This window comes from Lagopus leucura, unplaced genomic scaffold, assembly GCF_019238085.1.
Source record: "Lagopus leucura isolate 7727_CA_CO unplaced genomic scaffold, USGS_WTPT01 Super-Scaffold_100001, whole genome shotgun sequence".
In the NCBI taxonomy this organism is placed as follows: domain Eukaryota; kingdom Metazoa; phylum Chordata; class Aves; order Galliformes; family Phasianidae; genus Lagopus; species Lagopus leucura.
Window position 1 is genome coordinate 86,971,055 of NW_024962262.1, and position 141,237 is coordinate 87,112,291.

The following is a 141,237-nucleotide window of genomic DNA, read 5'->3' on the forward strand; positions in this document are numbered from 1 at the left end:
ACCCCTTCACCAATATATAAGTTCTTGGTGAAACCAAAGAGCTACTATGACCTCTTTCAGCTTTTATCCCTTAAACACCTTCACACCAGATTGTGAAGGGATTTTTCAAGAAACTTCGAGAACCCAGCTCCCCCTCAGGTGCCAGCCCAGTGACAGATAGCAGCCTGGCATTGTGGCCATGTTGTTTCACACCTCTCTCTGTGATGGAGCCGTAGATGTCCCAGTGCTGCCAGCGGCCTCTTTCCCTCACGGCAGCCTCTCCAGTGCTGATGTCAGGGTGTCAGGTGCCGCACGCTCCGATCCCTTCCTGCTGAGACGCGGGCATAGCAGCACGGCAGCAGTGATGCACAGGCAGAAAGACAGAGAAAGGCATTTGGAGAGCTGGAGCGGCACCAAGGGAGTAAGGAATAGCGAGCGAGGAGAGTTCTTCAAAGAGGAACATCAAAGCGTCAGAGACGGGGAGAGAGCTGGGAATGACAGATCTGGTTTAAAAAGCTATCTGTCTCCCAGCTCCTCCTATGTAAATTACTACTGCTCGCTGGCTGCTGCTGCCGCGAAGCTAATTGCTGATATTTTTTGGAAGCCTCTCCTCCAGGCCAAGGTGCCAGGCCCTTCTGCCCACCTCCCTCAGTGGCAGAGATGTCCCAAGGTGTGAGAGCTGTGCTGGGCAGTGTGCTCCTCCTTAGGATGGGGCAGCCACACTGGTAAGAGTGCAGGAGGAGACCTGCTCTGGCATAACTCAGCCTCTTGGGTTGTCCCTACTCCATCTGTCCTCCCCAGCCTCTCCACAGGCTCCTCGCCATGCAGTTATCCTCAGTCCTCCCATCCCATCTGCCCATCTTATTTCGTACTCTCCTTCCCAGTCTCTGCTGTGCCACTCCTTCCCTTTTCCTCTCTTCATCCTCTTCTTCTCTGGGCTCTCTTTTCCACCTGCTGGCCAGGGCTGAAATAATAGAATCACAGAACAGTTTGCATTGGAAGGGACCTTAAAGCCCAACTAGTTCCATCTGCTGCTGCCAAGGGCCCCATCCAGCCTGGCCTTGAATGCCTCCAAGGATGGGGAATGCCTCCAAGGACAAGGGAAAACAGTTAAAGAACACAGCACCCAGCCCAGGAGGAGGACCAAGGAGGTGGTCTTGTCCTCCAGAACCAGAACTGCTTTCTTTCAGAAGAGAACTGGGCATTTTGCTAATGTCACTGCTCTTCCTGAGCCAAATCAGCATTATTCATCACAGATCTCCCCTTTTCCTCTCAAAAAGGCTCAATTCAATGAGTCCCTCCTTTCACTCCATCCACCCTCCTCTTAGCTCCGTTTCCTTTACAAAAAATTGAATACCTTCTTCTGTCCTCATAATGTGACACATTCCTATGGTCTGTTACCCCCTTCCACATCTCAAGTGCCCCCAAGCTCATTATGAGCCCTCCTGATCCTTCATTTTCCTTCACTGTTCCCATGCAGGGGAGAGATAAGCAAATATGAGTTAGAGGAATAAAGCACATGTATTTCTCGGGAAGGCTGGAGGAGGTGGGGAACACGAGGTTGCTTGTCTATGGGAGCCTTCACCCAGAGATATGGCTCACCTCAGTCCCCATGGAAAGCAAGAGTGCCTGTGCACCTCATCCTCCAAGGGTTAAGAAACAACACATTTTCTTTCCTAGCCTCATCTGACTTGGTGGAGAAAACGAGGTCCTGAAATTCACCTTATGGGCTGGAAATGAGCATGAGAAATCACAGCCCAAAGGGTCAATTTTCCAGAAATATCTAAGTACCCAGGAATGGGGGCTCAAAATGAAAGTGTCTCTCAAGCCATCTCTTTCCTTCACTGCTCTGGTGCGATAATAAGGTGCTTTTTATGTAAGTGACCTATTTTCCAGGGAAGCCAGTTTTCTGAGCGGGGAATTGGAAAATGACTGGTGCAGCGGTTTCTGACTTTAATATGTTTTCATTCTCTGTGAGCAACAAGCAGCCACTATACCCAGAGGACTGAGGAACTGTCTGCTCTCATCAGGGATGCTCCCTGGTGCCCAGCCCCACCAGGACATAGAAGGAAAGCCTACACTCTGTGCTGCGCACCCGTGGCTGGGAAGACAGCACCTACTGGTTCATGCGTTAGTGTGCTTCAGATGTAGTGTTGCCCCAGAGCATGGCTTTAAGGGGTTGAATTCTCAGCACCATTCAGCCCCAGGGTCCAGCAAGCTAGTGGAAAAGCAACACGATCCCAAGTCTTCATTCCATCCAGCAGTGGAATGGTCACACGACAGCACTGCATGGCAGAGTTTCCCCCAGATGGGGGAGAAGTGGGTGTCTGTCCCAGAGGAGCTCCCTCAGCTTTCAGCACACAGTGGCACAGTGCTTACCCCCTACTCGCGTGCAAAGGAATCTCCCTGCACTAAAAACTCACATTTTTAAAAATTAAAAGCCCTGATTGTGGCAAGAGAGATGCATTCACCGGGGACCAGTTTCAGCTCACCAAGCTGCTGTGAATCAGTAGACCCCTTTGCCCCAAGGCATCAAGAGAGATTAAAAACCATTAGTACACTAGAAAGACAACAGCAGTTTAATCAAAACATCTTGGGAGCAGCTTATGAATACTGTTAGCAGGCAATATTTTCTAGTGTACTTGTCTCTCATTAAGAAGAGCCTCTCTTAAGCAGCTTCCTCTCGAGTTTTTGCCTTCTCAGCCCTGCATCTGGACTGGCTTACCCCTCCACTCCTCCTGACCCAGCTCAGCTCTGCATTCCTGACTGCTAGCCAGGAGCTGATTGCAGCCCCTTTGGTTTACTGCTCTCCCTTCCCTGGTATTTGCAGTTTAAACAAGCTGAATATTTATTACCCACTCCTCATTTTACATCCTTCTCCCTTTTGCTGGGGTTCTAGAGACAGCCCTGCTCCCCTTCCTCTCCTCACCCTCCAGAGCAAATGAAACAGCGCTTAGGGTGAAGCTGCTGAAAATGGAGCAGCACGCTTCCTTTGTCATCATTTTTCTGACAAAATTGCCACTATTTTCACACCACTAGGCTAATATACACCATCTAACATTCGTCAAATCTTTTTTTTTTTAAATAACCCAATCGCGGAGAAGCTTCCATCCGTTCCCCAAGATGCTGTTTTACAGCCTAGATCTCACCGTGAGGAAATTCTCCTGTTCTTCAGCCTACTTTTTATTGCACTTTATTTCATTGCTCTGTTAGCCCATTCGACCTGCCGCACGCTGTCCAAGGGCTGCACGCTTACAGTGCCTTGACATGCCACCATCTGACTCTGGTGAAATATAGGGCTGAAATTTAATCTGCACACCTATAGCCTACAGCTATTAAGCCAGGGCTGTCGATTAATAACAACACACTTCTTCTCCTTGTTTCTGGCCCAAGGACTCGTGGCTGCAGCGCTGTGCTGTGACCTGCTCTGCCTGCCGCCAGTGGTGACAGTGATGGGACAGCCTCGAGTCCTTCCTTTGGTGGACACCAGGCACAGAGGAATTTTCGGTGAGGCTGCCCCAGATGAGGACAGTGCAGTGGTCAATGGCTGCATGTCCATGTGGAGGCTGGTGACAAGTGGTGTCCCTCTTAGGACAGATGCTCTTCAGCTTCTTTATCAGTGACATAGACAGTGGGATCAAGTGCACTCTCAACAAGTTTGCTGACAACATCAAGCTGAGTTGTGCAGTTGACACCATAGAAGGAAGGGATGTCAACCAGAGAGACCTTGACAGGCTTGAAAATTGGGCCCATATGAACACAATGATGTTCAACAAGGCCAAGAGGAAGGTGTTACAACTGGGCTAGGGTAATCTCAGATAACGTACAGACTGGAAGAAGAACTCATTGAGAGCAGCCCTGATGAGAAGGACTGGAGGGTCCTGATAGCCAAAAAAATTGACATCAGCCAGCTGTGTGTGCTTGCAGCCCAGAGGGCCAACTGTACCCTGGGCTGCACCAAAAGAGGGGTTGCCAGCAGAGAGAGGGAGGAGAATGTCCTCCCCTGCTCTGCCCTTGTGAGGCCCCATCTGGAGTACTGTGTCCAGGTCTGGGGTCCCCAGCATAAGAAAGAGATAGAGCTATTGGAGTGAGTTGAGAGGAGGGCAACAAAGATGATCAGAGGGTAGGAGTACCTCTCCTATGACAAGTTGAGGAAAGCTCTTTACCAGGACCTTCCAGCCTGGAATGCCATGAAATGAGAGATATCAATCATCACATAGAAAACCTGAGTTATACTCTTGGTGAAGTTTACAACACACATTCTGACTCCTTCCTTAGTTCCCATTCCAACAGCAGATGGGACAAACTCTTCTCTCAAGGTACGAAGGAACCCTTTGCACCAGGTTGTGTGCTGCTCTATCCCAAGGACCCATGAAACAGGCAGGCATTCAGGCATCACAAATTCCAGTATCCTGCAACTGGAGCACCCTGTAGATTTTAAGCCCATTGTGCAGGATAGTGCTGGCTTTGCTGAGGAGCTCCAGCTCCTTGCAAACCACCAGTGCCTTCGGAAGCCTGGGTACAAAGCATCCTGCCTATGAGACATTCAAGGTCAAGCTGAACATCAAGCTGAGCGATCGAGCTGTAGGCATCCTTGTTCATTGCAAGGGAATTGGACTGGCTGGCCATTAAGGGTCTCTTTCAATTCAATGATTCTATGATTCTGTGATGATGAGTACTATGAACAGGGTGGGGAATTTCCACCCATGGGCAGAAGCCCAGCTCCTTGGAGGCACCGCTTGGTGCCAGTGGGGCTGGCACCACCCTGTATCCCTCTTCCTCTAATGAGCAAAGCCCTCTGCTCATTTAATGGTTTCACCACATGTAAACAAGTAGGTCATTCCAGTAATCTCTTCTGGAGGGTATTAAAAAGCTTGTCCAAATTTAAGCTAGGGGTGTGTCAGCCTTATTGCTCTCAATGCCTTCTGCTGCACTTCGCAGAACCCAACACTGGGACTGTGGGAGAAGAGCATTTACATAGCTGCATGCTTTCCATGGCTCCTTGGAACGTGCATGCAAGAGTCCAGTGGTCCCAGTTGCAAACCAGGGAGCAGGGAGCAGCTCCCTCTCTTAGCATCCTTTTCCCCGAGCCTGGAGTATCCCAGTTCCACAGTGGGAACTGCCAGGCTGCTAACAGACAGAATTTTCCTGACATTTAGCAGCAAAGATTTTTGGGGGGAATACAGATGTGTGTGAGCATGCAGTGAGCAATGGCGTGCAAGAACACAGCAGTTAGCAGCCATCTGCAGGAGAGCACCGCCGGGAGGGAGCTGGCTGCAGGCTCAGCAGTGCACAGCAAATGCAGGGTGCTTGTTGCACACAGCGCAATAATTGTATCTTGCTCTAAATGAACTCCAAGATTACTCCGGGATATAGTTGTTATTACGGCTAACAGGAAGCGAACACAAGCTGCTGCTCTGAAATGTGCTCTTCCCTTGTTTGCTGATTGGAAGCCATAACTCTCTTGCTCCTAACAGTGATTGCTTCCCACAGTCTCCATCCATTTTCCCTGCAAGAAATACAGCTGCCTTGGTGTTTGACTCCTTCCTCACGGTGCTGCTCTCGGTCACATTTCCCTCCTTCAATCCCGTAGGCAACTTGAACCTCCTAAGCGCAAAACCTAGGCCGGAAACAGGAGCAGTGAGTTTTCAGCAGGGAAACACGCATCTAGGTGCTTCCCCTCAAAGAGAGGGGCTGTCACATCACCATGGACATGTCCCCATTGACATGGGTCAAAATGCATCTACAAACTAAAAGAGGGGAGGTTTAGGTTAGATATTACAGGGAAATACTTCACTTGGATGCACTGGTGCAGGCTGCCCAGAGAAGCTGTGGTGCCCTATCCTTGGAGGCACCCAAGGCTGGGTTGGATGGGCCCTGGGCAGCCTGAGGTGGTGGGGAGCAGCCCTGCCCATGGCAGGGGGTTGGGGATGGGTAGGCTTTAAGGTTCCCTCCAAAGCAAGACATTCTGTGATTCTATGGTTCTGTGGACAACTTTAGTGCAATTTTTCCACCATGATGTCCTTTCCCTGGCACTTACAACAGCACTGCTGTAAGTCTGCCTGCTTCACCCTTTGTTTCCAGCACCCAGCGCTGTGGTGGAATCACGATCACCTCTTACAGGGAGAGTACAGCCTGGGAAACACGGCAGTTCCCTGGAGGACACAGGACAAAGCAGTGCTGCAACCCCGGCCATTATCTTCCCCAGATGCAAAGCCTCACACCCTGTTTTTGCATGCTCACTTTAAAACCCAACCTCTCTCTTGGAGAAAAGACAAAGATTCCATAAATCAACACGAAGTGCATTTCATGCTTCGGCTGAAATTCTCCTCCAAGACACGTACTGACCCCAGCTTCACCTTCAATAGTATATACATCTCTACAAACGCTGCCATCCATCCCAGGGGGTGGAGAGCCGCACGGGGCCGCACTGGGGAGCGCACTGACCGAGCCCGGGGGGCTGATGGGCGCCCGGCCCGGCGGGAGGCAGCGGGGCAGCCCGGCGGGATCCCAAGCGGCCGGCCGGGATCCGAGAGCCCGGCCACCCGGTGCCTCACCGCCCTCTCCCGGTGGCCGCGCTCGGCGCAGCGGTTCCGGGCCCGGGGAGCGGCAGCGGGCGGGAAACGAACCCCGAGAGCAGCAGCTTTACGATTTGCTCACCGCTTTTTTCTAAATCTGATTTCAAAACGAAAGAAGGAAAGGTTTTGTTTAGAAACTAGAGGGAATAAAACATGTAAACCGGAGGAAAAGTAATAATAATAATAAAAAAAAAACTAACAAAGAAACAAAAAAGCCACCCTCCGTTATTTGTGCTAAAGCCATTTGTCAAACCTGACGTGCATTCGCAAGCGAGTGCAGTTGCCCTGAAAAATCAAGGTGTGATTGGTTTGTTTTTTTCCCCCCTGGGTGATCAGGAGGTATCCACCTCTCCACATCCAATGTTTCTGCTGTTTATCCTACTTTTGCTCTTCCAATTAAGCTCCTTATTAAAGCAATTAATTCTCCAAACTCAAAGCTGAGGCGAGTGAAAACGATCAGCAACCAAAGGCTGTTTGATGGGGTGTGGTAATAGGTCCCAAAGCACCGCGTCTCAATCCCGGTCCCCATGGGCAAGCATCACTGCAGGACACCCTGGCAGGGCTCAGCACAGTACAGGGGTTGTCACAGCTCCCTGGGGGCACAGTGCAGAGGTAGCCTGGTTGGATATGGCAATGCTGGGGCTAAGGGAGGGAGATGGTGCACCCCAGGTAGCACCTCACCCCAGGAGAGAGGTGGGGGCTGGTAGGAGCCCTTCACGCAGCTCCTGAGCAATGCCTGGCTGTGACATAGAAATGAGGGAATCGCTGCCTCAGGGGGAAAGGCAACAGCAAGGCACTCATCTTTCATCAGCCTCTGCGCTCCTACAGCTGTAATTGACCTCAGCAGACAACACAGACGTGTGGCACCTCCAGGAAAAAAGAAAAACCGTGCCTCGATGTTAGCTTGGGTACTCCCAAGACAGTTAATAGCCAGAGAAATGGGGTTGCTCGCATCCATCCACAGAAGATTGGTGTCTGCAAAGATGTATCTATTGGATTGCTGGCTGATAGCAAACACTCTTTCTTTCATCTGTATTTTTGGGTCAATGCACACCAAGGTGCTCCAGGTCCCCTTTTATCCTGTAATGAGCCCAAGAACCATTGTTGATAGAAGAACTCATTGAAGAGACTCCAGAGAGCAGATCTCCTTCCTCAGCCCTATCCCAGGCAAATAGGCCCAGACACCCCAGGAGGTTTCCTGCTGCTCCATGAGCAGGGGGCCAGGAGCTGAGAATGCTCACGCCCTGCACTTTGGGGCTGCGTGGGCTGCTTGCAGATCCACTTGTGAAGACGCTGCAGCACTGCCTCTTGGCTCTTATTCCGCTCCCACTATCTCTTCCCCTTGCCCACAGTTCTTCTTCCCTATTATGGAGGGAGGTTTGTGAACCTTCCAGCTCTGAGCAATGCTAGCTGCACACTGAAGCTGGTTGTCTTTATATAGAGGCTGTTTTTCTCTCTCAATTAGCAGTCTCTGGAAGCACTCAGGCTAGTTGTGCAAGAATGTATTTCATAGCTGTGTGTGACGGCATACAGAGGAAACACTTGAATACTCTCCCAGCACAGAAAGAGAAGTACCATATGCCCTAAAGCAGTAGCCCAGCAGAGAGCAGCTGCTCACATGCAAGGAAAGCAAGCCATAAGCCATGGTATGCCAGGCTGCAAAGGGGCAGGCATGCAAAACGTGTCCAGAAGAACATAGCATAGATTGAAAAAAAACCTCTAAGATCACCCAGCTTATCCCCACTATACCCATTAACCATGTCCCTCAGTGCCACATCCGCATAGTTCTTGAACGCTTCCAGGAACGGTGACTCCACCACACCCCTGGGCAGCCTGTGTCACTGCCTCACCACTCTCCTGAGAAATGTTCCCTAATATACAGCCTGAACCTCCTCGACACAATTTGAGGCCATTCTCTCTCATTCTATTGTTAGTTTCACAGCTGAAGAGGCTGACTGACCCCCCACCTCACCACAAACTCCTTTCAGACAGTTGTAGAGAGCAATAAGGTCTCCCGCGAGCTTCTCCTTCTCCAGATCATACAACCTCAAATCCCTCAGCCATTCCTCATAAGACTTGCGTTCCAGACTCCTAACAACCTCACTGCCCTTCTCTGAACATATTCCAGGGCCTTGATGGGTCACTGCATCCAAAGGACAAGGGAAAAGCCAGCTATCTAGACTTCAGTAAGGCCTTTGACATGGTACCCCCCAACATTCTTCTCTCCAATTTGGAAAGATATGAATTTGATGGCTGGACTATTTGATAGACAAAGAACTGGCTGCAGTATTGAGTCCAGAGAGTGGTGGTCAATGGCTCAATATCTGGATGGAGATCGGTGATGAGTGATGTCCCCCAGGGGTTGGTGCTAGGGCTGATACTCTTTAATACCTTAATCAGTGACATCAACAGTGGGGTTGAGTGCACCCTTAGCAAGTTCAGTGATGACACCAAGCTGTGAGGTGCGGTTGACACACCAGAGGGATGGGATGGCATCCAGCGGGACCTAGACAGGCTTGAGCAGTTGACTCAGGTGAACCTCACGAGCTTTAACAAATTCAAGTGCAAGGGTTGAGACATTACCAATGCCTCCCATTACCAATTACCAATACAACCTGGGGGATGAAAGGATTGTGTACAGCCCTGCCAAAAAAGACCTGGGAATAATGGTAGATGTGAAGCTGGACATTAGCCAGGAATGTGCCCCTACAGCCCACAGAGCCAACAGTATACTAGGCTACAACAAAAGATGCGTGACCAGCAGATTAAGGGAGCTGATTTTTTCAAGGTGAGACTGGATAAGGCCCTGGGCAACCTGATCTAGCTGTGATTTCCCTGTTCATTGCAGGGATTTGGACTAGATGGCCTTCAGAGGTCCCTTCCAGCTCTAAGGATTCTGATTCTATGACATCTTTCTTGTAGTGAGGGACCCAAAACTGAACACACTACTTGAGGTGTGGCCTCTTCAGAGCTGGGAACAGGGAGACAATCACCTCCCTGCTCTTGCTGGCTACACAATTTCTGATATAACCCAGGATGCTATTGGCCTTCTTGGCCATCTGGGCACACTGCTGGCTCATGTTCAGCTGAGAATTAGCCAACAACCTCAGATCCTTTTCCTCCACACAGCTTTCCAGCCACTCTGCCCCAAGCCCATAGTCTTGCATGGAGTTGTTGTGACCAAAGCACAGGACCCTGCATTGCTTTTGTTAAAGCTCATACAGTTAGCCTCAGCTCATCAACCCGGTCTGTCAGACCCTCTGCAAGGTCTTTGATCAACACAACTTGGTGTCATTTGCAGACTTACTGAACATACACTCAATCCCCTCATCCAGATCATCATCCTGGCTAGGCTGGATTCCCTCTTTGTCCAATGTGTGCTGTGTGATTACACTCAAGACAAACTGCTCCATGACCTTTCCTGATGGAGAAGCAAGGCTTTCCCACAGAGGAAGGGTAGGTTTGTTGTGGAATGGGGCAGCAAAGGAACACCAGAGAAACACAGACCTTCTGGGAGAGCCTGAGTGGGCTCCATCCCTCACCCCACGGGTGGGCACCTCTAAGGCGTGGGCAGAGGTGAAATCAGCGGCACGTGTGCTTTTCCAGACAGTTATCCATAGGCTACATCCTTTGTTCCCAGGAACTGAAAGGGTGAAATCAGTTCTGTGTGTCTGGAGCACTGAGAGAAACACACTATATTCCAGTCACCGCTTACGTCTTGTTTACAGTCCCAGCCTTGAGAAGCAAGCGGCCTCCTCCTTGAGAAGCTCTCTTTCCTCACATCCCCACTCATTAAGCAAGCTGTCGACAGAAGCCTGTAACGCAGAGCCCAAACACAGCAGTGGGCTTGGGAGACTGCTTTATTTTTAGCAAGAAAAACCTCAAAACTGCCCTATATTTCTCCAGAGAATGAACTCCAGAACAGTTACTAGCAAAAGCTGCCTTGAAATAAAATTCTTTTTAATGATGGCGTTTAGTGGCACTTTCAAGAGCCCACTGCTGTGGCAGTTTCAGCAGAGGAGGGGAGTGCTGTTGGAGGCAGGAGCCCATGGCCCACAAAGGACTGAAGGGTGAACAGCACAGCAGGGCTGAGCACAGCTGGAGCACGACACAGATGCCTCCACTAGTGGGACACAGCATTTCCCCTCCGGCTTTGCGTCATGCACCGAGCTCTCAGATTCCTAAGTGGGTTGCAGTGTGCAGTCCTTTTTGCTCAGTAACTCGCTCATTATAGGCCAATTTCCACTTATAAATTCATTTATAAGCCAGTCCATTTGTGCAGATTGCCTTGCTGGAGGCAGATCTCTGCCGTTCTCCATCTCTCTCTCTCCCTTCTCTATGGAGCCCCGAGCAAGGCCAGGATGCTCTCTATTGCCAGCTGAAAGGCTTCGGGCAGGAGTGACCACGACCCCCGAGGAAGGGAATATTGGAGGAAGCAGGGCTGCTCCCCTCAGCTGTATCCCCACAGCCCCAGCAGATGGTGCCAGAAGGCTGGAAACCCTCCGGGAGCCGCAGCCAGCACAGCCAACCTTTTTGTAGTCATAGGATCATTTAAGGAAAAGACCCCTAAGATCACCCAGTCTGACCACGGACCCATCTCTACCATGCCCACTAACCATGAACCTCAGTGCCACATCCACACAGTTCTTGAACACCTCCAGGGACAGTGACTGCACCACCTCCTTGGGCAGCCTGTGCCAATGCCTCATCACTCTTCTGGGAAGGCATTTGTTCCTGATATTCAACCTGAACCTCCCCTTAGTGTAACATAGGCCATTCTCTCTCTCATCCTATCCCATCCAGCAGCACATCACTCCCAGCACCAATCTTTCCAGCGTGATGTCTGTTTCCACAGTGAGAGGAGCAATGGAGGTCCCCCTCTTCTTTCTCTCCTGACTGACTGTTCTGGGTGATTTATTTCACTCCTCACTCTGAAATTTTCCTTTGCACCATTTCATCCTATTATTCCAGAATAAATCAGGATCATTTCCATGTCGAATTTCAGCAGAGGAGCACCACAGGAGGGAAAGTTTCAAAGCTGATGGCAGCTCAGCTAGCAAGAAGACCTCCTCTGCACAAACTGGCAGGGTCAGTGATCCCTTTGCACTACCAGCTATAGGGCACCAGCCTCTCTCACCCCTGGGACAGGGAGGGCAGGATGCTGAGGACAAGCAGCATGAAGATGTGCTTCCTCTGACAGCTTTTCTCGAGCACACGTAGGAGTTGCGGTGAGCATTGCACAGCTGCTGCACTGCAGGGCTGGGCAAACAACTCCACGTTTGAGCAAACCTTGTTTGTATTCTGTGTCAGCCTCCTCCTCTCCAAGAGCTGAAGACTTCTCACATCCCTCAGACATCAAAGGACACCATTTGGGCTGTGGGAGCATAGCCCATATCCCTCAAAGAGCAAGTATAATCACATCTAACTGCACACTGCCTTGACATTCAGGTTGTTGTCCCAGGCAGAAGCCAAGGGCATATACGAGGAGAGTAGTGAGACACGTTTTGGAACCAAACCCAAAGGCCAGCATATAAAGTGGTGTTGAGCTGGGATACACCCATCAGCTTTAACATGGGGACATAAGCCATAGGTTGTCCCATGAGAAGTGCATGACTGTAGGAAGATGGAAAGATGAACAAGGATCTAAAAGAAAGCAAGCCATTCTGAAAGAGGCTGTAAGGACGGAAGCATCACATGAACAGCCTGTGTTGGTATAGTGTGGTTTCTGTTGCTTGCAGCTTGCGTAGATATCAGATCACAGAACTGCCACTGTGTGTATCCTGACATTTCTAGAGCAAGTGAAGGCAGTGCTGAGCACCAGTGCATATATAACAAGTGCTGGAGATACTAACTGGATCTTTGGATGAGTTGCAGTTTCAGTTAGGAATCTCAAAGGTGGTTAGACTTCTACAATGGTGGCAAGCAAGAAAAAAAATTCAGTAGCTCATTGGCTTTTATACATACCTCAGGCTTTTGAAAGAACAAAGGTTGCTTCAAGTTGGCCCTTTCCTGTACACTCTTCAAAAGCCTCTGGGTTGAGACACAAGCATGCAGCATGACTGTGTCATCCTCCTGCCCAGGTGCAATGGTCTTCCCACCCCACAGACTTCTAGGACAAAATGTCAGTCAGACAGGGGTAACCTCAGTGAGAGCTGATGAGAGTCATAAGACATTTCTCTCACTCTGGCTGGCCTTATCTGTGAAAAAATGCAGTGGAAGATGCTATCCCCACCCAAACAATGCCAACAAACCTTCCAGTGGATTTGCTAGGGAGGCCTGCAAAAGGATCTATGATAAATCCAAGAGTTTTGACTGGGACTCCCTTGTCCCAGTCCTGTCCACCTGTTTTTTCTCTCCCCAGCCAGAGAGATGCAGAGTAGGCTCCAGGAGGTTGCAGATAACATCACTATATCTGCTTAGGCTCAGTGCATACTTGGAGTGCTGGTAAAAGATTTGAGATGGGAAGCAAGCTGAGGAAGCCTCGGACAGCAAAAATACCCTCTGAAGTGTCTTTATAAACCCATCGTAGACGTGCTTGCTCCCAGCATCGAAAAGCATCACCTTCTACAGGGACGACAGACAGCCATAGGTCAGGCAGGCAGAGAAAGGAAAGGAGTCTTCTCTGGGTGTTCAAAGTGCTCACGATGGTGTCCAGTCATGCCCTGCATAACATGGGCTGCTTCAACAAAAAGCCCACAGTCAGCCAGAATTGGGGAACCTGAAGCAACAGGAACTTGAGAAACTCAGGGCCAGCAGAAAGTCTGGGGCCAGAACAGAGATTAAATATAGATCACCCTGCCCACGTACAGAACAAGCCGTAAGTCAAGCATCCCTACTGAAGCCTGGGAGTCCTGACGAACACCTCAAGGGAGGGAGGACTGCACGTTTATGTGAAGATGCAGTGCCAAAAGAGACAATGATGTTGCAGAGGAGGTGGCGTGAATCAGGTGGAAAAAGCATTTTTCAGGGCCTTGATGATGACAGAAAGCACTCCCACCGCAAGAGGAATTTCTTTGAAAAGCACTCTCGCTGGGGATTTATGGGAGAACACGACTGTATATTTTACAGTACCTTCTTATGGCCTCATCGGTCAATAATCTGCATTTAACTCAGTCCTTTCAGAGTGTGATGGACCATAACGCTTGTGAAGCAGCTGCTACATACTGAAATAATAATCAAGGAAGCAGAGAGCAGAGCTGATAATTGACTCTGCTAATGTGCAAGTTGGGACACTGAGTTATTGATCAGATGTGCTTTGGTGGCTCAGCAAGAGCTCAGTCCTGCTGGAAGTTATTGGCTGAACAGCTGTGACCAAGGGGTACTCTCTCCTCTGTCCTTTCCCATGAGGACTCCTCATGGGCGCTCATCCCCCATGCCACCACCACCCACCACCTCACCCAACCTCCCAGCAGGCACAAGGCAGAGCAATAAGCTGCTTCCTGCACTGCCAGCTGCAGAAACAATCCTCTCCTGAACATGCCCTTGCAAAAAGCCTTCCAAAAGCTAAATAAATGGTGTCAGGCAGGTCTTCTCCTTCAGCTAATTCTCTGGTTTGTTCAAACACTTGCAAGAGTTCAGCAAGCATGATTTCCTTTTGCAGAATCTCTGCAGGTTGCACCTCGGAGCAGCCTTAGCAGCATTAAGTGTCATGGCTGATTCTCCTAATTTGCTAGATATGGCATTCATTTACACATGTAAACAGGCCTGTAATTCTCCAGATCATCCCAAGAGCCTTCAAAGATACGAGCACAACACACACCATCTTTAACAAATACTACTTTTTTTTTCCTTTCTCTTCTTGTTTTTTTCTTTCTCCTTTTCTCCTTTTTTTTTTTTTCCTTTTCTCCTTTTTTCCTTTCCTTTCCTTTTTTGAAGGAGAGGACTATTACTTTTGGAGAGGCAGCACTTCCACCCCTGTGACTCCCTTGGCTGAGTGCCATGTAGACCTGGCACCTTACCGACACTTACATGATTTGCTTCTTCCAGCCCCTCAATCTCTGACGCCATCTTGTCTTTGTCAAGACAGGAGGAGGATCTGAACAGGCACCTCCAGAGCCACTTTGTAGTGAAAATGAATGTGAAGGAAATATTCAAAAACATCTTTAGTTTCCTTAATCACTCCTTGTTATGTACAGGTGATTCAAACCATTCTCAAATATTTAAGCAGACCTCTCAGCATGGGTTACTTGAGAAATTAATGTTTTTATACCTCTAGACTTTTGCCCGTTTAAGCCAATTTTGATCTTCCAGGATTGTAAAAAACGATGTTCAGAGAAGGGCATGGAGAACTGAGCCTATATTGCCCCAACAAACCTCACTGAATATCTCAAGCTGGAAGAGACTCACTGGGATCATCAATTCCAACTCCTGGCTCCTCAAGGGACAACTCAAAAAACAGACCCAGTGCCTGAGAGCATTGTGCAGACATTTCTTAAAGAGACTGCCAGAGATGCTTCAAGCAAATACCTCTGGAATACTCTTCAACATATCAGTGGACAAAGGTAAAAGAAGAGTCAGTGGCTGAAAACTGGAGCCAGATGAGGTCTGCTGGGAAATAAGTTGTGCTGATAGCTGCAGAGGGTTGGCTGCTGTAGTGCATGCCAAGTGAAGGGCTGGAGGCCCTCCTTCTTGGTGTCCTCTTCATGGCACCATTACTCAGACCCAACACAAGATAATGGGGTGAAAATCCCTGGCCTGACTGAGGTAAGCCAAGGTCTGCTGGGAAACAAGACATGCTCTGGCAGCCTTTTAGGTCCCAAGTCCCACTCCCAGTGCAAGGAGTCCTCAAGGTCCTTCATGATAGTGGTGCGTATGACACAGCAAACCGCAGGCCGCCAGCACCCCAAAATGCTTCCAAAACATGACTAAGAGTGCAGTGATGTGTTGCTGCAGCACCTGGCAACAGGCTGGGGGAAACAACAACAGCACTGAGCAGCATCAGGAAGTCACATCACCAGCAAGAGCAGCCGGGTGGCTGCGGCTGCCCCACATGGAAGTGGTTAGCTGTGCCGCGCTTCGCTTTGCAGCGTATGCGGCTGCCAATGCTCAGCCCTGGAAGCAGCAGCTCCCAGCAGCACATGTCTATGGGTGACAGGTTGGAGGTTATATGGGAAAGCATAGGAGCCAGCAGCTCCACAAGTGCCCTTGCTGCCTTGGGTGGCTCCTTACTGCTAAGCGGGCCAAAAGCAGTGCTGGGGCCATGGGGGCTCAAAGCTTTTGCCAAGAGGAGCAAAGCGAAATGCTTGCAGCTTTGCTGTGGCCGAAGAAGTGCTGAGCTGCAGCAAGAAAGGGAAAGCTCTTGTTCGACTCCCTGCTGTGATGCATGGGGAGCTAAGAAATAGGCAGGCAGGGGAGCAATGGCTTCATATGAAGACTCAGGATGCTGAGGTTCAGTTCTGCAACTCAAACAGGTAGAGGATGGGGATTTTGAAAAGTGGCGTTCTACAGAAATAGGTGTAATCAGTATCCACATGAGCATCAGGAGAACTCTCCAAACCCTCAGCTGACAGAGCCTCATGTGGAGAATGCATACGTGCAGTTTTCGCAGCTGGCAAAACACTTACAGGGCAGGAGAATCAGTTCACAAGGTCTCCCCTAGCCACAGCACTTCCCATGAGAAAGGAGAAGCTGGTGCATGAAAGGGGAAAGAGGGAAGTTGTGTATCTCAAGGTTCCTCCTGCATGAAACACTTTCTGACCAGTGTCACAATGGCTTTGTCCACCCTCAGCATACAAATAGTTCCTGAATTCCAAGGGTGGATGGCTCTGAACCCTTTGACTATACACCAGTCCTGCAGACACACTATCCTTTCACCCTGGGGCTCACCTGGCTTTGGCTGCACAGGGATACTCAAGGAGACGTGACCCAATTCCAGACTCCAGCCTTTCTCCAGGTCTTTGCAGTTCGTGCTTGGTCTTTGCTGCATTTCCCTGCAGTAGTAGGAGACACAGCAGATATCCCTCCTAGGGTCCCTTCTGGGACAGTCCCTATGTCACCCAGGTGCGCTGGCTCCAGCTGTTCCTCTTAGAGTCCCCTTCCTCTTACTGAGAGAATCATGACAGCGCCATCCCATGCTGGGTCTAGCTAGTCATGTTGGACTAGATGATCTTAGTGGTCTTTTCCAACCTTGGTGAGTCTCTGATGCCCAAGCAGCCCTTGACCTTTGTGGCAGAAGTGCTGCCTCTGCTGGCCAGTTCCTTAGTGCTTCCTTTCTTCTGCAAGAGGATTGATTCCTTTGTCTGTCCCCCCCAACTCCTCCTGAAATAAAAATAAAAACAGAATAAAAATAGAGACTTGTCTGCCACAGCGCTGCCCTTAATCATGAGGGTGCAGGTAGAGGCTATGTTTAAAAATGCAGATCATCCCACCTGCATCCCTCATTCACCAGCCTGCAGCCCGCTGGTGGACCCAGACTCCTCTGTGTCATTTATCCTAATCTGTCCCCTCGTGCTGCACAGCAACCAGCTTTCATCATAAGATCACACAGCCCCTACGCCCACAATAGCACACAAATCACCAGCCGCAGTCCTGTCTCAAATAAATCGTGGCTAATCTAGTTATTGTAGAGCAACAGGCAAAAAGAAAACACAAAACCAAACCCACAGAAAAACACCTGCTGGCCAAACAGAGCCCAGGAAATGTTTTAGGAACAGTGCTGCAGAACAGTCCCAATAGGGGAAAATAGATTGAAGCTTTGAGAGCTAGCGGTAGTTAGCCAAACCGTTAGGTGCATATGCATTTCTGCTGCCCTGTATGCATTAAGGAAATCTCTGCCCTCCTGCTCAGCAAAGAGCATGTCTGCTCTAACCTCCATCACAGCGACAGGGATCAGATCCAGGATGCTGTTCTAGATCTCTCTTCCTTCATCCTGCTCCATGTCTGTCAATGGGATGGAGGTCAAAACACCCAACTTAAATCAGAACTGACTGCCTGGAAGGGCTAGAATCATCATCTTTTGGTCTTCACCTATTACTAAATGCTGGTACATTCAGAGCAGCCTGTGAGCCTGCTCACAGAGCAAATGCAGTTTGGAGAGAGATGAGCCCCCACTGGGCAACTAACGTGAATTTGATTTCTTAGAGAAACAACACATTTGGCACCGTGCACCTTGTGATCACTTGGTTCCAGTGTGCTGTTCTCCTTCCCTAATAGGATTTTCCCAGCACTACTTACCTCATCACCATTTCATTGCTGCTAAGCCAGGCAATCTGTCCCACTGCCTCAAAACAACTTTGTCACTAGCAGGTCTGCATTACCCATATGTCCTGCAGCCTCCACTGCTAACAACAGCCTTAATCTCCTTCTCTAATACCAGCTATCAAAGTAACACTCTCAGGCAGGAATAGATGCTAAATTCCAAATTGTTAGTAAAAGCAGAATCAATTATGAGGGGAAAAATGAAAAAGAGGAAAGAAAAAAAAAAAAAAAAAAAAAAAAAAAAAAAGCTAAGAATGAGAGATCTCACACTGGGTTAAAAATAAATTTCTATTTATTTCCATGGCACACCAACAGCAGGCTTTGCAGGCTCAGAAGGGAAACGTGCCCAACTGAGGAGCGGTGGACCATGTGCGTGGCCCAATAGAGCCGTATGTGGGGATGAGGACATGCCTGGATTCATGGACACAAGGCACCTCTGGGGGGACCTAGGCAAGCCCAACAGAAGCCAAGTACTGCACTGGTTAGCCATCACCATTGGCACGTGGAAGCACAAATCTCCTCTCTGCTTCAACCTCCAGAGAGTCAGCCTGACCCCCGTAGGGCCTGGGGAAGAAGGACCTGCCCTCATAGGCTCTAACCAGATAGGACTAGGCCCTCATTGAACACCCTGTATTCAGGCAGCTTTGATCATTTATCAGTGCAGTGTGGAAACGGAGATCCTTGGGATCTGAGGAGGCAGCAAAAGGGCAACAACCATTGCTCTTTTTGTGCAAATCTATCCATCACTTTGTACTCTGCACAGGTCACAGGCCTCCTCATGATCTGGAAGCATCTGAGAGGAAAGAATGTGCATGAGGCACCTGCATTTCCCCTGGCTGGGCTCATGGAGGGACACAACTTCCTTTGACAGCATCTTTTTCACAGCCCCTGAAAGGCTTGGAGTTGTGAACCACTGCAAAATGAGCTACAACTGCTGCCATCTCTGGCGTGCAGTTCAGATGATGACAGAATAGCAGGCACAGACAAATAAAAAATATCTGTCCCACAGCATGGAGGAGGGGAGGAAGACTGCAAAACGAGAGTGGATTTCAGGAAGTACCAAGAAACAGCTGAACCTCTGAGAGAAAGCTCAAGTCCAACAGGGCCAAGGGACAGTTTCAGCTGGAGATGATGCCCCTGCTGAAGACTTGGGCTCCAAAAGGAGCCTCGATATAGTGACCACCTCCAGCTTGGTGCATGTAAAGCTCAATGCAGGGACAGATTCGAAGGTCACATAGGAGGGAGACCATTCATGTTGGCTCAACAGTAGGTCAACAGTTTCTGTGCTGAATGTTATGTTAAGATGGATTGTTGAAATGTCTTGAGAGCTTGTTTTGGCTGGGACTGGCAGAGAGGAAGGGACACAATCTTTCCATGAAGATTACTTGGTCTTCCGAAGACAGTCCCATAGCCCCATCATTGATGACCTTAAATTCATTACGCAGGGCTCTATAGCGACACTGGGAAATGCCTAGATGGTGAATCTATAAATGGATACCTCTGCACTTAAATAAGTCAGAAGTCAGTGAGAAATAAAAAGCAGTAAGAAGTTTCTGTGAAGAAGAGCACCCACAGCTTAGCTATGCAAAATCTTCACCTATACCAAGTACGGTAAACGGGAATAAAGCTTTGAGTCAGACCTCATTTGTCCTATTAATTTGGCTGAACATAAAGTCACAACAGAAGGAAAAAAAAGATGCAGTCTCAAATAGCTTAAACTAAAAACAATTGTTTGCTAGCACACTTTCACAATAAAAGTAAATTAGCATGCAAGATATTAAGAACCTATCCCATCTTAAAAATGTCCTTAGACCATAAATAGAGGTGCACAAAAGATAGATTAGGAATAAATCTCAACCTCTCATGCCATTGACTCTCAAGTTAATTATACGATAATCACCATGTTGTTAATTTACAGAATAAATATCCCATATAAATTTAAATCTGCATGCAAATGCAACAAGAGTTAATTAACAGAACAGTAAAGTACCCAGCAATGTAAACACTCTGTTGACTCCACTCCCCGTTAATGAGAAGAATCTACTGGAACCTTGTGCTGAACTCCAAAAATGAGGTACTGTGTTCTATGTGCTGCTGTCTGTAATTTTAGCAGCCAAGCAATTTGTGTTTGCATTAAAAAATAAGTTGTAAGTTGGTCAGTCACGAGGAAGCACAAGAAAGTCCAGATCTCCATTCAACAGTGCTTGTTCGTATTCCTACCTCAATCAAATAAAGCACATAAGCACCCATGGAAATCACATGCTTGCATCCTGAGCTGAATAGGGATAAGCAAAGAACATGCTTAAATATTTTGCAGAACTAGATTCACAATCTTCATTTCATACTGCAGTAATTCATTTTCAGAAAAAGCTGTTTCTATGGAGACTTATTTTGGGTCCAGCAGAGATTTTTCCCTTTAATTCTCAGTATTGGAGTCAGCTTTTCTTCCTGTCTCCTTCTCTAGAGGAGATTTCTGATTTATTTTTTCTCTCCTCACTGTTTCATAGCAAACTGCTGCATCAAAGCTCCCTCATTTGTCAGGCAGAGAAAATTCTTAACTATGCATTGTGATGGTGTGATGTCCGTAAACGAAAAATGCCATAGGAAAATAAAGCATAATCTAAAAACTTCATCTTGCCTTGCATTCTTCAGATTAAAGTGATTTACTCTACCAACAGGGAAGTCATCTGAAAGCATTTTCAGAAACAAAAGCCTTGTGGGGTAGTAGGAGAGGAAGAGAGGGTGTGAGGAGGTGCATGCTTCTTTTTGCTCTCTTCTGCAGTAGAGAATATAAAAATGCCTGGGTGACGAGACTATTTACTTTCAGTTAGCTTTTTATGTATCCCATTGCTCCTGTGCAGGGAGGTACTTCAGGTACACAACAAACTCTGGCTTGACAGTAGGACCCAAGTGCGTTGCCTTAATGAAGAGTGTAATAAGTATCTAACCAGCGACAGGATGAGAGGGAACATCCTCATGTTACACCAGGGGAGATTCAGGTTGGATATCAGGAAACATTTCTTCTCAGAAAGAGTGGCAGTGCACTGGCACAGGCTGCCCAGGGAGGTGGTGCAGTCACCGTCCCTGGAGGTGTTCAAGAACCACGTGGATGTGGCACTGAGAGCGAGCATGGTGGGGTGGGTTGGTGGTTGGACTGGGTGATCCAAGCAGTCTTTTTAAGAATTTTGTGATTCTATCCCTTTCAACATTAATTCTTCAAAACAGGTAGATCTTCGCATGAGACTCAAGACGGGGTTGTCCAGTGTGAGCTACCATGCTCCCAGATCACTGCTGGCATGGTGAACTTGTTCCCCAGGGCCTCTGGGCAGACCCAGAGCAGCCTTATCAACAGAGTCTCAACATTGTCTTTCTAAAGTCCGATTAAATGCCCAAACGATAGCACAAAATGAGCTGGTTTCTCTTTCATAAGTTTGGTGCTTATCTAGTGAGCATTAAATTGATGCCCATTCTGAGACCAAAGAGCACCATAGCCTTGGTGACCTGTTCAAAATGCCTTGAAACATAGGACACATAACAGCAGGGCAACACACTCATATCTTTTCTGTTAGCATAGAGGATGATGGACTCAGCCAGTTTGCCAAGAACACCAAGCAGGAGGCTTTGTGCCCCTGGTGGTGATTTCCCCCATGACATCCCCAGCCCTCCTCCCATTTCCTCAGACCCTCAGTAATTCCTCTCTGAGATGCCTGCCTCTCCGAGCATTATCAGGCCAAGGCGTACGTCCCACTTCATTAAGCCTGTAAGCCAGTGGCTGGATGATATCTGACTTGCATCCGTTTGCAATTTAAAACGGGCATTTGCTTCAGATCAAAGCGGCAGCGGCAGCAGGAGCAGAAATTAGCATCTCACGGCCTCTCTCTCTCTCTGGTTCCATTGCCACAGTGTGTCTCCCTCATTACCAGGGAAATGAAACATCTTTACAGTTCAGACTGTCCCTGCCTTTTATCCCACGGCCACTGCGCAAGCCATTATTGCCACATTTCACAGCGATTGGTCATGGCCCTATTCTCTTTCAAATCGGGCAGCGATCCTCTCCTCAGCATCACTGCCCCATGAAGGGGCTGCAAGGAGGCACTGCCTCTCTTGCTTTTCCATATTGCTCCCAGCACTCACCAATTCATTCCCTAGCGCTTAAAATAACACTAATAGCAGCCTTTTTTCCACCCCCTGACCTATGAATTTTCACACTTGGTTGGAAGTCCAAGCAATGAATGCTCTCCCAGCCCTACAATGAGGAGAGACAGCAGGCATGAGGCTGAACACCAGCTCACCTCTTGCTTCACAGCCACCCCACAGTGCTTCATCATCAGTGTTCTCCAAGGAAGAGTCTGGGGCAGCCACGTGAGGACTGGCTCCAGGGATGGTGAGGAGCAGCTCCTCCTCTCTCTCCCTTTACCAAATATCCAGGCTCAGCATCATTTATAAGCACATAGCTACATTTAGAAACCTACAGGAAAAGACATAATGAATGAAAAGCAAGATACCTCCAAAGAACATGCTCAAAATTGCTGTTTGCAGTATTCTGTTTCTTGTCTGGGTTGCAGAAGTAACCTGGACTCTGCTTCCATTTGCATTTCTCAATACAACCTGCTGGGGAAATAGGCTTGCATTTGTTCTAAACTATGTACATATTCTTAAAAAACAGGTGGATGACATCAATATTGCTTACCCCACAGCACTACAAGCAGCCCCTTTTTGCCTGAAGAGACACGGGGCCAGTTCCTCCTGCCTGCTTGCATTGCCTCTCCCACATCCTCCTTGAGCCCCACTCTTTGCACTGCTTCTGCCTTAGAAAGCACTGCTGGAGAGCAATTATTGCCTTTTCCTGCCCTGTGCAACAGGACTGTCATCCACTATCTGCTGGAAGAAGAGAAGGGGGAGGCAGGGAAGCAGAGGCAAAGGGCTGAATGCTGGCAGCAGGCAGATGCGGCACAGTGATTTCTCAGCAGTTTAGGAAGGGTTAGAGCCCCAGGAGTGATTCTGCTCTGCGTTAGATGCCAAAGGCCAGGGCTGAAGGACATGTGAAACAGGCAGGGGCTGCAAGGACCCAGTTTGAATGCAGAATGGCATAAAGTGAGACTAAAGCATCTTTTATTTCCAGTTCTAAAATACTTTATCACAGGAAGAAAACAATGTCAAATTTCTAAAGCAACTCAGAGTTAACAGGAAGGAATGAAGGCACACTGCTTCAGAGCGGGCATCCCAAAAGAAGTGGAAGTTGTTTGCCTGGAAGCACTTCTGGAAAGTTGGGAAAACTTCCTCAACAGCCTTGCCCTGGAAGCACCAGGGCAGCACATTGCTCCATTGTTCTCTTCTAACAGAGAGCGGAGCACTATAGGAAATTCTGAGCCATCATCTGCAAGAGGATGCAAAGCATCTCCTTGCCTGCAAGCCATTTGCTACCTGCACAGCACCCACCTCACCACCCAGCCTCCCTCCTCACAGTCTTGCAGCAAAAGGCCCTCAGGAGACCAATCTTCAAGAGAGTCAGTCGGGCAACCCTTTGTGCCACCGCATACTGCACAAACTCCCTGTGTGGTCATCAAGCATTGGCCTCGCTCCTTCCCAAAGGCAGAGCCAGAAAAGCATTCCAGGAAGGCAACGCAGCGCACGTGTTCCCACCTGACCCCTCACACCATCCATCTTCTGCAGAGGAAGGTCTGCCAAGCAGCAGAGCTGCACGAGACCTTCCTTACCCTGTTGGAGAACAGCATAGAAGCAGCCTGGGATTGATTTCTGATGGCACAGGGAGAGCAACTTCAGACCCCTCAAAGCTTCCAGCACAGTGCAGCTCTGTGTTTCTGTAACCCCTCACAAGTTTTTCACAGCTAATTCATTCCTCTTGGGCCCAACTCTTTGTTGCCTTGTCGCCCTGTCAAGATACATACAAGACCTGAAGGACCACAGACTTTTCTACCACCCACTACCATACTCCTGACCCACCCCATGCTCCTTTCTCTCCCTCTCCTCCGCTTGCCTCAGCCAAACGAAAAGTCCTCTCTGAAAACAGGATCGTTCTGCAGTTTTAACTGGGATAAGTTACAACTCTAAGGCCACTTGTGGAAAAAAATACGTCTTAAAAAACATAGCCAAAAGGTTTGGCAGCAACCCAGCAAAACCAGAAGGAAAAAAAAAAAAAAAAAAAAAAGAAAAACCCCCCACCGCAAACACACACATGCATTCTTCTTACAGACCCTTTCATCAGGGCTCCGGGCACATTTCTCAAAACTACGTTAAAACCTCTCAACCTGCGTGAATGGAAAACTGCTACTTTGGCCTCTGGCTGAGAAAAAAAAAAGGGGGCAGAAAAAGAAAGGAGTGTCCTATGGCTGGAGAAATCTCCCCCTCCCTGCCCACCTTCTTCCCTCACTCCACCAGATGTACAATCTCACGTTACAGCTGAGTCTGCAGCTCCTTACACAGCAGTTAGATGCCAGCAGTCACTTCCATAGAACAATGTGGCGGCCAAGCCAGGGGCAGCACGGACTCCGCAAGTCCAGCACAGCCACCCCAAGGACTCACACAGCCTACATAGACCAACCCACACTCAGCCACAGCAGCAACATGGGGGTTCCTCTATGACACCACTCGAGCGATAACGATCCCAACAAGGTAGATTTTTCAGCAGAAGGCTCATCTTGATCAGGCTCACACTAAGACATGTGAAGAACAGGCTGTGAAGCCACACGGTTGTGGTGTGAGACACTGAGCAACAAGAAAATACAAAGCAGAAAATGAAACCCACATCTTCCTAACTACAGTCCTCAGAGGCATGCAAAGGCAAAAAAAAAAAAAAAAAAAAAGCACTCAGGGCACTTAGAAGAATTCAAAAAACAGAAATGTTTTTGTTGTTGTTTAAACAAGGACGGATCATTTGTTTGGTTCTGGGCCCCTCACTACAAGAAAGACATGGAGGCCCTGGAGCATGTCCAGAGAAAGGCAACGGAGTTGCGAGCACCTGGAGCACAAGTCTTATGAGGAGTGGCTGAGGGAACTTGATTGCTCAGTACGAAGGAGGAGACTCAGGGGAGACCTTCTTGCTCTCTATAGGGGTAAGCAGCAGGCAGCACACGTTCCTGACTTTAGCAAGGCCTCTGAAATACATTCCCAAGATACTCTTATGAGCAAGCTATGGAAACCATCTGAAGGAAAATACTGAGAGAGAGCATGATACTGGTGAAACATTATCGAGATATGACTCAGACAAACAGCAGAGAAGTTGTAAGAGGTGGAGAAAAAAATACCACTTGCAGGAAAAGGTTGAAGTGGCTGAACAGAGAAGCAAGAGCTTCCCAAGTAGTCTATGGCCTTCCTTCAGGGCTCACCCCTCAGCCCTAGATGGAGCTGTGAGCAACGTGATCTAGCTATAGGTGTCCCTGATAATTGAGAGCTGGACTAGATTGCCTGTAAGGGTCCCTTCCAGCTCAAATGGTTCTGTGATTCTATGGCCAGCCTTGCTCAGTTCTCAACCTCCTGCAGTGGGTTTTGTGACGAAGACCCATTTCCTTTTGGAGATGATCTCTGGGCACAGGGTCTCCCAGAACCAGATGGCAACAGTGTCCGAATTCTCCTCCAGCAAGGGATGGGAAAGGCAAGTGCAGTGCCTTAAACGATATGCCAGCGCTCCATTTGCAGTGCTGCCAAGGATTTTTAGCTGGGCACTGCACAGATTTTGTCAAATTGACTTAAAATGAGCAGCAGTTTAATACTTTTGTATTCCAGGGCAAAACCAGTTTTCCCCTTTACACCTGAAAAGAATACCACTTCCACACAGCAGCAGTGGACATTCATACCACAAGCACCTCAAACACCACAAGCAGCCACAACAGTGAACATGTGAGTGGGTTCCAAATCTAAGAGAGAGGAACATCCATTTTGAAAACCTTATCTGCTCAGTAACTCAGAGCTGTTTTGTTTCACTGAAAGTAAACAAACATTTTCAAGTATTCATTGCAAAAGCTACAGCAAAACAACAAGCCACCCCTCTTCAAGTACTTGGTCCTCTCAAAAGTCCAGTTCCTTTTCTTCAAGTTACACCTCCCATTACAGGCCAGCTAAGTTTGCTTGATCTCCTCAGCCCCTTGCAGTTCCATCAGCTGGTTTCCTCTTATGGTGCCCTTTTTTCTTTTCCTGGAGATGAAGCACCAGCAGAAGCCAGCAAGGGCCAGAAGAAGGACCAGAACCAGAGGTAAGCATAGGATAAAGTTCAGCAACGATGGAGATGAACAGATCCTAGACGCAACTGTTACCTCTGGAGGGAGAAAACAGAGAAGGAAAAACAAATGAGATCCCAAGCTACTTTGAGTTGCCCTTTTTTACTGTTTCTATAGGTTATCTTCTTTGCTCTTCCTTCAAATCTACCAGTTTTTGAGAATTCATACCACATTTTCTTGGTTATTTGAGAAAAAGGGGAAGAGAAACAAGGTAATATGCCTGAATTTCTTGTCTTGGGAGGTCAGATAGGGACCTATCTCACTCTCACAGCTGAAGCATCCCACCAGAAACAGTACAGCTGTTCAAGCCACGTAGTCATCACCCCCTGCTCCCCGCCTGACACCACTGACAGCTAAAGATCTGTCACAGGCTGTTCCAGAGCAAGGAAGTATGAGAGGAAAGCAAAGGAAACAAGAGGTCTCAAGGAGTTTGCAGGTGAATGCACATACTCTGGTAGACCCTCCATCTCCTCCAAAAGGCTGGGGTAGATCAGTCCCATGCTAGCCTGTTCCTTCTGTTCTAAGCTCCTTGTGTTCACCCAGTAGTCATGACCATTATGATCTCCTTTCTTTGTGCTGAGGGATGAGGTTTAGTGGACGTGGTAGTGATGGGCTTATAGTTGGACTTGGATGATCTTGGAGGTCTTTTCCAATCTTTATGATTCTATGACACACAGCTTTAACTTCACAAACTGATCTCAGATGGATGTGGCTTACCATGAAGGGCCACAACAACTTGCTTGGGTCTGTTCTGTCCATCTTAGTTCTCTCTTTGACCAATACCCATGCTGTGCTGTGATGCTTCATGCTTGCTCTGCAGAACCGTGATGGTGTGCTAGCTCTTTCGATCCCAGGCTGTCTCTGGGAGACCCACAAAGCCTGGTGGGCTCAGTTGTGAACCTAGGGATGAAGCAACTTGGCAGCTGCTCCCAGCCATAAAACTGGCTTTTATCTCTCTCCCTCTCAACTTCTACATCTTACCCACACAGGGTGAAGCAGCACTGACTCTCCCACAGGAAAAACAGGAGAAGCTCCCACGGTGCTAGAGAGGTATCCTAAAAGGGCATCAGGGCTCAGAGCTGAAGTGACCCCTGGTTGCAGGCACATTGTGCACGACTGTGGAATTATGCTCATACAACTTTTCAAGATACCTGCATCACCCAGATAAACAAAATAAAATGAAAAAGAGAGGAAAAATAGCCAGCTAATATCTCAGATTTTGTGAAAGCCATGAAAACCACGTAGCAACCATGTAGATCAAACCACGTGGATCAGATTGGAGGAGAATTTTCTAGCAATTCCAGCAATGGCTATTCACCGGTAACAGTTAACAGGAGATGGAGGGGGGTGAGGAAGGAGAAGCCTGAGTGCCAGAGGGAGCTGCAATGGACAACAGCAAGAAGAGATCTGCAGAGGGTTTGGCGTGCTGTCGGTCCCTTGCAGAGCAGTTAAACTCAGATTAGCTCTGCCAGAGGTGCAGTTTTGTGCATGTGCCAGAAGCAGGCACAGGGGGGACCCATGAGTCCCTCTGTGCCCTTCTATCTCAATTGGTGCTGGTAAAAGCAGGAATAATGACCGCTACAGACACCAGATTTGGTTGGAGTGGGGCAGCTCCAAAGCTGCATGCACCTCAGTCCAGTTGCATACAACATGGCTGATTTCACAGGTCATATTTCTTCCTCTGTGTGGGTCATCCGTGCCTCCTTTTTCCCCAACAAGGTGTCAAGAGAGTACTTTTTTCCTATCAGTTACCTCCCTAAAAACATTTTGTATGCCTGACAGAAACCTTTCCTTTTATTTATTTAAGCTCCTAGATGTTGAATCCAGTCTATTTCACACACCCTAAGAGGACAGTGGTTGTTTTTTAAGGCCTCAACCAAAGACTGAGATGCCAAAAAAAAATTGCAACAAGATTTTTTTCTCTGAAAAACAGTTAGCATTCTAGCCCAAATGGTTGGTCTGAGAGCAGGGCTGGTGATATGTGGTCCTGCAGAGAGCCTGCAATCCATCAGTGACAGTCAGCAGTACCCTGCTCAGGACTACATCTTACTCATGGCTGGAACTCTTGGCATCCTACCAGACCTCCACCTCCAGCACTTACAGAACAAGAACTGGCAGACGGATAGGGCTGGGATGTTACTCCCAGCATGTGCCATTTTGCATTGCTCTTCTCCTCCATACCCTACTTCTCAATCCAGGTCAGTCTTCCCAGGACGACCTCACTGAGGTCCCTTAGCAAGTCCTCCCATCACTGCTATCATCCCTAGTTGCACTGCAGCAAAATAAGGAGGATGGATGATGCACCCCAGCAAGCTAAGGGTGGTGGTGGGGGGCAGGGGGGAGGAGTGCAAGGCAAGTGGCTGTGTGCCATTACCTGGTGGGGTGGTGGTGAGCTGGGTGTACCCTGAGAGCGCCCAGGTCTGCAGCTCCCACTTATCCTTGTTGCCTCTCTGCTGCCATTCCTCCACCCGGCAGTGATACGTCCCGGCATCGTCCTCTTGCACGCTGCCCAGTGTCAGGCTCAGATCACCAGCAGTGGGCCGCCGCAGCTGCAGCCTCCCCACCTGCCCCTCCTGCAGGAACTCAATGGCACCATCGTGGTTCAGGGTGAGCAGGGGCCTCTCGTGGCCATCTTCCTTCCCATGAAACCAGGTGGCCGAGAGGCGGGCGGCAGGCAGGAGCGTGCTTTTCAGCAGGCAGCCCAGTGTCACCTCCTGGCCGTGCCTGGCCAAGATGCTGCTGTTGGCCTTCTCCAGATGCAGCTCACTCTCTGGGGGGAAAGGGAAGCAGAAAGAGCTGTCACAGCATTGTGCACTGCTATGGAGGCACTCCTGCTTGTTCCTGATGGAAGTCTGGGAACTTGGATAGTCTTATGCATGTGCCTCTGAAGGACACCATGGATTCCCTTGTCTCTGTGACTCATTCTGTCTGCGGTGTTTTTTCCCCCCCACCATCTCTGTACCCCACCCCCTGTCCTCTTCCCAATAAACATCCTTTGCACCAAAGAATATTTAGTAAGCCAGAGTCTAGATCATCTGAGGCTGAAAATGAGACATTGAATGGGGGAAGAACCCCCCACCCTGCACATCCCAAAGGTGCAGCACCCAAGGAGGAAGCCCAGCTGAGCCCTCAGCCTTGCTCTCTCTGGCTGCATGCCCCAGCATAGGAGAAGCTTTATATCTGGACACCCAGAAGCACTGGGAAAAGGCTGCTGCTCTGTATCCAGCACTGCACCGCTGCCCAAGGACACCGTGTCACATAGGAAAGCAAGGGCTGTGGTTCTCTTTGTTGTGAGGTATTAGACATCTGCTGCTGGAGGCACAAATACCAGCTCGATTGGTTTGGGAGGATGTGGCAAATCCTCCTAATTCCCCATTTCCCTTTGAAAGGCACACTCCAGGCAAAGAATCCCAATATCTCCACTCTGTGCGGGAACCTTTGTTTCTCCCATACCCTGCTAGAGGCCCCTTCAGACAGAACTTCCCCTCCCTTCCCCCAGCAGCTCACCTGGCAGCTGGAGCAGCAGCCTGGTTCTCCCCGACCACCGCTCTCCAAGGCCGTACCAGCCACCCTCCAGCCAGCGCCATTCCTCCACCGCACAGCAGTACTGGCCCTGGTCCCCAGGGCTGGCCGAGAGAATCCGCAGCTGGAACACATGGCTGGACACTCTTTGGCTTAGGAACCGGGACTTCTGCGTTGGGGAGCTGAACCCAGCCCCATACTCTAGCAGGCCAGTGTGGCTGGCCCGTACGATCTGCATGGGGGTGGCATCTGCTGGAGGAGGAGGTATGTAGTACCAGCTGATAGCCAGCTGAGAGTTGTTCAGGGGGAACTCCATTCTGCACTCGATGCTTGCATCAGCACCGCCAGCCACCTCCACGGAGGTCTCCCTTGTAGCCACCTGCAGCAGGCTTTCTGAAATGAAAGAACAAAAAAACCCTGGTGGTTTTGCCAACAGGCACCATCTTGAATGCTCGCAGCGGTTATTAACCTGAAGCCACACACTGCACAGCATGTCCATAAGTTCCAACATCTGCTTACCGCCCAACGCTTCAGCAGTGCAGATTTTGCAGTAATGATCACTGGGAGGTCTGGGAAGTGACCATCCCAGGGGACTGGCAAGTGCTGCCATGCATCTCACAGCACACTGCACTGCCCTGGAGGAACAGGGGAGGGCAAGAAGTAAAGGAGGGGGAAGATCTATCTATCCTCCTTTCCCCCTCCCACTGTGACCTTCTGCACATGTTCTTCCTGCCCGGAGTCATAAGGCCAGGCCCACAGCACCATTTAAACCTCTGAAGTACACAGCAACACAGAATGGTAGATAAAACACTGAAACACAGATCGTGAACTTGAGTATCTCAGAGAGCTCCATTCAGGAGATTTCACATGCAGAGGAACAGGTTGGTAAGTTTTGTGATTAGGAGGACTACATTCTGCAGTACAGTCTCAACCTGTTGCTGCTAGAGCAGGTCCCTCTTCAGCTTTATTCTGAACCTTCTAAACATACTGCATGGCTTATGTTACCACCTTTCATAGAGAAGCAGCACTAGTCAGCAGCCATCTGGTCACCCACGTGGATCACGCATTCCCAGAACAGAATCATTAGAGTTGGAAAAGACCACTAAGATAACCCAGTCTGACCATTGACCCATCCTCCCCACCATGCCCACTAACTACGTCCCTCAGTGCCACATCCACACGGTTCTTGAACACCTCCAAGGTCGGTGATTGCAACACCTCCCTGGGCAGCCTGTGCCACTGCCTCACCACTCTTCTGGGAAGAAATATTTCCTGATATCCAACTAAAACCTCCCCTGGCACAACTTGAGGGTGAAAGGGAATGGCCTTTCTCATAACATCTGCACAATGTCCAGCAATGGCTGCAGTAAGTCTGAAGCCAAATGTCATCATGTCTTGCTGTCTGCTCTGTAGAGACTATGATCACACTTGCTTATCTTAATAACATTTACATCACTGCTGCATGCTCACAACCACATTTTTCAGTCCCTTCAGCTGCATCACTGTCCTCTGACCTCCTCAGAATGTAAAACAGCACCCAGCATCCAACTCCACAGAGAGCGCCAAGGGTGTAGGGGGAAGAGTACTGTGAAACTGAGAAGGGAAGGAAATGCGTTAGCATAGGCTATAGCAAACACATCAGTGAAGAAAGCATGGAAAAGCATGATCTCAATTCACTGGGTTGCGACCCCTAAAATCCAAAGGAAGAAGCAGGATGAGCAGCACCTTATGCAGTCCCAGAGACAACCCTACTGTGACACCCAGCCATCAGCTGTTTTAGTTGTGACCAAGAGGTTTGAAGGAACTGCATAAGAAGCACCGGCAGCACCACTCACCTGGTGGGACGACCTTTATCCCCACAGGGTTGGAGATGAAGGAGACAGCACGCTGCCCCTGAAGCGTCCTCCAGACTCCCACTTCACACTGGTACGTTCCTGCATGGCCAGCCATCGCACTGTGGATGTGCAGCCGGGAGAAGGCACCTGCCTTCATCAGCTGAGCTCTGCCCTGGAAGCGGGGCTGTGCTGGTCCCCAGGACACGGTGCCATCAGGAAGGACACGCACTAGCTCTTGGTAGCCATCTGTGGGTGGTTTGGGCTGGAAGAGCCACCCCACGGACAGCAGCAACTCCTCAACTGGGCAGCTGGCGCTCACATGGCAGATAAGCTCAAAGCTCTGTGCGTAACTAACGGTGGCTGTTCGGCTTCTCAGTGTGGCACGTAGTCCAAGACCTGCTTGAGAGGGAAAAAGCCCATGGTGATGGGACAGAAGTCCTGCCCTCTGCCACCCTGCACCACCCCCACATCTTCACCATCATCCAGGGCATCTCACGACACACCTCACACCAGTTCTCAAACTCATTTTGCACTCTGTGAACCTCGTCAGCATGACAAAACCTCCATCACACTCCTCCTCTCCTGAGCTTTATTCTGCTCTTACAGCCCTAGCCACAGTTCCTGTCCTGCCCTGTCTCCTGGTCTACCACCAGGGTCCCCAAGCACCCAGCCTCCCACAGTTCTAACTTCTTGTCCTAAACTGATTGCAAAGAACCGGGCTAAAGTTGTATGCTTCATTTTGGCTGCTGCCGCCCCCATCATGCTGATATTTGTCAGAGCAAATACTTTTCCCATTATCATCTGAAAAACGTGGCACACTGGTGCTCTTGCAGCAACAGAAGCTGAGCTGCGCCTGCCAAGGCAAGGCCAGACTCAGTGCATTCCTCAGCCAGTCATCTCTGTAGGTTTCACCCAGAAGAACCATTAGGATTTACTCACCAATAGGCTTCACACTGATTCTGAGAACTGATGACAGGTTGGTTTGGATGCTCTGGAGACTCCCAGGAGCCTTCACCTCCAAAACAGAGCAGTGGTAGGCCCCGCTGTCCTCCAGCCCCACCTCACGGATAGTGAGAATGTAAATTGCATTGCTTTGTTTGAATGCATGGAGCTGCCCCAAGCTGGCTCTTTCCTCATATTCCTTTTTCCAAATCAGCAACCCATGGGGGTCAATCCTGGCCACTTCTGTGCTGTTGAGAACCCAAGCCACCTCTAAGTGTCTGCTGTCACTCCTCTGGGCTTCCAGCGTGCAACTGAGCCACAGGGTGTCCCCTTCAGAAAGGTTGTTCTTGGTGGCAGCGATATTCACATAGAGATCTTGGTCTGTGGGCAAACAAAAGCCAAGAGGGGGCAATGGTAGCTGTGCAGTGAGAAATGAAAGGGGCTCACTACTGAAATGTTTTCTTTTATAGAAAAGCACTGAGAATGGAAAATGTTCATCATGGAGAAGTGGACTCCAGCCCCCGTAAGCCAGAAAGAGGACAAAGGAGCTCTGTAGCTTTGTGGTTCCCCCATCCCATCAGAAGCTATAGATTGGAAGTTAAGCAAACTAACTCCATGACTGCCACTGGAGAGGCCAGAATAATTTACAGACAGCACATTACCCTTTGAATTTAAACACTAGCTCATAAACAGTGTATGAACAGGAATCCCAGCCGCTGCAGATATGTTCAGCATTCCCAAATATTTGCTGGAGAGTTTATAGAAACCGTTGGCGTGCTCGGGCTGCAGCAGGGCCGGCAGTCCCACAGAGGGGATGAAGGAGCTCGTGCACCGCTCACCACTGCCCCAGCTGCTCTGGGGTGACCATCACAGTGCTTTTTTAGCACTGCCGCCTTTTTTCCACCCTAAGCAGCCACCACAGAGCAAATCATAGAACCACAGACAGGCTTGGGTTGGAAGAGACCTTAAAGCCCACCCAGTCCCAACCCCCTGACATGGGCAGAGCTGCCCCAGGCCCATGCAACTCAGCCTTGAGCACCTCCAGGAATGGGGCATCCAAGCTTCTGCGGGCAGCTTGTTCCTTACCACCCTCTGCGTAAAGAATACTGCCTTCCATAGGGTTTCCTTATTTGTAAATGGCAGTGTGGAACCAGTACCCGCAGCTATACACAGTCATGCCACTGCCGACCAGGGACACGAGGCCTCTTCTCCACTTAGCACAGGTCCCAGCAAGACCCTGCTGTGGGGTGGGACAGACACTCGGGGCAGGCATTTTGCCCTGGGCTTCACACGCTTCCATATCTAACACAGGCCCCAGTGACACTCTGTCCTTCTTGATGCCCAGGTGGCACACCCAAAGAAAGCCAGTGGGATGTCCCAAGCTGTGGTGGAGGTCAGATAGGAGAAAACAAAGCATCAGAGACTATAGCATGGGGAAAGAGATTTTCACGACACACCACTGCAGAGACCACCCACGGTAGGTCCTTTGCTGCACAAAGCAGCTGAAGCCAAGGGCCTTACCCTGGGGAGTGACCACCAGCGATGTCCTCTCTGACTGTTTGCGGGAAATGTCCTTCCACGTCCCATCAGGATCCTCGATCCACTCAGCTGCCTCACAGTACAGCTGCCCCTGGTCAGAAGGCTCCACCGCCACAATGGAGAGTTTGTACGAGGTGCTCCCAACCTTGTCCAACCGCACATTCCCTGCCAAAAACCTCTGTGCATAAGCAGGTCCTGGCATCACGACAAAGTCCTTGGAGAGGGTGAGGATCTCAGCCCGGTGCTCTCCCCGGAGGCAGTACCAGCCAACAGAGAGGTGTGTGTGCTGGGCAGTGGACCTGGACACCAGGCAGGTGAGCTCCATGGCATCTCCCTCAGCATGGGTGAGGTTCTTGGGTCCCATGGAAACTGAGAGGGTATCTGCAATCACTGAGCACAAGGGGAGAAGCACAGAACAGCTGGTCAGGAGAAAAAGCATTTCTTGGCCTCAGTGGGCAATGTGTTGGTCAGTGTAAGAAGCACAGCCAGGCTCTGAGAAATGTGACAGTGCAGTGGAAGTAGGTGCTGCATGTGATGGGAGAGGCCCCAGTCAGCCCATATCAATGTGTGAAGTGCTTAAAACCTCAGCAGAAAACAAAGCATGGTATATTTCTCAGCAGTATGCTCCTCAGTGAAAGTGTGGGCAGCTCTGGGCAACCCCAAGGAGGCTAACATCCAGCCTCTCATGAGCCCAAGTGGCCACAGTATCAGATTAAAGGAGGACACAAGGTTGAATATGAAGTAGATGGGCCATGTGGACTTAGTGAGCTTACAGTTGGATATTTTTCTTTAGTTCTCCACCCTGTTGTCTCCCTGTCATCATTAGTATGTGGGTATATGTTGGTTCAAGACCCATCTCCTGACCGGAGAAGACCCCAACAGGTAGTGCTCAGAGCCTGAGAACTCGTTCTCTCATAAGTGCTGGGATGTGGCTGTTGGGCTATGGCACAGCAGACTATGTGCCACAGACCTGCTGATGAACACATCTCCCCATCTGCAGTGGGAAACCTGTCTGCATCCGTACAAGCTTGAGACCCATACACACCCTCGTGCCGCTGTGTACAGAACAGCACATCCTCCCTGGTAGCTTTACCATCACCTTGACGCTACCAGTAAGAAAATGGAAAATCAGCCAGGCCCCACAGAGCAAGCCGTCCTTCGAGACCCACCTGTCAGGTTTGTCTTGGCACTGTAGCTCCCAAAGTACCTCTCGTCGGTGTTGGGCGTGTGGCACTCGTACTCCCCAGCATCTCGGTCCTGCAGCTCCGTGATGTGCAGCAGCACCGCGTCCCCCTGCACCCGCTCCACGTAGATCTCCTGGGCGCGCACCCGCTGGGTGTAGATGGCGTAGGGGAAGGAGGGGTCGGCGGTGCTGACGATCTGCACCTCCCGCTCTGGAGCAGTGTGCGGGTAGGTGGACCACTGGAAGGTCTGCTCTGCTGGGCCCTGGTAGCCTCTCACTTTGCACCACAATGTCACATGGGAGCCAAGTACACGGTAAAGTGGCCCCTTTTGGATAGTCACCACTCTTTGGCCAGTGCCCACACCTGCCAGCAGACAGACACCATGCATGAAGTTTGCAGGAGAATACTGCAAATGAAAATTATTGCAGTTCAAAATGGCAACGAGACTGTAGCATAATACTGCAATGACTTAGGGTGTGGTCTCATTCTACGAAGAACAATGCCCCTAGGACTAAGAAGCATCGAATCATTAAGGCTGGAAAGGACATCTAAGATCACTCAGTCCAACCATCCACCTACCACCAAGTATTGCCTACTAACCACCTCCCTCAGAGCCACATGCACATGTTCTTGAACACCTTCAGTGATGGTAACTCTACCACCTCCCTGGGCAGCCTGTTTCAATGCCTCATCACACTTTTGAAGAAGTTTTTCCTGATACCCAACCTGAACCTCCCTGGTGCAAAAACTGCAAGGAACTTCAGCATCCCCTGCAATTGTTAAGAACAAGCCCAATGCCAACAAACTTGAAAACTTGTCTTCCAGCAAGCAAGGCCAGACAATAGAGGCCAGAGCACCATGGCCATGTGGTCATCAAGTTTCTGCTTGGAAAGCATTTCAGACAGTGCTCAGATGGAGCAGCAACCAGGCTAAAACCACTGGAGGAAGCCCATAGTGTGCTGAAGAGGACCAAACTCTCAGGTTCAGTGCAGGCCGGAGGGAAAGAAGCAGGAACCAGAGCTAACTGCTGCTGGAGAAAGGGACGTGACCTCAGAAGTGCCTCACAGAGGTACAGGAGAAGGAGCCAGCAAGAGCATCTCCAGAGGCAAGAAACACCTCAAGGGGCACCAGGAACCTGCAGAGGGCTTACAGAGTAGAGCTGGGGAGGAAATGGTCATCTGCACACCCTCCCCTCCCTTTCAGCTTCCATGGCTCTGAGCCCAACAGCACTAGGGCTGCCCTCACCCTGTAGACCAAGTGAGGTGCACTCTTGGGCCACCCACCCAGGAGCATCCTGTCCCCCTGATTTAGGAATATAAAGCAGCCCAGAAGAGGCAGCCTGCACACGTGACCCACACAGGGCTCCTGACAGTTTTACTTCCCACTTATCCGCCCCAAAAGTCCTTGTCACAGTGCACTCACCCGTGAGGAGGAAAAGGAGGAAGGCAGCCACCTGATGCTCTACCAGCCCCATGTGAACAAGATCTGCTACAGTCCTTCCCCAGGAAGGCAGTGAAAGGCACTCAGGGTGATGGTGACAGCCACCCTGTAATTTTGAAAGCAGCTGGGAGGAAGCTGCCAGACTCCGGCAGCGGTTTCCTCTGCTTAGAGAAAAAGGCGGGGAGAAGTGGGGAACAGAGCACGTCACCAACATCTTGCATCTCACCAAGGTGGCAGTCAGCCACAGACTTATACATGCCCACTAACCACGTCCCTCAGTGCCACATCCACATGGTTCTTGAACATCTCCAGGAACGGTGATTCCACCACCTCCCTGGGCAGCCTGTGCTATTGCCTCACCACTCCTTCTGAGAAGAAATTTCTCCTAATATCCAACCTGAACCTCCACTGGCACAACTTGAGCCCATTCCTGTCTTGCAGCAGCTCACACACAGCACACTGTGTGGCAGAGCAAGATGCTGGCCCCCTTGCTTGACCAACCCTCTGCCTCCTGCTGTTATACTAAGCAGCTTACTCTCTCCTCTGCACTGAAGGCAGACACCATGGGCGCATCACAGCACCTGTGCACAGGTGGCATCCCGCTGCCAGCATCACATGGCCCGCTGCACAGTGCATGTGCTGGGACCGGAGGAGGCTGGCAGGGCATGACCCAGATAGGGAGCAGCCAAAGGTGAGGAACTGGAGGCTCTCTCTGAAAAGATCGATTTGGTTTTTACAGGAAGAAAAGCGGTGTGAAGGTGGCTCCTGAGCTGTGCTGCTCCTGCAGCCTGCTGAGGTATCGAATGAACTGCTAAATTGGCTCAGGGATTCACAAGCAAAAAGCAGCTGTAAAACAAACAAGCCATTCTGCTTGATCCCACTGGGCTCCCAGAGGGAATGAGATTCATGTAACGAACCAAAACAAGCATGAGGTCCCTCCTTGCCCCATTTCAGAAACTGATTCACATGACAGCTCATGGGGCCAGGAGACAGAAGCACAGACTGCTGACTGACTGCACATCAGCACCACACAGCTCTGCAGAGAGCCAAGCTCAGTGCGCAGGGACGAGCTGTTGGAGAGGTCCCATCGGATCTCACCTGTCCCCTGCCACCAAGCGTTGCAATGCAGCAGAGCAGAGGGGCACGGTGCTGAAACCAGCACTGCCTCAGAGACAGGAAGGAGGTTGGCTCTGAGAGCAGCCCACTGAGAGGTTTATGGGGGTGGCCCTGTTGACGGCAAGCCAGCCCACACGTCCCCTCGGTGGAGACAAAAGCTTCTCTGCCACAGTGACAGAAGAAAATCAGATTTGGAGCCCAACCTTGGCAAAATTCCTGCAGTCAGTGTGCAGATAAACGCACACACAGGGACAGTTTCAGTCCAAGCTTGCAGCTAATGACGCATGAACCACTGTTTACATTCGCAATAGAGAAACTAGGGAGGATAGGATTGCCTTGCCCAGCCCCATCACGGGCAATGACGATGCTCTGCAGACAAAAACAACAGCTCCCTCTTCCCAGGACTGCACAGTCTGAAGCTTCCTCACTCCCTCCCTGGGAAATCAGCACAACCAAGTGTGTGGCAGCAGCAATAGGCATGTTGGGTTGGCTAAAGGAGGATCAGCAGAGTATCCTTTATAGAGATACACTGCCAACAGAAACCTCACCAGTACAGTCAGACCTGGTGGCAGGGCCACTTCCCAGCATATATGGCAGGGCACAGCCACGTTCTGCTTCAGGTGGGGCCAAGCATACCCACAGAGCTGGCTTTGGCTCTAACGTGGCAATGACTGCCCTGAATTACACACTCTCATGTGCATGGCTGTGATGGACTGACAGCTGGACTACATGATTTTAGAGGTCTCTTCCAACCTTAGTGATTCTCTATGACTTCCCCTCCTCCTGCACCCTATTTGCCTTTGCACATTCTTTTGGATGCATTCCACATTGTTCAGCCAGGGCAAAGACAGACTACCCAGACAGGCCCAGCAGCAGTTGAGAAATGTCTTTGGGATCACATCTGTTGGACCCAGCAAGTACCTGCCCTCTGTACTCTGCAGGCAAGCTTTCCAAAAACGTCCCTGCCAAAAAATCCCATTGTCACATCCCCAGAGAGATTCAGAAAGGACAGCCATGAACACAAAGGGTTGGAGCCAGGCAGAGACAGGGGATGCAGTGTGGAATTAGCCAGGATAATCCAGCAGTCCTGGGGGACGTGGCAGAAGTGTTCAGATAATGGAGGAGCTGGCACAACAGACTTTGAAGTCTGCTGTCAGGTTTTCTCAGCCTGGCTCAGGCATCAAAGGCAGCTGGTTACATCCCTCAGTATGGAGCTGGAGGCAGACAGCTTCCCCATGGCTGCCAGCTCAGTCCCCATCCCCTGGGCGCAAGCCTCCTAACGGAGTACAAATGCCAAACATGCTGGCTCTGACTGGAACCAGACTCAACATTGCTGGGAGCTACATGGGATTGCACCCACAGCTTGTAGAGGTGAGTATGATGCCAGTGGATGAGGATCTCTACTCTGATGCACCAGTGAGCCACACGGCCAGCCCTAGGCAGCCCCTAAGCACGGGGAGTCTGGCCAAAGCACAGAAGGTTGCAACCACTTCCCTAGGACACCAGCTTTTCTAAGCAGCAAGCAACAGGGGCTGCCTTGGGAGGAGGGCACCCGCAACTCTGTTTTGGTGAGCTGAGGTTTGCTCTCAATTGCACAGTTTCTACTATAGACAAAGGTGACAAAGGGCTGCAGCAGCACTTCACCCGGACCTTCATTCCAGTACTCACTGTCTCCATATCCAGCCCTTCCCCTCAGTCAGGGCTGGAAGCTGCTTTGCACCAAGGTGCTACCACTCTGCTGCCATGACACCACCAACTCTGCAGCTCCCCAGCTGCTTGGGCAGCCCTCAGCAAGCAGCACAAAGCTACACGCTGCCCCAGACCTCTCTGTGCATCAGCATCTTCTAAGCAAGCAAACTGTGCAGATGTGGCACTGAGGGACATGGTCAGTGGGCACAGGTTGGTGGTTGGACTGGGTGGCCTTAGTTGTCTTTTCTGACTTTAATGAGAACAGGGGGAGCAGTCACAATGACTGTTGTTTGGTGGGAACTTCTCCTGGGGAATATAAGGCAGCATAACATGGGGAGAGAAACTAGGTTTTAATACTAAGCTGCTTATTTAGGTCTCCAAGTTATGGAGATGCTGCACTTCAAAACTAATTAGATTGACAGAGCTTGGATTTGATTACAGGATTTCCAGAAGCAAGAGGGTTTTAAAAAAAAATTAAATGGCTGCCCTGGAAACGTTAGCAAGGGAATTAAACAGCCATTGCTGCAGCCAATTGTTAAATACACGTAAGCTGGGAAAAATGATAAACTCCAACTGCCAAAACTTGCTTCATCAGTGGCTGCAGCAGGGAGCCGCTCTCTTAGCAGGCCCGACTACAGGATGCACAAAGCATGCATTTCACCAGTGCAGCCATCCCTACACTAAGAACAATGTGGAAGTGGCACACAGATATGACCCCAAAGCAATGCAGCAAGGTAGCAATGACAGAATAACATTTTCAGCTCATCCAGCATCAAAGCCTTTGCTTTATCCACACAACTCATTCACCAGAAAAAACTTCCTTTCTTCCACTCCTACAAGGTCACGGGGAAAAGCAGCGATTTCATATTGTCCAATAACAGAGACAGAGCTGCTCTTTTTGAAAGCCCAAAATTTCAGTTCCTCCTGAAGTTCCTAAAGGAGCCATCATCCAACAATATAAGGCTTCTGTCCAAGTTCACACACTCAGGTGTCCAAAGGAATTCGGTTTGGAGCCTGATGAGTGGGACTTGGATTTAGAAGGTCGTGTTAACATGTCAACAGTCTGCATAGGCTTAGCTACCAGACAGCTGCTCCTGGCAAACCAATAGATGCTCTGCTCATAGCTGCCACCTTCTCACCTTCACAGAATCACAGCATCACCAAAGCTGGAAAAGACCTCCAAGATCATCCAGTACAACCATCCACCTATCACCAATATCTCCTGACTAAATCATGTCCCTTAGTACATCACCTAGCATTTCTTGAACACCTCCAGGGACGGTGACTTCACCACCTCTCAAGGCAGCCTGTTCCAGTGCCTCACCACTCTGAGAAGAAATGTTTCCTGATATCCAACCTGAACATCCCCTGGCACAACTTGAGACCTCATCCTATTGCTCATCCTATTTGCTTTCATCCTATTGCTGTTACCTGGGGGAAGAGGCCAACCCCTAACTCAGCACAGCCTCCTTTCAGGCCCCTGAGCCTCCTCTTCTCCAGACTGAAGAATCCTAGTTCCCCCAGCTGTTCCTCATAAGATTTGTGTTCCAGATCTTCCACAGCTTCACTGCCCTTCTCTGGGCACTCTCCAGGGCCTTAGTGTCTTTCTTGCAGTGAGGGGCATAAGTTTGGGTAGAGCGTTCTGGACTGTGAACACACTGTTCACTCAATGCTGCTCTCACTGCACCAAGATCCCAAGAAAAAAGCAGAACATGGTGTAGGTGACAGACACACTTCACCTGAGGATCATGCAGTAGCTCCCACACTGCTCTCACAGCCTTGGAGAATGTCTCTTAATAGATCCCTCATCAAGTGGGAAGTGGTGGCACTCAGTTGGTATGGGGAAAGGCAGGGCAGGTATAAAGACAGCAATGCCCTGTGCATGAGTCCTGAGAGCCATCTTGTTAACACGGTACGCAGTCAGGTCAAGGAAGGAGAAATAAATGAATAATGATTGACAAAAGGTATTTCTGGATGATTACAGGGAACTGTGAAGACAGGAGAAAAAGATAACAGTACCGGGTAAGGATACCTCAGCACGCACCTTGAAGGCTGCAGACAAAGCCATCAGCTTCAAAAGGACCTCAAACATTGTATTTCTAAAGAAAACATACATTTCTGCTGGGCTAGGAATTCAGAGCTTGGCTTCTGAAGGAGCTCTCCCTGAAACATCAGAGACAAATTTCAGAGTGAAGAGAAGGGCTTGCAGGGGCTGGGGAGAGAAGAAAATACTGTGGACAGTAATAGAAAGCAGAGCTGGGAAGGACTGCTCCTGGGAAGGAAGGAGAAACAACCAAAGTAGAAAGACATTATCCTTTCCATTGCTGAAAGACTCACCTTATGTCAGTGATTTTACACCAAATAAATACTTTGTGAAGGCTTGTCACTCACTATTAGTACAGCTGCTAGAAGACACAGCTTTTGAGGGAGCAGATACTTCAATACATGGCACACCACGGAGCTCAGTATGGGACTTGAGGAGCCGCATGGCTGGAAAACTGCATGGCTGAAGATTAAGAGCCTGGATAAGGATATAAATAAGGACATAAATATAAATAGAGCAAATTAGATCCATCTGTAATGCAATGACTATTCTTACGCAAATACAGAGATGCTACACACTCAAGAACAAAAACAACAAGAAAAAAACAAGCCTAAAATCCATCCTGGAACTATTTTTACAAACAGAAGAATGTTACAAAGAGCATGAGGACACACTGACCACACCTTGGTTGAATTAACGACTACAGCTATCTGCTGCGGCTTCCTCCCTCTTTTCCTGTCCCATCACTAGAGGGAGCTGCTATTACCTCACTCCTCTTACTTGCCCGGCCAATTATTGCACACTTATCTCTCCTAATTCTCATATCTAAGGTGATCTGTACTATCCTTTACAACTCACGGTGAGAAACGGGTACTTTCAGATTCTTGTTCCTCTAAAATGCATGCTGCAAGAAAGTCACAAATTGGATTCTTGAAATTCCTATTTTTCAAGTCCAGGGTGGCTGGGCAGGGTGTTGAAAGATGAATGCCATCACAGTTACCTTTGGAAAAGACTTTGCTTCACATGAGGTATGACATTCACAAAGGTTGCTTTACTGGAACTCACTGATGATTGGCAGCATTTGGGTTTTCACAGCAAGCAGCCACATGGGAGAAACCAGGCCAAACCCATCATATTTCGGATGCCTCATCCCTTCTGCAAAAATGTTGACTTATGACAGGGTAGAAACAGAATGGATTCAGAAAACCATTACGTTTCCCAATTCATCACACAAATGTAAGCAAATATTTTAAACTTACTGTAAAATAGTGCTGACGCTTACCTAGCAGGGTGACCAGTGCTGGAAATGGGACTGGTAAGATTTACATTAGATACCCTCTCAGTAACAATAGAATCTGTGTACACACAAAGGTACGAGGAGAGAACTGCCCATAGTATAAACATTCAGGCCAAGCCCACAGCACAGGCTTAATCAAAAAGGTTCTTTATTTTGAACATAAAAAGAAACATTTTACACAGCATTGTTAGAACTATTGGGTACCTGCATTCCAGAACTGTGCCAAACACTTCGTTTTGTAACTTTGAAATAAAAAAAAAAAAAAGAAAGCAAACATCTTGCCCTTCTGCTATATGCTCAAGCTTGTTCTGGATTGAATTCCAAGTGCCTGGAGGAATTTACCGGCTTACCCAGGAGATGTGGCAATTTGAACAGAGGAATATCAACACGAGCCCTTAGGATACTTAGACAATACCACAGGTTGCAGCTGAGAGGATATGGATGCTTGCAATGCATCTCAGGCAGCTTACTCTCCTGATACTTTGCAGGTTTAATACACAATCAGGTGCACGCACACCATCACTCACACAGGAAACAATAATAAAAAACATGAAAGTGACCAAAAATCTTTTTTTTTTTTTCTTTTTCATTGGAGACAAGATTCCCACTCTATTTTAAAAAAAGGGATAATACAAAATTGGCACAAGTAGAAGGAAACCTGTGGGGTAAGCCTCGCCCCTCAGCTTCTAGCCTTCCAACTACAGCAAATACAGAGTGTAAGGGGATGCAGCATTGCCTTCCAAGGGGCTGGCAGCAGTATGAGCTAGTAGGGAACTTGCTTCACTTGGAATGACAAGGATTGTTTGTTACCGGCCATGAAGGAAGGTCAGCATTGGCTGAGGACACAGAGACCTTCCACAGTAGAAGCAGGGAGCCCTGACCAAAATAACCCTGAGTTTTTTCCAGCAGGGATAAAAGTGTGCTACGTTGTGTGCTTGGGAAGAACTGTCAGGTCCCTGCTCACTCATTCCCTAATTATTGCATTACAATCATGACCCTCTTTCCCTAAAACTTAAGCAAGAGCATATGAATAAGGAGTCAGCCTGCTAGGACAGCAAGTCTGCTAGGACAGCAAGCGACTGATGCTGTGCTTTGAACTTCACCATCACTACCAGCCCCCAAAACCAAGACACCTTGATTCCACAAGCCTTCTGTGAAGAAAGCAGATGTTAATGCAGGAAAGAAGCTACTTAGATGAGTGTGGGAAGGACAGCCAGCATCCCAGACGTCCGTATGGTGTTCCATAATGGCCAAGGAAAAGAAAGATTTCACTACAGTAGCCAGGAGTGAGAAGAAGAAAAATGTTACTGTCAAAAGTGATATGAGTAAATTATTTCTTCAACATCCTTTCTTTGGAAAGCATCACTAAAGATTTTTGGGCTGTCACAGTGGAGGGTAGACTGCTTCTGCCTCATTCCTCAACAGAGGCAGCAACATCTGTCTGCAACACAGGCCCTTTCAGAGCTCTTCAAGAGAAAAACAAAACAAAAAAAACCACTGGGCCAGAAAAAGAAACTGCCATAAGTGTTTTGGTCAAAGTCCTCTAGAAGTTCATAGGTGTCACAGCTTTGGAAATCCACATGAAATATCAAGCAGTTAAATAATGAGTTGCAAGCCTCATCTCTGCAAATCAAGTTCACGTTAAAGATGTCTCACATTCAGCTCCCAAAAATCATTAGATACCTGCGTGTGTATGTATACAAAGCCAAAGTTAACCCACCTACAATGCGACTGCATGCACGTTCACATGCTGGAGGCAGAATACAGCCTTCTAGAAAAACCTTTACACCAATCTCAGAAAAAGGTCATCACAGAAAACACAAAAAAACAACATCAATCTTACTGCAATAGTCTTGGAATAGCAGCAGTGTTGAGTGGTTCAGTTAAAGGTTTCACAAGCTAATGTGAACTGAGGTCATTGTAGCACAGAAATTAGACCTGCAGCTCCCCAGGTATATATACTGGAATGAGCTACTAGTGACAATGATTGTCTAGTACATAGCTAGTGTCTAGATTGGCATACCACAACCACTGCTTTCTGTGGATGCCATCCTCCAATATCTTTCATTTTATCCTAAAAAAAAAATAACAATAATTAAAAAAAAAAAAAAAATCAATCAGTAAGGAATTGATCCCTAGCCTTATCCACATTTCCCACTCTTCCTGATGCAAGCTACACCCTCACTGTGATGTCTGGTTGTGGTACAGTCCTACCTCCTTATACACAGTACCTTTATTCTGACTTTTATTGCTTAGAACACCAGCTGTGCTGGAAAGACAGAACTGCCTGGAAAAGAAGTTGCTCCCCACCAGGAGCCAGGTCAGTGAAAGTGGAAGACCAAAGCAGGACTCACGATACTCAACCTCTTGGAGAAATCCTCACTGCAGGCTATGCAACAAGACCAGGATCATGGGAACCTGAAGGATTTTTGCTGCCCTCTTGGGCTTGCTCATATTCCTACCCTGAGCAACTGGCAGAAGTAGTGCTGGAATCTGGTCTGTGTACTTGGTGACAGTTTACAGGTCTCCAAATGTGATCAGTTGGTCCACTGCACAAAAAGATCCATCTCATTTTTTTTCATGAATCACACCGCATCAGTAGTGCAAGGTTTTCTACCTCTCTGACAAGGCCAACAAGGGCTGGGCCTTGCCTCTTGACACCATGTTGCCTCCCTGCCACAAGCAGAACAGTGTTTGAGGCACGTTGTGAGCAGCTGTAGTGGGGAGAAAAGAAGGTAGAAGGGTTGGGGAGAAGGTGACTGCAAGCAGCCATCCAACAAACGCTTGTCTGAGGATTGACTCTTCAGGGTTGCTAAGTTAGCCCCTGTTCACCACGGATAAGAGCTTTGAGCACTGAAAATTAGGGAAAAAAAAACCAAAATAATAAAACCTTAAGAAGAGCATCTCAAAGACCTCCAGGCAAATTTTGTTTTCAGATTAATTGTAAATTCTTTGAAAGGTGGAGAAGAGAAGGTATGCTGACAGCCAAAAATCGATTATTTTCTGGAACAGCCTCTTGAGACTCCAGTGGAATACCCTTCTCCAGCTTTCAAGCAATACAAAGAAGTCTGAGATATCAAGGCAGAGAGAAAAAGTGGACAGAATGCTGCAGTGGGGGTAGAGGAGAAGAGTAGATTGGTTAATACAATTAAAGTCTAACGATTTCACCAGTCCCTTCCTGCACACCACACTCCTCAACATGTTTTCATAGTGGAAGATCTTTTCAAAACCAAGAGGGGCAAAAAAAAAACAAAAAACAAAAAACACATAGTGAATTTTTGTCACAGGGCCCTGCTGAAAGCAGGCTCAACAGTTTGTAAATTAGAAGGACATGATCTCTACGCAGAAAGTGCTGCTGGACAAAGGAGAACTCTGAGTCACTAGATATGGCCTGAAAGCTCTCAGGACACAAAGTGTAACAAGGAGGAGCTTGAGGTCCAGGCTGAAACCAGAGAGGAAAAGCCCTGTCCCGTCTGGGCCTGTGAATGAGTGTCTCAGCACAGTCCAAGAGCCCTGTGAGTCTCTCCCGAAACGCAAGTGTGCCTGGCTCCCATACTCAGTCCATCTCCATCGACATCAGCCGGCGACGCTCTCGTCTTGTTTCCTGTACTTCCTTCTTGCAGCACCAACGGGAGGTGCAGTAGCCAATGAGGCAGGATAAGAGTCCAATGACAGTGGCCAGACCAATGCCAATCAATAGGGGATACTTGAAAGCATTCAGAACTGAAAAAAAAAAAAAAAAAAAAAAAAAAAAAAAAAAGAAGGAAGACCAAGTCATTACATATTACTAAGAAATTCAAAGATCTGCATTATTTTTCTTACCTAAAAGGGGTGTGGGGAGGGGAAGGGGGAAATCACACATCTTTCTGTCACAGGCAGATTACTTCTTTCAGAAGGAAGTTAAATTATTTTTCCTCCTTGATTTCTGTTTTTTGAAGTTTGGAATACTGGTGTCTTACCAGACTCCCTGACCACTTCACCTCATTTCTTCCTCTACCATTTCCAAGCTTCAGGGAGGCTGGAAACACGAGAAATCTTGGAGCAAGAAAGCAAAAGGAAGGTAGTTCCAAGGGATATCCCAATATCCATTTCTCCAAACAGATGCCTTCCAAAGGTTCTCTATTCAGAGGCAGACTGTGCCTGCAATCTTCTTTATATGACTGTTTCTAAACAGCAAGTAGTAGGCTCCTTTACACTTTGCTTGATTAGAACTATTGGTACAGTACACTCCCTGTCACTCAGCAGCCCTACCTGATAAACCTCCAAGGCTGGCTTAGTTGGTAGGCACCTACTGCACAGTTAAAACGCAGGGTCAAGGAACAGACAGAGCTTGGAAAGTACAGTTGTAATAGTACAGTGGGAATAATAAGATCTTCTGATTCAAGTTCATGGAATTTCTCAACGTGACTTTTCATGGACATGCTGAGCAGTTCAAAATCCCTCCTGTGTTCATGTCCCTTCTCAGCTATGTACCGAATGCAATATCTAGCACACATCTAGCTTCTCATGAAATACAGCAATGCTTGCAACTCAGGTTGCATAGCAAATAAGGCAATAAGTGCAGTGAGTAGCATGTCTTGTGGTTAGGAGAGGGAGGAAGGAGACAGAACTCTGATGTGTCATGCCCCGCTTTGATATTAACCACAGTACGATCCTACTTCAGCACACTGAAGTTGCAAGTCAAGGCTTCCTCCTGTAGGAAGAACAAGGGTTAACACTTGGAGAGAATTGCTAAGTCTTGATTAAAAGACTCCCTAGCTATGCAAAACGTTACCAAGACATGAGGGAAAAGAACATTTCATAATATAACCTGTTCAGACCTAACTAGTCCACAGAAGCTAGAATTAGAAGTTGCAAACAAAAGAAGAAGGATAGCAACGTCTATTTAAATTATCAATGTTTTTAAAGGTATGTGTGATAGAGAGTACTTGCTACAAAAAACATAACAAGGTGTTAAAAATCCCACAATAGAAACTGCAATACTGCTCTTACCATCCATTTTCACAGATAGAAAGATGGGTTTGGCTTTGATGTCAGGTTCCCGTTGCCATACACCAGTGGCAGAGCGTACCCACGGGGTGACTACGCAGTAGTGGTTCCCAAAGTCGTGATCCTCACAGCTGTGAATGCGGAGACGGAATTCCAGTGGGCTGATTCTCTCCAGGCTCAGATCACTGCTCCCATTTCTCCTGCTCTGTGTCACGATCCCTCTCCGGTCCACTGAGGCCAGCAAGACAGGCTCTCTGTCCAACGCAAAGGAGCGCACAGCAAACCAGGAGACATCAAAGGACATATCATCTGCATTTGCAGGAAAAAAAAAGAAGAAAGGTTGATCTGCAAGCATTGTAACCAACACTGCACTACAACCAACTCTTGCTTTCCTGCCTACTATCTTAAGTAATCAGCAGGCAGGCCCGGTGTCATAAGAAGCGTTGTAACTATGTTGAACCTACACTGAGAAGGGAGTGACAGCAGAAGGTATTTACTAGCGGAGAGTGATTTCCATCACTGCCTTCATGCAGCACCTATACAACTGCAAAGTCAGAGGGCTCATTCCTAAAGCTCCTGCTTCACATTTAGTCTGCCTAAATAAATAAAGAGATCCAACAAAAAGCAGAAAAAAAAAAATTACCTGCAAAAATATTCCAGAGCAAATCCTGACCACAATGCTTTTATACGCTTTTTCCACGATTGTCAGTTACTGTCATGGATGATCACACATCATGCCTTATACAAGGTACATTATCCAAGGAGACAGTCTACACAAACAATTTGCAGCACCTTCCATATCAGTACATTTAGCTCCTTCTACCTTTGTGCAAGATCTTACTTATCACATCAGGGGATCACAATCTTAGTCCTATTAGGCTGCTGTAGCTGAGTATCTATTTGATAAATCACCATTACATTTTGCTAACGTGAACTCAGCAATACCTGAGCCTGAAACCTGAGATGACCTATAGCATAGACAGGAAAAGGCTTTAGATGCCCACTCACTTGGCTCATCAACAGTTCCCCCTTCCTGGTGCATTAACAAGCTGACTGGAGCTCACTGGAAACAGAGGTTACTATTTTTACCCTGAGTTTTGTGACGTCTTCTCACACCTAAGATAGTTCCTTTTATTTTGAGCATATATATCAAACTCCACTTGCTGGCAGTGAGATCTCTGAAAAATACAGTATTAGCAATCTGAAATGTAGAACTGATCTTTCTCCTAAGCCCCAAACCTGCAGCTTTACTTAAATTCTTTGTAGATATGAGTAAAGACCATTTTTAAGCCTTTATCAGGCAAGCTAGCACTCCTAGAAGATAGAGAACCTTAGAATAATCTTATAAAGACAGGGACATCCTCAGCTCTGCTATTTGATGTACAGCATCAGCTGGCCAGGTGCTTCATTCTTCCTTACTGTAGAAAAAAACCAGCTGCTGTCTGGGATATCATTAACGCCCCAGTAAGGTGTGTTATTTTTACACACATCTTGGAAAACAAAACAAAAATATGAGAAAGCAGATGTAAGCACTTTGTTAGTACAAGGGACACTGGCTGACCAAACAGTTTTGGGACAGCAGCTAATTTAGTAACCCTGCTTCATGGCCAGCTGCTATGAGTGACAACACTGCAGACCCTACACTTGCAAACCTACAGCAGGGTGAGGTTTTCTGGTCCTACACAAGGTGTGCCTAGGTCAGATCACCATACAGACCAGCAGCCTGCACAGCAATCAGACTTCCCTATCACACTCTTTGTTACTTGGCATACCATTCTGATCCCCTCTCTTTAAAGCAGAGCTAATACAAATCACTGCACAAACACACCCAGTTAAAAGCACTAAGCTTTGACCTCTGCAATGTATACTCATGCATCTATCTATGGGAAGCAGGGCCTCTACTTGAGAGCTCTGTTTCTATAAACTACCCTTCTCCTCTGCTGCCTGTTTATGCCAAATAAGGCAGTAACACTGGCCTACAGGCAGTCGTATTGGGAATGACCAATTCCTTGGGAAGTTTATCAAAACTGCCATTTGCTCTGTTTTCAGGTATGGAACACATGGATACCTTCCAGTCTGAGTCCAACTGCACTGAATACACAATTGCATTTGCTAAAATGGATTTCAACAATAAGTTAGGTGGAAAAAAAAAATAGCTTTCAGATGCCCAGGCTACTTCTTTCAGTCAGTAATTTGAGGTTCTCTTCCCTCAACATGCAAAGGGGAATGCAAGCATTTGCTGTCGTTTTGAAATAGCTGAATCTATCTTCCATAATTACAACATGGGACAACTATTATGCCAACATATTTTATTAGTCAGTATACACAGCGTGCAATTAGTGACTCACTGCAAACAGTCAGAGGGAGGATTTGGCTCGGAGAACTCTTTGTCACTATCCTCCCTGAACTAGCTTCATACAGCAAAGTCATCTGATTCCTTTCTGTATCTCTCACGTTTTTCAAATTTAGCAAAACAAGGACATGAATCAAGCGTTCTCTACAGCTCAGTGATGAACATTCCAAGCAGCTCCCAAGTGCTAACAAATATGTGATTTTACTGACGTAAAACGGGCCACATGCAAGGCTTCCCAAAAGCATCTGTAGAACCCCACACACCCCTTGTATGGTGACAAGCCACTCAGTTTTTGTCCTCAGGCTACAAAAATCAAAACACACCCACTGGAATCACACACATGGTCAACACTGCAAAGCTTTCTTCCACCAGTAAGGACAGTAAGTGCCCATGCACTAGAGAGAGTTTGGCACTGGGAAGTCATCATTCAGAAGGCAACTGAGAACCTCAGTGTCAGCAGCAGCTCTTGCAACTCAGCTCCTTCCATAATGGAAGGCAGAGTCTGGGAATCGGGTGCTTCAGAGGCCCTGCAAGCAGAGAAATAGTGGTGCTATGCTTCTTCCCCTCCTCAGCTAGTGAGGATCATCAACATGTAAAGCACATCTTTATGCATATTTCAATTTGACACACAGGGCTAAGCTGCTTCCCTGGCCAATCGCTCCCTGAAACAGGGAATCCTATTTCTAGACCAGCTCTTAGGAACCATACACTTCCACTACTTAGAATGGAGCTCTCTCAGCATCTTGTTACAGTGCTGAATCACAATTTTGAGACCCTTTTTGTTTACTACATTTAAATGAGATTGAATAGAGCTTCCTAGAGAGCTAGGCGAACCACTTCAAACCATACAAGAGGTAAACAAGCTGGTTTTGTTAAATTCTCCAGTGCCCACTGCGTCTGTCTGGAGCAGTCTGAAAAAAGCCCACCTCTTTCAGACAGAGGAAGAAACACTTTAAAATCCCTATGCACACAGCCCAAGAAGGGGCGATCTGGGAAGTCTAGAGAGATCGTTTGTGAAAATGTGTATTCAACAGAAACATCAGAAGCAGCTTTTATACCTTGAGGGCACAGAAGTACTACTAGTATTCCCCCCTGACACACACATGCTCTCCTTGTATCAATTCAAAACACCAGCTACAGCTGCCAAGCCAAAGAAGCACTTCTTTAGATGGAATGGTTGCTGCCACGTACTGAGCTCAGTAATGCACACTCCACTTCAGCAGGGTCTCAAAGAAGCAGAGGAAATTAAACCACGTAGCAGTCAAGCCAAAACCTTTTCAACCCTTTAGAAAGTTTCCCACAGGGTGGGCGTGCATACTCACAGACACACAATGGTGAATCGCCTCTACTAGAGGAGGAACCAACCTGTAAGTAACGCTACTAGAAACAAATGGAGCTGAGAAGGGGAGTGATAAAGATCATCGTCCATTTAGCTTGTCCTCAGCTCCTTGAAAGTACTTTATTTTTCTGGTTGTACACATGAAGGGGGGGGAAACAGATGAAACCCAACACTTCATATTCCTATACAAAGCATACATACTGATCTCCTCACGTGCTTGCAAAGTTGAGTGCCTTGTGTACAAAAGCAGAGCCAGCTGGCATACCAAATGCATTCAGACTGTCCAGGAAGTGTGTTTAACAAAAAGATCTTATGAAATTCTCCAGTCCTTCTCTGCTCAAAATACACTGCTGTGGCAGATCTAACACCAGAAGAGCAGACTTCTTGAAAGCCATCAGGATCCAGACCCACAGAACATAGTCAGGATAGCAATGTGCACAGACCATTGCTCTACTCTCCTTTCTTACGTTCCCAACCTGAAAGGCCATGGCTGCCATCTATTTTCTTCTAGGAGATGCTAGCAACTCTTGCTCTTCCTGTCTTATTATCTGGTGTAGGCATTTCCAAACAACACACCTCTTTTCCCTGCTGGGATGAAACAGCGCTGTTATTTTCAGTCTGTCTAACATTTTGGCATTTATTTAAGAAGGAAACTCTCCATTTGAATGATAAACTACATTGTGATACTTACTCAGTGCAGATTCAGATCAGAGATGAGATAGTTGTGGAAAAAAAGTCAAGTGGTTACGTCAGGGTGTTGCTAGATGACCCTTAAGGACCTTCTCTATCTAACCTGCTCAGTTATCCCACTTATCTATTCCTCTCCAACCCTGAAGTCAAGAATGCAGAATGACAAGGGAAATCTGCACAACCTACAGCTGCTGCATAGATTCCAGATGTTTCCTGCAGTTCTGCTGCCAGTCTCACCCAGAAGACCAGCAAGGACTGGAGAGGCATCAGCTTTTTAGGGCCACCTGAAATGCCCAGGTGGAACTTTTCCACACAGACATGCAGAGTATGGCTGGCTAGACCCCAAATCTTGCTCATTCAGCAACTGGAGGCTCAGAGCAGAGACCAACAGGTTCCCCCAACACTTGCCACAAGACCACACTTCTTTTACTCCTTTCTGTAGATATCCATTGTGTGTGCCTCATCCGCCCCATTACAGACAAATAAGTCACAAAAACACGCACAAAAAAACCCCAAAACATTAACAACAACAACCAAAAAACAACCACGGAGCAGAGCTGCCTTTTCCAGATAATATTAACCACCTAGGAAACAGATTGCAGTGCTGACATTTACAACTCTGCACTTGCTGCTCATGATCTGTGAAAAGGGCAACATTTCCAAACACAGGTATCATCTATTGATTCAACAGACATTCATACTCCCTTATGGAACTTCCCTGTTTAAACCTAACTCTGCTGATCAGCAGCTCCTTGAAGAGGCCATCTTTTAATTTCAGTCCATTTGATCGTCTTCCTCTTGTCAGAGCTTCTCCCCTTCTCAAGCTACCAAACACACACAAAAGCATCACAAACTCAAATGCTCTGATAGGAGAACCCCACTGTTAGTAACTGGCCTCTTTTCAAGTTCTAAGTTGGTTGGAGATGCTGAGATCTCTTTCACAAGGCAACCCCAGGCTTATCTTAGCTGTAGAACACCAGCAGAAGCAGCAGCAGCTCCCTGCTAGCAGTTATTTCTCTCCCTGCAAAGGAAGCCAGCTGCTTGGGGTCCTGCCCTGCAGCAATACCTGTAAGAGCTTGGGAACATCTCAACTGAGATGAGGCATTCTGCTGAGCAGAAACTGAGGCATACATACAGATGTACAATGCTGCAGACTGTCCAATACCCCACACTATTAATCTTTTGACAGCAATAAAGTTTAGTCAGTGTTTACTCCTTACCAAACATTTCAGTAATACAATCCACAGACTTCCAGCATTTTTTCACAGGCAGCAGAGAACCATAATCTAGCAAATTGCCTCCCTGTTACACTCAGATTTAACATAGAACAGACATTGTGCAATTTCAAAGTGGTGGACCTTTACTAAACTTAGTGTAGTAGTTGATGAGATGAAGTACCAAGTAACATTTGCCACACAGCACCTTTTGTGAAGTGGCTTGTGCACAGATTTCTAAGTTTCCCAAGAATCATGGCATCTTTAGAGATATACATACACATTTTTATATATTTATATTTGTTTAGGTTTTTTCTAAACATTTTTCATATATTTGCATACATAACATTACTTAAAATAAAAAAAAACTAAGCTCATTCCAAACTCAAACTTCGTGTCCAGTAACCAGAGCTGCTCTCACAGCATTTTGATGAAAAGCAGTTCAGGCAATGTTGGGCAAGCAGCTAAGTTTTGAGCAATTCTCTGAACTTTTTAGCCCTTCACAAATGTTTGCCTTTCAAGTACTTGTTGTCCTTTTCATAATAATTAGGTACTGTGTGTTTCTTCCCATGCAAAAAAGAAGGCTTGCCTCTGAAGGCCATAGGAATTAACATCCGTTATATCCATATTGAGGCTGCAGTAATCAGTTTTTATGACTTTTAGATTTAAATTAAGCCTTAAATACACTGTGAAGCGTTGAGTTGACTGATCAGATGATTTTAAGACTGCTATGACTGTAAAGGTTTTGCAAATGTATCTCCTTAAGATACATATTAAAGGAGTCAGGAACAGTTCCCACGCTCATCTAGTGGCTGTAGGCTGAGACTGCCAGCACTGGTGTCAGTTGTACAGACAGCACAAGGGCAGAGTTAGCAATAGGAACACTTTTTTCCTTCTACCAAGAGTGTGAAATGCAAAACTTGTTTTAAACTTGGCTGTGCAAAGCATATACTCTCTCCTGTTATTTATCTAGTTCTGTAGGACTTTCAATGCTAGCTTTCAGTTCTCCAGCTTCACTCAAATGACACAGTGTTGTAGCTGCTAGCATTCCATCTCAAAGCAATTGAGTTACAAGGGAAATATTTTCGTCAAAATACCTGGCTCTAGTGTCATTCCATCTGTTGTGATGATACAGAGCAAATCTGCCAGTTCACCTTGGTAAATCGTCAGATTGTCAGAATGCACCGAGACATTAAACACAGGACCTAGAAAAGAATAACCACAATTATTCATGATATGCTTTTTCTTCAGAGTAACCGTAACCTTTCTTGTACGTTATTGAATTCTCCTCTACTTGTTTGCTGAGACTGAGCTTTGAAGTAAGGATAAGCAATCATGCAAGTTTGGGCAAAACAGTCATTACATTTTTAGCCACTAATTGCTGTACTACCACCCAAACTGCCAGGCCTGTCACACAGCACGAAGTCACCGCCCAAGTCTGCATTCCACCATCCTGTGCAAAACGAGCCCTTCTGCAATTGGTGACTTCACACAGAAGAATAAAATTCAAGTCCTCAGGCTAATCCAGCACAGATCATTTTGGCTGACACTGTCAATAGGAATTCAAGTTAGAGCAAACCATTAATTTAACAATACAAGTGGTTCTTCTCCAGAGTTGAAACGCAGACAATAGAAGAAGTGCATCTGATAACACTTTTCTGTGGGTTTTCCTTCAGGCTCTGCTACAGATAGCTTCTTTCATACAAGATGTCTCAATGCCCAAGGGTACGGTAACTTCTTCAGCTGTAATGTGATGATGGTAATGACGAAAACCACTGGGCTGTTATGAAATGCTCAGACACCATAACAACACATGTGTTTGACTTCTAAGATGCAGAAGATAACAAAACTTCCCCTCGTTTTGACAACTACATCTCCAGCGCAAAATTCACAAAACCACAGGTGTTCTTCAGATACACCTACGTTGCTAGCACTCTCTGTTTCACAGGGCAGAAAACAACATGTCAAAACACCCTTAGTGATTTTTCTACTAAACAAGGCGGAAGAGATGAGCGTGAGGGAAGCTGATGACAACAGTGGTCTCTGAGATGGCTTTGGGGGAAGGGGCCAGAGAGTTCACAAAGGAACTGGGGATTCAGATTAAGAGGTAACAGTTTTCACTCACCCTAGATTCTGTCAGCTGCTGTTATTAACTGGCTCAGCTACTTCTGGGACAGGAGCAGAAGCAACAAGAAGAATAAAAAGGTAATTTGGGCAGGAAAAGTAAACTGTTGGAGGATCTTCCCTCCTCTCACGTGTTACTGTTTGAGTATAGAAACTGTAAATCTCAAATCCACTAAAGATCTGTGGCAAACACTACTTTTGATAGAGAACAATTAAGAAATTCAGCTAAGAAACCCACTCGTCCCCTGCCCTCTCAACAGGTTTGTGTGGAAAGCTGCACTAAGAACTCGCCAAGGTTCTGGAAAGAAACTTGAAGATGTCATAAAGCTAGAGCTTTCATTTCTGGTGAAGCTGTTCTAGGGTACAGGGGCCTGATTTGTTTTCATCAGAGATTATACAGCACGCTAAGAAATGAATTAAAATTACACTGCAATAATCACCCTGTGGCTTCCAGGATTCTTCTCTAACAATTTCCACTGCACACAATCTGCTGTGCTGTGTTAAACCATAAACCTCTTAGAGCCTTCTCTGCCCCAGAAGCAGATGCAGTTTGTACATAAGGACAGTATGTGGACAAACGTACCAGAGATTTATACCCATTCTCCAACCAGAAGTCTTTTCTATTAAAAAAAATAAGATTGTAAGGTGCCCACATGAAGCAAGAATAAAAGGGAAGCAGTGTGACAGGATCCTTTCCTGGGGAAATGGAAAGATATCAGACTGATTGCTTCCTCAGCCTTTGTCCAAACTCTATGGGAATTCCATATATCCTGACATGCCCCTGCCTGGAACACACACACACGCTACAACCATATTACCTTTGCAGCCTGCTTCTTCAGATAGAATAAGGTATTTCATATCACTTTTTTTTTTTTTTTTTTTCTCTTTGGTGGGTTTTGAGGTAGCCATGCAGACAGAGGTTCAAAGGCCCTAGGGATTAGTCAGAGGCAGGACGGACCAGGGCTCTCCAGCCAACTGTAACCAGGGGAGTCCCCAACTGTGACTCTGCTGCCACAGCAGCAAAGCGACTGTCAAGACTGCCAGGAACACCCCCACATTTCCAGCACATGCCTCTGCTGCACTGACTGAACACAAAAGAGCACTGTAATAATCCTGGTTGCTGCCTATAGCTCAGGGTCTGCACTACGCCCTGGTTGTAGGTGAGGGAACGCATCAAGGATGTGAGATGTGCCCTGCTTTACCACATAGGCCCAGCTCTGTTGGGTGATGGCAGGGATCAGGCAAGGGAGAAGAACTGTGCAGTCGCAACTTGGTCAGGCTAACGCTGAGCTGTCTTATCCCTGCCCTGGTAGGGTGAAGAAAAGAAAGACAGAAAGGTACACGTACAGAGGATTTCTTGAGTTTTATTTCTTGATCAAACATCCAGGCATCTACTGCTCAACAGATACTGGATCCTGCCAAAAAAAACCCACTAATGTAGAGCAGAGCTTGAGCACTCTTGGCATCCAAACATTGTTAAGATAAGTGCTGAGTTTGTTTGGTCTCTCTGCCAGGAAAGGCAGGATCATGGCAATGCAGCATCCCTGCACACTCCTCAGTTCTGGGACAGCAAGTTCATCTCTCATCTGTCTCCCACGTGAAGAGTCAGAGCTTCCTGGGCAATAAGGAGGCTGCTAAGCAGCACCTTCACTGTCATTTCATGATTGTATTTCTCTTCAGTAAGCCACAGTTATTTCCCTTGGGTTGTTTTCCTACCAGGGTACATCTCCTGCAAATTACCTTTTGTAACTCCAGGGGTGAAATCGCTGTCCTGTGTTACAAGGACTTGATTTTGACAAAGCCCAGAGATATGTCAGGGGCTGAGCTCTTTCTCCTCTCTAGCTAAAGAAGGAATTTAATTTTTTCTTAATTAATGTATTTTTTAAAAAATGCAAGTAATCTTCATTACGTTGAGTTCTCAATGGCTTAGCCTTGAAAACTGGAGTTGCAGCTTCTCAAGAGGAGTACCTTAATTCTTTAGCAATATCTTCTGCCTACATGCCCCATGCTCTGGGCCTCAGGCTGTCCTCAGGCACAAAAGGGCAGAATAAAGCCTTTTCATTTATGGCTTTTACTCTACCACAGAACCTGAGAAGACAAGAGCCTCTTTGCAAGAGACACCATTTAGCCCTAAGCTGGATCAAGATGACCGTGTAATCCCTTACCTCTCAACATAAGGTACGTTTGCCAGAGCTGTAGTCACTACACAGCCTACAAAAGAAGCTGAGAAGATCCCTTTGCCCCTCATGAGAAGTCACTGACCTGCCAACCTTCCCTATAGAATGGTTCTAGGCTTTTTTTTTTTTGTTTCTATTCTAAAGAAAGAAACCAACCATCAGTGCTTTTAACCTGATTATGACTTGCCTTATTTATGCCCCAAGTTTAAATGATTTTATCTGGCTTCAGCGGAACTTCTCTGGCATCAGGAAGAGAGAAGCAGTTTCAAACAAAAGCAGCAGCCACCTGTCAGTAGGTTACAAGCAAATCCATTGTCTTATCTAACTGAGCATCTTCTTTACTGTTAGATTAAGAAAAGCACCTTATAAAAAAATGGCACTAGAGCAGATGATGCTTCCAAGCATGCTTTCGATGATCTTGAGAACTTCACAAGACATACATGATACAAGATCATCTGCAAGGTGTAACAGACTCTTCTTTGGCAAGAACTGAGTTGATGCTACGTTAACTCTGAGAAAAATAGAACTCTGCAGACAACAGACAATGTGGCTTTGCTTGCCTTGCCACCTATAATTAACAGTTTGAAATACTGTTATTGCCAACTACTGGTCACTCAAGAGAATAAACAAGCTGGAATTTAGTTTCAAGTGCAGGGTTGACAGATCAAGCATGACTTGCAAGGCTCATCAAGAATAAAGCAAAGTTAAGTGTAGGGAATCTGTTCAGTAGATTGAGAGCTGAAAAATAATTGGATTTAAATAACTTCAGGTTTGAAGATAAATGTCATGCCCTCAGCTAATTCAGAAACTAAAAAGCAGACTTACAAAATGAACCAGCAATCCCAATTCTGAGAGCTAAGCAACCATTTTCAACCCCAGATTACCGTCCTCTGCTGAGAACTTTGATGTAAACTATGCTGAATACACTGCTCCTCACTGCAGAATGACCATATGTAAGCTTAGAAGCAGCTCTTCAAAAAGTTTTCTTCTTTAATAAAGTAATAACAATTTTATATTAAAAGGTACCTGCTGTAAAGATAGGAATAAAAATAGTTTTCTTAACATTTATGTGTTTGAAAAACACCACCATTCTAAACAAAGTAAAGAAATTGAGGTTAAAGTTTACTAGCACAGGTCCAGAAGTTCTTACAAGAAAATCAGGTTCCAGGATCAGGATGTGTTTCGTTTGATTTCTTCTGAATGTGCCCTTTTGCAGCAGATCTCATTACTCAAGCCACTGATTTCAGATAACCAAACCAGAAAACTCCAGCACCCAAAATCTAAGGACACAGTCTTCAGTGTATTTCTTCCACACATAAATGAAAGAAAAAATATATATAAAACGCACCAAGTTTGGCTTACTATTTAGCATTCAACTAGATTCATCCTGAATGTGCCGTGATGTTGAAAGGGGAGTTCAAGTTTATTGAATTAATTAACTCCAACTCCGCTTAAGGATTTACATATTGGAGAAAAATAAAAAACCCTGAGCCTGTTTACCTGATGACACCCCATTCTCCCTGCTTTCCTTCACAGCTCAGTAATCCAAACACCTTAAATCTGTAAGAAAAAGGGAGAAAGGAGGGAGAATAACCGAAAGCCAGTCAACATCTGGATTTAGATTAGATAAGCTCCTAATTACCTAGGTTCTGCATGACGTTTCGGACTTTTCTACTTCATCTCAGCCAGTATCTCTCTGCGAAGTCTAATCTGTCCACAGAAATGAGTTACCTTTATTTTCCAGACAAAGTAGAACACAGAAAGGTCAAGCAAACTGACTGGCAACAGAGATCCAGACTCAGGAGGCTTCCCTACCCAATTACCCCACATCCAGTCCGTTACCCAGCACAGAGAGAGCAATCACTGCATGCAATTTCATTGCCTGCAGTTAGCCAGCACCATGGACCACAAGGCGGAAAATACAGATGAAATCCACAAGTGCTCCATCTTCCAAGATTACTCATATCTGCCCTGGCACCAGATCATCCATTCAAACTGAAGATTCCACAATCTGCCTCTTTCCACATAACGAGCTCCTTCACCCGCACCGTTTCCTTTCAGCCCTCTCCTGGCTTCTTTTACAGAGCTGTTCCCCAACAAGTTTCACCCCAAAGCCTCAAAATAGTAATTACTGGGAGAAGACCCCAAGTAGTTTAAGTCTGTGGTTTCTACTTCTAGAATTAATGCACACAGACACAAAGACACACAATGACAAAGCACACTCTTGCCCATTAGCTGTGGCTGGAAAATACCAGTCTCTCTTGCCAAATAGTTTCTGCTGTACTCCTCCTGTTCATTCTTTTCCATGATTAAGATTTCTTTCCTTTAAGAACCTTTCTAATCTACTGTCTTGCATCTGAGCATCTCCCTGGGTCATTGCAGGGCATCATTTTAATTGCAAGTTCAACATCAATACTTAGCTCATATTTCCGCAGCTTAGTTTATCTCAGCTTCTTCCAGAGATTGATAATGCATTGCTGAGCAATGAGCTCACATGAAGATGTAATCCAGAGCTGAAGATTTCATTGAGATGCTTCCCTTAGAGTTCTCTTTCATTTTTGCTTCTCCAGAGCTATTTGCCCTCTGCTGAATGGCACAGATGAAGCCAGCTGTGAGCATAGCTAAGCTCCAAATGGTTCTCCCTCATAACATATTTCTGTATACAAAATTAAAAGCTTCCTTCTTCCTGCTTCCCTCAAGGCAAAGGAAAAATAAAGTCACTTTTGTGGAAATCCCTGTGAGCAGATAGTGGGCAAAGGCAACCTAAACACTAACTTGGGTTGCTGGGTACAGTCTGAGAGGGATAGAAAATTAAAGATTGAATGCCAAAGAAAAACATACAACTCCAGGATAAACTAAGTGGATTTCACAACAGAGGCCAGGTGCTTCAGCATTAAAAAAACAAAACAAAACAAAACCCACAAACACCAAGAAGCCAAAACAACAACATAAAAACAGATGAAACAGATGCAGGCAAGCTGGAACCATTTATACCAAATACCTGTTCACAGACTCAGCAATGAAATTAAAAGAAAATCTCAAGACAAGGTTGCTGGCAACCCTTGAAAAGAGATGGTAGAACTTCTGTTTGAAACTGAGCTGACCAAAAAGCAGTGCAGAAGAATATTTCCTAAATAATATTTAAGAATATTTCTTAAAGCTTTCATACGGGATGGCTTCCTCCTGACTCTCCCCAGAACCAGCTTAGTTTGCTTACAGTTCCTAGATGTACAGCAGACATTCATTTTATAAAGCTGGTCTAGTGATCCTCGTCATTCATAATGCTGAACCAGAGGATTCTCAAGATCCCGTCTGGTCTTAAAATACATCCAGCAGAGAACAATCTGCCATTGATTGAAAATATGAAAACTAATGGCTTACTACGCTTCTCTTTCTCCTCCCCCCAGGTCCTAGTTTATAAAATTCAGCAGACAAAATCGACTTCTAATTTTTGAAGTTCAGGACATTTCAAGTAAATGTCTCTACATTAACATTTCAGATCATAAACTAAAACGGAATGAATACGTCCCTTTGCAACAACAAGTGGAGAAAGGAGAGGAGGTGTCTGCTTGCAGCCAGCAAGCTCTGCCTTGAATGGAAAGAATCTGAGCAAGACATTTTCCACAGATGTTCATGGAAAAACATTTCAGCGTGCTGCCACATTTCAAGCCTATTGTGGCAGGAAACCCTGAAGTTTCATGTGCGCAGTGCCCAGCTCATACATACGTATGTAAAAAGCTTACAGGCCTCCTGCCTTTCAGACAGTCACATTGCACAACGTGTGCACACACTAAAAACCTTTCATTGAAGCATTACAACTCGGAGATCTGGGAGGGAGTCAGACTAGAAGGAAGGATTTCGAGCCCAAGCCTCCACACCCCCTGCCAAAGAGGGATCAATAAAAACGTAAGAGAAAGAAATTCCTCCCACCACTAAAACATTCATGTAAAACCCTATAAGGACTTCCTTCTTCTGAAAATGCTACTTCCATATTGATCCATTCTGCCCCTCTCCCCCCCCCCTCCAACATGGTGCAAACTGAAAATGTTGGATAAGATCAAGCCCTTAAAGTACAGGGTAGGCAGGAATACCTTTTAATTTTGATATTATACTGCATTATGATGTCTTCTCAACAGTCACGCTTACCATTCTGCACTTTGGGATCTTTAAAGTCAGGAGAGCTGTTAACAAGACAATCACTATAAGGGACAAACACTTTCATAAACCGCTCATCACAAATCCCCACTGAACTCAGGATCCAACAGAAATATGCTTCTCACCTGTTATTTACTCAAAGCTGCATGGCCCTCTGCTTTCTCTGACCCTTTTCCTATTAACATCTTCCCTCCAGTTTTGGAGCACTTCCCTTTATCCCCAGAAACCCCTAGCAACTTCAGCAGTTCTGTCTTACACCATTCCCATTAGAAAAAAATCTGGCACCAGGTTCTTCGTTTGGAGAACAAATCTGACAGTTGCCTGTACCATGAGATGCAAGATAAGGTATGATATCTGAGCTGTACTATAATAGCTGCTCCACAGCTTTGCCATTTACCACCCTGACCTAGTCACAGTTTGGTCACAGCTTACATCAAAAAGAGTAGACCTTAGCAAACAGTGATGTAAGATAACACACACAAAACAAATTTTGTCTTGCACATCTAGTTACAATTATTTATTTTTAATTTCTACTGGCCTGTTTGAGCCCAGATCAGAGTAACAGGACACAACAGATGAGCAAGGCTATTGGAAAGAAAGCACAGCTGCCTTTACACATGTAACGTTACTTTGGAGACAAGCAGAAAATGTGGGGAAAGAAGGGTATGTGATTAGAGAAGCAAGTCTGCCAGCATCCATTCTACCTGTGCTCATCACGTGTCACCATCACACCCACTGATGAATGTCCAGCATAGAGATCTGAGTAACTACTCAAGGACACAAAGTTCATCCATCAATTGTAGAAAGAAAGGTATTTCAAGCCAGATTTTGCCGCACGCCAAGATTATTTTGGGAAATGGCTCTCCAGTAAATCGTGCCTGGGTTCTCATTTCTGTCTTCACTCTCTTGTAAAGAAGAACGGCTGACTGGATTTCAGGACCATCCCTCCCCCCTGCTCAGTTCTGCCACTGGAATTCACACATTCCCAGGGCAGCACTGAAGGCTGTTTCCCTTTCTTCATTCACTCCATGCACTGGAAATCCTATCTGGGCAAAGAGGGAGGGAGTAGAAACTGACAGCGAAAAGAAATCAAGACTGCAGCACGCTCACTTCCCTCCCTTGCATAGCTTACAGGTTTCCCTCTGAACCATGGATATTAATAGCATCTTGCCAAACTTTCTGGATGAGATTTCAAAGTGACATAATGCAAATAACGTTGAGAGAGTCGCTAACCACAGCCTTTGTGGAGGAAAGCCTCCATGTAAGACCTTGGAGGGGAGGGGTTTGGAACAGATTTAATTCTTGCTGGTTTTTCCTGCATCAAGTCTTTGCAAGCCTCACTCTCCTGTCTTACTCAAGTTTTAAGAATAGTAAGGCTGAAGCCTTACTATTAAAGTCCATTAAACCTTCTCAAAATGATAACAAATCTACAGCAATATTCAGTCATGACAATGTTACTCCAAGAGACATTTGGAACACAGGCATATGGGTTATTTAATGTTATTTACCGTAAGATTAAACAAGGGATGATCTGGAACTGAAATAGGCACTGAGCTGAGTCTCTGACTTCTCTCCAATCAGCTCAGGCTAGGCTGTAACATTCTTAGGGTTTCTATCAGGACGATGCACTTCAAAATGTTTCATAAAGTGAAGTCTTTGTTGCACAGCTGTCCCTATGCCAAGCTACTGCACTCATTCCTGTGCATCTGCTATGAAAATAATTTTTATAAAATTATTTTTTATAAAATTTTTATAAATTTTGTTTTTATAAATCACCCGGTGGAGAACAGTTACCTTAGTTATCGAGGCAACCAGAAGTCAAGCTGCTCTAGCCTAGCCACGGCCACATCTTCAGAAAACAGGCCCATTATTGTATGCAGAATAACTCAGATGAAGAATGAAGAAAGTAAGGAGAGACTTTCACCCCAGTTGTGCTTATGAATTGGAACAAGGGAACACAGGTTCAAGATAAAGCAGCTGGCCAGAGAGCTCCAAGAAAAGGAAGTACCCTTCGGCTACACTGAGAGCTCTTCAAAAGCACTCAAGAAGTGCAAGATTGGTTTAGAAATCATGAAGTCTCTCCCTCACAGAGTGCCACACCACTTTAAAAAACCCAAACAATTCCACAGCAGTTCCCAACCCCAAAGCACAATAGAAGTCAGTGTTAACATGCATCTCTGATGATCCAAACCAATTCTGCCCCACTCCCTCTTGGCCCAAAAATATACCAGGACAGGCACGCTTCTCTAGGAAAATCTCACCAGGCAGAGTATATTACAGGTGAAAATGGGCAAGGATGTGGGGAACACACACTAATACTATCAATAGTATCAATAATAATCACATAATAATACTATCAATACCTGAAGGGAACCTACACCCAGGAGGGGAGTAAACTCTTCAAAAGGGCTGATAACAGCAGGACTAGGGGAAATGGTTTTAAGTTGAAGGAGGGAAGATTTAGGTTGGATGTTAGGGGGAAGTTCTTTACTAGGAGAGTGGTTAGGCCCTGGAACGGGCTGCCCAGGGAGGTTGTGGATGCCCCATCCTTGGACGTGTTTAAGGCCAGGTTGGACGGGGTCCTGGGCAACCTGATCTGAATGTGTATGTTTGGTGGCCCTGCCAGGCAGGGGGGTTGGAACTACATGATCCTTGGGGTCCCTTCCAACCCGGGTGATTCTGTGATTCTGTGAACAGGATGCACATACAGATACTGAAATTTATTCCAACTTGTGGAGCTTTGCACAAGAGGCCTTTATAGTCTTCCATACAGTCTTTACTTGCTGAGCTTGCTAGAACACCGCCACTGCCTTAACCTGAGCATTTTCTGCAATTACATCAACAAGAAGGTGTGTAATCCTATGTTAATCAAGTTTGTTTTGGAACAAAACCAGTTTATATTAATGCTCTTCCAAAAAGATTGTTACATAATAGCAATCTAGTAATGAAGTTGGAAAATATGGCAGCAATTATTCCATGCTGGAGCTTTGAGTCTGCAAGATCATAAAACCTGCACAGTAAAGGAAAATCCGTCCGTAGATTATGACTGTAACTAATTTATCAGATGTCTTTCTGTAAATAGCCTATAGCTCTGAAGACAAAAGTACCACCAAAGAAGACAAACAAAGCTCTCAGCCATCACACTATCTGGAGAGCCTTTGGATTTCCAGAACAGTTTATTTCCCGGAGACAGGAAAGCCACTGGAAGAGCGTCACAGGACTTTCTCCCTTTTTGGATAAAACCCATGCTCATAAAATACAATACCAACCTGATGTCTGGAAGTCTATCTGGATAGGGTTGGACAAGCCATTCACTGCTTCACGCCACATGCCACCACCACCCGGAGACCAGGCAGTCACCACACAGCGATACAGCCCAGCATCTGAAATCTGGGTCTGATACATCCTGTAGCGGAACTCATTCTCCTGGACCTTCTCCAGAACCACGCCGTCCACACGAGTCTGGTCCGTCCAGTCTTCCAGCCGCACCACCGAGTCCTGGTTTAAGGAAATTATGCGAGTGGTTCCATTGGGATTTGACTGATCTGCCAGCGGTTTCTCTGCTGTAATGAGGACTGAATAGCGTGGCGTCTTGATGTTTTTTGAAGACACTTTGCACGTCATCTCAAAGGTGTGGCCTGCCACAAAGAACGGCTTCAGTTTCACCGCCTCCACCGTCAGCATGTAATCTGAAGAGGGAAGGAAATAAGCAGCAAGGGAAGGGTTAATAAATAGTGCAGTTATTTCTGTAGCACTTTTTAAACTGCAAGGTTACTAATAAACTGCTTTTCTTTTTCTTTTTTCTGAGAAAGAAATTTACCTAAATTTATCTAAACACACGAACATCCCAGAATGCTACACAACAGCAAGCACACTAGTAACACAACAGCTTGGGTCAAAATGCAAGGATTCAAACAAACACCAAACACTGAACAAAGCAACATGCAGGACAAAGCATGACAGAACCTCCAGGATACTTTAATTCAGGACTAGAGACTAGTCGGATGAGATGAGTCAGACAAGCCCCAGTTTTGCACTGGATCTGGAAAAGCCCCATCAGCTACAAGTTACAGGGCACTGATGAAGCACACATGACAAGTGACAAAAGCTGCTACTGACTGAATCTGCAGCACTCAGTAAAGCTTCGTTATTTCTCTTGAAAAATTTACCTTAAGAGCAACCCAGAAACATTCAGCTGAACTTGCAAAATCGTGACAAAACTGCCAAAGTTTTGTCTTGACAAAAATGACAAGAAAGGTGGTGGTTAATTCGAGAAACCACCAACCCCAGCACACTCATACACACAGCTCTGTGTTGGAAGCGGTCAGTATACCTCTGCTTCCACATGTTCTTTTCGCTTGATTCTCATGAATTCATCTAACTATAAGCCTATAAGAAGCCTTGACATATCCCCAGCAGTTTGGCATCGAGAATGCCAGCAACACTTACTACTTCGTTTCCTTCCCTTTCCTCAGCCTTCTCCAAGTCTGTGGGCTCCTCAATTCCAAGAATCCCTTAATTACAGGATTTGGGAAAATTATACATCTAGGAGCATAGCCTCAAGGCAGAAAAAGTACAAGCTCTGAGAAAAAGTACAAGCAACTGAGAAAACAAGGAGTGCCCAAAATCACAGCTAGATAAAAGGAAAGGGAGTTGCTACTTTCCTGGCATTGTGATGAAGAGACATCCTGCACACTCAAGCACTTCCTTAGGAAAGAAAGGCTGGGGCAGAGCACACAGCTTATGACAACTTCCCATTGTAGCAGTATTGCAAGAATTGCACCTGTCCAGCTTTCTGGACAGCTTTTGCTACAGCGTATTCTAACTTCACACCCTTACAAAAAAATGGTTGCAGGCACATTAAACAAAAGACTACAGAGGTCACCTTTACGCAAGGTGTGACTTCTTAGGATAATGGAAATAAATGATAGCGAGATCGTAACACTTTCCCCAAAGTGAACTAAATGAAATGATATTTATGCCCTCCGCATAACAGCAACAAGATACTTGTCAAAATTGCATTTTTCAGTGTTTTGCCTTCAAGCAGCAGTTTTCACAACGAGTAAACACAGCCCACAAGATGAGAAACCCGCTATGACAACTTTAAATCAGTACCATATAAAACAGATCGCAGTGCAAAGCTATATAAAGCAGCTGCAGGAGCAAAGAAGGCTGAGCTGCATCTAGTGGTCTGGCTGAACACTGAATTACTCAGTGCTCCACACCAAACTCCCCTTGCACTTCCACCTGCTAAGCAGGTGGGAATCGTGAGAGTTGCACATTTAAGCATCGAGGGTGCAATTACAATTGAAGTTGCACGTATGGGCATTCTCTGTTCCCCTGTGTGAGAAATCATCGTGCATCTGATTCTGGACTTCACATCTTCAGCTTTTCTTTCTGTTTCCACAAGATCCTGGTAGCACTCTGTTTATAAAGGCAGTAGCATTTAGGAGCACAACACAGACCAATGTGCCTCACATTTTTGGAATACAGTAGATAATCGTATTTTTGCCCCTAAAGCAAAAGCCCAAACAGGTAACTGTATTTCACTGCCACATATGGCTGCTTTCTAGGCTTTGTAAGAAGGCTCTGGGCAAAAATTCTCCTGATACAAACATTCATTGTGCTGCTGATCTTAACGTCAGAGCTGAGTCCTGGATACACACATGCTTGGTCTCATATACCTGTAACTTAAAACAAATGCCTCCATGTGATGAGAGCATTACAGATGTAGCTGAGAAGAGATAGCCCTCCTGTTCGGGCTCCAAATGCTTTATTTCAGCTACTCACAGAGCCAAGGCTCAGGAAGCAGTGCGCAGGGGAACACGCCTTGTCCCCATCAAGGATGGGCTGGACTTTGTTCCCAGGTATTCTTTTTTGGCTTCCCACTTCAGAGCAACAGAAAGCACTGCTTTTACTGATTATCTTTATTACGGAAGACAGAAGAGGTGGCAGCATGAAACAGCAGCAGAAATGCCATCTGTAGTATCAGTGGAAGAAAACACTGAGGAGTGGCAATGCAGCTGGAGAACAGCGGTTGAATTCAAAGAGGTTAGGAATTAAGAAGTGAACAAAGAACTGGCAGAGATCCTTCTGGAAGGCCTTGCAACAGATTTTCCCTTATAAAAACCCGTTCATCCTTCGGCTGGATGAATACTACAGCAGGTAGAGGCAGATTCTCTTATCTAAACACATACAAACCCTGAACAACAACAGAGGAAAAAGACAAAAAAAAAAACCCAGCATCCATGGGTGCTAAAGTGCTTCTTTTTTTCAAGGAAACAAAAGAGAGGCCAGAGAAGCTATTTTCTTCCAAGAACTACAGCCTGAGATAGCTTCTCAAATCTTCTGAGAATTGCCAAGAAAGTAATTGCCCATGCCTTGACCACTACCATGCATACTTGCCCCTTAGCACACACTGCATCCTGGGCAGGGTCCCTACTCCGTCTTGAAGAGCGAAAGCATGACAGAGCACGTCCCTGCCCATCGCACACAGGAGGCTGCATTCTGCAGAGTTTGTGTCAGAAAGCATCAGGAGAAGAGATCCTAAGTAAACCCATCTTCAAAGCTTATAACCAGTTTGGGAGCTAATCCAAGACAGAGGGCTAGCAGCAGAAATCCTAGCCAAAAGATTCAGATCAAATTTGAGTAATAAACTGCATTTTGGAGCATGGCAGCACACGTTTCACTTCCATCACCAGCCGCTCGATGCAGATAATCCACACTAATTCTCTTGTTGAGCCCTGCAACAAAGTGTATGCTCGGCTTCGAGCGTGCTGCCTGGGTAATGACAGAAAACAGTTCTAACCTAATTGAAGCAAGCCAAACTGCTAGTGAAGCCTTGCAGCTAAAGGGCAAGGAGACCACAGGAAACAACAATCACCTTCCCTGTCTTCCGCCGACTCCAGTCTGAAAAGAAGCACAACACAACTGGCAGTAATCTCAGAGACTAATGGCTTGTCAGCAGCATCAAGTAACACCATTTCAATATTCGTAAAGGCTTTTTCATCCCCCAGCACACTAACTAGATGGAAAGTACAGGGAACGCAACAGACATTAAGGTAATGACAGTTTTGCCTTTGTAGGAAGAGGCGGCTGCACAACACCCCGAGGTACAATTGTGGCTCCAATGGCTCAGATACCAAGAGCTCTGAAAATACAGCCTCCACACTGCAGCCTCCACCACGGCCTGATAAACTGATACGCCAGGCAACTGCTCTCCTCACTGCTGCACACACACAGCTGTGCCACTTCTTTGCCTAACAGCCGAGCAGATCAGAGAGCAGCCAGGAGGTGTCCAGCCACTTCTGACTGGTGCTTGTACCCCTAGCTTAGTGCACTTGTTCCTTCTTAGATCCAAACAGGCACCTAACGTAGCAATGTGGTGCCATGGGTATGGAAATTGCTTTGCTCAAAAGAAACTGCACATCTGTACTGTGCAGTGCCTACTGTACACAAGCAATTGCAAAAAGTGAGTGCAAGAGATATCACCTGCTCTCTATTCAAAGGAATTTCTGAAAGAGGAAGATATTCTTGCTCTGCGCTAAACTTAATGGAGAGTGCCAAGCAAACATTTAGGACAAGTAACATTGTGCTGAATACAATTACTTTGTAAATTAAAGACAGAAGTATTAAGAAAACCCCAAATAATAGTATCTTTGGGATATGGAGTTTCAATTAAAAGATAATGTTCCTTGCAAAGGCTTTCACACAGATCCAGAGCTGACAACACTGCTTTAAGAAAATTCTGCATTCCCTTGCAAACAGCAACTTCATTTTACATGCTGGCAGTATTTGCACTCAAACTGATAAAGAATTTTTTTTTAATTACCAAACTTCCATGTTCAAAACAATCTATAAAACCAAACAAGTTTCCCTCTCTAACTCTACAAGTACAGATTCCAATAAATATATAAGCTAAAAACAATACTACAATTTATGGTTTCCTTTTTTTTTTTGTGAGACAAAGATGCTCTCTTCCTTCTTACCTTTGGTGAGGGACAGAGAGTAAAAGAAAAAGGCAAAGAAACAGAAATGAGACAGAGCGTGTCAAAAACAGTGGTGATGTGTGATAGTGGTTGGCTGCATTTGCAAAGCTGAATAAGCAGAAAGACACATGAGCATTATTGGTCCCAGCAGAATAGAATAGAAAAAGAGGATAAAAAGCCTCAAGTGCAAAAGGCAAGCATACAATTTATTATAAAATGAGGAAAAGGGACTTTGACATCTTCATTTGACATTTACATCTCAAGAAAGGGCCTCCTTACCCTGAACACCCCTCATTACTGACCGTCTCACAGCTGCAACAAAAATTATTTTGTCTTTCTCAAAAACTCAAGAATGTCTTTTCCAAATTGGGATCATTCTAAAGTCTCCTCCCTCTGTTTTCCCTTCCCCCAGCACTGCTCTAAAGTTAATACAGACAATGCAAATAATGAAATAGTTGGAAGAAAAGCTTCTACATAGGCACTAGCTATCCAAGGAAGAGGCAAATTTTGGTTCTCTCCTTAGGCAAACACATGGGAGCCTGTCTGCTTGCTTTTATAAGCACTGGGAGCAGTTAGGGACTCAAATCACCAGAGATACTTATCAAAACAACACAGAGCAGAGGCAGCAGCAGATTAACTCCTTCATAGCTTCATAGTTACTGGCTACAGCACAAGGCTAACAAGTACTGCCTGGAGCTCACAGATCTGGCTAATGCAGGGAATGCAAAAAAAAGGCATCTGCAGTCAGATTGCTGAAAAGCGGGGGTATGGAAGGGAATCAGGGAAAAGCAAATCTACATATTTCCCCCTCTACATACATACAACATGTTTTCTCAGGAGGAAAAGGGAGTCTGTGTAGGATTTTGCTTTCACATCATAAATCCCCTAACTCCAAGTTTTGCTAACAAATGTACTTTTCAGCTTGGGGACTATAACATTTGCATTTGTGATGCAAAATTAGCAGAGATTTTGGAACAAAACCAGGAACAAGGGAACGTTCACACCTGTCATGGTTTGTTTTCCCACAGGAATGTCAACACAGGCTGAGACTTTTCAACTCCAGCTGGTTTCTCTAGCTGCTCTGAAGGCAACCATCCATTACGCGTGCATGCACATGCACACACACAGACACACAGTGTTATGGCATATTTGAACTAATTGTGACCAGCACTCAGCATCTATGAGAGACCTCACTCCTGCTAGAGAATTCTATCGGGGCAAATTCAGCTTAGCTAAGCACCGAGATTTTGCCAAAGATGCTACATCCTAAACTATCCTACTTCTTCCTTCCCCATCTAACAGACTCCTCTCGTATGACTTCATGCTTAAGCCAAAAGGCTGAATGCATTCACTTTAAACTAGCATTCAGTGGTTCAGGTGCCTTCGCTTAGCTCTTCAGAAATGCTCCCAAAGACAGTTTAAACACTGATCTGAGGTAGTTCATTCCTGCTTAAAAAGGGCCAAGATCCAAACAAAGCACTTCTTTTTTTAATTACTATTTCATTTTTATGCTCTTGTACCACTACAACCAAACTTCTTCAAAACTGCTGAGTGAACACGTGCTCGTAAATACAAGGTGGAAGAGATGGAAAACAAACTCCCACAATCAAATCAGCAACCAAAGAAGACAAGGTGAGTGACATTCCCTTTTTTAACACACATCACTCTGTTGCTACCAATGAGATGCATCCTAGTGAGACCAAAACACTGAATCATGAAAGTGAGCAGTGACCCCAGCATCACTGCCAGATACTGCCTGCCACAATGACAGCGTACTTCCTGCAAGTCTCTGTGCAGTTTGATATATCTTTTTTGTGCTTCCTCTTCAAATTGTTGCATGAAACTGGTTCGTACTGCTAAGTATTTACTGCCAAAAACAGAAGCCTTTACGCAAGCCAATAGGATTTTTTCTTCTTCACAACAAAGAGCTATATTCCAAAGCCCATTAGCAGGCCTTTTGGTTGATGGACTTACTCAAGAGAAAAATATCTTAGCTGCCCAGGTCTTCCAGTGAATAGGTGCAAGGTTCCTACCTTGTGTAGCCCAAAAAATGGGGACAGAAGCAGAAGTCACATCTTTGCTCTTTATCCAGCTGTTGTTGCGGTGCCGGCTCCACGCAGAGACGACACAGAAATAATCCCCTCTGTCATTTTCTGAAGTCCACTGGATCCGTAAACTGAAGGTGTCAAAAGCCTTTTTGGAGAAGATTATTTCCCCATTTTGAGTCCTCTCTCTGCTCCTGTCCCCAAGCAGCAGAGTCCAGTCTGCATCCATAGTGGCCAGGAGCTCCTCTGCCACCACATCGTCACTGAGCAAGTGCCGCCTGTAGTACCAGGAAACTGAGAAGCGGATGTCTGCCTCGGTGTCCTGTACATTTGTGATCCTGCACTCCAGCTCTGTGGGGTCATCGGAAAACTTGGGTGTTTTGGAAGCATTCAGAAACACCTCATAATCTGGCTCTGCAGAAGAAAAAAACAACAGAAGTGAGAACCGCAAGCAGAAAGGAGAGAGCAGCAGAGCTTAATACTGAGTAAGGTACTGCTAACATCCAGTCTGAGACAGCACCTGACATAAAGGCCAAGTGCCAAAACTTGTACTTTTCTTACAAGTCCTGGGAATTGTGAATGCGGACTTCAGCTCTCAGACACGTACTGGTCTGAAGTAAGCCTCTCTGGGCCTACATTTCCAAACAGGATCTCTTGCCTCGTATGTTTGGTCAGACCATTTCAGAAAAATCAGGACAAAGTGATCTTATTGAGTTAAATCATACCCCATTCTTCAGGACCTGAGAAGCCACAGTCTGGATTCAGTTTCAGACCTACAGTCATCTCTGTCTAAAGACCTGCACTGCAAAGCCGCAAGGCTGGAAACTCTTAAGCTTGAAAACGTGCATCTGAAATGCATGGGTTAAAAAAAAAAAAAAAACCAAAAAGAGGGGCTGTTGTATTTAAATCCGAAATTGTTGGCTGTCCAGGAGGAGACAAGGCAGCCCCATGACCATTTTCTCTCAATGCAGATAGTGAAGAAAAAAGATTATGGCAAAGACCTCTCTCCACAAAAGAAATGCATGTTTATTTATTTACTAGTATTAGAATATTTGTCTCTCTTGCTGTCTACTATTATTCAGAAAGAAGACCGGCCTTCCAACTGCTCAGCCAATACTGATCACATGGATTTGATAATGTAAGTGCATTCAGTGCTCCGTATTTATTTCTTGCTTTATGCTGTACTTGGCATTTTGCCCTCCCAGAAACAATTAACCAAAGCTATAATTGGGACAGAGAAGGCAATCCAAGGCTGAAACTTAGACTTAGCTCACCAGCAAGCCAGGATAATAAAATATCTTAATAGAGCTGCTGCACTAATGTGTGTGCACACGCACTTCTGGACTTCAGTTGCAAACAACAGAAACAATTCTACTCAAGCAACTTGGAACTGCTGTGCCCGTTTGAAGAAAGGACCTCCACCCATTAAGTGGAGGCATGCAGGCAATGCAGGCATGCAGTGTCCTTGCATCTAGCAAGAACAAGGGCATCCATACAGACTGGACACTGGAGCATATAAATCACTGACTTTCTGCAGCACTAAGTAACACAAAAACTTGAAAGTACCATTTACCTAAGCCCATAATACTTACAACTGGTAGCAGTACAATAAAGCTATATCAGCATACACTTTGCCATTCTGTGAAGCTCTTCTGACTATGCACCTCTGATCATTAGCCTACTTAGTACTTATTAGGATGCCTGCTGAAAGTTTTCGTACACTAGTTCTTTATTCACTATATAGAGAACCTCAGCACAGATTTGTGCAGATTCTCAGTATAAGTAATACAAAGGAAAAACTTACACAATCCCTCTGCTGCAATCAAGTCATAGATTATTAATGGTGGTCAAACTCCATTTCTGCTATAAGTAAATGCCTACAGATCCTACCGCTACATTGCCCTTCCTGTTTCACTCACAAAAGACTACACTTGTCCAAGGCCTCACGATACAGTGCCCCTCTCCCTCTTCTTCCTCACCAAAAAAGAACACAGTCAAGATCAATTAACATTTTCACAGCAACAAAGATGAAGAAAGCAGAAACTCTTCTCAAGTTAGGAATAAAGGAGGGAAAAAGCTGCAAAAAACTCAAGTTCTTTGATAATCACTTCAGGTAGCTTTATTTGTGGGGAGGAAAAGGACCGCTAAGCAGAGAGTTTGGGATTTGACACCACTCCAGATAGGCGCTTCACCCTGACAGACATTCAAGCAGAGGATTTAGAAAGAATAAAAGGCTGGCTGGATAAACCTCATTCCTCCGCTCTGTCAGCTGTCAAAGAGCAGCCTCACTGACAGTTCAATGACTTAATACCCCAGCAGCTCTTAACTTCCATAAAGACGAGGAGTTGGTGAATTCTGGATGCAGCTGAGAACCTCAAACACTGAAAAATTATTCTACTTCCCTCACCCTAGCAACCAAGCACCTGCTGAATAATAGATTTTATTTTCTCCTGTCCCCAGATAACATCCAATTGGAATTGAAAGAGTAAGGAATAGTCCCACAGGCACCAGCAATACCATACAGTATGCAAATATGCAGAGTACCTGTACATGCATGAGCATGTGTATGTATACACGTGAACACATGGGGGAAGGAGAGAGCACTCACAGCTTGTATGTATAACTTGAATGGCTGAATGAAAATGGGAAATGAAGACCGATATCACTCGTGCACTTCTAGCACACGTTACAAGTATGCAAGAAAGAGGCATGGCTATATTGCTCTGTACAATGCTAAAATGCAAAATGTAAAGTCATTGTTACCGGTGTTTAATCTTGTTTTATTTCTGAAAACCAGTCTTCAGAGTAGGCCCTTTCATACACTGACCCTGACCGAATCCTGTGTCTCCACCCAGGATGAGCTCACTTTTGTAACTTGATGGTACTATCAGCCCCTGATTACAAGAGGCTCCAAACAGGTATGTAAGCAAGAGTTTTGGCACAGATAATTGCATCCAGTGAAAGCTACTGGGAATGTCAAGTACAACAGCTCTGCCAGTTTTCCTCCAGTTCACATCCAGATTTGTTCATGCTTCCAATACAAGCAATACTTCATAATTTGAAGCAGGTGGAAATGCCTTGCCCACAACACTTTGCAGCAACATCCTGAGTTGCACTGCTTCCAAAGTGAAGTTATTCTCTCTTCATGAGTAAACTAGGAGATAGGTCTAGATATTTCAGCCTACCTATTCTACCTCTACAAAGGTAGGCTTTTTAGGAGTTTTCCCACAGTTTGATTTTTGCTCCCAAGCTACTTTGCTTGGAGGGATTATTTCCTGCTCTGGAGACACTCAAGAAGCACCTGGATGCTTTCCTGCATAACCTACTGTAGGGAAACTGAGTTAGCAGCATTCAGCGATCTCCAGAGGTCACTTCCAACACCTAAATTCTGTTATATTTGCATAAAGAGATACGGTCAACATTTAACGTTCAGCAAGGATGGTATGAAGTAAAAACTTTACTGTCTTCAGCATGTACATGTCCCACTGGATCTCCAAAACACATTATTCTCAGGACAGGGTGTATGGAAAGATGTTGCCAGCCTGTTCTAGTAGGTCAGGTAGATCAGACAAGCCTGTTAAACCTCTGACCTCTGGTTTCTGTACCCTGTTCAGTTTAAGTTCAAGAAGTTGTAAATGAAGAATAAATGCTACAAACAGCCCCTCCTAGCCAGTCCCTTGCAAAAATAAATAAATAAATAAATAAATAAATAAAGGACAATGAGGAAAATCTGTTCTAATGACCACTATGCTAATCAACAGTTCCAGAATTATGTTAGTTCTTAGTCAAGTCTGCCTCATTCACTCACAGTAATCAATAGGTAAAGTGGTCTACTAAAATGAACCTCTCTTGCAGAAAGAAAATAAAGCAGTATAAAATCCTCCCCCATCCTAAATCCATCAGCAAGATATGGTCTGTCTCTAGCAATAAAACAAACAAAAAGCCAAACAACTTTGGAAGCTATTAGAGACCATTATGTAGTTTGCATTATAAATAATTTTTATAGCATACAAGTCACAAAAATCATGGGAATCACCTGATACCACTCTGTTTGGAACTCCGAGAGAATGCCTGCTGCTGTGTCAGAGCCCCACTGACAGTGTGAGGGAGATGAAAGGGGACAACATGACACCATGGGCAGCTTTAGCCCTTAAGAGCCCAGGCTCTTAAGTTCTGTTTCCCAGTTACAGCCTGTTCAGTGACATCAGAAAATGGGGTGTGGGGGTGAGACACGCAGTTAGAGATTTTAAAATCCCATTGTATACAAATCCCAAACTCCACAGAATAGATCAGTACGTTTTTATATCTGAGAGATAGATATGCTACATACAGGTGATAAATGCAAACGTGATAAGAACTTGCCCAGAAGAGATCCAATGAAGTTTGAAAACAAAATCACTCACCTAATGCTGTCACCACCACACTGACCGGTGCAGATGTCCTCTCCACCACTTTGTGCCAGCTCCCGTTGTGCAGGGGCACCCAGACAGCTGCTTGGCAAAAGTAGTACCCAGAGTCTTCCACATCCACATCACGCACCAACAGGCGATAGGAGTTCCTATCTACATGGCTCAGACTGATAAGAGTTGAATCACTGACAACAGAATCACGGTCCATGCTCAACAAAACCTGAGCATCCGACAAGGTATCATCGGGTGACTCAGAGAAATACCACGTCACTTCAGCTTGGAAAATACCACTCCTATCTGTTGTGATGTTGCAGGTAAGATCCAGGGAGTCTCTTTCAGTTACAGACAGATTGCTTGTTGAGATGAGCACATCTAGAGCTTGGAAAAGAAGAGACAAAAATTCAAGCAAAAAAATAAAACACTGTTTTGTATGTTCCAAACACAGAATATACACATCACCTTCAAATAGCAGGAAAACAAAAAGGTTTCTCATTCTCACAGGGGGTTGAGGTGTTTTGGGACAATCTCTCAGAAGAGAAAATGTTCACTGAAATCACAAGAAACTATATTAGAACTCAATTTATATCTGCTGAAATGGTTTTGAGCTCACTGATGAGAACAGATATAGATGTGCAGCAGCTATGGCCACATGTTGAAGTTCTGACTGACCACTGGTGTGTTGCAGAAGCAAGAAAGGGAAGCAAACAGATGGCAGCAATAATGACTTATCCTGCTAACTCACAGCTTAATGCTGTGACCAACACACTCAGGAGACTTTAAAACAATGCCAACAGCTACTTAAAAACACATTTAACAAACTCTTCTCATGGCTAGTGACTATTTTTAATGCACAGCACACATGGTCAGCCTTCAAATGGGGCCCTCTGCATTCTGTAGTTTACTAAGCTGGATAGAATGTAAGCATCAAGACTAGGAATAGAAAACCTAGTGGTAAGCCTAGTGGTAGTGGTATAATAGAAAACCTAGTGGTAAGCCTAGTGGTAAGCCTAAGCTGCAGGTGCTCTTTGTAAACCTCAGTGCAAATCATTCACAAATTACCTGGCCCCCTGTATGGGAACTGTGGAGTCAGCCTGAACCACTGATTGATCACCTGGGGAAAGGACCGGGTCAGCCCTGGGAGCACAGGTGAAGGCAATTCAGCTGTGTGATCAGAACAGGGTGGAGCCTGGCTGCACCTCTCAGATCTCATTTAAAGCCTGACTGCTGCTTTCTGGAGACCCCTCCTTGGTGGAGCTTTCCCCTGCAAACCTGGAATCTTCTGATGTGGGTAAGCAATCTTCTTCCCTTCCTTTATAGCATCTTTCTATTGTGCTGATCCTTTGTCATTACACCTCTGGTGAAACACCTTTTCCCATCATAATGATCTGTCCAATTGCTACACCCCCACCTTTTAACTTGCTAGTTAACTTGCATTCTACATTGTCCAAATTAGACTTGGATCTCAGAGCAGCACCACCTCCACAGTATATAATGCACTTCTCCTTCAAACATCTTAATTAAAGCCAGCAGACTGGGCTGCTACAGAAGTAGCTGTCCTCCCTCAGTAGTTACACGATTCCTACCTTAAACAGACAGGTAACAGCAGATCAGGGATTTACACGTAAAACCATGTTGTAAGCACATAATACATACCCACCTGTAAAAGCTTTCTAGGACGATCATCAGGAATGAAAGACAGAAAGCTAGAGCCAAACTGAATTTTGAATGGCCACAACTATGGCCATCAAAACCATGAGCTCACTGCTCACCACCTGATAGTGCAGAAAGCCAAGTCTCCTATCTGATGAGTGTCTCATTGAGACTTCCCTCATTAGGACTGGAAACAGTAGGAAAGCCTAATTAATTTAATAGACTAATGTCAGAATATAAATTAAGATTCCTCTGCAAGGTTAAGAACAGCATTTCAGCATGGAGCACTTCTGCCTTCATGCATCAGTCACAAGCATTCAGAACCTGGTGGTATAACCATGGAGAGGGAATCTGAGAGAACTTATTAAAATATGCTTTCTCAAGGCACCTTTTTTGCTTACAGGAGGGCTGAAGTGAGCCTAAAGGGCTCACTTAGGGTTACATCCCTGTTATGCAAGGCACTATTAGAAAAAGACATACAAAGTCAGGTCCAAAGGTCGTGATTTAAGGAGATGAATGTAGTAGGAAGGTAGGTAGAGTACCAGAGGCAAGAAACAGAGTTACAAAAGCTATGCTACTTATACAAGTAATTAGACACCAGCCTTTGCATTACATTTAAAAAAAAAAAAAAGACTTTTTAAAATTTTTTCTACAAATTAAACTCTAGAATTTATAGCAGTTAAGAGGGGATCTGGAAAGCCAGAAAGCTTTCATGCCCCTGACAAAGTTCCAGTGCTAATTACTGAGCTGAAAATGAAGGCCAAAAAAATCCAAGCCAAACAGAAAAAAGAAAAACCCAAGTATACAAACACTGAAAACCTCCCCCATTAGTTACTGCTAGCTGTGGCTTAAATAGGTAGCATTTAATCAGTTTCTGAAAACAGGATGACGATGGCCAGAACACTCTCCACAAGTGCAAGAAAATAGATGCTTACAGCTCTTAATTAGCAACCCTGGTTCAGCAGATACTACTTGCAAGCTTTTATTGTTTAACAGACACCTTGAAAAGAAGGGGCAGATTGGTCCTGTCCAATTTCACAAGCTAAGTACTGTCAGAATACTAAAACTACATCCAAATGAGCCAATCAAAATTCAGCAGTTCTGAATTTTCCCTACACTGTCTGCAAGACTACAAAAATGAAAATATATCTTTATTGTATGAACACTTGAAAATACTGTCATAACCTCATTTCTGAGGGACTACTGCCGCTTGTTTTTCCACCTACTGAGTGACAAGATGCATCACCTCTCATTTTCCCCCTTTACCTAGCAGCAGTAATGCTAATGCAATTAAGTGCTTAGTACAGCTCCTCCTGAAATGTATATAGACAGAGATATCGGGACATCCTCAGCACAGCTCACATATTTTTGTTTCCTAAGTCAAGCATGCAATGATGTGATTAACAGGGCCATAACAACAAAGTGGAGCAATCAGCCCAGTGATCCAGTGTAAGGTGATAGAAATCACTGCATAATTTGTCCTTTGAAATTATCCTTGCCTTTCTCCTTCCTCCCAGACTTTTTATTTTCTTTTAATATATAACATTCACATCTGTCACTGAGTCACAATCCACTTTTACAGAGGAAGCATAGCTGTTTAGTGCTATCAGACAACCCAACATTAACAAGAGCACAGAGGGTAGGTTTGGGGTGTTGAGTAGTTGAATACAATTTTATTTAAAGAAACATATAGAACAGAATACAACATTATTTAAGAAACATAAAGAACAGAGGAAGTCTAAGATAAAAATCTTAGTCTAGGCATGTAAGAAATTCCAGTCAATTCTTCCACATCATCGTCCTCACTGCTCCCCCTCCCCCCCAAAAAAGCTAGCAAAATCATGCCAAGAATTTGATATCAACTTAGATGTAAACAGGCCAGCTATACAAACAGCATCAAGCTCTCCTGAAGGGCGGGCTCATTCAGTTCAGCTTATCCAATTTCTACTCTTAAAGTATGACATTCTGGACACAGCGCTGCTTCAGCTGGAAGCTATGATCCCAACCCATCAGTAGCACTCACCGGTCCGTTGGATTTCCACACTTGCTATCTCCACGCTCTTCTCTTGGATCTTCTGCCATAAGCTGTCTGCCCCTCTCACCCATTCGCTCACAAGACACCTGTAGACACCCCCATCCACTGATGAGGCCTGGGACACAGACAATCGATACGTGTCATTTGCTCCTGTGTCCAAGCGGATATCTCCATTACGGTAGCGCTCTTCGTAGCCAGGGCCGGGCTGGAATTTGCCTTCATGAGTTAAAGACAGGATGTCCCGCCAAGACAATCCACTTTTGATCTGCCAAGTCACATGTAGGTGAGTGTGCTCTGGCGAGGTGGTGATTGCTGAGCAGCGTAACTTGAAAGAGTCACCCTCAGACAGCTTGAGAGATGTTGAGGAACGTGCTTTTGAACCACTCACTGATAAGCCATCAGAAATCACTATTAAAAAAAAAAACAAACAGAAAACACAAGCATCATAAAACAGAAGCGAGGAGAGAACACTTATCCTGATCTACTCTGATACGAAGCACCAAAAATATGAGAGGACACCGTGTCTCCAACCATTTCTTCTTCCATACAAGTATTTTCCAGGAGCAAGGAAATTAAGCTGAAAATTCATTAGTGATCCACTTTAAACAAGCCAAGACAAGCACTCAACTTCATTGACCTTCCTTCTTACTACAGCTTCTCATTCAAGCAGTATCATTCAGGTTATTCCCATCCACAAACATATTCATTTTCACAAGAATAAAAGACATAACACTAGGAATTAAAAATAAATAAATAGAAATCTCCCCATTTATTACTTAAGAATTCTAAATGACAGAGCAAGGCTAGGACATGACTGCAGAAACAATACGCTAAAGAGAAAAGGGAAGATTACTTTCTTCATACACATTCCTAGACAATGCTACAAATAGGAGAGCACACAAGCTGTGTTTTCACCTGAAGTTAGCCCCTCTATTAAGAGGCTTAGTAACCAAAAGTATCTGCAGACATCTTAAGAAAACCCAATGCTTAGTTTTCCCATTTAAAGGGGAAAGGGTGGGGGGACAGAGAGGGGAGAAAGGAAGGGAAAGGGAAAGGCGCCTTACGTGCCATCACTACTACTGTAATTCCCAATTTTGGATTTTGCCTTTAGAACTCAACAGGAAAAAAAAAAATCACAATGCTCATAAGCAACTGAAGATTAACATTATTAGAAGTACAACTATAACTGATACCAAAAACAAACTTAGAGCACACCTCACTCTTCAGAAATACCTTTCACTTGGACCTCAGCATCATAATTTCCCTGAACGGTGGCATCAGTGCTGGGCGTGGAGCATTTGTATATCCCTTGGTCAGTTGGCTGGATGTTTCTAATCACGAGTTCCACAGCATCGTTACTGCTCCGTCTCAGTTTGATATCCCCGCGGCCCACACGTTTTTGGTACTCCTCAGAGGTGAACGTAGAATCCCAGGTACTCACTATCCTCAAGAAATCAGTCGCCCGGGAGAACTCCCAGTCAAAGTTCTGTTCACTGGGTCCATCGTAGTCACTAACGCTGCAAGGGATCACCACCTCCGTGCCCACGACTCGAATAAGAGGGCTTTTGGGCACCCTCACAATACGTCCTCTGCAGAAAGCTACATCGGGGTATAAGGATAGAGAAAGCAGACAGTTAACAGAAGCATTACCAGGTTAGGCTTTGTCCAAAAAAAGAGTGATACAGAATACGGCTGGGCACACTCCTCGGAAAGCTAAAACTACTAAGCGCAATCTTTCCTATTAATATTTAATCTCATTGGAACAGTAGCCCTAAAAACACCATTTTTTGTGTGGGCAATCTTTATTTCATTGCTTATTTAGTAAGGAATTACTAATTTCAACAGATATTACTTGAGCAGACTTCTGTAACCACGCTTGTTTCCAACACACATTTCATCTTTGATGGAAGTCTCAGAACACGGAAGCAGGAACAGAGCATGCTCCCCCCAGAGTGCAGGAAAACATGGGGCTCAGCCTGTGTCCATTTAACTAGACAGAGACTGTCTAACTAAAAGGAGAGCAATGGCAGTGCTCTGCAGAGGGACGGCAAGGCAACGTGTTATGCCTCAGGCAAAAGTGTGAACTGCTTAAGTTAGCCAGAGGACCTGGTAAAGACATGGAAGGACACTGGTCTATTTGGCTCTGTAGCTCAAATGATAACCCCAACAGCTGGGCATGGATTTTGATGGGTTCTCACTTTCCCAAAGAGCGAACTGCTTTGATTCATAGTTCCAGCCATAGAAACTTCTTCAGCGAGGGAGGGATGCTACCTAACCCCAATCTCCAAAGAGAAACAACAAAATTCTTATGACTTCCCACTAGCTCCACATCCACAACTAAATATTTCAGCAGCATAGCAAAACAGAAGCCAGAACACTGATCTTGCTAAAACCAAGTAGACCATCATAGTAATATCAAGAGCAGTTGGACCACTAGGTTGATCTGGGATCAGGCCAAATCACGTTTAAACAAACAGCCCATACACAGGTGAAGTCCAGTAACTTACAACTGCTCATCAGCCACATTGGTAAAGCCACCAGCTAGCAACATGAACGTTCATATATGCGATGAGCCTTCCCTTTGTATCTCTTGATGTATTCAGTACTCAAGACTGCACACTAGAGTGGCTTAGAGCCATCATGCCACTAGGAACCCCAGGTTGGGCAATGTCACTCTCACAGAGAGAAGCCATCCCCAGGGAAGCTTGTCATAAAGAGGAGCACTGAGTGGGATGTGTTCAAAAATCAAGATCATCTGTGGGTATTTAAAAACAACATGAGGAGCTGTACACATCGAGTAGAATTATAAGATGAAAAGCAGATTTTGGTCTCCAATTACAGTTCAGCAAACAGCTGAACCAAGGACTGATGCTGTGTTTACCTCTGCAGCTGATAAGAACAGGTAACTCCCAGCACATTCGTTGTTTTTCAGGCTGTTCATATGCATAGGCTCACTCCTGTAAGTTATCTTCCTGAGTGCTGTGATGTTCTATAGTCAACACAGTAAATACTCTTTCATTACACTAACACCAATCTGCATTAAAAACAGGTCTTTTACTTCACTTATACTCTTCCCAAAAAACTGTTACATACCTGATCAAGTGATGGACTAGTCTTAATAAAGAAGCTAGACTTTTCTGCATCTTCCCAGTGTGAACAGAAAAGGAAGAATCTTAACTATCTACATCTTGTTCTCAATCACAGGTGTTTAAGGGTATATCTCTAAAAACAAGCACCATATATCAAAATCCAGAATATGGAAAAATAACCAAGAAAAAAAAAAAAAGATAGTTGAAAGGCTCCAGTTACTGTATTTCTCATAGACCTTACGTTCTAGTTCCATTTAATCCTTCAACTTTTCCTTTTACAGAAAGCAGGAACAACAGGTAACCTTCAAAGCACTGTCTGACAGCCAAAGTGGCTCTGATCACACCTGTGCAAGAAGTCAGCTCAGGATCCTGACTGAGGGCATTGCTCTTAAACACTGTCTTCTCCCTAGAAAATACTCTCCTGTGACACTAAAACAAGCAGACAACACGGTTCTGCATGCGCCTTCAGCTGCAGACCCACATACTGTGCACTGCACTAATCCAATCTAGAGGTGACAAAAGCACGGCTAATGCGGCAAGGGCAACACGTTTGTCTTCGAGATTAGCGCAGACAGCTCTGTTTCTCTTCCTTCCAAGTTCACTAAAGACTCTTCGACATTAAATGAAGGTAGGGGTGATTGGCATCTTTCTAAGAGGAGGCAGGCAAAAGGGAAAGATAGAGGCACAGAGACTTGTGAGGCAGAAGCACAGAGACAGCATCACAAGCTAAGAGGATATGAACTTAATGCAAAGCAGCTGCTGTGCTCTGAGTGCCTACAGGTAAGGAGGAGTGCACGCAGGACAAATACTTCAGGGATGAGCTGCCATTTGGGTGACCCAAGAGGCTCAGAATCTAGAAGCCGTGAATCCAATGCTCTGCTTTTTGTCCTGCAGCAATCGACAGAAGAGTGTCCCTAGCTGCTAAACAAGTTATGTTCTTCATCATGCATTAGAGATTAACATTTCGTGTAAGTGCAGCAGAAGGCATTGAGCTACAGACACCAACCTTGGAAAGAGGCAAGTTCTATTTTGCTCTGGCAGATAAACGGGAGCTTTTACAAATATTTTGTTCTTGCACTGCCCCACACTACAATCATAAACCCCCGCCTCCAACTTCCCAGAGCAAAGTTCAGCTCTTCTGAAATCTTCTTATGAGATGTTCACACTCTGTAAATTTATTGGGAACGTTTATTTTCCATGACACCTAATATATTTCAACGTTAATATAAGGTGACGTGTTCTTAATGAATTCATTTGAATACCATTTAACTGTAGAAACAGATGGAGCAAGACAGAAGAGTGTATACATTAGTGACAAAACCCAACAGAACACAAACAATTTAGTATGGTAGTTTTTATGATACTGAAAAAAAAAATAAAAATGTCTATTTACTAGGAGCTCAATAACTGGCTTGATATCACTGAGTGCAATTGTGGACATCCAATCTGTCTGAGTACAAGATCAATTGCTTAAATGCCAAACTATTATTACAGTTATCAGATCGCTGGTGGAATAGCAAGGAACTATTTCCAAAACAAAAGGTGAAGTATGTATCAAGATACAAAAATAAACTGGGGACTGACATATCAATAATATAGAAGCAAAACACTCCAGACACAGCCTATGCAGTTTTGAGCTAGTTCTCGTTCCTTACCAACGCTGCATGAAGTACTTAAATTAATTTATCCCATCACCAAGATGCAACATCTTATTGCTGTCGTTACATTAAACCCTTTCAAAGAAGAGAGGTATGGAAAGTTTTTAGGATAGCCAAGAAAACAGAGCAGCAAAATCACACAGGACCTATAGAACAACCATTCTGTTCAAACTTTCAACAAGCGCCAGCTCCTCAGGAGAAGAGCTGATGGGGCTTTCCTTCTACATTAGGGACATTATCATTGATGAAGAAAGTCTCCTAGGAGCCTCATCATCACACCGATTATGTATCTTCATATCATTTATGAAAGAACATGACAAGAAGTAATCTGTGGAGCTGCTCACAAGACTGGGACGGTATTCTTACTGCAAAGAACACAATTCTGCTTCAGTGCTCTCTTGTACAAGGTGCTGCCTCCAGCCCACACTAGACAGCTCTGCCTAATAAGAAACCTTGTTCTCTCGGCAGCCCAGAGAAGGAGGTCGACTTTCTACATCCTCCTTCCAAAGGAAAATGCAATGTGACATGCAGTAGGAAGCCAATTAAAGCCAAAAAAGTAAGAGCTGAAGACTCAGTAAATTGGCTCAGACTAAGAACGAGTCTCACATAGTCCAGTTCCTCAACCAAGGCAGTCACAAGAGATGTAACGACAACGTTGCTGATGCCTTTCATCCCAAAGGCATCTCAGAAGAGCTTTCTAAACAAAAGGTTGTTTCATTTGCCAACTAAATATTACCATATCTTCGAAGGAAATACAGCAACCCTTTCAAACTCACAACAGTTTATGACAGGACAAAATGCTGCAGGCAACTCTGCAAATGGTGGCAATGATTTTTCCTCTTGGAAATCCTCCATATATTTTCCACCTAAGTACCGCTTTGCTGCAGCCCTGTCTAAAGGAGGCAGCTGAACATGCACAACCCTTCTTGGGCCATACTGGAGATTGAGCGATGGATTTACCACTACGAATAGCTGCCTCTTCTGCATCCCATTTCAAGCAAAACGCCTCATCTCCCACTGCTGTACAACACTGCTTAGCTACAGCATTTGTGAAGTCATCTTCCAAATTGGAAGGAAAGAAAAATTTTTTTTGCATTGTTTTTGTCCCACCCCAGATATGTCCACACAAATCCTCCTCCTCTGTTCTGAGAGGAGTTGCTCAGGCCCCCAGCATTCAGGAGGCATTCAGCAATGCTTCTTAGCCAGCAGCCAGGTGCAGGACAGGCAGCATGCCATGCTTCTCCAGGGAAGGAAATCCAAGGCATACCAGCAGGACAGATTATAATCCTTATCACCAAACTCCCTCTTCTCTCCTTGCCTTCCCTCCCAGTTTTAATTATCATCAGGCAGCTCCACATCAAGAATGCCATATGCAACTAGCTAGGAGAAAGAAAGAAAGAAATACAACTACATTTACAATGTCTGAACACCCTTCAATGCTGTTCACACAATATATATGTATTTAAATATACAACATGGTTTTCCTAGAAGTCGCACATTTACATAAGCAGTATGATGCTTTGAGATTACCCCCATGCACACATTTTTAAATGCCATCAATTAAGTCTTCTATCCTACATTGTTTATGTAAAAGAGAAAAAGACAGGGAGATCAAGGAGAATACAAAAAATTATATTTTTTTAAGCTACCAGAAATTCAACTAACTATTGAAATATCTTTACTGGTCTTAGAAATAAATGAGTGAGATCTCTTACCATCCCCGCATAACGTGCACCAACATCACACTCTTCTTTCCAGTGCAAAGCGACACACAGTAGGGGCTGGGATCTATTCTAGATACAGTGGTAGGCTCTTGCTTTCTTGCTACTCCTTCCATATTACAAAATTTAGATCATCCTAATCAGCAGATGCAAGCTGTCCCTTACAACCAAACAGCCTGCACTAAGGGCTCCTGTAAGCGAGACCAATTGTATCCCTGCTGTCTAAACCATAACCACTGTACTAGCCTACCTGAAGCAGACAGAGCTCTGCACTTTGCAGTGCAACAGTACTGCTACACCTCCCTGACTGCAAAACTCTCTACCTAAAAAAGGATCAGTAGACTTTTATGGCTTGAAAGATCTGCAGTGCATCATCTGAACATATCAGAGAAGAGCGAGCGAAAGAGTTCATGAGAGAGACATTTACACTGTTCTTTCCCAGGCGGCTGGGATTCTTTTTTTAGATAATGGAGAGCTCTTATCAAAAGGAATTAGCCTGGGTGTAATTGCTTAAAACCCATTATCTCTATCAGGATGAAGAAACGCATACTGCATCTTAAGTGAAGCCTCAGAAACGCTATCAAACTGCAAGGCTGTCGGATTGCTCTAATCTCCATGCCATCTGAGAGATCTCAGAAAAGCCACATCTCCAGCACTGGGTGAAAAAGTGAATACCTTCACAGCTGGGCTCCATTTCTATCTATACCACATGGATTAAGATTCACAGGACAGGATTAAAATAACATCTCCTGCAGCACAGTAACGACCTGCTGTTTTTTCCATTCACCCCACCTTTCCCCCACGAAAAGTGATTTCAAATGCACCTAAAGAGACCTCAAGGCTTTCACCGAGACACAGTTCCTAGTTATCCTATGGTGCATCATTCCATTTCCAAAAATCCTTCTGCACAGCTGCATTAAATGTTTGCTGCCCTATTTGGCCAGTTACCTAGGTTCTGTCATCATTGGAGAGGAGACCTTCTGTAAACTTTCTGTTTATAGTCAGAGTCTGAAGAGACAGCCAACTGAGTTTGACAGGAAAAAAAAAAAGCCAACAGCAACAGCAGATTTTCTACGTCCCCCTACTTTTTTTTCCCTTTCTTAATACACTCCAGACATATAAGACACACCACCATGTTGGGACAGACGACCATTCAATGAATGAGGCCTGACTTTTCTGCCCAGCCTGAGTGTCAGGATGATATTCTTTTGTGTAAACACAAAGTAATTGGCAAGTCCAGACCTGGAAAGAGCAGTCAAAAGGCATTATCTAAGAAGTCAGAGACAGTAAGAAAACAGTACTCCACCATATAAAATACACTAAATCTACTATCGGCACTGGTCAAAGAGATCTACTTTGGAAAATCTTAACTGAATCACAAGAAAAGCCTCCTTCCTCTGCCCCATCTCTGCTACAGTGACTGCCTCTCTTGACAATGCCTGTTCAGATGATCTCATGGTTATCAGGAATAAAGCATCTCACCCTTCTTCCGCTCCTCCCTTTTGAAGACCAACAGACTGGCATCTCATTCACCCCAGCAAACAACTCACTCCATTATCTGTTTGTCAAAATGAGCTACAGGAATTTTCCTTAAGTGCTTCTGCAACTATTTCTGCTACAACATAAGTAGAAGGAGCCATAACCGACATTAGAAACTAGTAAAGCAGAAAACAGGTTGCACGTGTGATACAATCACAAAATCGTTAAGGTTGGAAAAGACCACTAAGATCACCCAGTTTGACTAACAACTCATCCCCACCATGCCCACTATCCACGTCCCTCAGTGCCACATCACACAGCTCTTGAACACCTCCAGGGATGGCGTCTCCACCACCTCCCTGGGCAGCCTGCGCCGCTGCCTCACCACTCTTTCTGAGAAGAGACATTTCCTAATATGCAACCTGAACCTCCTCTGGTGCAACTTGAGGCCATTACTTCTTGTCGTGTCACCAATTCAACAGAGCTATCATTTGCTGCAGACAGCCCAGATCCCAAAGTGCAGTGCTACTTCCCAGTCACAAGGATAGGTATGCTATAGGAGTGCAGGGGAAAAAAAGGAGACATACAAACCTTTCCCAGCTATGTAAAGCAAAAGGGTTTGATAAACTGAGCGCCCTAAGAGGACAGAAAACTGTGGCAGCACCAGTCCCAACAGAAACGCCTAACAGGCAGAGATAATACTGAAGACCGCGTTTTAAATTCTTCTGGATGTCAAACAACTGTATCACATATTTTCTCTATTTCCTTTCCCTATCACTGACTGACAGCTGAAGATAAAAGGCTAAAGATAATGAAGCACTTTTGACAAGTCTCCAAAGTGCAGCTGGGAGCAAAAGGGGAATGAAAGAAAAAAAGAAAAGCAAGAGTCAACACGCTGCTTCTTCCTGTGTCTTACCTGAAAGACCTGCCCCTGTTACTGATCTTCATTGACTTTTCTCCAAACATTCTCACAGAACTCCGCTTTTGCCCTAACCTGCCAGAACAGTCCATTTAGGCTACCTGGTAACAACAGACCCAAAAAGCGCCGAGACTCTGCAACCGGTATTTAAACTGCCACACCAGACAGGTGATTTTCTGCTGTTCTGCTTCAGAAGCAAATTGCGTTGCGAGAGGAGAGGTTCAGTGTGTTACATTTTAAGGAAAAAAAGTTGACAAAGCAGTAAAGCCCACAACTCCAAGCCAAAGAGCTGGCAGAGCTGGAAGCAAGGCTGCAAAAATTTGCAGAAATGCCATTTCAAGAAATATCTGCACATTTTCTTTTGTGGGGTAGAAGGTCACTGGAAAAATATATATATATGAATTCAAATTCAAAAGGATTGCATACATTTACCAATATTAAAGAAGTCCTCAAACTGGAATTTACAGAATTAAAATTAATACTATTCTCCAACATCATTAACTTATCTGTTATCTTAGATCTTTCCCAGAGCAGTTGGAACCAAGCAGAGCAGCTCAAATCCATTTGTTCTATATCGTAATTTCCTGTGGGCAGAGACCAACCATCCTCTTTGCTCCATGTGGAATGTAGCACATCTCTAGTATTGAACTGAGCATTCTTCCTTGAATTTAATTGAGGAAACAATCAGTCTAGAATAAATTATTTCTAAATTTGCATTAAGTAAAATCACACCGAGCATGAAAATCCAACACAAGACAAAAAATCCAAATCTAAGACCATGTTAAACTATAAAAGCTAATAAATTTTTTAACCAGCATGATTTTAACATGGCACCTAGAAAAGATGGGAAAACTGTAAAACTAGGGAAATGTATTTATGTCAGAAGACTTTTTAAAAGATGCACATGTTGTGTTCAAGACCCGGTTGGAGGGGCCCCTGGGCAACCTGGACTAGTACCAGATCTGGAGGTTAGCCGCCCTGCATGTGGCAAAGGGGTTGGAACTCAATGACCCTTAGGGCCCCTTTCAACCCAAGCCATTCTATGATTCTATAAATCTGTGAAGCACATTGCTATATAATTTCACAAAATATTCATTTTAAAAGGGAAATCTTAGAACACTCCTGGCTCCCCTCTCCCCAAACCAATCTCTATTGTTATCCCTCTTTTCTTTCTATAGCAGCAGACACTGGTTTTCAATGGTGTGAAGCAGGCCTTCTTTTTTTTTTCCAGTTATCTTTACTGCTAGGTAATATCCAAATCCATTAACCACATTTTCTTACATAAGTGCTAAATCCAGTACGGCTTTTACTTTTCATTCATCGAAAACAAACAAAAACAAACACTACAATAGCTTCTGTATGTTTTACCTGCTCAAATTTGGTGGTCCTGGTCCACCTCAATTCAACCCCACACTTCATCTGTATCAGCTGAAATCCTCTCTAAAGACAAGTGAAGCCGAAAGGGGATTGGCAGAGGAGTTAAAGAGAGTCACATGCATGCTTTAATAATTCAGACATGAGCCTTACCCGTTACTTTCTCAAAACCTCTAGCAGAGGATCATTTCAACTCTCAGTACACAGAGGCTAATTTCCCAGCAAGCATTCCACTGTTGAGATGAGAGAAGCAACCATGCAGATCTCAGTAAAACCAGCACCAGAGCCAAGCCTGATTGCAGGAGACTGCAGCCACCACTTGGAACATCCCAGCACTCATGTCAGGCTCAGACTCTCTGGCGGGTTTGGGATCCAGGACAGCTTCACTCCTTTTGCATCTGCTGTTGTGAGAGATTATAGAAGGCAGTGACTAGTCAGCAAGGCTGCTGAAACTGCTGGCCATGGCAGCACGTGGCACTGGCCCACCCCAGCTCAGTGCTTGACAATTGATCTGCAGTTATAGGAACCCATAGAGGGACGGATCTCAGTGTTTGAGTAATCCTCTTTAACTGTAATTTAATTATCTAATGGTCCATCTTCAACATGCATAATATCCAAGCAAGAAGCCACATTAGAAATGCCAACAACAGATGCACACAGAACAGGTGTTATGGAACAGGAATAAGCACCTACGTCATGTCAGCACGCACAGTCAAGTGCAGAAGCATGGCTACTGCCAGTGATTTGGCTGCAGAAGGTGCACCTGGACAGACTACCAACTAGAGCACATGAACATAGACAACAGGAGGTGTTAGAAATTGAAACCAGAAATGCCTGCGATCTAATTTGGTGTTCATTTCCCTGTATCATCACATTTCTAAACAGAAACATGAGAATTAAAAGATCTGCACAGCTAGGTAAAGACATAAGCAAGACCACTGGAGACAGCTTCAATTCTATCAGCTGGTAACCCTATAGTTCAGGAGCTCAGTTCACTCCTCACAGACACCTATACTCCCACCTTGTCTATACTCTTGCCTGCACCCTGGAAAACAAGAGGGCAATGTCTTCCAGCCCCCCCCCCCCCCCCCCATCAAAACCCACAGATCCAATTAGCACTCAAAGCCAATTTTGGGTCATGCAGAGCAACACTGTTTAGTATGCTAATCTCTATAGAGCCTGCATGTTAGAAGCATAGATATTTTTCTCCTAGACAAGAAGGAACAGTACGCATGCATATACACACAGAGCATGATTTAAGACACACCAGGGCTCTTCCTTCTTTAATATAAGGTTTACATAACTAATTCTGTTATTGAGAACAGCAGTGCAAGGTATTTACAATACTTGTTGTGCCTGAGCTTCTGTTATTTGCTAAGGGACAACTATGAGAAACTCTCCTGCCCCAGAAAAGGCAGCTAATCTGGTCTCTAGCATTAAAAAAAAACAAAACACAAAACCAACAAAAAAAAAAACAAACAAAAAAAAAAAAAAACCAACAAACCAACAACCATGAACAAGTGAAATTATCCTTGCCTCAGGAAGAGATATTTTTCATTACAGGATTGTCTCCATCTTGCAAAAGAGATCACTGTTGGTAGGGAGGGGGCAAGAGGAAGGAAGGGGTCTAGATAAGAAAAATACAAGAGATGAGGCACATAAAACAGCATCTAAAAGATGCACAGGGACTCAAGTCAAAGTCTGCAAGAGGGTCTGCATAACCCCACACAAAACATTAAATAAAATTATCCCCAGATGGGTCTGCAAAACATCTGGATCTGAGATAGGCATGCCACATTGTTTCAAATATATATATCAACACAGGCAGTTCCAGAGACACCAGAAAAAAAAAAAACATCAAAAGAAACAGCAACATTTAAATCAATCAGGTTCCCTACATTAAGACTCCAGAAAATTGAGAATAAGGTATTTAGACAGTAGATGGAACAAGACACTCTGTTTATTTACTTCACTAATATTTGGGGGGTTACAAGAAGGAAGGGGACAGACACTTTAGCAGGGTCTGTTGTGACAGAGTAAAGGGAAATGGTTTCAAACTACAAGAGGGGAGAATTAGACCTGATAAAAATGAAAAGTTATTTTCAGTAAGGGTAGTGGGGCACTGTAACAGGTAGTCCAGAGAGGTTGCAGATGTCCAGTCCCTGGAGACATCCAAGGTCAGGCTGGACAGGGCTCTGAGCACCTGATGGAGCTGTAGGTGTCCCTGTTCATTGCAGGCAGTTGGGCTAAAGGCCCTATACAGGTCCCTTCCAAATTAAATGGTTCTATGATTTAAAATACAGAAAAAGCTTATCCCATCATCTACAAATTCACAAGACTAGCACAACTGTCTACTTTAGCAGCTAGTCGCAAAGGAGAAAAGATTGTAGATAGAGGGTTGCTGGTGTTGAGGCCTCCAGAGCCACACTACGCTGGGGGTTTGCCCCAGGCTGGGATTAGTGCCATAGGCCAAAGACTCGAGGGCAACTGAAGCACAGCAGGTGTGCTGTGAGGAGATTCACCTCAGAAATTCAATCCTAACCCCAAAGAAAATGGAAACAGAGATGTTGCCTGCACACTCCTCCCAAAGGATACTTAAAGGACTCTTCATGTCTAACTCTAGAATTTCAATGAGGAAATGGGAACTCTTCCCTAAGTCATAAATGTGAGTTAAGCCATCAACTCATGTATACCTCGGATATGAAAACCGCCCACTCTCTGCAGTGCTGCTTAACCCTGCCCAACAAATTCCACAGCCAAAAGCTTCTGAAAAGAACGTGCAAGAGCTGAAAACTTGCCAGCAAACACTGTCTCCAAGAGTCTGAAGGCAAATTAGCTGTATAATTACCTGCCTTTTCCTTGAATTCTACCTCTAGAAAGCAGTTCCCGACACAAAAGGAAATGGCATCGTACGAGGCTGCTGTTTGCTTTACCTAGACCAGGCAAAATGAGGATACCTGCTGGGATGGGTGGACAGGTACAGGCATGTGGCAACACATGAATGATTCCAAAATCCACAGAGAGCTGAACTACCTCATGCAAAACTCACACCTGGTGCAGCTCTGCTCCCAGTTACCCTCATACTGGAGAGAAACAAAATCTTTTGTACCTGTCTTTTCTAGAGAAAACAAAACAAAAAAAAAAAAAAGAAAGAAAGAAAGAAAGAAAGAAAGAAAAAGAAAAAACCCACAACACTCCATTCTGGTGAGCAAAGTTAATTAGTTCAAGAAATCAAAAGGCTCAACTTTCAAAAAACCCTGAGTATTAACCTTGGGAGCCAAGTCTCTTTGTAACATTTCAAGCTCGCCGCCTCAAGCCCTCCATCACCTCTGAAAACCTTGCCCTGCATTCAGTGCGGGTATTTTGTTATCTCCAGTAGCAGAACAGTGAAGCTCATCAATTCAGTGCCTGGCTGAAGAAGTCAAGCAGTCACCTCTTGTTCCCCATCACGAATGAAAAGCCTTTTTTTCCCCTTTGTATTACAGGCCGGCAAGTTTTCACTGCTCCTTTTTCGATTCACTTGCAGCATTTGCAATAGTATCTACTCTTTTCTCTACACTTAACACTGAATGGCCTTCCTTGTATACACAGTAACACACAGCACTACAGAATGTCACATACACTTAAGCTTAGGAAGAATTTTATGGTATCAGACACTCAAGAAATCCACATGCAGCCGTATAGCAGAGACTGCACTGCAATGTATTGCTTCTTGGAATCTTAGTATTTGGCATTCAGCCATTAGCTACTAATTTTCAGATAAGCATGCCTAAATACATATCTTAAAATGCTTCCTGTTACTCCCACTTTTAAAAAATGTATCTCAGAAGTATTGACTTCGCTGCTGTCATCGGCATGCTGCATACAAAAGGTCAACATCATAGGTGATAAAAGAGAAAGTTTACACACAAAGATCAGTCAATATGCACCCAAACCCAGCACACTTCAGAAAATGAAACTTCAAGAGGTCAAACGCAGTGCTCACTGATCAGCAGGCTTTGGGAGGAAAAGTTTGAGGTTAAATATGGGGATACCACATCTAACTTAGGAGGTCTCTAAGCTACAGGCAGTGGAGAGAGGATGGTCACAGTGTGTGCTCACTCTTCCTTAGGCATCCAGCCCTGGCTGCTGTCAGAGGCACGATGCAAGACCAAATGGATGTTAGGCGTCACACTGCTCCCTCTCCAGCTTCAGGAGTGTGGAGGAGATAGCCTTCTTTCCACTGCCTGCTCCTCAGGTGGTGAGGAGGCATGAAAAAGAATGGAAGAATCCCAAATGTTCGAGTAATTCTTAAAATAAGAAGAGAGGGAACCCTGGATGGGGCACAACATAGGAGAGAAGGGCAGGTAGAGAGCCGACACAATGTTAAAGCAGCAAGAAGAGGAAAACAATTTCTGAGAGAAGCCCAGAGGGAAACCACTTGTTTCTTCTCTGTTCCAGTCTCCTTGCAGAGCTGTCCCAGAGTTACACTGCTTATGAGACAATCTACATACAAAATAAGGAGCTGTTTATTTGGGTGAAACTTAGATTTGTGAAATTATTCTGTAACTAGCACTTATAATCAGCTTACACTGAAACAGACAGCAGATTGCACGCACCCTAGGCATCCTTACATTTGCTGTACTGGAAAGAACAGGCAGGACCCAGAGTCAATTTTACAACTGAAAAAAAAAACAAACTCCACAGCTCAACTTCATCCCACCAGAGAGCACGACAGCCATTTGCAGGCTCCTGAATCAGTGCACACTTACAACGTAAGAAGATAACAATGCAAGTTGCAAATAACCATTGCATCAGCAACAGCACATTGCGGGCTAAATCTCAGAAGTCTTATGCCAGCCACTGCATTAACACAAGGGAAGAACTATTTTAGCACTGACTGAAAAGAAATGATGCCTGGTGCAAGCACAGCAGCTGTCTAACAGCACACAATATAGTGCACCACGTGAACAGAACATGGAAAATACAACAGCAATTTAGAAATTTGAGGGTGTTAAAAATCATCAGGAAAGCTGCAGACTTGCCCACAGACACTAAAATTAGCAGTCCACGCTTTTAAACAGTGAGAAAAGATTCTCAGTAGCATCTCCTAAGCATCTTTGAGATTTTAGCTCATTTTAGCTCAAGTGCATCTCTCTGAACTGCCCCCTTCGTTCACAAATGGCACTCTGGTAACAGAGGTGGACTCAACACACATAAGAAGAGTTCCTATTCCCCAGAGGTACTTTTGATTAGGCTCAGAAAAGCAACACCAAGAAACACTGCTGTACAAAATACAGAGCAAGTCCTGATCCTTTTCCATAACGTGCCACGAGAGGTCAAGGAGAACTATTCACCCAGCCTCAGCAGCAAGGACAGTATGAACCGACATATCTTCCAGAATGCAAATGCAGAATGCTGACCTATACACAAGAAAATCATGAGAAAAACACACGTGAGATGCAGCTGCACAACACCAGCCTATACCCAAGAGGTGCGCTTTTGTCACTTAGGACGCAAGTAAACTGAAGCGAAAGCCTGCTCTCACAAGCATTAGCAGAAAAGGATAAGCAGAAATGGCAGGGAATGCTGCGCAACAACAGGAAATATGCTATAACAAAAGCCTGTTTGCTATTAGACAGCAATCAGAATTATTACTGTTGTAAGAAAACAACAAAGTTCCTTGTAAGCACTCCTGCTGCTGGCAAAGAGCTGCACAGAAGGGAAAGCATTTACAGAGCACTACACTTAACCACACGACTTCCGCCTCACCTCACTCCCTGCGTCCCCACTAAATTTTTCAGAAATAAGAACAGGTTTTTAAGAGATTAACGATCTCAAGAGCATTTCCCAGGAGCTTCAGCCAGTTAAAACACGCAACATCAAATTAAGACATTTCAAAGAATCCAAGCAGAAGAGCACCAGCCATAATGCAATGCAACAGCAGCCCATAAATGCCTCCACTGTTGCAGTTTTATAGCCTAAGCCCTACAAAGAACCAAAACGTAGGATACAGAACACACTACTAGTTTGGGTTTTGCCTTCCTCCAGACATAACACATTTTATTTCAAGATCTTTGACCCTTTCACAAGGAATAAATAAGCCTTGGATAAGAGATTGCTACAAAGTCTTGAAGTACAGAAGTCCAGTCTATCCCTACGCTAAAAGGAAGCACTCTGCTTTTATCGTACAAGGAGATCCACTTTACTGAACAGGTGTTTAAAAAAAAATCAGTTTAACACTTTCCTAATTATCTTCCCTTGGCAGCTTTAAAGTATTGAGATTTTTGCCTGGCCTTTTCACATTGCAGTACTTTCATCTCTTAGCAGGTCAACACAAGACATTCACTTCCTATCCATCATCTATCGACGCTCAGTACAATCACTAAGATCTCCCAGAATTCTCTGAGATTCTACTGAAAAAAATCTCTACTGATGAAAAGAACCATCTTCATTAATCCGCCTGGCAGATGCATTCTTCCCTTCTGATCATTATGGGAGTTTACAATTCTAATAAAGCTGTACTCACATCACATTATTCAGATTACAAAATCTCTGGAAAAAGAAAGCTCTCGGGCACAGTCCTCTAAATCATCAAAAACACTTCTTATTCCTAGCTGATAAGCTCTTTAAGAAAGGTTATGTACATAGTTGACTGCTAGGAAAGAGACACAGGCATGGCCAGGCAACCAATTACCACTGAAAAAAAAATCACCCTGTAAGCAGAACTCAACTGAAATTGTAGTCATAACCCTATTTTCTATGTGGAAGATCCATACTTATACACATTCTAGTCCAAGCTCAGAGTGATACCCACCAACTGACCATAAGCCAAGGCTCTAAGTTCTATGCAGAGAGCCTGAAACAACAGCAGAGGTGAAAGCTGCATCCCTGAATGTCCATACTGGAAGTTAATAACAAATTAAGCATCACTATTGCTGACTGTTTCAGCATTTATTTATCTTTGCAGAAATATGCCATGGTTGAATATCACTGAAGCATGTACATCAGAAATATCAAGGACAAGCTAAGACCATGGACCTCTTTCGGAGTTACGGGAAACACCCTGCAGGGAAGAGTTTAAATTGAGGCTCTTTAATGAAGAAGGAAGTGAGCAGAAGGACAGAGTCCCTCAGCCTGATCTCACAAGCTTCTGCCAAGCCTAGACATCACTTAGTGCAATGCTTGTCCACATATTGTTCTTAAACACCAGCAATACAGAAACACAGAATCACCACGTTTGGAAAAGACCTCCAAGATGATCTAGTCCAACCATCAACCTATCACCAATACTCCCCCTCTGAATTGTGTTCCTTAGTGTACCACATCCACATTGTTCTTGAACACCTTCAGGGATGGTGACTCCACCACCTCCCTGGGCAGACCATTCCAGCATCTCACCACTCCTTCGGAGTAGAAATGCTTCCTAACATCCAACCTGAGCCTCCCCTGGCACTACTTGAAGCCGTTCCCTCTTGTCCTATCGCTAGTTACATGGGAGAAGAGGCTGACCCCCACCTCGCTACAACCTCCTCCGGCAGCTGTGGAGAGCTATAAAAATCTCCCTTGAGCCTCCTCTCTTCTCCAGACTGAACAATCCCAGTTCTCTCAGCCACTGCCCATAAGACTTGTGCTCCAGACCCCTCACAGTTCTGTTGCCCTTTTCTGGACATGCTCCAGGGCTTTGACGACATTTTTGTACTGAAAGGACAGAAGAAAGAAAACACTAATTGGTTCCACTTAGTTTCTATCTCAACATTAAAAAATACTAATACACTCGAGCAAACTGAGAATTAAAAGATACTAAGTATGTGAAAAAAAATCTAGAAATAGACATTGTTATTTTTCTGTGACTATCACCATAAATTCATAGAGTATTCTGCCAACTATTTCATTTCAGAGCTCGCTTGGTTTTAAACTCCAGTTTTGTTATTACTTGAAACTAGTGACAGCTTCCACACAATGCGTAATTCAGCACACATTCAGCAGAAATCATAATCAGAATTATAACTTCAAGTCACAGAACAACTGTATAATCCAGTAGCAGTACATTTATCTAAGCACAGTGGTCTGAGGCAATATTCCTTAGCGTTCTTTAGGCCAACTGACCCACTGGAAGAGACTCCATACCAGTCCTCATTTCGATGGAGACGCAGTGAGGAACCTCTGCACAATTTCACTCCCCTGCAGAGCTAAACAACCCAGACAACCTGACAAAACCTTTGCCAGCATTCATACTTCTGACACTGCTGAGACGACTGTTTAGGTAGTAGTGGATTCAAATGGAGGAAAGAAAAGGCCAGCAAAAGATGACTTCATGTACAGAAATAGACATTCTGAAAGAGGGCAAGAGAAAGATTCACTCTCTTAAAAACCTCAACCTGTATCCATCATCTGAGAAGCAGAATTCTCTCTAAATGAGTTCTATTCAAATTTCTCAGTGGCCATTCACCCCATTCACTTTATCTGTTTCAATACATACAGAACGCACATCATCTTTTCCAATAAGGAGAAAAGCTTTGGCCCAGGCAGGCCAGCTGGGAGATGCTTTCAGGCTCTTGAACCAGAGCCACGGATCCCCACAAGTTCCCACACATGCCCATACTACACTGGATGTAAGAACCTGCCCTCTCCATGGGATGCAACACAGCTGAACAAAAGCACAGGGAGCCGTATTTGCTCCATTTTGCACATCTTTAGAAAGCATGTCTCCACATCCAAGACATCCAACTTTAATTCAACAGAATATGTTGTAACAGTCACATCAAAATTGGCTCACACTCAGCAGGATTTACCTCCATGCAGGATTGCCTCTGAACTACTACAGACCTCTGTTTTAAGTAATGTAAGGGTAAATGTAACACTTAGAAGTGAATTACTGCAAAGGTTGTACATGCAACTGCGTGAGAGGGATTTAGGGGCCCCACTAAACAGACAGGTCTTCAGGTCACTACCCAAGACTCCAAGGAGGTCTTAAAAGTAGGAACATCAATTAACACAAGCTAAAAAAAAACTCCTCAGCTGTACATATGGAAAACAATTGCCAATTTATGATTTATGTATTTCTAAGGCATGTAAAAGCAACCATATATGGAGAGGTGCAGAGCAAAACAGTGATGTTAAATAGTAATGAGAAGCACTCAAACAACTTCGAAGCCCAAGTTCTTTGCTTACCTACTCAAACAGAACAGGCAAGAGCACAGCAAACTTCCTCTCAACCACTTCTATGTGCAAGTGCCAGGCACAGCCAAGACACGTCTGGCCGTTTTGCATCAGAGATCAGGTACCAAGCTCACGCAGCTATTCGTCAAAGACCAAACTTGTTGACTACTGTGTCACTCAGGACATGCCTCTATTTCTCCCAGACCAGACTATGTACATTCACTTAGAAGTGGAGCAAAACCAGTAATTAATTTCACATAAGCCCAACAAGGCCAGCTTGTAGGCCAGACTCATACCAGCATGCTCAAAAGCAGAAAGTTCTACCTTCACATCACCAAACCGCCTGCGATTAGCTGTCCTCCACCACTCCTTTACAGCACAAGGTCTTATGTTAGATATCTTCGTCCTCTAACAACCTGCACAAGGTGTAAAGCCTAAGACTGTTTCATCATATTATCCCAGTCAACATGAGAGTTTGAAATCTGACTAGAAAGAAAGAATATCTAACTTACAACTAAGTCCTCTCAACAAGCCTTGTATAGTCAATGAATATAAAGATGTTATAATTATGAATTAAACAAGAGAGTTTGGCAGAGCAGATTATAATAACAAAAAGAGAATAGATAGAAAGCTTACCCGGACTTGCTGCAAAACTCCAGAGGAGGGATCTCCAGAAGAGATCCTTCCCCACTGGTAGCCAGCTCTTAAATAGGTCTAAGAGAGGTGGATTGCCTTCACCTGTGCTCCTCTGGCTGACTCATTGCTCACCTCAGGTGATCAATCAGAGGTTCAGGCTGTGATTCAGCAGTTCCCATACAGCCTTCAATACCTTTAATATACACAGGTCCTAAGGAAAGGGTCCTAAGGTGGTCCAGCATGCCTCACTCCTAGATCTTCTATGAGCACATATCCCTGTTTCCTCAGACCTAGATAACCTTGCTGCCATATTTTGCTCTACCTCCCATCCCATACACCCAAGCCCCTCCCTCTCTCTCCCACCCCCCCCCCCCCCCCCCCCCCCCCCCCCAAAAAAAAGACTTCATACCATTAAACCAAGTCAATGAAAATCATCTTTGTGAAGTGGTAAAAAAGCTTTCATCACCACATCATTCAAAGAATCTGCAGCCTGGGCCATTGCTTCCTACCTTCCAAAGCCTCCGGGTATCTTTCCACCACCCCATGCACAACCTGTTCTTCTTCAAAGTGCACCCCATGACTCAGTGATTGATCATTTCCCTGGCAAACTGCTCCTCTGAACACGTTTTAATCCAAGCACCAGGCATAGAAAGTCTCATGTTAGTGGCCTCCTCTGAGGACGAAAGCTCAGTTTGCATTCCAAAAACTGACTGTTCCTTCATGACAGTCACATAGCCAAAGTGCCACAATTGCAAATAAGACCCTAGAACAAAAAGGCTATTGACCCAAATTGTCACTCACATGACAGAAATATTCATGCTGTACTTTGTCCAAACCTGCACATACAGAGTTCTCACCCCAATGCACCAATATCAGAAGTGTGATGAAAGAGGAAAATACAGAATGAAGAGAAGCCAGCAATTTACCTGACGGCATACACTAGTTCTAGGAGAGCACTGTAAGGGGACCAACTTGTCCTAGATAGGACCTGTTAATGCAAGGAAGTCTGGGTATGGAGATGCCTTGTCCTGGCATGTGCATGGCATTAATTTATATGTTACCAGCCTCTGCATGAAGAGCAAAGTGTCTCTCAGCTTCAGGAAGGGAGAAAAATCTCTATATATACTAAACAAAAGTCAACTGCTCACACTAAAGGGTCAGAGGAAAAAACTTTCAAATGACCTTTAACAGTTCCTTGGCAAGTAGCTTTGGCTCATCTCAGTTGATCCCTGTAGGTTTACGAGGAAGACAAAGTCTGGAACAAGCACACTCTCTGTGCCCTCTCCAGTGCTGAACAGGAGCAAAGATACAAGCTGAAGACTCATTTGTTCTACTATTTTGGAAGGACAACCCCACCCAGCAACTCTATTAGCAGTGCTGCAGCCGTCCCTTTCAGACTCAAAAGGCAGACACCACAATCAATTCAGACACCACAGCATGCCCTGCAGCCACACACATCCCGCTTCAGTCCTTGTTTTATACTCTGCAGGAGTCCACAATTAGATATTCCATTTACCTGCCAGTGGCGAGCAGAAAACTTTGCTCAGAAGACTCAGACATTTCAAGATTTATTTGCAGAGCTTCAAGAAACTGGTGGCTTCTATCAGGATTGTTTCCTGGTGATAGCTGCCCCAACCCCACCACCCCACACAGCACACCTTTTTCTCATTCTTCCATTTTAAACGAGCTATTCCCTTTCTCTCTGGAGAGAGTGACCTCTCCCAGCACTCTTTCCTCACCTTACTTCACCTACCTCTGATTTCTAACAACAGCCACAATTCCATGCCCACTGACTCCTGTTATTCTCTCTCTCTTTTTTTTTTTTTTTTTTTTTTAATAAAACCTTCCCAAACCTAGGGTAGTGAGTCATTTTGCAGCTATTGACAGGTGCCTATCAATACAGCTAATAGCTTTAATGTCAGTTCAACACTGCTTTAGGACAGAACCATAGGGCTGACGCTTACCTTGCCACCTCCCATCTGCAGATGGTCAGTGATTTTTTCTCTGATAAGCTGTCATACTATTTACTCCCTCCCTGATGGAAGCCTGCTCCAGGCACTTCAGCTCTCTAAACCAAGATGTATATACTGCATGCCTCGTCTAGAGCCAAACTGTGAGATCAAAGGGAAACAAGGTTGATGCAACAGATTTATTACTCAACATTAATTTAAATCTCCATATGAACTGAATATAAACAAACGTACTCTACATACAACAGAAAGGCTCTTTATGTAGACACAAATTTCATCCATCTCCCAAAACACGGGATGCCACTGGGCTTCACCAGGCTTCTGAAAATTGTAACACTTCCTCGGCTGCCCAGAGAAGCTGTGGATGCCCCATCCCCTGGAGACACTCAAGGCTGGGTTAGATGGGGCCCTGGGCAGCCTGACCTGGTGGGGGGCAGTCCTGCCCACGGCAGAGAGTTGGAGCTGGGTGGGCTTTAAGGTCCCCTCCAATGCAAACCATCCTGTGATATGGGTAAAGCTGGAGGTTGTAACATTGGGTGCATATTATGGGTAGTGCTCTGAAAGGACAAAATAGTTTGTGTCTGTGGCAAAAACCAGAGGTAGCCATATCACCTGCTCCACCATCTAGCACCCTGAGTAAGACTGGAGAACAGAAAGGAAAGATCAACACCTCACTGCTTTTGCTACCGGTTCCCACTAACAAATAATTGCCTGTTCTCCACCTAGGTATTACTCGCTGTATCCAGGCGCAAACACATGCAAGTACTAATAAATCACATATTTCTGAGGAAAGAAACAGTGCTGAATCTTACATGATTACTCACAAGTTACGCAAATTCTGTATTTTTCTCTAGATGATCATAGTTGGTACCCTGAAAATTTAGGAAATGTCCTGTATTAGCTCAGCATCTGTTTCGTATTTAGAAGCTATTCTTTGCAAACACAGAGGTCACGCTGCTTTTAAAACGGCTACTGCCAATTCTCCTTTGCAGTGCAGATTTAATAGCAAATTCCACTGCCACAGGACTCACTGTGTAATAATGAAGGGTAGTGTGTCAATAGATGAAACTGAACACATCAATAAGAAGCTGGCACAGGTCCCTATGGATGTTTCTCTTGCAACAACCATTTTAATGCGTGTAGGAGAACAATACTGCTAGAGCTGCTCAAAGATTCCCCACAGCCACGCTGCATCAAAGCCTGAAATACAATGCTAAATTCTCTGCAGTTGGAACTAACAGTGGAACATGCACAGAAACAAAGTCCTTTACACTGGCAATTATTCTTCTGAAGGCTGACAAATCTAAGCAGAATGAGTTTTTGTCAGGACCAGCCTCTTGCTAGCCAACACCACCCCAGTCATTGTCCTACCAAACTCTTTTAAATGGCTACCGATATGGCAAGAAAAGAGTCACTCTGAAAGCATGAAAGCATGCAAACTGCAGTCATGAAGCAAACGCGAAGCAGCACAGCTAAGCTACATCTTTAGGGAAGTCAGCAGAAAGGCAAGCCCGGACAGATCAAGCCTATTAGACAGGAAGAGTAGGATAAGTTCTCCAGTTTTTGGGGAAGTAGCAGCAGGAGATGTTTTACAGTCAGCGTGAAGGACAAAGGGAGACACCTGGAGAACAGCCTGAGACAAGAGCTGAAGCCAGAGAACAGAAGTTACAAACTGCACATAAAGTTTACATTGATTTTTCAGAAAGCCACATATAAGAAAGATGATACACACTTTGTCTGCTGAAGCAGCAGGCTCTTATGAGCAGATACGATCAGCGATCCACGCAGACAACCACACTGTTTCAATACCGGCCAATTTGGAGAAGGAAAAAAAAAAACAGAAAAAAAACCAACAACAAAAAGCCCACTTCTCTATACATCTACAGAATTCTGAAATGGGAATAAAAAGGCAGCTTCCACCTCCCCACTCCTAATTCCAGCCATAATCCTTTGACACCTTGGAAGCAACGACAGAGTGCTTTCTCTAGGGACATGAGACTAATTCCCTACAGAGATTTTAGAAATGAATGCTTTTCCAAGTTGTATAATGTGGCCAAATTTGGGCATTTTTCATAGGAACAGCAAAAGCCACGTTCTTAACGCAGAGTTAACTCCAGCCAAATTTCCAGCCCTTGCTCAAAAGCACGGAGGTGCTACAACTTCTCAGCTTAGCAGCTGCAATGTTATTATTTGTTGGAGACCAGGGAGGGAGAACTGGCCAAGAAAAAAAAAAAAAAAAAAACAAAAAAAAACCACCCTGCTTCTTCCTGCTTCCCCATTTCCAAAGAGGAAAAGTTGGAAACAATTGAGCTTTTTTTGTTCATTTGCTTGTCCTCTAAGGGAGAAAAAAACAAAAAAAAAAAAAAGAGGTTAACCTAGGGTAGACACTCAGCCCTGAAAATTTCAGCCTGAAGACTTGCAGGATAATAAACAATTTTAGAGATGTCCCTCATAACACAAAGTACCAAGCAGACATACTACAGGCATTGCTGGCAGCCCTGCCTATCAGCAGCTGTGACAGCTTGCCTGTGAGCTCCAGTCTTTAATTAGTTCTCATTCCTGAAGTTCACAAGTCAATTAATTCCAAAAACCGTCTTCAGATCCTTTTTTAAAGGAGTAAAACATTGTCCAGGATTCGGTGTCTTAATAACTTACTTATTCTTCCCATAGCTCAGCTAACAATTCAGTTCTTTTACAGCATCCATGCAAATGCCATCTGGCCATAGAGATTATCACAAATTAGCTATTTCAGCTTATTTCAGCTCTTCTTTGTATTTCTGCAGTGCTATTTTTCCACCGCCTCCATTCAGACAAAACACTTCTCTGGGCTGCTCCTTCAGAGCCAGTCACGTAAGACTTCTCCTGCTGCTTGTCTCACCTTACTGTAACAGGCAAAAGCCTTACTGCAACGCTGCAACAAGCTTCAAGCAGCACCAGGGCAAACTTACTGGCATTCCCATACAGCTATCTAGCATTAGAAGACTCAACCAAGGGGATTAGCAACACCAGTTCTTCACAGCAGCAAATACCAACACCCAAACACATCTGTTTATGTGACAGCCTCTACCTTTCTTCTTCGATTCAGTTTGGGGGTACTTTCTTGATCCAAGGGATGGAACACTTCCCCTGCTTAGAGAGGCTGAGAGAGCTGGGGCTGTTCAGCCCTGAGAAGAGAAGGCTCCAGGGAGACCTGAGAGCAGCCTTTCAGTGTCTACAGGGGGGCTGTAAGAATGCATGGCACAGGGCATTAGCAGGGTCTGTGGTGATAGGACAAGCAGAAATACTTTCAAAATAAAGAGGGGGGATTTAGACTGGATAAAAATGAAAAGCTTTTTTCAGTAAGGGTGGTAAGGCAGTGGAACAGGTTGCCCAGAGAGGTGGCTGATGCTCTGCCCCTGGAGACAACCAAGGACAGTGCACTGAGCACCTGACGAAGCTGTAGGTGTCTCTGTTCACTGCAGGGGAGTTGGACCGGATGGCCTTTAAGGATCCAACTCAAGCCATTCTGTGATTCTATGATTCTTCAGGTTGGGAACAAAGATCATGCAAGAAATGGCTTATTATTCCTGGGCATAGATTGTAATGCAGTACCCCTAGACAATGCTAGTTTAGTGGTATTAAGACAACAGGCTTTATCACTTACTACTACTTACCTTCTAAGGAAGCAGGACCTCCAGTAAGGCAGGCCCAGGAGCTTATTACAGTATCTCCAGGAGAAGTCAAAAGGAAAGCATTAAAAAGATATATTTCCATCATGAAAGATATCCTCACTTCATAGTTCCTCTAATGTCCTTTCTTCCAGATCTAGAGACTTGTCTGACACCAGCATAACCCTTGTTTTATCCAGTTCTTATTACTAACGTTTTGCTCAAGTTCTTCCCAAATTAACTTCCAAGTGATTGATTTCTTTCTGTATCAGGAATAATTCTCATTTTCAGATGTGTTTATTCTTCTGCCTCCCAACACACAGGACTTCACACAAAAATGCATCACAGAATCAGAGAATGGCCAGGGTTGGAAAGGACCTCAAGGATCATGAATCTCCAACCCCCTGCCACATGCAGGGCCATCAACCTCCACATTTAACACTAGACCAGGCTGCCCAGGACCCCATCCAACCTGACCTTGAACACCTCCAGGGACAGGGCATCCACCTCTCTGGGCAGCCTGTTCCAGCACCTCACCACTCTCATAGTAAAGACCTTTCCCTTGGCATCCAACCTAAATCTTCCCTCCCTCAACTTAAAACCATTTCCCCTTGTCCTGCCATTATCCACCTTTTCAAAGAGTTGATTCCCCTCCTGTTTGCAGGCTCCCTTTAGGTACTGAAGGCTGCAATGAGGTCACCCCACAGCCTTCTTTTCTCCAAACTGAACAAGCCCAGCTCCCTCAGTCTGTCTTCATAGGGGAGGTGCTCCAGTCTCCTAATCATCTTTTGGCTCTCCTCTGGACCCTCTCCAACAGCTCCCTGTCTTTCTTGTACTGGGGGCTCCAGACCTGGACAAAGTACTACAGATGGGGCCTCACAAGAGAGAGTAGAGAGGGACAATCACCCTCCTGTCCCTGCTGTCCACTCCTCTTCTGATGGAGCCCAGGATACCATTTGCTTTTCGAGCCACAAGAGCACACTGCTGGCTCACGTTAAGCTTTTCATCCATCAAGATCCCCAGGTCCTTCTCTGCATGAGTGAAAGGCATCTAAAAACAGACAACTGACACATTCTTTTTCTAAAAGTACCTTATTGAAATATGTAACTGTTTCTTCATTAAGAAAATATATACATCTGTTTTTGCAGTTAAGTATTCGAAAAGGATTACAGAGACTGGAAAATAACCACCAAAAACCAACCACACAAAACCAATTTAACCCACTGGTTTTTTAGATGCGAAAGCTATAATCTTAAACGTCCCTGAGCATTTGTTTATGCAGATAGATGGACAGATATGTATTATTTTTTACATACATTCTCCTCTAATCAAGCATGCAGTTGCATTTCTAAATGACCCCTACTGCTTACTTCAAATCTTGTCGAGGCAGGCTTATACCTCAATTCAGGGATTAGAGCCAAATACAACAGAGGCTACCTAAAGAGAACAAGCTGTTGCCATGTCAAAACGTTGCAATCAAGAAATCCAGAGAACACGGATGAAAAATTTCAGAAAAAGCACCTGTGCTCCCTGAAAAGTAGTCCTGGACCTGAAGAGATGCACGAGAGCCAGAAAGAAAAGGTGACTAAGCAATCATTTGCTAACCTTAACACAGGCTGGAAAAGTAAACACTCTTCTTACACAACTCTTGCTTTGAATCCCGCATCTTCCCACAGCCTGGTCTGCTCTGCTGAGGATTTTGTGAGGCCTTCTACCTAGGCCTTTAGCCCTGGATCCAACGTCTCCTTACCTGTGCTGTCACTGACAAAAAACAAAGGCACCACATCAAGGAAAAAAGGCTGAGAAAACATTTGCCACATCCAAAGACCTCGGCCATTTCTTGCATTATTTTGTAAAAATTTGAATCAAGTCTAAGTACACACAAGGGACTGTGGAATCATTACGGTTGGAAGACCACTGAGGTCACCCAATCCAACCACCAACGCACCCCCACCATGCCCTCCAACCATGCCCCTCAGTGTCACATCTAAACGGTTCTAAAAAGCCTCTGGGGACGGTGACTGCAGCATTTCCCTGGGCAACCTGTGCCCATGAGCTCTTCCAAACCTCAACTCCTTCCCATCACCTTGGCTATACAGAAATGCATCAACACCTTCAACACGCTGGTTAAAAGAGACAACTCTCCCCTCTATTGAAGAGCTGCTAGAAAACACACGCTGGCAGCAGCACTCTCCATACAGTGAGAAGAGGAGCACCTCACCAGCCTCTCACACACTGACCTCTGAGCAGTCGGAGTACCTCACAGAGCTGCCCAACCTCTATAGCAGCAGGTATTCACACAGCAAATACACCACACTGGGAAGTTCAGGGATCTTCCCGCTGTGCACAAAAGCGCTTTTGATTTTAACAGCACACTGCAATTAAAAAAAAAAACAACCCCAAAGCACAACTCAGAATGTTCAGACAAACCACAGCTTGACCAGCCACATGCACATTTTAAATGATTGTGATTATTTGGTCTGGAATTAAAAGGATAAAAACAGGACACCTTTCTCGATATTTTTTTTTCTTTCGGCTGCACGATCTTCAGAACTTCACCTGAGCCCTTGATTTCCTGCCTGTCCTACCAAGCCGTTCGCTTGAGAAATATCATTCCCTTTCCGTTTCTAAACAGGGTTATGGGAATTCCCCCTGCGGAGGATCCCGCAGCCCGGCCACGGGCAGAGCGCTCTCTGGCAGTTACAGAAAAGAATTAGTCATCGCGATGTCAAAAGTACGAGCACCAACTAAGTCAGCAAATACTGCTCTGCTCGAAGAAAAGCGTTGCTGGGCGGGGTGCGGGGGCACGCCGTTAGCACTTCGCTCCCTCCGACCCGAGCCCGGCAGAGCGCTGGCGGGGGGGTGCCCTGCGGTCGAGCCCCGGTGGCGGTCGGGGCTCGACCGCAGGGCAACCGCCAGCCGCTAGCCCCCCGCAGCGAGCACGGCTTTCACCTGAGCACCTCCCTGCTCGCCCACCCCAGCTCTTCGCACCTGTGCGGCGGGGCCCGGCTCCCAGCGGGTCGTACCCGGCGGCCCCGGCCTCCCCCCTTCCGAAACTTCTCCAGCCGCGGCGTGCGGGCGGCTCCGGCCGCTAACGCCCGCGGGCGGCAGTCGCCCGCCGGAGAACAGCACGGCCCGGTGGCGTGCCCGGCCCCCTTCCCGCGCCGAGCGCCGACGGGCCTGCCTGCCCTCCCCGCTACCTGCGGCCGAGTACAGCCCTGCCCCGGCCCCCTCCCGCCGCCCCCGGGCTCACCGAACAGCAGAAGCAGCAGCAGGAAGAGCGGGAGCGGGCAGGGCGCCCTCTCCCCGCGCTGCCCCATGCCGGCGGGTGCCTCTCCCTTCGCCAGGCGGATGGCGGCCGCCGCACACGCTCGCCTCGCCTCCCTCCGCCCGGGGACCGGCGGCCGCTCGCCTCCCGCTGCCCTGCGAGCGCTCGGAGCCGCCCGCCCGCCCCGACCGGCCGCGCTGAGCCGCGCAGCCAACCACAGAGACAAACTTTCCCCAGCGCCCGCCCTCGCGCGCCCCCGCCCGCAGGTAGCGGGGGAGGTGCGGGTCCGGGCCGGCTCGGCCCCAGCCGCCGAGAAAGGAGGGGAGAGCCCGACCCGTCCGCCCGAGGGTAGCGGGGCAGCGCGGAGGGGCGCCGCTGCACGTGGCCGGGAGAGGCCGGGCGGCGGCCGTGGGCTGCCCGGAGCCGCGCTCAGCGCTGGCGCCGCCATGGCGCTGCCTGACCCTGACCCCCAGGCACCGCTGCGCTTCAGCCCCCTCCGCCGTGTTAAACATGAGTGCTCCCTCTGTGTGCGTTTCGCTGTTTGCTTCCCCGGCTTCCTTCAGGCCTGTGTGGTGGAGCCAAGTCCATCTCACGGATTTCACCGCGTGGGACACTTCTGTGTATCCGGCCTTGAGCCCCTCTGCCCCCACCACAGCATGGCTGCTGCAGCTTTACCCCGAGTCCTGCGGCACACCTGGGCTTGGAGCTGGGCTGGGTGTTCCCGGCAGCAGGAAGTGCATGCCGTGTGTGTACCTGGGGATGGTTATCTGGCTGCGTTTTAGATTGGACTTTGTCATTCATTCTGTCTTGCTTTACAGTAAGGAGGGTGTTGCCTGATAGGAATGAGGCTCAGATGAGTTGAGAGAACTTTCACCCTCCAGCCACAATTGCCTGAGCTCCAGTTCAGGTGAGGTGTGTACAACACACAGCCCTGTCCCATCAGAGTTACTCTGGCTTAGGAATGGGGCTGCAGCTGCCAGCAGGATGCCTAAACCAAACAAGACTGCCTTCATCAGTGTTTATGGTGCCCCTGTGCCAGCTTGTTCATGCCACCTGCTTCTATCGCTCTCCTCTGCCACCACTCAAACACATTTCTTCTGAACTTCTTCACTGGAAAACATCCCCTCTTTAAGCCATGTCCCTTGTGTCAAATTCAGAAAACAGAGGAGATCTCTCCTTTTTACCTGTCCACTTTCATCATGCTGTTTGAACTACTGATCCTTCATCAAACTCTAGTCCAAATATCTCCCCCTACACTCCTTCAGCCTGGCAGCAGCAGTGTATGTATGGGCATAGGTCATTGTATGCACGAGTATCCTGCTGACAGGAGCCCCGTGCTCCCTGCCTGTCCCATGCTCGCCATGTTCCTCTGCTGGGTCGGGGTTACTGACGAGGACCTGCATTACAGGGCTGAATGGCTAGAGCAGCGGATTTCTGCAAGAGGTGGCCTTGGAAAGCCTTTCCTTCTGGTTATGCCATTTGGAAATTCCCATGGTACTCACTGTAACCACCAGACGCAGATATCTGCTTCACTATTGCTTGCAATATTACTGGTGCTGGTGAAAAGATAAATTCTTGCTCTCCTGAGCTGTGGTGTGGTGTTCTCAACAAGTGTCAGCTCCCTTTTTTAATTTGCCTGTACTAGAAACCCTTTTCCTCCCCATACAGATCTGAAAACAGAAGGGGCCATTGTAACCCCTTAATCTGACCTGTACACATGAGCCACAGAGCTTTTCTGAGCAGCTGGATCAAAGCAGGTTTGTTTGAGAGACAGCGCATCTTGCCTTAAAGGCTCCAAGGAATGGCAAGTGCCTTACACCACCTACTAATTTGTTCCAGTGCTTAATTATTCTTGCTGCTAGAAAATTGCTTCTTTCAAGGTTGAATTTGTCTAACTTCAACTTCGAGACGTCAGAACCGGTTACGCCTTTGTCTACAAACCTGTGCTCCTATCACCTCTCCCTGCTACGCTGAATAGGTTTTCTTTGAAGCCTTGCATTGTATGATTCAGTTTCCAGCCCCTGCAGCATTTTGTGGATTTTCCCATATTTCCAAGTGCTTGTTGACACACAGGCACTGACGCTGGATGTAATATCATTGTAGTCTGTACACATGCTTCACACAGAAGAAAAATCATTTCTCTATCATTATTTGGTTTTCCTCTTCTCACATATCCAAAAATGAAATTAGGTCAGTAACTGATACACTACATAGAAAGCATGTGGAGCTCATCCCCAGGCCTCTTCTCACACCTCTGTTTTCCAATACATCTTCTGGCCACGTGCCACTGATGTTCTTCTTTTCTCACTATACAACCTTGCAGCATGGAGTGTTAAAGGATATTTTGAAAAGTTGTGACAATTTTGGCACGTTTGAGATCCCCTAATCGAACTGAGAACCATTTCTGTGAGGCTGATGAATCGCTGGTGCAGAGGCCAGTAAGAAGAGAGCTGGAGCTGACCACAGCATCAGTCTACCTTCCCCTTCAAAGCCGGCTTTCTTCCTTTTTTGCGTGTCCTACTTTCAAATGGATTGTTGCATGTATGTGATTATGTCATTTTTTCCCCTTGCCAGTTCCATTTTGTATACTTCAGCTATGGGAGCCAGACTGAGTCGAAAGCTTTCTCTGAGCATAAAGTCGAGACAAATATCTTCCTCTGTTTTTGTGCTCTCTCCATGTTTATTTATGACATGCAGAGTAAATATGTGGTCAGTTGTTTGTTTCTCAGGAAGGCATCCAGTTTGACTTTCAGCATTTAGCATTGCTGTTGTTGCATAGATACCACATATATTTCACTTATTGATGACACTGCAGGAATGTTTGCCTACATTTCTTCATACCTGGATTGCTGCATAATGCATGGGCTGAAGGCGTCTCTCATTTTGGGGTAACTAGATTAGCCAGCAGACTCTCGGGGAAGGATCACAATTGGAGGGTTATATGAAACAATATGCACACATGTGAGCATAAACATGAGCACACGCTGATCCTCAAGAAAGCCACCTGCAAACCCTCCCTGCTTGCACAACTCCTCCAGCACATACTTAGCAGGCTTTGCAAAACCTCCCTGCTGACTAAAACAGATTAGCAAGTTGTGTTCCTCGCCTTGTTCCTGAGCAGCAGAGGTGAGATGAGTGCCCACAGGGAGTGTGGGGTGCAAGGCATGCAGCATTCAGGAGCCCCATACATCTCTGGCAAAAGAAGGGCCCGCTCAGACAAGGCCCAGCACCCTGCTCAGGGCAGGGGCTGCAGAAGCACTGCTTCCATGCAGATTGCTGCTGCGAGACCTAAGCAGTGGAGCAATCTTGTGGTCCCAGAGCCTGAGGGCTGTTGTGTGGCAGCCATAAACTCTCCACAACAAAGAGAGGGCTAGGCAGGAGGATAGGGCCATGCTCAGCTGCTCTGTCTGCAATACATGTACAACTGGGGGCAGGAAGGAGACCGTCGGCCGCTTCCAAGCTGCTCACATGAGATCCCCAGGGAAAGGGAGCCACAGTGTAAACACTGTCCTGGAGACCCCTACACGTAGATGTGCCACCCTGTGTCATGGCTATTCATTAAAGATTCTTTCCTTTTGAGCTAGGGACATTATCCCCATGTGCTGGCCAAACTCCACGTCTCTTGATTTCATTCTGCTCAAGGTTTGCCTGAGATGTTGGAGTGGGCACAATACTCATCCTCAATCCTCTCTTTGCTCTACAAACCTGCTGGCATGTTCCAGCCAAGAAGCTGTGGCTGGTGAGAGCCTGGCAGCCTCTGGGCTGTACAGTCAGGTTGGTGAAATGCTTCTGAGCACACCTGGACAGAAAATATATGTCCCTTGTCATGCCTCTCTCGGTAGTTGAACAGAAATACAGGCAGCAGAGAGCTCTCAAAGAACTGTGAAAAACTCAGCTTACCCATTATGTATTATGCATTAAAACCTGTGTCTATTGAGCTGTCCAAGATAAAGTCCTACTGGCATTTGATCAAAAGAGCAGGAAATTACCTTGATTTGTCCTGGCTAGAGCTGACTGCCTCGTGTAAAAAGTACTTGTGAATTAATTATTTGCAGATTTATGGGAAAAAAATAAGTAATTTATTTGATGAATATTATTCAGCTGGCTATTGAGGTAACCAAGTCATGAGGAAAAAAAAAACATTTGTGAGTGATTTATTTGAAAATTTAGTAGAAATTTGACAGGAGAAAACAATCAGACAAACTATTTGCCACTATTACTCCAATGCCAGTAGATTTGGATAGTATTCATGCACTAGTGAAGTGCATAAAGCTATGGCCCTAAGAAATGTATTGAAATATGAATTCAAGTCTTCAAATCTACACTGTTCTTAAATATTCTCCTCAACCACTGCCTGAAAGATACCTATTAGTGAGCGCAGGGTATATTTTACATTTGCAGCTATTTATTCTTATTTGTTACGAAGACATGCTGGAAACTCTCTTGCCTGATAAAACGCCATGAAAATTGAGTACCTTTTACTTCTGTCCTGCCTCTCTTCAGTGGATCTCTAAGCACTTTACAAATTTCAATGGGTTTAATGTTACAGCTGTTCTGTGAGGCAGGAAGGCATAATGAAACCTAGGAAAAGTGGGAAGCACACATGCTGCTTGCTACAGGTTTCTTTCCATCATAAACTTTTACATTTCATGAGCATTTTTAGAGTAGGCTCCTTTCAGCAGAGCACATCATTTAAGAACTGACTACACTTTTCAAATCTGGCTGCCTGAAGTTTGGTTCTTAACTCTGTACTTAAGCACCCATAAACAGCTGCTTTATATTACATGCTGAGCTCTTGTTGAACAGGATGGAATTTTAAAGCACTAAACACACATGGAGAGAAAAAAAAAAAACACAAACCCATGTATCATGATACTTCAGCGCATATATGGAGGTTTAGCAGCATGACCTTAGAAGCTGGCCTGCAGAAATGTTTATGGTGGTCTACTGCCATGATAACTGGGCAGCAGGCAGGTTGTGGAGACCTGTGAGTGGCTGAAGCTTGCACACCACATCACTGATGCCACACAAGCAAACCACACTCAAAACTTATCCAGCCTGCTAGGCAGGAAGGAGGACACCTCCCTGCTGCATGCCCCACTTGTATGCTTCCAGCAGCAGAGCTGCAGTCCCTCCCCTGCTTCTTGCTTGAAACTGTGACTGTATTCCGTACACGAAGCTGTATTTCAAAGCACTGTCTAGGTATTAGAGATCTGGCATTAGATGTTGTGGCAGCTCTGCCATGGCACATGCAACCAACACCCTTCTCAAACTGTTGGATATTTTCTTGTCAAGTTCAGTGCGAGGAGGACTTGATCTCTAGTACCAAATGGAGATCACCAGTCAACAAATTATTGAAGAGAAGCTGCATACTAAGGCGGTACGTGACTAAATTATCCCCTGAATCTTGCCATCTGAATTCCTGCAGAAGTGAATAATTAAAGAAACGACCTAAAAGATACATGTTTTTATGTAATGATGACTGAATATCAAATTAAAGATCTGCTGATCAGCTTAAGCAGAAAGAAACCGTAGAAGAAGAAATAAATATTTGGATGGTTGCTGTTGATCACTGGTGGCAGTTTAAATTCCAGATTTACTCAGTGTGATTTTTGTTCTCTTTCCCGCTGGCATGTCTTCTCTCTTGAAATAGGAAAAATCAAAAGGAGTCAATTGTGCTTTCAGGTTTTCTCCATTTCTGTGTTGTGACTGCAAAAATCATAGGGGAGGATATTGCTCTTTTTTAAAGGAATAGTTTTCATTACCAACAGAGAAAGAAAACAATAGAAGCATTTCTGTTGGTATTTGTTTATTTTCAGATGGATTCTCCTAGGCAAAATTGATGTCGGGAGAGCTGCAGAGTCTCTGCTTATAACACAGGCAGGTACAATTCTCATCCTGCCCCACATTCATTCTCTCAGTGCAGTCCAGCTACACTCCATTGTGAAAACTTGCTTTGTTTTTTTCCTGAGGTCAGTCTGAGCTCAGCTATTCTTCGTGTTTCTACCTATGGGACTGCTTTCTTTCCACATCAGTAAGAGGCTCAAATCCCTTTCTAACCTTGACTGCAATGAGCGGAGCATCCATGCGATGAGGCTGCATCAGGTTAAAAGAGAAGCAGCAGCAGCAGCAGCAGCAGCATGTTTCTCTGATAGGTCCCAGAGCATTACCTATCATTACAAGGCACACACCCCAATCTTTAGGCTTTTCCAAGGTGCGGAAATTAGAGAACCGAGAAACCAGGAGGCCTCTGCCTTTGCAAGGCTAAAACGTGCTGCAGATAGTATACACTGAGCTGCCACCTATTATCCTGAGTTGATTTAAAATAAACTGTAATCCAGGGATGAGAAATGAGCACCACAGGATGAGGCAAATCCTTCTCATGCAGGAAGATGGTGTTATCATGCTGGACTACGAAAGAAGAAACACACTGTTTCTTTGAGAGAGGACTTCTAATTTCTTGAGCAGCGTGGCTGAAAGTATCTTCTTGAGTGCACTTACATTAACAGGAGTTAATTAGAAGATTAGGCTGAGGCTGGTGTTCATGACCCCTTCAGACTATCTGGGCACACTCTTTAGTAACAACAGCCTGAAAACAGGGAAGCACAGTGTTAGCTGGCATGGCTGCTGTGCTCCAAGGATCTCTTTTCCAAGGACCTGGCAGCCTGCTCTGGGGCTCCTCCTGGCCTCTGATACGATGGAAAGAGATTATAGGGACCAGAGACAATTGATGAAGTCCCCATGTGTGTTGTTCAGGTTCATTTTTATCTTGCAGTGCTGAACAAAGAGATTGGAGATGCAAAATACATGCAAAATAAACCAACATAAAAGTTCAGTGACAACTAGTAAGCTTTCAACAGAGTTCCAGAAACAAACTCAGAGAGCTTGATGCACAAATAATAAAGGAGAGCAAAGAAACCTGCGTTCTTATTTTATTTCCAGTCCTTTTGGCGCCCCAATATTTCCAGCTTCTCCTGCTTACTGGCATGCGTTCTCTTCTTCCCTCTGTTTTGTTTCCACTTTGGATGACTGGCTAACTAGCTATTGAGCCAGCAGAGGGAAAAAACGGGTCAAAACTGCAGATGTCTCAGTGTTTGTGCCCAGGGGACATCAGATAACAAGCTGTTACAGTCTGCCTGCAAATCCACTGGTTGGCTTGTTATTCTTGAGTGCCCGCATAAGGCCTCATTGATTCTAGTCTGGCATCATTCTCTTGACTCTGCAGTGCTTTGGGGGTGTCTGCAGCACAAATGCCTCATCCAGCACTCCTACGAGTCCTGGGGAATGTTTTGGGAGGGACCTCAGGTGCTATCTTCTCAGAGATATGAGATGATCCATTAGCTGGGTGATTCTGCATGCTGATGGGACACTGCCCCATACTTCTGCGCCTTTGCAAATCCTGCATCCTGCAGAAAATGCTCCCGCATTGGCAACACAGGGAATGCGCTCACCAAGATGACTGAAAAAGCCTGCTTATGGCAAGGTAAACTACAACACAAAGTCTCCTTGCCTGCTCTGTGACCACAGGGATCGCAAGCAAGGAAGCACATTCAGATTCAAATCACGATATATATAAAGTCTCACTAATTTAGACCCAAGAGACTTCAGGAGAGGGCAGAATTTGGCTTGCTGTGAGAAGGCAGTATCTGCATGTAAAATCACTGAAAAATGTCCAACAAGGCTATGTATACCGTGTCCCCCAAAATGTGCTTCCCTGACCAGGGAATAGCTGCTATTCATGAACTGCATGACTTAGAGCAGAATGAGGAGGTTCACTAAAAGCAGCATGAAAAATGCTATTAACATGGTTTTAAAGAGCCCTTTAGACCCAGCCTTTGTGCAGATGGGTGAGCACAACTGGGCAGGGCAGGACCATGCAGCTCTTCTTGTGCCCCTGTGGAAATCAGTTTGTCTCAGCTGCAGGACAGCAGAGAGCCTTGTATCCCCTGCCACGCAGATGTCCCACTGCTCATCACCCAGCACGGGGCAGCAATGCTGTGAATCCTTGTCCCCAGCAAGCAAGGCAAGCTAGTGGGGCTCCTGGCTGTGGGGAGGTCTGAGAGAAAAGAGGGCTTGAGAAGCGGGCAAGGAGTAGTTCAAAAGGAAGCATCATGGCATTTTGAGCCTACCACAGAAGATCAGGGCAGCTGGGTAGCCTTGGAGACAGAAATTGAAGGTGTGTTATGGGGATTTACATGCTGTTTTTGGAAGCCCTGTTTCAGTTTAAGATGATTAGCACTATCTGTGAAAGCCCGCAGGAAACTGTCTCCTATGACTTTATAAAGGCATCAGACAAGGCGTAGCCCTCTTCTTTGAGCAGGAATTCCCTAGCCAGTGGCTGAAGAAACATGTTGCTTTTCTCCTTGCTAAGAGTAGACAGCTGCTGTACTTGCTAGATTTCCATCCAGGCTGCATGGAAAGATTTGATTTAAAGGCAAGGCTGGCTGATGACTCTTAGCATGTAAAACTTCCAAACAGGGGGAGGGAGCAGCTGCAACTACAGTTTTCCCTGGAAAGTGAGAAAATAGGGATAATTTCCGTTTCTACAGCAATGTGAATAATTATCAAAAAGAAAATGGTTGATTGGCAGCTAGAAGAATTGTTCTTACTATGCACCAAAATGGGCCAGTAGCAGCAGCACAGATGAAATCCCTGGATGGAGGAGCTGACATCTAAGCGTTAAAACTAATTTTTCCACTCTCATTTTCATGTCTGTTTGCTTTTCATTCCCCCTTTCTAAGAATTTACACACACTCACACCCCCAAAACAGTGTTTTACAAGGTTTGCATGTGGACACCTCCTCTGCGATCTCCTATTACTCCTACTCACATCTCAACAGCTGACTGAATAAGACTGCAAGCCATTCAGGCATTAAGCCTCTATTAAACCCTGCATCCACTTGTAGATTAAAAGCAACAATGTTCATTCTCAAGAAGATTTGAAAAAAAGCCATACTGAGCAGCTGACAGACTTTCCCCGTCAAGATGCTTTCACACAGAGCTAGTTTTCTGATGGTGCCTCAGAGAGGTGCTTCTAGCAATTTCTGTATGTCCAGAGAACCAACAGATCCACAGCAATAGCCTTCTGATGTGTTAATAAAACGCCAAGCCATTTCTGGAGCCGTCCTCTGGCATGTGAGTCTGCGCTTACTTCTTTGGATGTTGCCGGTGCTTCTGCTGACACCTGAAAGTAGGTTGAACACCACATAACACCAGCTCAGCTGAGCTGCTTGACCACTGCAGAAGAGAAGTCTGGTGATGTTCAGCTAGCCCAGCTGAAAATCTGCTGAAATCCTCCCTAGCAGCTAAAACCGAAAATCAGAACATTCAAGCAGCCAAACCTAAAACATCACTGCAATTTGCTGCTGAGGCCAGGGGCTCTCCGAAATAACGAATGTTAAAGAAAAAAGAAACACTCTTCAGAAAGGAAGGTCACACAGATACATTACATGGCAGGTAATGCCTTCTGTAGCCAGTCTTCTCAGGCTGTTCTTGTCAGCATGTGCTGGAGCACAGCTCATGCCTATTCAAAGAAACAAAAGATGTCTCATCTTTCACTTTCTCCTTCTTCCACACTGCTGGGAATTACTGCTCTTCTCCATTCTGCTTCTCACGTGGTGAGAGTCATTTTTAATTTTTTAGTACAGTAAAAATAATGCAAAGCTTCATGAATGAAGCTGGCAAAATACAGAGCAGGGTTTTACTCTTCATGCACAAAGACAAAATGGTAACATAATATTTAATCAGGGAGTGAAAGAAAGAGAAGTGAGTTCATTAACTTTTCCCTTGAGTGAAAACTCCTATTTTCATTTTTCTTTTATTTTTATTCAAATAGTTTGCAAGAGAACACCAGCCATATGCAAATGCATGTGTGCTCTCAGAACACAGCTTTCTTTTATATAGATGATCATGAACTGACTTCAATAAAAGGAAAGAGACCGGATTTTTCCGTAGAAATAACCCTCTCTATTACCCTCCAGTTATCTCTTCTACATTCCTCAGAGCCTGTGTTTGTCAGTAGGTGGCTTTTGGGAGTACCAGACAACCTGGACCAAATGCTCTTATCCAGGTTTTTACCCAGGACACAACCATGAAACACAAACAGCACCAAAATGGCTCCACTATGGATGTATCCTGAAGACTCTAGAGGAGTCTGTGCTGCAGCATCTCTCCCAGATGAACCCTTATGGATGTGGCCTCCAGATATCCCCACTTGGACAGCAGCATGGCTGAGCACAGGCTTTCAGAGAGCTGCAACAACAATTGAAGTTACCTACGTGGATCCCACATCCCCTCCAAGACAATAAAAATGTACTCATCTCCTATCACCTGGAATTATTTCTCGATTCCTCCTGCCGTTATTTCCTTTCAAAGAGCTGAGTTATCAGAAGCCACTAATTTATAAGGGGCAGTGCCTTCCTCAAAGACATTACCTCTGTCCAATCAGTATCTGAAAAACCACCAAGAACCTCTCAGTGAATCTTTCTGGACTGCATCCTAAGCAGCTGCTGATTCTTTCTGAGTAATAACAGAAGAGAAATCTGAGAGGAGAAACTGCAGCTGCTGCCACAGCAGAGAGAGCTTATTATGAGACGTTGAGCTCGCTTGTTTTTACTCTTATTTTTGTTGTTGTTTTGGTTTTGTGGGTTTGCTTTGTTGGTTTTTTCTTTTTTTTTTTGTTGTTTTTTTTTTTTTTTTGTTTGTTTGTTTGTTTTTTGTTTTTTGCTAAGTGGTGGATTACGATGGAAAATCCACACTGGGAAGTTGAAACGTATCCCTGTAACAAGCAGGTTCCCATGCAACTGCAGATGACTTCACCTATTTTGGTTAGCAACAAATTATGAAATGAACTTCTCAGCTTTGTCCCTTGTGGTGTTTCTACTGCCTTTGTATGTGAGCCAGATTTTGCGCTGGAGGCGCTGAACCGTGATTTGAGCCATTTGCCACCAGTGCTTGCCTCTTTCCAATGCACGCTGGCTCAGGTCACCTAAATTTCCAGTGCTATGTTGCACCATAATCAAAGATACCCTCTTACTTGTCTCTGTGGTTAATGCATTTTGATACTAAATCTCTCAGAGCAGGGATCATATTGGATTTTTAGGTCCTATTACAATACAATAACCGATAACGGGGAACACTGTCTGCAGTAAAATATGATTCCCCAGGGGGCACTTAATGCAACCTTTCAGTCCTTAATTACTTGAGACAGAATCAGAGAGGAAAAAGGGAAAGCCCAGAATAAATGGAGCATCTGCTCCTGCAGCCCCCAGGAGGACATTGGAACTGCCAGGACTGAGGCCCCCAGGGGGCTCCTCTTGCTCAGGATGCACAGCAGTGCTGCAGGCATGCTTCTATCCACCCTGCTGAGCAGGAACTTATTGTGTCATACTCGGGGCCAGAAGGTTCTGAGGTGAATATTCTCAGGGGCAGACCTAAGTCCAGTGCTATCAAGAAAGGAACTTCAGAAAAGCTCAAGTTTTTGAAAAGAATTACCAAAGCTCTTTGAGGATCGCAAAATGCTGCTTCCCATTTGCATTACAAAGACACGTGACACTGAGATTAAGAATTAAAAAAAAAAAAAGAAGCAGAGTACCTGATGTTGTAACATACATGAACCTCAGGTGGCTATGGGCAGTGGTGAAAGATGGTAGGTGGAAGTGAGCAGGCTTCCAGGCACCAGAAAAATTCGAGAGGCTGAAGCAGTTCTGACTTCCTTCAACCTCCTTCTTCGCTGTCAAACCCCTAAAGGAAATAAGATAAAAAACAAACAAATAAAAAGAAAAGCTACTCTTGAGCAGGCAGGTTTCTTACCCAGCAGGCAGGACAGGGAAGTTATTTTCCCCTTTATCTATTCCAGGCCCTCCTCCAGAAGCAACACTCTTTTTCCCTCACTGTGAGAGTTCAGTTAAGCACTTATCAAGCCCTTTCCAAATCTGGAAACACTGATGTGTCGTGGAAATACTTCTTTGTTCAAGGGTTACTGGGTGATTAATTGCAGTAGCTCCTCGAAGGACAACTTAATCTGCATTAGCAATTTACTTGCTTCTCAGTGCCACTGAGTGTGTTGGGAAGGTGGACGGAGAATTAGGAAGTTAAAATCATTTTTACTCTTCTTATCTCTTAATGTGTCTTAAGCAACTTGCCTAAATGGCTGGCAAAGATATACCACTATACAGTTGTTAAATATATTATGAAAACAAGTCAACAGAGAACCTCAGGTTGATTTGGGCCTTTTAAAAACTTTCCCAAGCAATCCTAAGCAGCTGAGCCCCTAAACTGTTCGTCAATTTTAAAATTGTAGCTTTAACCAGCAACATGATTTTGCAAACAGTCCATTGTATGTCTTGGAACCAAAACTGCTCTGTGACACAGGCATGTTTCATTATTGGTTCAACAAGTCTCAATCCCATATGGCTTCAGTTACAGAGAACTCACTGGAGCCTTTCCTTTCTTGCACAAAAGCATCGTCAGCTAAACTCCAACCAAAGCTTTTTTTTTTTCAGGCATGTGCAAGGGGTGGAAAGAGCCTAATTGAATCTGATTTGATAGCTTCGCCAGTTTTAGAAATTAGCATGGACTGACATTTATTCTAGAACAAGTGTTGCGGGAAAAAATAAAACAAGAGGCCAGACTCTTAGCTAGTGCTAAGATTGTGCAAAGATGGTGCAAAGGTAAACAGTGGGAGCTACAGATAGGCATGCAATGCTTCTACAGACGAGGAGCAAAGGTGAATGAAGGGTTTGATAAATCCATGCTCCTGATTTTGGAAGCTATGGACACTCAGTTCTGCTGGCTCCAGCACCAGTGGCTTCCCAGTGAGCAAAACCACCCCTTCATAGAGGCCACTATGAAATCACAGCAGTTCGAACATCCTCCTGCAGTTCATGGTTCTCAGCCAAAGCCCACTCAAGTCAACAGGAATCTTTTTGTTGACTTCAAAAGATACTGACTAGTCCATAATTTGTCATTAGATCCTTTGAGGATAATTAAAGCCATATTGTGTAACAACGGAGGATGGACACAGTTCCCTGAATGATACATTTTTCTATTGTTTGCTTAGTTAGCTGCTGATGACAAAAACACCAGTAGCAAGAACATCCATTTAGTCTGTGCTGTGAGCCTGCCAGTGGCTCTGAGGCATTAGGTGATGCAAGGAATCATAGCCTTGCCTTGGCATCAGCATCCCAAATATTCACAAAGGAAGAAGTCAAACTCTTCCCTGCCTTTGGTATCTCTTCATTGCACTGTCTCCTTTTCACCCACCACTGCAAGCCAATGTCATTTCTCAAGCAGGAAGTGGTGTTTTGAGGAAGGGCAGTGTAAACCACACCATCTTGAGATCACACAAAACCTTTCCTGATGGAAAAATGAGGTCTGAGAAGCATCCTGTCTGCAAGCTCTGTGCCAGCAAGGTTTCACTCCATCTCTTTCAGTGGTAGGCTGTTCCAGTTGTTTGAAATTTCATCTCTGTTTAATCAGCCCATGTGCCCAGCTGTGTGCTAAAGTAATCCTTCTGGAAACCACTGAGATGGCTTTTCTTTATGAAATCTCATTACATGATAGGTAGTAGCAGCATCTATAATGCAGGTTGCCATTATACTCAGTTCTTTACAAGGCTGCCTGACTTTAACTGGCTGGACTGACATCTTCCATGAGAGGTCTTCCCTCTGGCTAGTAGATTCTTCAGCCTTTTGTACTACACACTACTCAAATCTGGTTACCCTGGCGCTATCAATTCCCTCTTAGGTCCTTCTGTAGCACAACTATAATGCTGAAGTTCTTACAGCAGCTCCCACATTTTTACCACTAGCTCACTGCAGATGGGAAGGGATAGCCTGATACTCACTCTGGGCTGACAAGGAAAAGGTTAGTACCCAAAGGGTCAAAGCAGGGCTCTTACCTACCTCCATCACCGCAGAGTTCTGCACCCTGGAATTTCAAGACAGGTGCTGGGGAATAGGAGCAGCAGGTACCTGCAAACACCTGGCTGAAGGATGTGTACAGTATTCTTCATTTTGTAGATGCCTTGCTTTGGCAACCCTTTATATTATTCTTTAAATATCTTAGTACTGGGACATGTAAATGAAAGATGTCCAAATGCTGCCTTCTCTAAAGCTTTCTCACAGGTGCCTCTGGAGCAGGAGGCTGAGCCAGGTGCCATGGCAATGACTGGCATTCTTGGAGCATTTATGGGCATCCTTGGGAGGCTGTCCCTTCTTGGGATACTGGGGTGATGGAAATCCTGTCTCGGCTGCCTGTAAAACACCAGCTGAGATGGGGCCACCAGGTGTAGGATCCCCAGGGGAGGTACTTGCACTGCAGATCTGCTGGGGGGAATGCATACTGTGCCATGGCTGCAGGCAGGGTGATGCCCACGTGGAGCAACCACAGCTCTCATCAAGTCAGCCCAGGTGTCCTCTTGCATGGACATCAGGCATGTAGGCAGGTGGGGCGTGCTGGTCACTTCTCACTGTGACAGTGAATGCCGCCAGGACATGTAATTAAATTCAGGCGCCAAAAAGACCTCAGCGTGAGATAATACAGGTGTAGCTTCCAGTAGGAAAGATCACATGCCTGAGAACACTACCATTTATCAAACCTTGCAACAGGTAGGCCTGGTTTTAATATTTAAAACAATGTTTCAAACCTCAGTTCTTCCTGCAGGCATGAAATAGCACACAGACAGAGGTTCCCAGCTGGCATGCCATCTCTTCCTCCTCTCTCTGCTTGTGCCACAACCAATCCTACTTACCACACCTAGCACTTTTGCCTCACACCTAGAAATGCTGGATGGGGTTTTACACTTATTAAAGGGCACCACAGCAGATCTCACAGTCTATCAGAGCGTGTGCTGCTCTTTATCTTGCGAGCCCATCTTCACTGCTGCGTTGAGCAAAAAGGGCAATTCTCCTTCTGCAAACCAGATATTCCAATTTCAAACTTGTGTTGTTGTTTTTCTTTCCTGAGCTGCAGTTATTACAAGCTCTGTCTTTTCCAGGCGTGTTGTTGTGCTGGATCAGAAATAGCAGTGCATGGCCACAGGTTGAGCCCTGTGTTTTGCTAACACTTTGGAAGACGATACCATCTGTGACACGATTCAGATCAGCGGTTAAGTGAAATTCAGCTGGCAGGGAGTTATTCGCCAGATTAATGTTTCAGAAGTTCTCCTGCTCCCAAAACGATGCTTTGTTTTCCCTCTCCCTCTATTTCTTTCCACATCTCTGTAGGCAGGGCCTGTCAGGTGTCAGAGGCGCCTCATTAGCAGGCCTGGACAGAGCAGGAAACACAGCCTTTGCTGCCAGAAACCCACAATAAACAGTGTGTGCATCCTCACCACTCTGAGTGAGGGCAGCATGCCATAGAATTATTGCAAGGCACAGAGTGAGGGTCCTCCCACTGTACCCTAACACAGAGGACACCCTTGGCTCACGTGCAGAGAGCAACATGGAAACTCCTTTCCTGGGCACCACATTTTGTCTATCTGGAGAACACCAGGATGAGTTGTCACGTGCCTCTGAGATGTATCCCAGTGGCACAAGTGAGAACAAATTGAAACCAGCTTGGATTTTAACACCACAGCAGCCATATAGCTCCCCACATGCAAAGGCTTTGTCTGGCTTACAAGCAGCCCAAGTAACCTCAATATCCATTTGTAGAGATGGGTTTTGTGGAGGCCCCCTCTGAGAGAGAAGTGCCATGTTTTTGGAGCAGTCCTGTAAAGAGCTCCCAGTCCTGGGAAACACCTAACTAATGTAAACCACGTGATTCTGACATGGGAAATAAAATCCTGCAGCATTGTTGTTTGCATCTCTTCCCAGCCATTTCCTGCAACACATTTGCCTGTAGAATATCTCTCACAGTGGCAATCTTCTTCAGCATAGGTCTCTTCAAAGGTAGCTCCTTACAAAGCACATGCTCAAAACCGAGCTCTCTGTCTCTGCGTCTGTTGGTCCAGGGTTCTCTACAGTGGATAGTGGGGAGCCTCAGAGGTTTCTATGGTATTTTAGGGTCAGGAGGCTGTTCTGCAGTGCATCAGGCTTTCTCTGGGTAAAGCAGTTCTTTGTAACTGAGAGATTGGAGGTCAAAATAAATGAATTCTCATCACCATCACGTAGCTTCATAAGCTGCCCACTGCCAGCGTTAATCGAGCATAGTAATTAAGCAATAAAGGCAGTTTTTTCTGAAGTACTTTGAACATCATAAAATAGTTTTGATGGTTAAAAAACAGAAGTGCTGGAAGCCATCACCATGACAGTGCTGAAGCCGAGATGTGCGCACCGGCAGCAAGACACGGTAAATTCAGACACAGCAAGGATGGATCACTTTGGAAAAAATAGTTGGATAGAACAGAACATTTTTGAACCTGCACTTTGCTGTTTGCCTGTTGATTGGACACCATGTCTGGTCACTCCAAGCAACAGAGTGACAAAGAGCTTAAGCAATTATTTCCTTGAAACAATTTGGAAATGTACCTGCTCTTGCCATATACCCCATCCGGGAGGCAATTTTCCCCTGCCCTTCTCTGCATCAGCCTGGAGTTCCTGTTAGAAAGATGTGGTAATACAGAGAGACATCAGCATCATTCACTGAATGAAAATACTGAAACAGCAAATGGTTTCTAAAAATAAAAATATAGTGAATATGTCTTTAGGTCTCTGAGGCATTATACGGTGACTAATCAGAGCAGTTTTCCTACGAAAAAGGGACAGAAGCAATAGAGATGGAATCAAATTTAATAGTACAAAATGCGAGGTCGTGCCCTGAGGGAGTAATAACGAGAATTTCTGCTACCAGCTGGGAGCTCATCAGTTGGAAGTGACAGAGGAGGAGAAAGACCTGCGTGCGCTAGCCGATCAAATGACTGCAAGCTGGCAATATCATGCAGATGTGAGAAAGAAAAATGTGAGCCTAAGACACATCAGATGAAGGATTTCTAATAGAAGATTTTAATACCATCACAGAAGTACAGAACGTTCTACATCCACGTAGAAGATGAATTAATTTAAAATTGCTTTTTTTTCCCCTGCTTTTCTCTTTTAGGATGACCAGGGGAGGAGAGAGCTTTCTTCTACAAGAAGAGACTAAAAGGGCTTGGTTTCTCAAAATTAGCAAAATACTGGCTGGGATGAGATATATTTGTTGCTTATAAGTACCCCAGAGAGAAGTACCAAGAAGAGAGAAGAGCCGTTTGAGTGAAGAGGCAGGGCTGCCACAAGCGAGTACAAACATGCCAGGAAAACATTTCAGGTGGAGATGAGAAGAAGGTCCTGTCTCTCCAAGAAGTACATTTGTGGGATTGCCTAGCAGGAGGTTTTATCAGAAAGAAAACCCCAACTTGTTTTAATTCAGATTGAGTGCAGTTCCCTACAGATACCATCCCTACCTCAAAGAGCATGGGTCTGGATGACGTGACACAGAAGGTCCTTTCCATCCTATTTTCCATCATCCCCATGTGCTTATCTCATTCAACAAGCTAAGTTTTCATACAGAGAGCATTCTTTGAGCTGACAAAGCTACCTGATTTGACTTGTATTGACTTGCTGACCCTAAGAACTCAACAGCAAAGACCTCATGCTGTCTCCAGGCTACTTTCTGGCCCATTTTATTGGGGAAATTGGTGAGCCCAGTCCCAAGCCTATTTCTATTGCGTATTCCATGTCACTCAGGCTATACATCGTATCTTTGGGGAAACAGGCTGTATGGGAACTGTTGAGTCACAGCCTGAACCACTGATTGATCACAGAGGGAAAGGACTGGGTCAGCCCTGAGAGCACAGGTGAAGGCAATTCAGCTGTGTGACCTCAAGGGGTGGAGCCTGGCTGCACCTCTCTTAGACCCCATTTAAGGGCTGACAGCCACTGGGGAAGGATGTTTGGTTGGAGATCCCTCTCTAGTGGAATTTATCCTCATGATCTTCAGAAGTGGATGAGCATCCTTTTCCTCTTTTTCCTTTTACCATTTCACTCTTGCATTGCCTTTCCACTGCACTAATCTTTCTGACTGTGTGACACAGGCCAAAGGCCCCAAGCTGTCCACTGCATTGTGACAAGCTCTGCTCCTGCCCACAATAGAAGGCGATCACTCCTCATCCACCTGCTACTGCAGTGGCATGTACAGACCTCATCCCTGCAGTGCCAGGTGCTACATCAGCACATCATGGACAACTCTCTGTGTTGAGGAGCTACCTAATAAGAGATGGAGCCTGGGACAAAGTCATAGAGAAGGATGGAAAATTGCAAATTGCAAGCCTCAAGGTGTACAGTGAACAGGAACTCCAACCTGCCAGGTGCTCTATGAGGTTTTAAAGTCATCTGAAGACTCAAAGTCCAGACCAGAAGCAAAAAATAAAGTGAACACATATGGCAGGGGATTAGATGGTACAGGCTGAATGAAATTAAGCATATGGCATTAAAAGTCCATGTTTGAGATTATTTAAATTATATCATCACTATGATCTGCAAATCTCAGCCCTGTGGTAGTTTGCTGGATGGCTCTTAAAATTGGTCTGTTCTGGCCACTCAAAGTATGCAGAAATTTGTTCTTCTTTTGCCTGTAACAGGAGACTGGGAATCAACAAATGATCTCAGAAAGAATCTAGATACAAAGAACAAGATAAGGAAATGTTAAGTATGTTTCTTTGGTTTCAGGCTTTACTACATCAGCAATAACCTTCTTTAACCTTCTTCTCCCCAGCACATCACAGCCATCAGGCTGCTACGCTGTTAGGGTGGTTGTTCTTTTCATGTAGCACTGTAACTTCATGCAGCAATTTGTCACTACAAATAAAATATCTTTGCTGTCCCAGGCAGCTTGCGAACTGAAACAGGCATGCCACATAAACTCAACTGGGAGGTACAAGCTCAAGCACAGAGGAGCCTGGAGAAGAGAGAAGGGGGAGTGCTCCAGGAGAAAAGCTTTACAAAGGACTGCCAAGGAAGATGAGCTGTGAGAGTGCACCAGGCACAAGGGCAGGAGTGTGAGCAAGGGGTGCATAGAGGGACACGGAGAACATCCAGAGGAATGCAAGAGAAAGAGGATGGAGAGGAAGACTGAGGGAGCTAATGGCCCTGTACACATTCCAGGGACTCTGAAAGGAGAAATCACCCAAGGGTGCTGTAGGTCATGTAGGATGCCTGTTACATCCCACCCCAGAGTCACTCCACTCCCTTCACATGCATATATACAAAGTGAGATGCTTCAAGGTGAAAAGCACCTATAAAAGCACTTAGTATTCTGGGGCTTGAGAAGCTGTGAAGATCATTTATTCAGAAACGTGCCTGAATTTTGTTCCTTCATGGTACAGATGTCATTCAACTGTAGATCTGCAAGAGTGTTTAAGTGCATATCTTTGTATTTAATGTGACCGGTTTTCTTAGGCTTGCAACAGAATAGTCACGTTTGGATAGCACATGCACAAAGCCCTTACTTTGAGCACAGCTACTGAATGTATGTTTATTTCAGTTTTATATTTCAGGCACCGAGCAAACCCGCAACAAATGCTGTCCTCAGAACTTGGCCACACTCCCAAATCAGTCAAACTTTCCATGGAGTCAGAACCTTGGAAATCTCTCACCAAGAAGGAAACATTGGTTGCCTGAATTCATTTAAGTAGAGGAGGGGAAAAAAGAAAACACATTCATCAAGTTTGGTCTGGTCAGATGATACTGACCAGAAACTCAGCCTTCCACTTTCGTTAGGTTTTACTACCTCACTGACCAGCTACATGTCATGTTGGAGACAAGAGTAGGATGGAGATGGAGAGGACCAAACCAATGCCTCGTTGTTGATGCTGTTCAATGGGAAGACTGCCGTGCCCTTGGAGAGGCCCAGCTCTCCAGGGAAGGATGGTTTTTGCTGTAAAGAGGGACAGAGCAGGGCTTCATTTTCAGGCAGGCTACATTTGAATTAGGCAGCACAGAGCAGATGTCCAAGAGACAGCTAGGAGGCTGGAACAAGGCAAGGCATAGGGAATGAGTCACCCACAGCCGAAGCCAAGCAAGGGCTGAATGCTGCAAGAAATCATATAAGGCAAGAACAAGGCAGAGAGAAAAAAAGGAGTAATCCTTGCAGGGAAACAACCAGAGAGACAGAAGGAGGAGGTGAGCAAAAATCCTAAAAACATCAGATAGTAGGACATGAGAATGACCGCCCTTTACCAGGTGGGCATGCAGCCTGCCTAGTATTCTGTTGCTAGCAGTGGCTCAGAAAAGACATTTAAAGAAAAAGTGCAGAAAAGCCAGGATGAGTGTCATGTGACCTTCTCCTGAGGACTCTTCCAGCTCCTGGCAACCCAAGGCACTTGCAGCATTCACAGTCTTCAGGGACCTTATCTCTGAACCTAAATGCTGCTCAGCCCCTCCACACTGCTGGCCTCTGTCATACCTGGGAGCAGCAAGCTCCACAGCCTGACTGCTTGCCGGGAGAAGGGAGGCAAGGAATGGACTGAGAAGTCTGGGAGTACAAAGAGACTTCTTCTGGGAGGGGACCTATGGCATCAGCCAATCAGCCAGCATTCTCAAAACTGCAAATAGGGGCCACATCATTCATGCAACCCTCCAGTCCCTTGGAATCAAATGTTAGTATTGCCTTCAGATGGACTGCCCCAAGTGTAACACTGCCAGAAGTGAAACTCTTTCTGAAGGAGAAAAATGACAAAATCTATGACTTTCAGCACCAAAAAGTTTATTTTTTCCTTTGGAGACTCAGTCCCTGCAAGGGCAGTTCTTCCCCAGGAACTTTACAGCCCAAGCTGGAGCTCCTTGCTGGCCACCCCTGTGCTGGAGAGATATAAACCTGCCCTGTACTCCCTGGGCAAGAAGAGAGGAGAAAGGCTTTGTTTCCTGAAACACTGGAGCATTTCTCTTTCCCTCCAGGAAAGGGGCAGCAAATGAATGTATTGCGACCACTAAAAGAAAAAGGGAGAGGGGAGGGGCAGGATTTAGGTTAGAAATGGAGCTGGTGTTTTGTAACAAAGGAGGCTGCAAGGTACATGGCCACAGTGGGAAAGAAGTAAAAAAAAAAAAAAAAAAAAAAAAAAAAAAAAGGAAGAAGAGAAAGAGAATAGAAGAAAAAGAAAAAAAAAAAAAAAAGAAAAAGAAAAGCATTCAAAGCCTTTACAGCATCCATCAAAGCAGTAACATTATTGCACGGTGGGTTTATAGCTCCCTTGCATCCACAGCAGCAGCTTTTCAGTTAGGCTATGCTTAAAAAGAGGCCAGAGATGGCTCCTTGCTGCTCCTGTGTGCATGGGCATTTCCCATCCCCTTGCAGCAACTGCAAAATTCATTTCACCCTTTAATTGGATTTCATGCAGCCACACAATGCGTGGCACAGCATGGATGGTGCTGCTTGGGAGAGGGGTACCCATCACCCACCTGGGGGCAGGGGTACTGGGGATGAGAATGAGCAGGGTGCCTCCAGACAACCTACCAGGTGGCTGCTGTGCTGGGAGCACAACTAATGCCCTATTTCTGGTGTCAGATTTCAGCAACACACGAGTCGCTTCCATTTCATCACACTCAAAAACGGCTGGGCTTAACTAGGTCACATTTCCTCACCATATCAGAGGCAAAGGTTTGTCTTGCTTGAATGATTTATGTGAGGCCCAGCCTTTGTATGGGGCAGAGATGCCAGCACCCCGCTGCAGGGGATGACTGAACCTCAGCCTCCAATGGGTAAGTGAAAGAAGAAAAGGCGAGCAGGCATTTTGGTGTAAACCCCAGTCTTCTTTGCCTCCTTCTATCAGCTGCTTTGATGGCACAGCCCTCTGCCTCCCATTGCAGTCATCGTCAGTCAGACATGGTGGTGATGGCTCCCGCATGGTGGGCTATTGACTGCTAGCAGCTTCTTCAGGGAAAATACCCAGGGAGCCCTGAAAGCAACTTCAGGAGCTGCTCACTGGTACCAGCTGGACCAACTCCTGGCTTCAACATGAGTTCTACCCCCAGTCAGGCCATGTCATGGCACCCAAGATCTCAGTGCCCTGAGCCATCTCATTCCCCATCCTGATGCTGGGCTGCTTAAAAGCACCCACCCTCTTGCTAGGATTTTTTTTCCCCATCAGGAAAAAAAATACCTTTCGATTTTTACTTATTTAGGAGGATAGGGCTTCAGGGAGGCCTTATATTAGTCTATAAATACTTACAGGGGGCCTACAAGACAGACAGCGAGAGGCACTTTATCAGTGAGTGTAGTGACAGAACAAGGGGTGATGGCTTTAAACTAAAAGGGAAAAATTTAGATTAAATGTATGGAAGAAATTCTTCACTCAGAGGGCAGCCCAGCCCAGCAGGGGGTTGGGGCTGGGTGGGCTGTGAGGTTCCTCCCAGCTCAAGTTTTTCTGTGATACTATAAACTGACTTATCCTTATTTTTCAAACATCTCACCACAACCCTCCTTATGCAAGTGGAAACAAGACAAAGCTCTCTGCCCCCTCTACATCCATCATTTCCTCTGCCTGTTTTTGCTCATTCTTCAAACCATGTTACTTGCACAGTGTGCCCCAGCCTGCAATTCACCTGCTTTTCTTACACAGCAGAGAGGTGGCATTGTCAGCCTTGCTTTTTTATCCCACTCTTCAGGCAGCCAGCCATTCTATTTCCTCTTGAGACAGCTGCTGCAGACTGAGCAGATGTTTCCACTGAGCTGTGTCCAGTGACACCCATCCTCCCCCTGCCACCACACAGCCGGTCACAAGCCTGGCAAGGCACAGAGGCATCCTTCTGCACCGTGGTTGTCAACAGTGAGCTCCACCTGCCTGCTCACCTGCTATGGTTAGGTCCCACCAGGCACCCTTTCCTAAATAATTTCACACCATCTGCAAACCTTGCAGCTTCACTGCTTCCCCTAACTTTTGTGAGCCATTAATAAACACTGAGCCCCAGCAGCAGGCTCGCAAGCTGCCAGCTTTGCCCCCTAGCAGCCCCTTCACCCCCAGCTCCCAGAGGGCCACAGCCCACACATGCTGCTTTGCAGGGCCTGAGGGAGCACAGTGCCAGGCCTGCCTCCTCAGCTCAGCAGTGTGCCACAACCAGTGCTCCATGGGGCTGGAATTCCTGCCTCACCTCCCTAAGGAGGCACCCATTCAGTGTGTTATTCCTCTAGTCCACAAGGCAGGGGAGGTATGCTTTATTTTTGCCTCGCAAGGGAAACAAGAGGAAAACTTTGCTCTGCAGGTCTCTGCTTCTAACAGGCCCCATGAAGCTGCAGGGCATGATCTCCTGCCACTCTAAGCCATGCTGGGTCAGAGCATGGCTCTGCTGAGCACTTTGCACAGCCCACCATCCATTCAGAAAGGCTTGTCACTGTGCAGGAAAAATCAGCCACTCCTGCAGACTACACAGACTTGCTCAGCTGCTCACTTTGAGAGCTTAGCCACATAAAAAGGAACCCAGCATGCATGGTACATGACTTTAAAGCAATATGCTGTGGTCAAAAGAAAGTCATTGTTGCTGGCATAAGCTGAGAGAGCTCTTCATAGCAGAGGTTACCCTGCCTAATTTCTACTTCTCATTCCCAAAGCTGTCAGCTAAAATGCTGCTAAGAACATCCCTTCTTTCCTCCTAACAATTGACCAATCCTAATTTCTGTTCCTTTTCCAGAGAGATCCAGGCTGGAAGGTCAAGCACAGCTTGCAGAAGGGACAACTTGGGCAGGTAGGAGCAGGGGACTAGAGGGAAGATTGCCTGGAACAGCTGGTGCTTTCCGTCTTAGGACAAAGAGCCAAGGGCAGAGGCAGCAGCAAAACCTGCCTTCCTCGGTGCATGAGGGACACAAAGGGCAGGTTTCCTGCTCACTATTTCTGCCTTCGTTCCACTTACTCTCAGCAACTGCCAGCTCTGCTCACAGTCGTCGCCCCCCCCCCCCCCCCCCCCCGCATCACTCACATACCTGACGCTACCTTTTGTGCTGCTCGCGATCCTCACCACAGCTCCCATCGCTCCAGATGCGTGTTCTGCAAAGGGACTGTGCTCCAGGTTTTTTAAATATGTCTTGAAAAGAGAGCGGCTATTCATGATGGCTCTTGCTGATTTTCCTTCTGCATCCTATTCATTTTTAAGCAGTACAGCTAATAGAACTAAAAATATATGTTAAAATATGCTAAGCTACCACTTTCTGAAGTTACCTTCTTTGTTTAAAGTTCCCTATTGCTTTATTTTTTCTGGGTAGGAAAAAAAGAGCTCTTGAGTGAAGGCTTATAAATACTGTGTTATTTCCACTATCATAGAACCACATTGGATTGGAAGGAATCGCAAAGCCCACTCAGTTCCAACCCCTAGCATGGGCAGGGCTGCTCCTCTCCAGCTCAGGTTGCCCAAGCCCCATCCAACTCGGTCTTGAGTGCCTTCAGGGATGGGGCATCCACAGCTTCTCTGGGCAGCTGTGCCAGTGCCTCACTGCCCTCTGAGTGAAGAATCTCATACATCTAATCTATATTTTTCACCTTTTAGTTTAAAGCCATCACCCCTTGTCCTATCACTATTAGACCATATAAAAAGTCACATGGTCTAATGTGACTTTTATGTCTCCTGATGGCCTCCTGTTTCCCTTTCAAGCACTGGAAGGCTGCAATGAGGTCTCTCCAAAGCCTTCGCCGGGATGAACAAACCCAACTGAGCCTTTCTTCATAGGAAAGGTGCTCCAACTCTCTGATAATTTTCATCACCTTCCTCTAGACCTGCTCCAACAGCTCTGCATCTTTCCTGAGCTAGGGAACCACTACAAACTAAACAGTACTGAGAGAATGATTGACTCCTCCCCCCACCCTCCCTCCCCAACTCAATTTGTAATGCAATGGTATTCGTTATTTCATGGTAAATCTTTTTGCTAGTAGACACCACTATCAAACATTTCCAAGTCACATTCTCCCCTCACTGGGGAATATTCATCAGACTACTACTCATCTTATCATAGACTTGGATGAACTGCTTGGAAAAAGTCATGCCTCCATCACATGCTCCCTTTTGCTGCTTGTGACTGCCTTACTCTGAGTCTGAACAGGACTGGTAGTGCCTTCCCAACGTGGATTCATGGTACCGAGGCCCTCAGGGGCTCAGCATAACCAACATAGCCATTTGTATAAACATTAGAAACATGAAGAAGGGTGACCAACCAACCCTTCAGACAGCCAAAAGGCTTCACTCCAGTATTTTCAAAATGAAGTATTCAGAGCAATCCTTCATTCCCTTCTAAGCCAAAAATCTCAAATCCTCATAAACAAAATCAAGAAAATGAAATAAAAGTTTCTCCCCTCTTCATTTCGCCATTTGTTCTTAATTTCCTAGAGATGCTCTCTGCCTTTTCCAAGACCTGGCTCTTGCATAAGGACTCTCTTTAGCATAAACTAAACTTCTTTCCTGGACAGAGGAACCCAAGCAATGTGGACAGCTCTTCAACACACCACCCATAAGTTATTTCCATAGGTTATCCTATTCCAAATGCTTTATAAGCTGCTGCCTCCAGCCACAACCTGCAGCTCACCAGAAATGTCTGTTATGTTATAATGGGATGAAAAGCACAGTAATAATAGCAGGGTGGCAAAATCCTAGACTGCAGCAAGGGAGGATAAGTCCAAATGTAGCAGACAAGGCCATACAAATAAAAGGGAAAGAAAGAGAGAAAGAAAAAAAAATAATAATAAAAGAAAAAGAAAAAAAAAAAGCTGCCTACCCTTGGAAGGCCTTAGGTGGGCAGGGACTTCCAGCAAGTTATCTCTACTACCAACCTTTAAATGAGATCATAGAATCAAAGAAGGTCTGGGAAGAGGTGGATCCTGGCTCCAACCCTTTGTGGTCACTTTGTGGTGCATTGCATGCACCTGAGCTCCCCTAGGTGGGCCCTGCCTTTCCACCAGGTGCTCAATCACTGCTTCAAGCTTTGACTCAGCATTTCCAATACAGATGCCTGAGGAGCACAGGTCAGTGAAGGTGCAGCTGCCTCCATGCAACATACTGAAGTATTCCCTCTTGCTCACGCTGGTACAGCACTCTTTTGTCCTCCCTACTGCCAACATCTGAATTGCAAGTTCACAGTGCATCCAAATTTTCATCTGCTCCCCATAGACCCCATTCAGCATTTCCCACTCACCAAGTATCTGTTTCAGATTAATTGGCCTGAAGATCAGGTAGTGTGCATTTGTCTGGATTATTTCCTGCCCAAGCTAACCTCGATAGATATAATTTTTTTAAAGGGAACGTTTTGGCAGAGCATCAGAAAGGAAAACACCCTGACTGTGCAATTATAGCTTAATGTGCAATAGCCATCCAGGAGACACAGGGGAAGCCCTGGCATTTGGGGCGGATGAAATGCAACTCACTGCTACGTGAGGAAAAAAATGTAAAAGATCCACTAGGGATGACTTTGCAATAGCCAGAGGTGAACAGGCACTGCGTGAACCAACAGCTCACTTCCATCCCTGCCCTTGGCAGCATGAACAGGGCAGGCTGAGGGAGGGGATCATGGGGATGTGCACAGGCAGGTTGTGCATCATGGCTGTGGGCCGAGTGAAGAAAAGTCACCAGCTTGTCCTGACTCTGTGTTCAGTGACACTGATGGAGGAACAGGACGATTAATTCAAAGCGATTGGCCAAAACTTTGCACTTCATACTGCTGTCACATATGATTAAAGCTGATCAGGTTGCTCACTGGAGATAAATCCTTGGACAGTCAAAGACCTGTTATCTGTCCTCGAGTTACCAGTGAGCAGCCTGTCTACTTGCAACGACGATTATCCCTCAGATGGCTCTGACAAGTAGCTGGTGTGGAGGCATTTTAGCATACAGCTTCATTGGGACCCCATCACTGAAAACATCCCACCCCTCAGCCCCCATTCACTGTATGCCAGTGGTCATGTAAGTCACACTGCATCACTTCCAGCCAGAGGCCATGCTTCACACACAGGAAAAATGTCCTCTCCTACCTGCAAGTTATTTGCAATCACTCCAAATTGTTCCATGAGCCTATCGTGCAACTGATAGGGCTCTTCAAAATGGCTTCGAGAATAACGCCAGCGTGAGCGTTCAATTATATTTATTCACATTGCTCCGAGAGATAGCTTGCTTTCGTGAGCATCTTTGTGGCCAGAACATTTTTTCAACTGAGAGTTTAGAAATAAAATGGGTCACAATCACTGAGGAAGACAGTCTGCATGTTTTATTCACAAGCACATTTTGTGAACGTTTATTGCTACATACGCCCAGCTCTAGTGAAGATGGACATCCCTAGTTCTCCTTCTCATTTTCTCTCTCTTTGTTCTTATTTTTATCTCCACATATTAACTGCAACCTATTGACATTTGCAGCTATCAGCCGGAAAGAAAAAAAAAAAAGCATGAAGGAAACTCTATGCAAAAAGAAAAGTTTATTTCCTCTTAAACCTTTTCCTTAAATTCAATTATGTTGCTCTCATCCACAGCAAGCTAATGGCCACTTATGGAGCCCATATCAGATGCAGCCACGTAGTTTCTGCTGAGCAAAAATTTCCCTGGAAAAACACCACTTCATTTACTGGTGAGTTGCTTTGCTCTGCTTTGACAGGCTTCCACCAGCTATTGCTCAGAGCTGTCATGATGAGGCCCTGGACTAGCCATCATGCCAGCAACATCCTAGCCCCATGGTGGGCTGCAAGGGACACCATTTTTTTGGTACTGCAGCCCTGGGAGATCTCCCAGCTTTTTGGTTTCCCTGTCCGCATGATGGGAGTAGGTGTTTTAGGGACTACTTCTTTTCAAGAAATTCTTTGTTCAGCATTTCTAGAAGCGTCTCAGTCTTACAAGGTTTCAGAACACTGAAACACTGCTGTGGGTCTCGCCGTGATCAAACTTCACTGTTTGGCTATGCAGCCCAGTCATCCTGCTTCTCAGGCAGCCTTGCGTGCCAGAAGGACATCACACAACCCTAGGGGGACTGAGGAGGATCCTCTGTGCTACGGAGCACAGTCTTCCACTCTTGAAATACCATGAGCTCATTCCTGCATTGGGCTCAGCAGGAGAAAAGAGGCCAAGAAAATATGAAACAATGCAGGGAGGAGCAGAGCTTGTCAGTTAGGAGACAGGTCAGAGCTGGCCTCCTTTCCCCCAGAAGCCAACGCCAAGATGAGGGATGGAGGAGTGAGGACAAAGTGCCCTGGAGGAAAAGGACAAAGAGGAGGGAGCCTTACATATCTTCTCTAAAGACTCCTCATTCCCTCTGCCCTAAAAAGATCAGCATAGAAAAGGAAAACGATTTAAAACAAAAACAAAACAAAAACTACACAGCTCTAAGATAAAGATAAGTAATGGTTTCCCTGAAGGCAGAATAAAGAGCCTTGGTTATGGAAAAATAAAAAGAGAGAGGGAGAGAGAAGATGGAGGAGGAAAAAATAATGAAATAGCCCCCTGATTCTTACTTTATGTTGCTATCTTGGGAAATGTTCATATCTGTGGGAACTTCTTTCACTGCTGCTGCTCTTGGAGTCAGCTGATGCTTGATATAGTGCACACGCGTGCAAGGACAGCTGTGTGGGAGGTGCTGGCTTTCTGCACCAGTGATGAGAAACACACAAACAGCTACAGGGATAGTGAAACCAACATCCCCAGATGGGATTGATCTTTCATCAGGTACAGTCAACACAGGAGCTTTAAGGTGGCCATCACGTAGATGGCCACCACACTTCCATGGTGAGGCAGTGGGACCACCTGAGGGGTGGGCAGCAATTGCCCACTCCCCCTGCCTGACCATCAAGGCTATCCCTTACTCCCTTCCCACGGGGTACAAGGGCAGGAGGCTAATCAGCTGTTCTCCTGCCATTAAAATCACAATTGCCATAGAATAGATTGGTTTGGAAGGGACCTCAAAGCCCACCCAGCCCCAACCACCTGCCATGGGCAGGGCTGCCTCCCACCAACTTAGGCTGCCCAGGACCCCATCCAACCTGGCCTTGAATGCATCTGGAGACGGGGCAGCTACAGCTTCTCTAGTGCCTAAACATCCTCTGTATAAAATGCATTCCTGCCTTCCCCTCCAGATGAACGTCTGTGAGAAATGGATTTCATGAGAAAATCCCAAAGGCCGTGGCCTCCACGCAGGCACCAACAAATCTTTCTTAGTAAAGGCAGCCCCACAACTCATCGTTTAAGCTCCAAGTTATTATTTCCATTTTACAGGCAGGGAAGCCAAGATAGAGCAAGCAAGGGTGTTTGCAAGTGAGCCCATGTGTTCTCCATTACCAACCATCACACTTCCTGGCTGCGGCATGACCTGACTGAAGCACTAAATAGTATTCAACATTTGTTCTCCTCGTACGCCCAGACCGACCAGTAGCAGGAAGCACAGTTGCGAACTCATGCAAACCTGGGAGGTCTGGGGGAGGGTTTTGGCCCCCAGGAGCACATGCTCAGACATCCAGAAAAGGAACGCCAGACATGTTGCCCTTCTGCATGAAGGGATACACCTCCTATCAGGGATACAGCAGGGAATCAGCAGTGTTATCCATGGCAAAGAGAAGGGTCACGCTCAAACCAGAACCACTTCTTTGTTGAGCACCCATGAGTCTGGAAGGCATCCAGAGCTGGTTTGAAATTCCAGCCCCACTCACAGAGCTAGAGACCCACTGAGTCCCAGTGAGCCAAGACTGCTTTCCAAAGTTTATCTCCTCAGGAACACAATGATGCTTCATCATCCTTCTGCTTTGTTTGGAGGCTCCTTGAGGTTTGGACTAGGTTACCCTCAAAGGACCCCTTCCCACGTAAATGAAGCTGTGGTCCTGAGATTCTCCAGTTTAGAAGGAAGAGGTCAGAGCCAAAGCAAGAAAGCTGCTCCTTCCAGCATAATCACTTTTATCCTCAGTGAATCTTTGAGGGAATTGTTCTTGGTTTCTGTTTAGAAAACAACATCCCTGCAGAGACACAGCTGCAGCTATGTTAACACAACTGGTCACCCAGAAACTTCTAAGGAAAAAATGGACCATTTCAGCTCACTTTACAAAGAGGATGCTGCCTTGCCTTTTGCTTTGAGTCTCAAAGCTGCAGTAGCAGAACGAGCGAGGGCTGTCAGTGTACAAGTTTAGATTACTCCTTGAGCAGAGGCCAGCTGATTTCAAGAAGAGACTAAAGAGCTGTGGCCTTCCCACAGGCACCAGCAAGTCCCCAAGCTCGACAACACATTGCAGTCCCCACAGCCACAGCCAGCCCAGACCTCAGCACACACATAATGTTTGAAATGACCTTTGCAACCTGAATCACCTGCTGAGGATGTGAAGGGATGTACAGAAGAGATTTTCTCTGCTTGGGCAGCCTGGATATTTCTCTGTGGCAGCTCGAAAGCAAAGGGAAGAACTGCACATCAGATTGAGTTAAAGGCCCCCTTTACTGGATTTGTGCCTTTCCTGTGAAGGCAAAACCCCAGGTGACAGCAGGCTTGTGTAAAGAAACACACCACACAGTCAGCTTCCCTGGGCCAGAAGGTTTCCAACACTCTTTTCACAAGAGCTAACATCTACAGCACATAGGTCACTCCTCAAACACATGGCCTGTGCCATTCACCCACATCCACCCCTAGCTGCTGATCTTCCTCGCCATCAGAGCATGCAGTGCACCCCAGCTCTGGCTTGCCTCTCTTTTCCACATCCTTTGGCACAACCACTTGCCTTCCCACGTAGAGCAGCTGGCTCCATCCATGCTCACATGTTTCCTACCGTCCTTCTGGTGGCTGCATCAATTTTCCACTAACACTGTGCTGGGTTTATGCCCAGAGGTCTCCAGGTCAGCAAGCCACCAGGGACCTGAAGCCATTGCTCTACTGCACCCAAGACACATTTGGCTCCAGTCTTTGGTCTGGCTGGGAATGTCTTGCATGGAGCAAACAAAGCAGCAGAGCTGGAGGGGTTCCCACCATGCCAGCACCAGCTGCTGCCTCCTAGCTGAGCAGAGAAGAGAGCTTGCTGTGAAATAAAGCAACTCGCACAGACTTCATCTCCTTTCATCTCCTTCATCTCCTTCAACTCCATCACAACATACCACAAGAGATGAGAAGAGGAAAGAAAGTGGTGGGAGCACCAGCACTACTGCCCCAAGGAGGTGGGCTGCTAAGGAGACCTGGTAGGGTGGGAAGTACAGCTGCTGGCCATCACTTTCTGCCTTGTTTCTGGTCTTAGCAGAAAAGATTAAATAGTAAAGGCAAAAAAAGTGAATAGGACATGTTTGGTTTAGGCTCTAAACCCAGGGGCACCACAGGGCCTGGCCTTGGATCCCCCAGGAAGGTCAAAGAGGCACCCACAAATAGAGCTCCCACACCCATCAGTTCCAGAAACGGGAACACTTTCACTCTATCAGCACCCATTTATCCTGCCTCAGCAGGGCCCCAGCAATACTGGAGTGCAGCTGGGGATCAGTGCAGAGAAAGGAGTGGAATAGAGGCACTTAGTGTCGCTCTCGTTGCTGTCCACCACTCCAGGATAGCTTGCAAGGACGAAGACAGAAACCACCACGCTAATACCATAGAACAAACACATACTCTCAGTGCTGCCCCAGCACCTCTCCATGGGCTCCATCCTGTGTAGACTCACACTGAATAGCAGGAAGCCCCTATTGAAAAGCAGAACACAGATGGGAAAGCAGCTGAGAGCTGGTATGAGCTAATGCCCTTTCTCCAGGGCAGGGACCCTCCCCACGTGCAGCTCAGCTCAGGCTCCCCACCACTTACAAAAGCCACATTGAGGCCATGTCCTTCCTGACCTTAGCAAACCAGGCAGCAGCAAGGTCCCCGTGCTTGGTGTAGGGCAGGAAGGATTGCAGAAATTCCCACCACGTCCCCTTTCCCACTGCCACAGCCCACCTCCACTGACAGGGTCCCCCTGCCATGAGCTGTGCCCTCCCAGAGGCCACAAATCTTTGCCAGTTCTCCAACATCTCTTCCAGCCACCCAAGTGCCCACATTGCATCACATTGCTGTATCCTGTTTGCCAGCTACCACATGAGCATCCCGCCCCGAGCAGGCAACAGCACAGTGCCCAGAGCCAAGCAGGCCCAAGCAGGTTGGATGCGGCTGGTTGGGCTGGAAGAGGAGGCTGTTTGTGAGAGAGGTTATTGGGTTTTTTGTCATTGCAGCAATGATGGCAGAGATGCTGCACCTACCTGAGAAGGAGCCCCAGCCACTGCCTATACAGCTCAGAGTGTCCACTGGGGCCCTCTCTACAAGAAAGGTGCTGAGGCTCTGGAGTGTGTCCAGCGAAGGGCCAGTGGAGCTGTGAGGGGCCTGAAACACAATTCTTATGGGGAGTAGCTGAGGGAGCTGAAATTTTTCAGTCTGGAGAAGAGGAGGCTTGGGGAGGAGGCCTTATCACTTTACAGCTGCCTGAATGGAGGCTGTGGTGAGGTGGGGATTGGTCTCTCCTCCCAGGTAACAGCGACAGGATGAGAGGGAATGGCCTCAAGTTGCACCAGGGAAAGTTCAGGATGAATATTAGGGAACATTTCTTCTCTGAAAGAGTGGTGAGGTGCTGGCACAGGCTGCCCAGGGAGGTGGTGAAATTACTGTCCCTGGAGGTGTTCAAGAACTGTGTAGATGTGGCACTGAGGGGTGTGGAGAGTGGGCATGGT

The 141,237-nt window shown here is 45.8% G+C and overlaps 2 protein-coding genes across 2 annotated transcripts; both read right to left on the reverse strand.

Moving 5' to 3' along the window:
• Positions 1-25,548: 25,548 nt before the first annotated feature.
• LOC122178018 (immunoglobulin superfamily member 3-like) lies at positions 25,549-36,483 on the reverse strand. Its single transcript, XM_042867911.1, has 8 exons — positions 36,432-36,483; positions 34,995-35,372; positions 33,808-34,215; positions 32,284-32,667; positions 31,345-31,740; positions 29,495-29,902; positions 28,362-28,757; positions 25,549-26,025 (listed from the first exon to the last, which is right to left on the reverse strand). The coding sequence occupies exons 1-8, from the start codon at positions 36,481-36,483 to the stop codon at positions 25,829-25,831; spliced, it is 2,619 nt and encodes an 872-aa protein (XP_042723845.1). The 3' UTR covers positions 25,549-25,828.
• Positions 36,484-42,726: 6,243 nt separating this feature from the next.
• On the reverse strand, positions 42,727-109,113 carry LOC122178276 (prostaglandin F2 receptor negative regulator-like). The gene is given in 11 exon segments (XM_042868352.1): positions 42,727-46,318; positions 47,588-47,893; positions 54,278-54,385; positions 64,906-65,325; positions 71,658-72,083; positions 76,073-76,456; positions 79,752-80,171; positions 80,997-81,362; positions 108,651-108,949; positions 108,951-109,065; positions 109,068-109,113. Coding segments are annotated over 11 exon segments (3,057 nt in total). The 3' UTR covers positions 42,727-46,151.
• Between the last annotated feature and the right edge of the window lie 32,124 nt (positions 109,114-141,237).

Coding starts and splice junctions, on each gene's coding strand:
- LOC122178018 (XM_042867911.1), bottom strand. CDS start 36,483: ATGGGGCTGGTAGAGCATCAGGTGGCTGCCTTCCTCCTTTTCCTCCTC. Junction 32,668..33,807: donor GCTGGTGGTCACTCCCCAGG/GTAAGGCCCTTG, acceptor GTTTGCCCACAG/ACCAAGATCTCTATGTGAAT. Junction 28,758..29,494: donor GCTGCTGCTCCAGCTGCCAG/GTGAGCTGCTGG, acceptor CTTTCCCCCCAG/AGAGTGAGCTGCATCTGGAG.